The sequence below is a fragment of the Pteronotus mesoamericanus genome, unplaced genomic scaffold (genome assembly GCF_021234165.1).
Source record: "Pteronotus mesoamericanus isolate MK-2021 breed Mesoamerican mustached bat unplaced genomic scaffold, CSHL_Meso_final contig_25, whole genome shotgun sequence".
Classification (NCBI taxonomy): domain Eukaryota; kingdom Metazoa; phylum Chordata; class Mammalia; order Chiroptera; family Mormoopidae; genus Pteronotus; species Pteronotus mesoamericanus.
Window position 1 is genome coordinate 16,592,852 of NW_026555105.1, and position 142,900 is coordinate 16,735,751.

Sequence of the window (142,900 nt, forward strand, 5' to 3'; positions counted from 1 at the left end):
TCTGTTCGCAGGCCGGCACTCAGCCTATTGAGCCCCACCAGCCAGGGCGGATTCTAGTTCTTTAGTCACTGTGTTCAGTCACCATAATTTACTAGCCCCTTCTCCATGCTAAGTAAGCTCTGCTAGGTGCCATGTGACCTTGAGTAATCGTTCTGGGCCCTAGTAAAAGGATACCATGCCCTACAAGGTGCGACTGCTGGAGGTAGGAGTCCAGACGGATGCAGCACTCAACGCCCCTCCCTCCGGACACTTGTGATTTAAGGTTCTCCCAGGAGAACTACAGTGAACACGCACCACCCGTCGCTCCCGGATCAGCCGCCATCTTGGTAGTTCCCGAGGTCGGCAAGAGCAACACGCCCGCGCGGCCCCGGCATCCTCAGCGCGCCTGCGCGGCCGCAGAGCCTCCCCCTCCCCTCTCCTCGCCGCTGTAGCCGCCGCCGCCGCCGCTGCACTGACGGCGGTACCCCCGCGCCTCAGGTGAGTGAACGCCTCCGCCCGGCCCGGTGGGGACGCGGGCGCTGCTTGCGGGGCCGTTGCTCCCCTTGCTTTCCCCTGCCCCGCCCCGTCCCCGCTGCGCGATGGAGCCCCGGGCTCTCGCTGCCATCCTCAGGACCCCCCGGCGCCCTCCGCTCTCCCTGCTCGGCGGTCGCAGTCCGCCCGGCCTCCCTCGGCCGCTCCCACAGCCCGGGCTGCGGTGCCCCGCGGGTATGCCCCCGACGACAGCGTGCAGGCGGCAGGGGCTGAGCCTCGCTGCGCCCACACTCTCAGTCGCAGGGACCCCCCGCCCTCCCCCGGCCTCAGGCACGATCCCCTTTCTCGCTCCTGTTCGGCCGGCGGCGGGGCTCGGTGGGACTCGGTGGGCCTCGGTGAGGGGCACCCATCTGTTCGCCCGCCCGCCGCAGAGCCTGGGAGGCTTGGAAGCTGGGCGGCGAACTCTGGCGCAGCCCCACGACGACCCTGCGAGGGAGGTGCTTCCTCACCCCTCAGGACAGATGAGGAAACTGAGGCAGGCAGCGGTGAAGTGTCTGCCCAAGGTCACGCGGCTGACAGAGGCATGGGCTGGCTCTTGCCCTCAGTGTCTTGGGCCACAGCGGTTGGAATTTGGAATCTTGAACCTTTAAAAAAAATTTGAAATACACTTATCTCTGGATGTGCTTTTTCAGCGTCATAAAAGGCTGCAGAAACAGTATTTTCTTGTTGAAGTACAGTTGCGGTGTTGCTGTAATAATAATAGTGTTATTAATAAGGAGCTAATGGTCACCCGCTGCTGGCTGTGCGCCTGGGATCTTGCTGGACATTGGGTCGAGATTGTCTCACTGAAGAACCTCGGCGTTTCCAATCCAGCGTGCCCGCCCTGCCTTTGCACGCACCTTTTTCCTGCAGAGTTGGCCTCCCTGTCACAGGGAGACGCGGAGCCTTCTAGCTCGGGAGGCGGGGACGCTCCCCCGGCGGCTCCCTGGCAGAACTGGGGTAAGCCTGGCGTGCCTGCGTCCAGCTTTTCCCCCAGCCTGGCCCCCGGAGGATATAATTAGCCTTTTCTGGCTGCCTGGAGATGGAGAGCAGGACGGGGCTGTGTGGAGGTGACAGAGCAAATTTGGCGAGCACTCACCTCATTCTGGGGCTTTCTGGCTCTGTGTTTACATTGAGCTTGAACATCTCAGAATTTAAAATAAAGTCAAAAGAGAAAGAGTGTTGACAAAGTGGTGCTGAATGTAAGAAGCCAGCATGATTTAAAGTCCCAAAGGAACAGCTGTAAAAGCATGTGAATGTTTCCTCCCCAAAATAACTAGCTCACACTTTTTTCTCTTCCTTAGCAAATCCTTTTTAAACACTTCAAAGCTGCATTAGCTCACCACCATCTCTGTGACGTCTTCCTTGCTTGACTTTTCCAATTAGAATTACACACACGTGTGCATACACACACACAAACACAGTAGGCCTATTAGCCCCATGAGATCAAGGGCCATCTTTGCAGCCCAAAGTACTTTAGCTCACAGTAGGTCTTTGGTAAAGACTCAGTGAATTTCCACTACTCCTTTTCATTACTCAAAGAGTGATTTTGTTGTTGTTGTTGCTTTTCTGTATTTTACACTTGCCCTTCAGTTTCTTTTTGCTGTCCCTTCCTTTATTTTTTCCAGTTTTAGTGAGAAATAATTGACATACATCACCATATATATTTAAGGCATACAGCATGATGGCTTAACGTATATTGTGAAATGATTACCACAGTAGATTCAACTAACATTCATCTTCTCATACATATGATTAAAAGAATGAAGAAAAGAATAAAGGGAAAAAATATTTTTTTCCTTGTGATTTCCCTCCTTTTAGATACACCACTCATAAAGGTCTCTAGTCCACCCTGTTGTTTCTGAAAATTGCAGATAAGAGTCCTGCATCAACAAGCCTGTTTATCCCAGACACTGGATTTGGTTTAAGTGTAGAGAGCAGTTTTGATGTGCACGTTACAGGAAGGTAGCCTGAGGCTTGTGGTCTTTTAGTCTATCCCTAAATGCATGCTAGATTTCATTTTTATATTGTTTGCCTTTTGTGGTTGACTGACCTGTTGCTACCAAAGTAGTCACAATTTTTGCCATAAATCATTTCATAGTATTTATAAAAATAAATATTCAGAAGGGCCCTTTGGGAAGCAGCATATCCGTACATAGGTTCTCTACATAAATGAGGCTTTTTAGTGAGTTCTTCCAAATAATTTTCTGCAAATATATTGAGCTGTTATGTGGAAGACATAGTGCTGGAAATGGTGAAATAGTCACCATTTAATAAAACGTAGTTTCTGTTGAGAGAGCTTACTAGCTAACTGGGAAACACCATATCTAACTAATAACTCAAGTCAGGTCTAAAAATTGTCATAATAGCTTCATGCACCAAAAGCAGTGCTAAGGTGTGAACTTGTCCAAGGTCAGACCTGGAACAACAACTTGAAAACTAGATTTTTATCCTTTATCCATGAAAGGTTTACCAGTATTTTAGTGAATTCATCCTTAAAGACGTTAATCAGCAACTCTATCAAAATTCTATTTGTGTGCTTAGAACAGGATTGAGGAAGACATAACTAAAATATGATTCATGTTTTTAAGGAAATATAATAGGTGTATCAAGGACTTTCAGGTCCAAAGATTGATAGCATTTTGGGTTTACTGCAGAACTGGTGTCAAGTCATTATATCTTGAAAGACTTTTTTAGTAGTAAAAACTATTCTCTGACATTGAAGACTGTGGACATAATTATTAAATCCTATGGTGGAGAGACTGGGTATGGCATAGGAGTTGGGAGAGGTGCAAGAGGGATGAGTTGTGCTAGTGAAAACACTTGGGGGAGGAGTTGGGACTTTCTAGGCTTTGATGGATTGGTAGGATCAGAATTAATCAAAAGGACAAGGAAAGCATTTTGAAGTAGGGTGGCAAAACTAACACAAGATAACAATGCTTGATGTGCTTAAGGGACAGTTAAAAAACTGGCTTGACCAGGGTGACTTCACCTGGATGAAAGCAGTGGTTCTCAGCCTTTAGTGCACTTCAGATCACCTGGAGAGTTTATTAAAACCCAGAAGTCTGATTCAGTCAGTATGTTTGGAGTGGGGCCCGAGTTTGTATTTTCAACAAGTTCCCTGATGATGCTGATGCTTTTAATCCAGGGACACCACTTTGAGAATCACTAGATTAGAGAGTTGAGAAGCTAGTGTCAGAAACCACTAAAGAACTTTTCTTGCCCTGGCTGGGTTGAGTGCCAGCCTGCAAAACAAAAGGTTGCTGGTTCTATTCCCGGTCAGGGCGCATGCCTGGGTTGCGGGCCAGGTCCCTGGTAGCGGGTGTGTGAGAGGCAACCATACATTGGTGTTTCTCTCCCTCTCTTTCTTCCTCCCTTCCCCTCTCTCTCAAGGTGAATAAGTAAAAAAATCTTAAAAAAACTTTTTCCCAAAAAGTGTGGGTATGTGTGCATGTTAAATATCATCAAGGAGAGTTCTGGAAATAATACATTTTAAACTGTAGTAATAGTCACTTTATGGAAGTGGGATTTAGGTGGTTGGAGAATTCACTTTTTACCTATACCTTTCTATATTTTTGCATTGTGCACCTATTGCTTTTATATTTTAAAAAAAGGAAAGCGAGCCCTGGCTGGTGTGGCTCAGTGGATTGAGTGATGGCCCGTGAACGAAAGGGTCGCTGGTGCAATTCCCAGTCAGGGCACATGCCTGGGTTGCCGGCCATGTCCCCAGTGGGGGGTGCACGAGAGGCAACCACACATTGATGTTTCTCTCCCTCCCTTCCCCTGTCTCTAAAAATAAATAAAATCTTTAAAAGAAAAAAATGAGTCATTTTTGAAGATATATACTGTACTAAAATATTTATGGATTAAAAAAGAGCCTGCTAAACTGATCTAATGTCACACAACAAACATTTTTAGAGTGTCTGCTGTGTGCCAGATGCTGCTAGGATCTGGAAATACAAAGCCTTTGCTAAAGCTCGCAGTCTGGTGACCGAGGTGGGCTGATAACAGCTCTGCTGAGTATCATTTGAACTTCATAAGAGCAAGGATGAAGGTCTAGCTTTGCTTGTGGCAGATAATAGGCGCTTGGTAAATGATAAATGATTGAGTAAATCCAGACAAGAAGTGAGGATAGTTGGAAAGAAAAGGGCAAATGGGAGATTTTGGAGGAAAAGTTGACAAATCTGAATAGGCATGCTGAAAGCAAGGGATGTGTCAAGGACTTTTAGATCCAAAGATTGATAGCACTTTGGGTTTACTGCAAACTGGGTGTCAAATTCTGAAGGGCATTTTTATTCTTTTATTTATTTATTTATTTTTAAGGAAAACAACTGATGTTTCTGCTGAGGCCCTGAGATACTACACAGATTTTGTTTGTTTATTATTTTTAGAGAGAAGAGGAGGGAGGGAGAAAGTGAGAGAAACATTGGGGTACATCGATCATTTACCACTCACATGCCTCCAACTTGGGGATCTGGCCTGCAACCCAGGCATGTGCCTTTACTGGGAATCAGACTTTCAGTTCACTGGCCAGCACTGTCTACTGAGCCACACAAGCGAGGGCTGAAAGGCCCTTTTACACCCTCCCGACCCCACCCCTTTTCTTAAGAGACTGCTTGGAAATGGCAAAGAAAAACTAAACCTAGATTGAGTATGAGTATTTGCCAAATTTCAGGGCTTTCTTTGGTAAATGAAAGTTTTTCTCTTTAATCACAGTGTTAATTCTGTTGTGTTTATACTATTTACCTATAATCTGGCCATAAAATGTTTATTATGTGAAATTAATTGAGATACTTGGAAGATGTTTTAAATACCATACAAAAATGGGTTGTGTTATGTCTTTTGGTCTTACCTCTTCAGTGGGGGGAATGGTACCGTCCACTCAGAATTCTGTCATGTTTCTCACAATGCAGTGCCTGACAGTTTGGAGTGTTATCAGTCCTAAATACATATCCATTGTTGATGGCTGAATGGGGTGTACCCTAGAGGAAATATGGCTTTGTTGCATTCTGAGTTGAATTTTATGTACTATTTACATTATCAAGCAGGCTATGCTTTTAAACTTGGTTGCTAGTAAGGAATATGAAGTAGGCATTCTTCCCAGCTCTTTGTGTGGAGGTGCTCTGTTTTATCTTCCCCAGAGATTTAATATAGGAAAATTAATTTCTCAAGTGGCTTACCCCAGGCTTTGGCTCTATCATTAGACTGTAATCACTTTACCCCCTAAAAATACCCATAGTCTACAGTTTGGGGTTTTCAGTTGATCGGGTAAAATTTTCTCCTATAGTCACTCTTCACACTTGATTTTATTACTTATTAAGATTTTTCTGTTATAAGTTTTTCAGTATTTTTTTTTTAAGATAATGCGATTTCAGGTTTGAAGGCAACAGCTATTATTTTGGGGGAACTGGGAGAATGATGGCCTAAAAACTCATAAACATAATAAAGCAGGGTAAGGAAAATTGTATGTAGCTCATAAAAACAGTATGAAATTGCTTCCCATTTCTACTGATAACCTAAGATTAGCAGTCATGTCAGCTTTTCCCTTAATTGGTAATTGTCATATCATAGTTTCCCCATAAATACGGTTTGCTTTCAAAACAGACACGGTTGTTTATTTTAAATAGCAGTTTTAATCCTTAGAATGCTTCTACATTTTTAAGTCTGAACTTTCAACTTAGAGTAAAAGGGGAATACTTTCTAAAATTGTGACATTTGAGCTCTAACCCTGTGTTATGTGAAGCCATAATACTTGGCAGAGGGAGAAGAGAGGAATCAGACTACTGTCTCACTCTCCTTACAGTTGAGAAAGCTCTGGGGACAGGACCCCTTCTGCCATTCTTCAATTTTTGAAGATGTCCCATCTTTTAAACCTTTGTGTTGAAAGATGGATTTAACCAGGGCTTTTACCAAAACGTGGCTTTGGATGACTAGGCAGTCCACAGGGTTGCTTTTCGACTACCTCCAGAGAGGTGTGGTTCCCTCCTATTAATTAAAGTAATAATGCTAATACTTAATAATACCCAGTTGTGTATTAATAATGCTTAAACTTTATATGGTGCTCTTCAGTTTAAAAATTCTTTGCTCAATAAGATCCTGGTCAACTCCCGTAGCCAAACCTGAGAAAAAGAAGAAGAATTAATGATCAGTTGGCATCAAGTGGGAAAAGTTGTTTATGGAAGGCTGCCAAGCTGTAGATGGAGGCTGCTCAGGTTCAAATCCTTACTCAGTCACCCACTAGCTGGGTGACCTTTGGCATATTACAAAACCTCTCCAAGTGTCAGTTTTTTCATCTATAAAATAGGGAGGATTATAGCACCCTATTTTACAAGTGTGTTGGAAAATAAAATGAAATAATGAGTGGACAAAGTGCTTATTATGGTATTTGGCATATAATAACTGCTCAATAAATTAGGCTAGAATGAGTATTAAAAGCACTGCATCTTAGGATTCTGGTGTTTTTTTTTTTTAACTCTGCTCAGGCTGAGTTAAAGGACAGATTGTTTTTGGGGATTCTGCCTTATAGCTGACGGGAACCCAGTGCCCACCCCAAGAGCACATACCAGGGTCTTACCAGCAGTCCTGGTGCCCTGAGCTGTCCTTCAAGAGAGGAAGACAGAAGGAGATGCTTCTGCTTCTAGAGTTCCTTTAGTGTGATCCCCATGTTAGAGCTTCAGCTGGTTGATGGGTGTCTGGGGTTAATAAGAAGGCCCCTGGATCGGCATTGTTTTGTTTTAGTGGTTCTTTGCACCAGTACCCTGTGATGAATAGAATGAATGCTGGGGTGGGCGCCAGGGGAGCAAAAGCAGGTTTATATTTGTGAGTATGTGAAACAGTCTATTCTTGTATTACTAATTATTGTATGATTTTCCATACAAACATCTGTAAACCTACTTTTGCCCCACCCTGTAGGACAGACTCAGATTTCCAGCTTGACAGTCTTCACAAACCTATTTACCACCTGTTGCGAGAATCAAGGAAGGACACAATAGAAAGGTGGGCCTGTTGCAAAGGGTGCTGCCCCTTTTCAGAAAAACAGGTCTGTGGGCCAGAGGCATGTTTCCGGTTAAAATGAGGGTCTGTGATCACGCTTTAGCGCTTACCTTTGATCACTTTTCCTCCCACCTTTGCCTATGCGATAGAATCTCTGAGAGTATTTCTCCTGGTGAAGAGGAACCCAGACTTCCCTTTGTGTGGAATACAAAAGCTCAGTGAAGTTGTATTTTAAAAAGTCATTGTCTCTTTCACAGGAGCTGGGTGGTTTGGCTTGTTTATTGTGCTTCCTGGAAAGTCTCCTGAGGCCCTTTCCTTTCCTAAGGGCCCCCAGGAGGCAGCAATGAAACCAACATCCATTACCCCAGATGCTTGTGGGATTGCTTAAGTCAGTAGTGTCTCGATTAAATTAATTCAGGCTTTAACCCTGGAAAAACTTGAGGGCCAACTCATCCGAAAATTGTGCTTCTTATAGACTGAAGTATGGAAATTAGCCCAGTACTCTGTGAGATCTTTCAGAGCCTGGGATAGGAGTCCAGATGCCCATCCCAGCCCCTCACCTAACTGGCTCTGTGAAATTAGGCAAATTACTTAAATTTCTAGGCCTCTATTCTAACATCTGAGGATGAGGGCATGATTGTGGACCAGCAATTTTCAACTGCCAACACAATAGCCATCTGGTGTAAATTAATGAAAATTATACCTTTTTTTTGGTCAGATCAGCAAAATACATATTTTTGGGGGTGCTGCAGAATTTTAGTAATTAGTTTATGTGTACCATGAGATGAAAAGGTTAAAATTGCCGTGGTAGACTAGTGGTTCTCAGTCCTTAGCTACATTCTAATAGTCATCTGTGGAGTTTTAAAAACTATCAGGGCCCTACCCGAGGCTGATAAGATTGGATTTTTAGGATTGGAGGCTGGGTATTGCTATTCTTCAAAGCTCCCAAGTCTTTCTAATGTGTAGCTAGAAACTGTCAGATGAAATGACCATGTTTTAAACAATTGTGTCATTCTGCTCAGGAACCCTCAGTGGTTGTCCATACATAAAGTCCCATTTATGTCCTCTGCGTTTTGACCAGCCTTGTCTTCTTTCCCAGCTACGTTGTTCTTTTTGGTGTCTCCTGGATTTATGTTGTGCATTTCTTTCTTTCCAGCTCCTGACATCCTTACCTGGAATGTCCTCTCTTTCCTTACAGCTATCCAAAATGTATCCATTCAAGACCCATCGTTCTTACCTCCTTTGGGAAACTCCTGACCATTCCCATCCTTATTTATTTCTCCCATTGGTTATTTCTGCACTGGTTCTAAGCTCTGACTAAATGTAGTGAACAGTAGATGCAGTATAAGACGTGATACTCAAGCATCATTCTGACCTTTTGGGAGGTGTAGGACACATGACAGTGCCACTGGTTTGACTTACATACTATCAAACATCTGTGTGATACCTTTTATTGATGCCTCTCTCATTATGTGTGTTTATCTTGTAAATATTAGCTAATGGATAGCTCTCTCTGACCTGACTTCAGTGGGCATTTTTAGCCTTATCTCCTATTTCCAACAGGAACCTTCTGCTCTTGCCAAACTGGACCATTTTCCAACAGACTTATGCTTTTTCCTATCCCTGTGTTTAAGTTATCCTCCATTTCTGGAATTTCTTCTTAGTCTTCTGTTATCCTCACCTACAGGAATTTTATCTATTCTCCAAGATTTAGTTCAAATATTACCTCTTCCATGAATCTTACTCTCTGTACCTACAACTCTATTAACTGACTTTTGCCCTAAACCTCCATAATCCTTAGAGCAGTAGTTATCAACTAGGGGTAGTTTTGCCTCTCCCAACACCCCTCCCCCCAGTAGGACATTTGGCAATATCTGGAGACAGATTTGGTTATCACAAGTGTTGGAGGAGGATGCTACTGTCGTTTATGGGTAGAGGCCAGGGATGTTCCTAAACATTCTCTACACGGGACAGTCCCCCCACAACAAAAATACCTGGCCCAAAATGTCAGTGATGCCAAACTTGAAAAACTGCCTTAGAGTTGGTCAAATTCATAGGCTCGTGTCTGTACTGCTTTGAATTGTAGTGGTTTGTTTATAGACTTAATCTCCTCTACTCAGTTAAATTAATGGGTGAAGGCAAACTCCAGTCCTAAATCTTGGCATTCTTGTTACTAACTTCATATTAGGGTTTAATCCTCAAGCCTGTGGCCTGATCCTAACCACTCTGTAATTTAGGACCAGAGATAGAGTGTGGTGTGGGTACAGTAAGGCAATCTGCTGAATTTCACTCCTTTTTACCCCCAAGCCTTTAATCTGTGATAACCTGGGAGACAGTGTGTTGCAGGGCATAGAGTGAGCATTGGGGTCAGGAGAAAATTGGGTTTCAGTTCCAGCTGTCGCATTTATTAGTTGTATTGTTTTGGTTACTCCATTTCACCTCTTTAAGCTTCAGTTTCCTTATCTCTATAATAGATGCCAGTGCCTCAGTGTTTCGCCTCACAAGAACGTAGTGATCATCAGTAAGATATAAAGATGCTTTGTGAATTGTAAAGCGCTATAGTATTGCTTATTCAACCAGCAGCTTATAGGTGAAAAATAGAGGATATGCGTCAGTTTGCTGTAGGAGCACCACTGTCTGCCTTCTCAGTTGGTCCCGTGGCCACTTTCTGCAGCTTTTCAGCCATAACTGTTTCAGCACCAGCTCCAGCTAGCCCCGTCCAGCTCATTCTCCTCAGTATGCCTTCTTTGTTTGCTGTCTCCATTCTGTTTTGGTTGTCTGTCTGCAGTCTTGCCAAAACCAAAAGTAATTGGCTTTGCCTCTAGAATACAAACTATGGCCTGGCATCAGTATATCCTGGCAAAGCTTGATGAAGGCCACACAAATTACCTTGGTCATGGGGGAAGGCTACAAAACAAGACAGCATGTAGTTTAGAAAGCCAATAGTATATACAGCCCCTTACTGTTTTTTTAAGTAACAAAGCAGTGTTTTTAAGCACTGGAAATCTCACTGAGCTTTCTCTGACTAAATGGTCAAAGCACAGATTGAGATAAAAGCCTGAGACCCTCATGTCTGTGGGGTCAGGCCGAGTGTACCCCGCTGATTCGCTGAGTGACCTTCAGCTAGTATTTCAACCTAATCAGGTTGATAACTGAGTGACATTTTATGATTGTAGTAAGAATCAAATGAAGTGGGGGATAGGGGAACTATTCCCCTAGGAGGGAATGTAAAATCTAAAACTGCATTTGCAGGGAGCTTCTGGGTCACAGAATGTCAGCCCTGTCAGAGCCAAAAAGGTCATCTTGCCCAACCTCTTCCCTTGACAAATGGGGAAAGTGAGGTCTAGAAAGAGAAAATGCTTGGCCCAGTGCCACTTAGCTAGGTAGGTGCCCACATCTAGAGTCTGCATCTGATGTGCTTTAGGGCTCTTTCCATGACTGGAAGAATCTGGGCATCCATTTTTTCTGAGTGAACAAAGGTTGCACTCAAACATCGTTGGACTGTATTTAAACTGCGTTCCTCAGAGCCCTAGCTAGCTGTCTCACCACCACTTAAGCTAGCAGCGCCCCTACACTTTTTCTGTTCTCTATTTCAGAGTTTTGGTGCAAAAACTAAATCAGTTGTCTTGATGATCTTTAAAGTTCCTCTCGCGTGCTGACTGAGTATCAAAGAACACTAGTGCCTCTCCTGGCCATCCTAGGAACATTTCTGCTTACATTTAAATTCAGAAATGTCAATTTCTTTATTTCTGCAAGGTCATAGTCATGGGCTTTTTTTTTTTCCCCCTGCTTTTTTGCACAGAGAACTGAACCTCATTTTTCCTAGATTTTAATACTGTTGACTTTCATGGTCAAAAATAATGGCCCTTTCCTAGTCCTCCTCCTACTCCTTTCCTCTTCAGTATTTGACAGTTATCTCCCCATTCCTGTAAATTTCTCTCATCCCTTGACTTCTTTGACTTTGTAGTTCTGTATTACCTCTTGCATCTCTAGAGTATTTTTTTTTTCTCTGTTTCTTACTGATTCTGCTTTCTTTTCCATCACTGAGTTGTCTTTCAGAAGAGCCCGAGATTCCCAGCTCCTTCATGTCTCTGGCTTGGTGAATGCTGTGAGGGAGGAAAAATAATTCTACCCTTAGCTGGACTACTAATCACATTGACACAAAACAGATTAGAAGGAGAAAACAAAGTTCAATAAAATATATACCTCCTGTATACATGGGAGGGACCCAGGAAAACTGAGTAATTCTCCAAAATGTCGAAGCCTTCACCTTAAATACTACCTTCAGCTAAAGACCAAAGAAGGTGTTGGGGATGGACAATCAGCTCTGGGAAGTTACCAGGCAAAGCACAATAATCAAGAATTATTGATTGGTTCCCTTGAGCTCAAAATAATCAAGAATAAGATTGTTATAGAGATTTAAGTCCATGTCTTCTCTATTGATAGTGAATGCAGGCCTGGTATAGTGAGGGAAACACACATACAGATGGAGATTTCCCTTACAAATGTAAATATCCTTTTACAATGTCCTACTTGGTATTCAGAGTTTTTCCCTTGTCTGTTGTTTCTTAAAATTAATCAGCCTGAAATAATATCCCAAAGATTTTGGTGTGGCAAACTCTGCTCCCCTTTAGCACGTACAGATTTTCCTCACTAAATCTCACTCTGCTGTGCACTGGTCTCCTGGATGTCCAGTTTTTAGCTGCGACTCAAAATTGATTTTTTTTCCACCACTTTCTGTTACTGCTTTTTAGTTCCCCCATTTCTGTTCATTGCACCATCATTCTTTTTTATCCCTGTAACTAGAAGCAGTGGGGGAGGAAGAAAGTTTCCTTTACCCTCAAGGTTCTTTCAGCTGACCTAATAATAAATAAATATGAAATAGATTAACATGAGAAAATAACCAAATGTAATTACATACATATGTATGGAAAGAAACCCTACATACCTGAGAGAGTCAGAGATAGAAAGGGAAATTTAGATATAAGACATTCTGAGCCAGGAATGAAGTAAAGCCTTTGGGACTTCAAAAAATATTCAGTAATTCCAGAGAGAGCACATGTTCAGCAATTATTAGTTTGTCCTACCATATAGGTAGGTAAAAAGTCATTTCTGCTGATAATTCTTCATGTGGGCAAGGCCCCTAAATCCTTCTAGCTAGTGGAGGGTGGGGAGCTGGACAGGAGTTTCATTTGAGCCTGCAGGGTCTTGGTTCCCTTGAGCTCAAAATAATCTGCATACCTCTTAATGCACGTCTTGGGGTTCCTTATTCTGAACCCCTACAAAACCTTGACAAAATCTGACTTCTCTGACTTTATGCTATTTTTACCAATTTTATACCTCAAATCGCCCATCTTCATATCTATGATTCCAATAACATCAGGGCCTTGTCACTTTTCAGCTAGTTTTCTGCCCTAAACTACTAAACTCCTCCTTTCTCCAGTATTCCCCTTTTAGTTACTCTGGCCTGTTGAATCTTTTTGAAATACCATCTCATATATTTTTTAGAGGAAGGCAGGATAAAATTAGATTAATAGTGACTTTCTCTGCCCCATCCTCCTCATCTCTATTAGGGATTATGCTAATAATCAAGCCTTTCCATTCTTTATCTCTTCAGATGATGAGGTCACCTATTGAACAGTTATCACTCAAAACTGATTGTGTCTAAGATCCTGAACCAAGATACCCAGGTCTGTTTGAGTCTCACTGTTATAACAACAAGCAAGAAATAGCCCTTGTTCCTGAAACTGGTTACCAAGTAATAGCTGGAATTTTGTTTCTCTTTTCCCCACCCATGTTCTCTTGGTCTGGAGCTTAACTACCAAAACATTGAGATTTCTTGTCCTGATGTGATGACTCAAACCTTCATTCTAAGGCATCTAAGTCACTGGTGGTATGGGACTGCTCTGGGCTTCTCTTACTTTGACTTCAAGGAAGTGCCCTGTGGATAGAGAGGGACAGAAGAAACTTGCCCAGGGTTCTATAGCCAGTAGATGGAGCCTGGTGTTCGTATTATGGTATAGTGGGAAAAGCAAAGGCTTTTAAGTCCTTGCCCTATTACTTAGATGTGGGATATTGGAAAAGTCATTTAACTTCTCTCTAAGCCTAAGTTTCTCATCTTTAAGAAATGAAGATATCTACCTGAGACGACTGTTATGAATATTAAACATAAGGTGCTTAGGTTATAATTCCTGGCACAATGTAGAATTTATACTTTACCCTTTTCCTTTCTAGCCATTTGGTACCAGGCGTATTTCCTCAGTTTGAGGAAGACTAGTTTATACTTTTCAGTCCTTCCTCTACCTCGTAAAGCTGGGAAAGAGTGTAAACATTTTGTTATTTACTGTAGTTTATAAATCCCTACCAGCTTTTAAAAAATATTAATAGCCCTTAGTACCAGGGTGAATCTGGCAGCCATATCATTTGTGCAGATGAGGGAACTGCAGGCCTCAGATCTCCAGGAGGAAGCCGATCTGTGTAGCTGGGAGATCTAGAGATGGAATTTTCCACCATGTGGTCTTAGTTTTCTTATAGATGTTATAAAACTGTTCATTGGCAAATGCTCAGGACAATGAGAACTAAGCAAAAATTGCGTCTCCAGAAGAACACATTAGGTCCCCTATAATGTAGAAGGTGAACATCTATTGTCTTGTTGCCAACTCCTAAGTCACACTGTAGCAGCGTCCTCTCCTGCCGTTGAGTCTGCACTGGACCCATCTGATAGGGAGAGCCTTCTCATTTAATTTGAGTCTTTATTTAAGTGTTTGTCTTGGCACAAACATCACATTTTTTTCATTTTTAAAAGATGCATGGGAACACTTCGTGAATGCCAGTCACTTTGGACCTGAGGGAAGCTCGGGCTTTCCTTTGTCCCTGAGGCTCTTGGACGGGCTCTTTGTGGAGTCATATTGAGTAATCAACATCTTGAAGTACCCTGCTTTCAAGTGAGTGAGTTAGAGTAGGGAATAAAGCAGGTGTGTTGGAAAAAGTTTTAGGAAATCACCATTTTACATAAGAAAAAAGAACAAATGGAAATAGACTAAAATGTCATCAATAATCGTCTTTATATGGAAGGGTTAAGTAAAATACCTTTTAATTATCCTGTGGTTTCCACATTTTCTAAAGTGAGCACATACAGTATTGCTTTTATAATAGGAAAAAGGACTTAAAATTGCCATTCTAAATTACTGATAAATAGTGAATTACAAATGAAAAGCTGCCACAGTTTATAATGTGATATAATACACAACACGCCAGTTAGGTCAATATTTTTAGAGTTAACTGGATTGAAACACATCTGTAAAATAGAGAATTGTGAATGGTGACTGAAATTTGTAATAAAAGATTCAAGCCACCTCATTTATTTTTGAAATATAAGTGTTAAAAAATAAAATAAAATTCCACCTCTGGGCATTCAGTAGTTTAATCAAGTTTATAGGGTGCCTGGGATCTGAGAAAAGAACTGTATTCTCTAGGGAAGTTTAATTATCACCAGGCTTGGGCTCTCTTAGTGTCACAAATGTTTGGGATGCTTATGGTTGGGAAGTGAGGTCTGTAGTTTGAGGAGAGCTCCCGATTGGCATCCTCTGGTTCCTTCAAAGGAATGATAAAAGCCACCAGTCTTGCCCACACTCAGTGGAGGTAGAGGGTTATACAAGGATGTGAATACCAGGAGGCAGAGATCATAGAGGCCACTCTGATTCTGTCTCCCATAACTATCTAATTTCCTGTGTCTTCAGCACCCTGAGCAGTGCATGACATACTAACTTCTAATATTTGAATGAATAGATATAATGGGGCTATGTATTTCCAACTTGGAGTTTAAGACTTTTTCTTCACTTCCTTCTCTTCTGTTTCAGAGTTACTGATTTATTTTTGAGAATCCTCTACTTTCATCTGTCCTCATGGATGAACTTCAGGATGTTCAACTCACAGAGATCAAACCACTTCTGAATGATAAGGTAAAGACTACTCTATTTTCACTAAAATCTAGAGATTGCTCTTCTCACCGAAATGTCTTTTTTTCCTGTGATTATTCATTTCTATATTATCTAAATGGTAACTAACCCAAAACACATTTAGCTTGACTTTCTGTGGAGGGAATACTTTTTTTAAAATTGATTTTAAAGAGAGAAACATCTATTTGTTGTTGCACTTATTTATGCATTCATTGGTTGCTCCTTGTGTGTGTCCTGACCAGGGATTGAACTCACAACCTTGGCATATTATGACAGCGCTCTAACCAACTGAGTTACCTAGCCAGGGCTAGAGGGAATACTTTTAAAAATATATTCTTTAGCCATCTTTTTGATGCCTTTCCTCTTTTTTCTTTCTTCCTACTTTGCTTTTACGGGCCAAATTCAGTCAAGGTACCCTTGAGATTTTCTTGTTTTACAAGTAGAGATAGTAAGGGAAAAACCAATAGGCAAAGTTAAGGAGAAATTATGAGAATGGGGTTTAACTTAGAATCCAAGTGTCTTGAGTTTCAGTTTCTCTAAGGAAGACTTAACTAACATGCATGGCTGGTAAGGTACATAGGCTACAACACTCTCCCTGAAGTTTGTCAAGTGAGCAGTGCGACCCTTCTGTCAATGTTGAGGTTTTCGTCAGGGATGCCTGGATAGGTAATGTACCTCATTTTTATGCTAGTGTTAGAGAACTGCACAAAGTAAAGAGTGGTGCAATACAAGTTACCAAAAAGCTGAGAAAGGCTTTTCCTCTCTGCGGTCCCTCTCTATTCAGTAAATGTGCCTGAAATTCCTTCTTTCCAATCTTCTTCTTTTGGTGTATTGTCATTGTTCCCTATTAAAATATTCTCGTAGCTTGGTGTGAATGACTACATGGTATTCTTTCCTGAGGGAAGTATTACTGGAGAGTGAAGGTGAAGTGGGTGAGGTGGGGATAAGGGGTACACCAAAAGGTGCTGTTGCTTTTTACCTTTGTTGCCCAAAGGAAGGTCCTTCACCTACAACTTCTGCGGCTGTTGACTTGCTGTGTCATTCATTCATTTGCTCTTGAATCCTGTCAGCCTCATGGTCTTCCCTGTGATGTCATCTCTCCATCCCCACTCTCACTCCTTTCTTTATCTTTTCACCAGATTTCTTGCTCTTTCCCTTGGCAAGCTGCACACTTTGTATATCTCCCTTTGGCTTATTTTGCAGCTTCCTGCTCATGTTTTTAAAAAACTCTCCTTTAAGTAGTGTCTTTTGGTATCTGTGAAGGGCTGTCCCAAAAATCATGTGCCACAAAGAAGAGGAAGGAAATAAAATTTGCTTCCGTAGAGCTTACGTATAGCCACAGCAGTGAATAGTTATAAGGCAGGTAGGAGTAGGCAGTTTAGCTACAGGGGGGTAGTAACCTATCCTAAATCTGGCTGATCACCAGAATCAGCTGGGGAATTGTTTAAAAATACAGATTCCTGGGTCCCACCTACACCAACTAAATTGGAATCGGAGAGGAGGAGATCAGGGGACACACACACATACCCTTCTGCTATCAGCGGTCCTCAGCTTTGGCTGCTTGTTGGAATTATTTGGGGAGATTTAAAAAATACCAATGCCTAGGTCCTACTTCCAGAGATTCTGATTGTATTGTTCTAGGATGTAGTTGAGCTTCTTTTTTAAAAACTCCCATAATTGAGAACCATGCCTAAAGTGATTGTGATTAGCCAATGTTGGAAAACCATGATCTGATGGGTCTCAAATGTTTGAGGACTGAGACACAAATAAGAGGAGGACCCTCTTCTGACCCTGAAAGTCCACAGGATGCCTGAAGGGGCACCTACACGAAAGAGTTGCAGAAGTTAATTGACTGGATAACTCACTGAGAAAGCATATGGAAAAGGAAAAATTCAGTGCATGTGACCATAGAAAAGCACTGAGTTAATTTCTAGATCCTTCTCTCTTGAGGCCACCTGGATGCCCAAGGGACAGAATTGTGCCCCGCTCCCCCCAAATTCCTATGTTGAGCCCCCCATGTGGCTTTATTGAAGGTAGGGCCTTTAAGGAGGTAATTAAGGTTACATGAGGTCATAAGAGTTATAGCCCTAATCCAATAGGATTGGTGGCCCTTTAAGAAGAGGGGAGAGAGGGAGACAGCTGCCATGTGAGGACCCAGCAAGATGGTGGCCATTGGCAAGCCAGGAAGAGAGCTCTCTCCAGAAACTAAACCTGCCGGAATCTTGATCTTAATTTACAGCCTTTAAAACTGTGAGAAGATACTGTATTTTGCCAGGTATAATATGCTCCTGTATATGATGCGGACCTACGTTTTTGGCCCAAATTTTCAGGAAAAGACTTTTTCATTTTAATTTTTTAATTCATTTATTTATTTGTGTTTAGAAACAAACCGATTATCATATTCCAGGGTATTATTTTGCATACAGATATTGTTACTGCTTTTTAGAGTTACACTTTTAACACATACACATAAATATAAGAATTTAAAGCATTTATAAGATACGGAATTAGTACTACCCATGTATAATGAGCACCCTTAGTTTTCCCTCAAAAATTTGGGCAAAAAAGTGTGTATTATACATGGCAAAATACAGTACATTTCTATTGTTTCAGTCACTCAGGCAGCCCAAGCAGCCTAAGATATCAAGTAATTAATGCCTCACTTCCTAACATCTGTTAGCTCCTCTTGGATATGCCTGTGCTGTTCCTGCCCACTTCCCACGCTCCCTTTCTCTCCCTGAGAAGTACTCCTATCCAATCACCATGCATGAGAGCCCCTCTGCTTCAGCGAAGCTTTATAGAAATAGATTGGCAAGAGGCCCACTTCGGGTCGTGGCATTCCCAAAGAATTTCACTATTAGTCCCTCCTGCCTCAAAGTATGAATGCTTCTGTCTTTGCCCAGCAGGTAGGCACTTTTGCATACATTGTAAAAGGTATAACGAAGACAGTGCCTTTCATCCAATGTTTCATTTGATCCTGCCAATAGCTTGGTGATGTAGGACACACAGATCAATTTATTCCCATATTGCTGGTGAGGAAACTAAGGCTAAGAGAGGTGAAGTAGCTTACTCAGATTGAGTACCTAAGAATGCCTGCTGTAGAGTCTTGCCACTATTAATATTTTGGGCTAATTATTTACTGTGGGAGACTGTTCTGTGCACTGTAGGGTGTTTAGCATTATCCTTGGCCTCAACCCACTGGATGTCAGTAGCACCTCCCCAGCTGGGACGGTCAGAAATGTCTCAAGCATTGCCAAATGCCTCCTGAGGGGCAAGGTTCTCCCCAGTTGAGAACCACTGCTATTAGGGGAGAAGCCTTCAGGCTTGAATAGGAGTGGATAGAAGTCTTGAGGTTTTTTTATTTTGGGGGAGCTTTTTTGACCTATCCTGCTATTATTCATTAAGTCCTTTTTTTTTTTTATGTGCCAGGTGCTTTACTTACCTTCTCTCTTTCAATCGTTAGGGCATCCCTTTGAAGCAGATAGCATTATACCTCACTTAGTAGATGAAAATCTGACTGAAAGACTTGCTTTCCCAGTCAGTAAGTGGCATAGCCAGGATTAAAACTTATGTCTTTCCTACCCCAAAACCTGAGGGCTTTCCACTGTGTTTACTCTATAGATATGTAGCCATCATCCCTGTCACTTGCCCTGCCTCTTTAAGGAGAAGCCTAAAGGTGTGTATTATTTCATTTCATCTTTCTCTCCATTTTCCTCATAGATAATACTCTTAGCCAAATACATCACTATACCCTTCCAGGCTTCAGGGAGCCAACGGAAGCCTAGACCCAATCTAGTATGGAGAAATTTGTCCTGAGATGACTATAAGGAAGCATTCTCAAAATATCTTTAAGCGAAGCTTATGTTAACTTTTTCTCTTGTCATTTATTGGTACTTTTCCCATTTAATTTTAGTACATCTGTGATTTTATTTGTGGCTCAGAATTGTGAAGAAGTGGATAATTTTATCGTTTTTGTTTTAAGCTCCACCGATGAAAAGAAGCACCCACTAGCACTTATCTTTGTTTTGGGGGACAGAACTTGCCTGGGTATATGAAATGACTTTTTAAAATATAGCATTTAACCATTTTCACAGTATTATTTTAATCTCTTAACCTCTTGTGAAATAAGTAGTTGACGGTATTTTTAGCTCCATTTTACAGATCTAATGTTAGTGTCTAGTAAGGTGGTGAAACTAGGACTAGATCCAACATCTGCTGACGTCGACTTGGATTGGGGCATTAGAACTCTTCCTACCATCTGCTCCCTTGTGTAGCTGGTAGTTCCCACCTTCTCACCCAAAATATCTTATAACAAGCAGAAGAGCTGACTGGTTTGTGCTTCTTTTTTCTGCCCTCCTGTCTACCTACTGTTTGTTCTGATACTACTGAGTCTGGTGAAAGCCAAAGACCAGGCTTGAGAAAATGAGTGGGAGGCCGTAATTGGCCTCTGCAGAATTGAGAAAATATCAAGAAGGGGAATAAATATTTAGTAGGGAGAATAGAAGCAAATTATTTACTTTGTTTTGGTTGTTAAAATAGGAAATGAGGTAGACCCTATTACAGTTTGTTTTTCTTTTCTACTTGTGACTAGAAATGCAGGGAAAGGAGGGTAGGAGGGAGAACCTAGGGATGAGTTTTTAATAACCTTCTGATAGCAGAGACAGGCAAAGGGTTAGTACCAAGTTTTCTTCAAAAAAAATTTTAAAAACATCTATTGACATTTTCATTAAAGAGTTATTTATGGAGTACCACATCTGTGCACTAGAGGTATGGGTGTCCCTTAATGTGCAAACTAGGAGATGATTGTCACATAAGTTGTCAGAAATTCCCTACGTGGGACTGGAGCAGGAAGTCAGTTGCTAAGCAAGTAATGATGCCACTGTGACAGACAGTTCTCCACCTGCCACAGTGGTGGCAGGAGTTGGTGGGAAGAGCCCACGCCCTAGCCACAACTTAGCAGGGTACCTACAAAGCTTTTATTGCAAGAGGTCAGTGACACATAATGTTAGCCTGATAGCCTGTTAGGGTAGAGGTTATTTTAGAAATTGTACATTTTTGCCCTGGCTGATGTGGCTCAGTGGATTGAGTGCCGGCCTGCAAGCTAAAAGGTTGCAGATTTTGATTCCCAGTCAGGGCACATACTTGGGTTGTGGGCCACGTCCCCAGTTGGGGGCATGTGAGAGGCAACTGTATCTCTCACACCTCCATGTTTCTCTCCTTCTCTTCCCCCCTTTCCCTCTCTCTAAAAATAAATAAGTCTTTCAGAAATTATACTTTTTCATCGGCCTGCAGATAATTGTCAAAGTATCTGACCTCTTCATAAGTTTCTTTATGAATTTTCAGTTTCTCAATAAGTATTTTTTGAAGTATTTTAGTAATGCAGATAATTAAACATACGTACACAAACACCCATACAAATATACACATATATATAGAACTTTTGTTTTTGCCTCTGGATTATTAGCTTGAACAGATTTCTGTTTAAAAATAGTTTACTGATGATTGTAAAACATTGATTTATTAATTTATGTTAAGTGATTATAATACTCTATTACTAAAGAAAAATAGTGTTTTCTAGGCTCATCTTATTCTTCTGCTTGTATAGTTCCTCGTCTTTCCACTTTCTGTTGGTAAAGATTATTGTCTTTCTTTAAAATAGAAATGCCATATTTTATCCTCTAACAGTTTTTTAAAAATCAGCTTGTTCACTAAGTGCTAGGAGTGGGAATGTAGTGGTGAATCAGACACAGCCCTGCCCCCACTTAAAGTTCATAGAACATTTATTTACCCAATAGATTAACCCCAAATCTCTTCCTCTGGGTAGTTAGTTCCATGGTCTTATATATTTTGTCTTCCTTTCCATTATATCTGTTGTCTTCTGTCTTGTGAAACTGTATATGCCTCTTGACTAGGTCTCATGCTGAGAAGCCACACTTTTCTTCTCCCTAGCAATTACTTGTTTTTTTAAACTTTTCTTCCCCTTCCCCCTTTTATTTTCATACTCTTTTCATTCATTGACCTATTCTTAGTTGCATTTTGCTTTTCTCCAGGCTTATATTTGAAAGATTACTTGCTTTTAATTTACCTTCAGGAGCTGCTTCATTTACCTTCTGTACTTGGCATGACGCTCCACCAGGAAATATTCCTTTTAGCTGGCTTCGATTTTGACTGCAACTTTCAGTAATAATTTATCTTTTTCTTTGACCTAACCTTTTTTATTTTGCCTGTCCCCCAATTATTCTATTATTTAAAATTTTTTCTTGACTACTTAAGTCTGCTTAGTGCAAGAATCTCTCTGAACATGGAATTAATGGTTATCTTCAAAACGGACAGAAAGGAGAAAAACACACAGAACTTGAAACTTCCAAATGTTTTTTTAGAGTAGCATAGTGTACCTCAAATATGAAAGACACTTAAGTTCCCATGGAAGGGCCCCAAGGAAGTCTTTCTCCTTCCAGAGTGCACCCAATGAGTAGTATTAAATTTTTAATAAGTTCAAAAAGTATGACTTCAGGTGACCACAGATCAAGTGGGACCCAGCTAATGACCTCCATTCCAAAACTCTGGGTACTAAATACTGTCAAACAAACCTACTCATATCCTTTCTCCAGGATGATCATTCATGAAGCCTGAAGCCATTCTTCAAGAGGTTCTGGCATCAATTTCGGGGCAGAGGGCGGGGAAAGCCAAGAAAACAAGTGTTAGTCTCCCTTCAGTATTGGTACCTTTTCCTCTGGGCTTGTAGCTGTGTTCATTGGATAGAGAACACATAGTTGTTTTTTGCTGGGTATTCAACAAAGAAAAGCTCATTTTGGTTTCCCGCAAGAATCATCTCTCTGTGCTTTTGGCACTTCCCTTTGTGTTCATCTCAGAGGCTTTAGGGCTTCACAGAATGCTTCATGATGTGATCACATGATTGTGAGGAAGGGGAATTCATGCTGACAATGACAGCTGCTTCCCAAATAGCTCATCAGAATTTGTGTCTCTGTTTTCCATGACCAAGATTTTAGTTCAGACTAGTGTGATTTTCTCTAATCTTTCTAAATGATCTCTGAAGGAACATGTGGGAACCCTGTAAAATCAAAAGTCTAATAAGGTCTCTCTCTCCTTTTTTTTTTTTTTTTTTAAATCCTCACCCGAGGATGTGTTTATTGATTTTAGAGAGAGAAACATTGATGTGAGAGAGAAACATCAATTGGTTGCCTCCCATATGCATCTCAACCAAGGATTGAACCCACAACCTAGGTATGCACCCTGACGGGGGACTGAACCTGCAACCTTTTGGTGTATGGGACTATGAGACAACATCCCAACCAATTGAGTCACTCAGCTAGGGCCCCACTATGGTCTGTTTGACATCATTATAAGTTATTTTCCAAAAAAATTAAGTTAATCTTTAAATCTTACAAAATGCTAAGTTACAAATATATTTTTGTACCATGCAAAATCCTCTTTTTCCAGTTTTCTAATTACAAAACAGGAAGTGCATTCTCATTGTAGAAAAGTATAAAGAAATTATAGTCATCTATAATCTCTCTATTAGAAATAAATGCTTTTGTTAAAAGCTTCAGCATTTTTCTTCTAGTCTTTTAGTACATATTGTAATGTAGTTGTGGTAAAACTATAGAGCGTTTTGTATCTTTTATTTTCATTTAATGACTATATCATATCTTAAATTGGAATACAAAAGAGTTTTTGATTATTGTTTTTGATGTAAAGTCTTAACAAGTCTTTCAACATTTAATTCTTTTTATATTGGCTTATTTGTTTTATATATATCAAACACCTGATTTATACCAGGCTCTGTGCTTTATTTGGGGGAAGGTGCAAGTGAAATCAGGAACCAGGGACTCACCGTCTAGTTATTCATATCCTACTCACCATATACCCTCATCTCTGAGAGGGCTAAACACCTATCCCAATACACCAAGGCTAAGAGTTCGCTCTCCAGTTACACATGCAAGAAACAACCAATAAAACCTAAATAAGTAGAACAACAAATAGATCTCTGTCCCTAACCTTCCTCTCTCTCTTTAAAAATCAATAAATAAAAAATTTAAAAAAGAAAAAGAAAAACAGTGATTTCTCTGCAGGAGTTTTCAGGCAATTACAGGCCTAGTGGGAGCCACAGAACACTAGTCCTTTTTTACCGATGGCTGCATTCCTTGGAAGTGTGCTACACAGTCCCATCTACGTGGTATCTTTGTTGTCTTTCCATGCTCTGACTGCATCAGACTTTATTTTGTGAGCTTGGTTTCATGCCAGGAATAACACTTCAAAATAGCTGTCTCTGCCACTCTTGACTGTCCCATTGTCATCAGCAGTCTCTCTATGATTGGCGATCTATTGTGATTTTACTGCCACCTTTAGAGAAATAAGGTCTGCTCATCCATAACCTTATTCCTTCAAAAACTTTCTGTCTGTAGATCAGTGCTGTCCAGTGGAAGTCTTTGCAATAATGGAAGTTTATCTGCCCTGCCCAATAATACAGTCACTGCTAGCCATGTGTGTATGCTGAGCACTTGAAATGTGGCTAATGTGACTGAGGAACTGAATTTAACTTTTTAATTTTAATTTCTGCATCTGACTAATGACTATTATATTGGATAGTGCCACTGTAGACCATCCCAGCTGGTCTACTAACTCTCCTCTCATGTGGAAGACAGTTTATTTCTTCGGGCGTTTTTATACCATGTGTCTATTTTGTCCTGCCAGCAGTGTAGGTAGTGGGATACAGAACTCTTTCTAAGAGGATCTTCTCAAAGGTGGATAGGACTACTTAGTTTCTTTGTGATCAGATATCTAAGTCTCTGGAGGGGCAGTGTTTGGGAAAGGTGCATGTTACTAGCTCTGTACCTTCTGGAAACCATCGTAAGCAGAAGAGGTATTTTATGATGACATAGTTTCTAAATAAAGAGAGGTTTTTTTTCAGGGGAGGGGCTTTATGAAAAATCAAATCAGAAGGTTTTTTTCCCTCCTGAACACAATACTCATTACCCTTTTCATACTCTTATACCATAGTGTTTCACTCTGACATCTTGTCTCTGAGTCATTCCCGTTAATTTTTTTTTTTTATTAAACATTCTTATGATACAATCTCTTTTTAGAAACGTGGCGAATTCTCCTTGGGTCTTTTGACTATGTTCTACTTTTTAAGTGATTCAGTGAAGTATCCTTTTTCCTATCAGCAGTTTTATGGGATGCAAAAGATAGGCCAGTATATTAGGAACGCTGTTTTGGTTTTTCTCTTTCCTCCTCCTGTGACACTGCCTTTCTTCCTTGTTAAATTTTAAGTCTTCCATTTCCAATCCATCTATATCTTTGTTTTCTTTTAATCCCTTCTTTAATTCCTGGTTCTGGACACTCTGGCTCCTGCCCTCCCTTGCTCCTTTTAGAGTTGGTCTCTCCCACTTCTCTCTCCCAGGTACTTTGTGGGTTGTAAGTTTGCTGTCAGACTCTGATCCATGTCTTACCCTCTTCCTACAAGTTGTCACTACTCTCCTTAGACAGGGAGGCAAGAAGTGACAAGCTTTACTGGGAAAGCAGACTGCTTTCCTTTATCTTCATAGAAAGCCTAACAAAGTGTAACCTGACCTCTAAAAACTCACCTTTTACTAACATGTGCTAGTAAACGCTGCCTCTGAAGCCCCTTAGTGAGAAGAGCCATTTTAGTTTTAGGGCAGCCAAGAGGCTGCACATGCACTGCTTTCACTGTGAATTGAATTTGCTGCACATATGGGGAAGGCACATGGGGAAACTGACTGTGTTTTCTGCCTTCTCTTGACAGAATGGTACACGAAACTTCCAGGACTTTGACTGTCAGGTAAGTACTGTACAAGCACCAGGGAGGGCTATGTACGGTTCTCTGCAGTGCTCCTCTCCCCGGGCTAGTGGTCTTGGAGAGGTGGATCTCTCTTCACAGCAGGCACTGCTCCTTCATGTTCTTTTGGTTACTGAATCAAATTTTTAAAAACAATTGGCTATTATATTCAAAAGTTGTCTGCCAGGCACCTGTTTTACGGTTGTGGGTTAGTGGGTTGAGCTGTCTCTTTGTGATTAAGATCTCTTTTCCTCAAATGATATTGGAAACCCCAGTCACAGGTGTCAAATGGAGGGTTGTCACCTCACTGCAGAGAAGGTGGGAGAGGGGCAGTTTGCAGGAGAGACAATAACAAAATCTTCCCCCCAAAAAGACAAGTATTAATACAACATGCAGATTTCTCTTGGTCTTATGTTTAAAATACAAAATTCAATGTGACTTATTAGTATTTTCTTAAATGATACTCTTCTCTTTCTAATCTGCTTCTTTTTGCCTGCGGCTCCGTTGCCAATTTAAAAAATAAATAAAATGACCCACTAACTTTTCATCTATCTACGTTATTGACTGACCCTGAAAGAGATGGGAGGAAGGAATGAGTACATAGAAATGGGAACTTTACAAGCTCCTGAAGCTCGACTCTGCTATTTTTTGGGATGATGTCAGAGTAGTAACTGGCAGAAGCAGCTTGAAGTAGACTCACAGATTACTAGGTAGGAAAGGAAGACTTTGGGAAACCAACTTCCTTCTTTCAAGATTCCACAGGCAAACCCGTATACCCACAGGCAAACAGTTATTTTCAGATATGCATTTTATATTAACTGTAATGGAATATACAGCATTGGCATCAAAAGGAACTAATATTTATATCATCGGCAAAACAGTTATATCATAATTTATTGGGTAACTATTATAGATACTAAATACATGTCACCTCTGGTCCATAGAACATTATCACAAGGTGGTTTTTATTATCCTGTTTTACAGATGAGGTAATTGAGAATGAGTTTTCCTAACTTCACATTGGGCGAAGTTGGGGTTGAAAAACCCCAGTCTTCTTGGATCCATTGCCTGTTCTTTCCCACGTGGAAATGTCTAAAGCTGAGATGTTGTATGGGGTTGAATTGTACTTAAAGATGAGATTCCTTGGCAGGACCGATGAGACTCATTTAATAAGGGTCAGACTCACAGTGTTATTACAGATTTTGGAATCCCAGTGCCAAACACCCCTTGGTGTGACTATTTTGTACTTTATATATACAACACAATCACCTCAGTACTGGTAGGGGGTCATTTGCTATATTCCTTCACTCAAAATCAAGAAGTCATATTATTTTTTGATAAATAGTGGCAGTCAAGTTTGGGTTTAGTTCTGTTTCATTTGACCTAACTTCAGTTACGGTTTGGATCCTAGGTTGAACCAGTCGAACTTGATTGCTGTTAATATTTAATATAGTTTACCTAGAAGGAGATAATTTGAGAGAGGGTGACAGTAAAATTCAAGGTGAAGAATTCCAGAAATAATATTTGTATACTCCCACCAAAACAGGTGGAAGAATTTAGTTTTACTGATTGAGCACTCCCTGCCCACAAGAGAAAATTAGAGTTTAAAAAATCACAAGCTCATTGCAAAATAGATAAGAAAATACCAAAAAGCAAATAAATAAAAGTCACTTATTTTTTCCACTGGTGTTAATATTTTCATATATAGCCTTTAAGATTTTTTCATGCATAAATATACTTCGATATAAGTGAAATTGAGTTTTAGAAATATAATTATGAATCACTTTTTAATATTAAGGCTTAAAAACTACTTGGGCAAAAATCTTGATATTTTGGGTGCAACTTTAGTAACATGTTCTGGCCTCATGCAATATAACTTAGTTCATTCCTGATACAAATAGAATGATGGCAAGTATGTGTCACTGGTTTTGAATATACTGCTTATTTGTGCTTTAAGAAGAAAAAAACCATACACTCTTCTTTTCCCTCCTTCTAGCACTCATGAATGCTCTTCTACCACCATTCTCATCTGTCTCTCTGCTAAAGGCTTATGTGATGTTCTGGAGACTGGTGGCAGCTGAATCAGGAGTCTAGCTGCAGGCGAATTGAAGGCCTAGGAGTTAGGAACTGTGATGTGAGAAGTCTAGAGTTGCCCAACCTGCCTGAAGCCTTCTCAGAAACCATTAGGCATTCTTAGGAGACAAGCTGAACAAGTCTAAAACCGGCATTGTCCCCAAATGAAAAGGCATTCGTCCTTGACATTGGTGTTGTTCATTAGCATAACTGGGCTTCCTTCTGATCTGTTTTGCCTCAGAAAAATCTTACAGGAATCTTTGATGATATCCCAGGAACTTATTTTGGCATTATCAGTTAAGCTCACAACTTCAATCTGAACTGTCTTTTTCCCTCGCTGTTTTCCTTACTAATCAACTACATGGGGATTTTTGTTTTGTTTTGTTTTTCAATAATTGAATATGTAATTAGAAGTATACTGTTTCTCTTGGTTCTTTGATTATACCAAGTGATTTCATTGCTATATAGCTCCTCTGAGGCAAACAGCAGTAATATTTGGGTATAAGAGTAATGAAGGAAGGGGTGATTAGAGATGACATGCTTAGAATTGATGAAAAAGGAGAAATGAGCCTATTGCTAGTTGAAAAAATGAATCAGCATGCTTTTTGTCCATTTATGTACTTCAATGCTACTTAATTGTCTTCTTGTGAGACTGTTTAAAAGCTTGAAGTTAGAGCTGAGACAGATACGATAGCTACTCTGTCTATGATATAATACTTTTTTAAAAAATAACACTTGTGTATAATCAGAAACAAATTTAGAAAACTCAAAGAAGTATAATAAAGATTACTTAGAGATAACTGCATCTATTATATTTCTTTCCAGTTTTTTAAACTTTATTTTTACTGTCGACACTATTACAGATGTTCCTGTTTTCCCCACTTTGGCCCACCTCCACCCAGCCCCTGCTGTCTTTCCAGTTCTTACTTTTCTATTCTGGTTATCAAAAGAGTGCATGCTCATAGTCGAATATTTGGAAAGCACAGAGAATTAGAATTATAAAGTGTAGCTGGAGAAAAACTCATAATTCTACAACCCAGGGGCAACCATGTTAATATGTTTAGTGTTAACATATGCGTATGTATATGTGTGTAATATTTATTAAAATATTTTTAAAATTTGTTTGGTGGGTCACACTGGATATACAATTTTGTATCCCCTTTTCTGACAATAATAGAACACAGTCTCATTTCCATGTCATTTTAAAACTCATAAAAATTTCTACCTGTTATTTCATCATACGGTTATACCATGACTTATTTCATTATTTTTGGAAATTACATTGCTTCTATGTTCAATTCACCGAACATTTTTGTGCATAAATTTTATCCACACTTTGTGTTATTTCCTTAGATTAATTCTTGAAATGAGTGTAGTTAAGATCTTGGCAAATCTTGTCAAATTGCCTTCCACTTCTACCAGAGGGGTACTCAATAAATGTTAATGGAGAGTGAAAAGCTGTCTACCAGAATATATCATTCTCATAGAAGAGGCTGATAATGTAGTGAACCCACAGGAATGGAGTTCTTGCTCCTAGGATAATCCAGGCATGGCCAAGGTTGAGTAAGTTTATGCTGGCTGTTTAAATGCAGCAGCTCTTTAGAGAACTATCTGTAGAACCCTCTAAAAAACGAATCGTTTTTTAGTACCATAATTTAAATGTACATATGTGACCAGCCTCTTCTAAAGGGGCTGAAACAGCTTTATCACTCTTCCTAGTTATGTGGTGAATGGGCATCGTTACAGAGACAAGAATTAAGTGAAATAAATATCCTGATATAAAAGAGGTATTTGGAGAGAGTTGGGATTCAGCCGCCTGCTGCAGTCTGTTGAAGATCTCGATCAGTTCCATGCTCCTCCCCTGGCCTTGAAGGATGAGAGTGTGGCCCAAGTCCACGTTTTGGCCACTATTTCCCTTGGTATATCCCACCCACCAAGGAAAACTTGGTGGGAAAACTTGGTAGGAAAACTGGAATTATTGCTGATCTACCCCTACTTCTGCTTTGTGGTATTCCTTTCTTGATGGCCTTTGTTCATAGTTCCTCCGCTTGAGATACCCTCTCCCCCCGCCCCTCCACCATTTGTTGGTTTTTGGGGGAGTAAGGTTGATCATTAAGTTCTAAGGGTTATCAGAAAGGGGCTGGCCAGTATTGTGTGGGTTCTTGACTTCGTGCAGAAAACGTTTTACAACACAAGTACAGGTGATTTTTGAAAGTAAATTTATTAAAGCTGGGGACAGCGAAACAAGAAAGGGCTTATAGGGTATTGGAAGCAACAGGAGAGCCTAAATGAGGCCACCTTGGTTCTCTGGAAATGTTACAGGAAAGAAATGAGCCTTGGCGGGACTGCTTATAGCTCACTAGGAAGTCAGAGGAAAGGGGCCCTTGGGGACAGGGTCAGGGGGTTAGCCCCGGAAGAGCTGCTGCTCCCCAATGCTCCCTCATTGCAAACCTCATGGGGTCCCTTAGAGTTTAGGAGATGCATGCCTGTAAGGGAAATAAAAGGGAAAGGGAACTGTGCGGTTGTGCTTCTGGGAGGAAGAAGGAGTGCTGGGGACTTCATTTTGAGGGGTTTTAAAGGATGGGGATTTAGGGGAGGATCTCAGTAGTATATTCATCAACTTTATGTTGATGTATCAAAATGAGATTTATTTCCTTAACTTCATCTGTCCTTGGGTATGGTAGGCAAATGGCACTATTTGGATTTCTGCTATCTGTCTCTTTGAATAGGGTGATCTAAGCCATTTACCCTCTGGTTGGGGAGAAGTGCAGACCATTTACTCTTAACTCTCCTTGGTTTAGGGAAGGTGGGATTTAATAGATGGCTGCAAACCGCTTGTTTAATTATCTGTGTCTCAGTTTCCCTATTCCACTTGTCTTGTGTCACTAAGAATATAGATGACTTTATTCTCATTTGTGGGGAAAGAAGAATCTTGTAGAAAAAGCTAGGTGGTTGTTTTTTTAATCATCACCCCCCAGTCTCAGTTCCCTTTTCTTCTGTCACTAGAGGGTTTATTTCTCTGACAAACTCTGGCCCATCATGGATGGATGGCTGCCAGCTGCCCCAAACTCACATTCTTCCAACTTAGTAACCTCACTGAGAAAAGAAGATCTTTACCTATAATCCTAGGGAAAAGGCCAGGTAAGGAGTCCTGGCTTAGCATGGGTTAGGTCATTTATGTGTGGGTCACATGCACATACCTGGACCCCTTCCTACCTGGACTCTCCTAGAGAGTCCATGTTCCGATGGTGGTCTGGGCTGTTGTATGTAGGTTAAATAGTCATTCACTTTCTTCTTCTCATCATTATCTAAGGCTGTATGAAAGAGATCCTGGAGTTGGCTTTGAAGGAAAACATAGATTTTATGTTGACATATTGCAAAAGAAGCTTTTGGATGAAGGCATGATTCATGAGAAGGTTGAGAGTTGTGGGTAGCTGAAAAGTAAAATTAGATGTTTGAAAGACTGTTGATTGAACTAGGCTGAAAGATGTAAGAGGTAAGATGAGAGAGAGAATTTAGGACAGAGTCAGAGAAAATGTCATACAGAATTTTAAAAAAAGGAAAATGTATTCTAATAAGTAGAGGGCTGGCTGAGTAATTGTGGAGGTCAATTCTTTCACTTGGGGATTAAATGATGTTATGCAAAAATTCTTATAGAATAATAAAAACTATACCTAAGGTTCATACAGTAGCCTGCTTACTAGAAACAGAATAAAATTTCATACTAATAAAAATGTTGACATTTCCAAGAGTATGTTGTCATACAAGTTTACCCAAACTCTTTCAGGCTGGCCAGAGAGAGGAAAAGTACTAATAGGCATGAAGTGATTAAAATTTAACTATGTTCAGAGAGATTATAACAAGTCAGATTATGTATTTCTGGTGACAGCACATTTAGTTTAAGGAAGAGGATTCAGAAAAAAAGGTGAAAGTTGATGATCAAATAATGGCAATATCCAAACCCTTAAATTCTTTAAAGAAGACTCTTAAACTACATCTTTTATTTGTTTTTTAAGATCTTATTTATTTTTAAAGAGGAAGAAAGGGAGGGAAAAAGAGGGAGAGAAACATCAATTTGTAAGAGAAACATCAGTTGGTTGCCTCACACATGCCCCCAGCCAGAGACCTGGCCCGCAACCCAGGCATGTGCCCTGACCAGGAATCAAACTGGCGACCTTTCGGTTTGCAGGATGATACTCAACCCACTGAGCCACACCAGCCAGGACTAAGCTATATCTTTTATTATTGAGAGACAGGCAGTCCAGGAGGGAGAAGTATGTCCAGAACCAATATGATTTCAGGTTGTTTTATAAGCTTGGAGAATAGAGAGATCATGTTCATGTATATAACCTTGGCAATAATAAATAATCAGCGAGTACTGGAAAACATCTATGACCAGAGCCTAGAAGACACTACCTTGGGCTGTGCCCTTTGGTCACAGACTGTCATTGTGTAGTCACACCCTGTAGAATGCTAGGGTATAGAGGAAGGTAACTGGAGAAACAGCGTGTGAAACAGATGATGTTTGAAGCAGAAAGGTTACAGCAGCTTCACCCCTGCAGTGGCCTGACCATTGAATGAACTCTGTAGCCAGGGTCTCTCTGTACTCATCTCTAGATGGAAACTTATTCAAGCTCTTCATAAACATAGGATCACAAAGGATGTATTTAGAAGTCCATATAGAGGTGACTGTCTCCTTTCTTTTTATATTCTTTATTCTGTTAATAACATTTACATTCACAAACTTTGATACGAAAAGAAGCTCTAAGAGATAGTAACAACTGTGGGTTGCTTGGGAACTCTTGACTGATACTTTGGTCATTACACAATTTGAAGGTATATTATGGGAGGTAGGAGCTGAGATCTCCCTAAAAAGTTGAAATTTTGTAACCCAATTTTAACTCTGAATTTCCTCTAGATTATAAAATGATAAAGTAGTTACTTTGCCCTATTTCCTCACATACTTTTAACGTTCTCTTTTACTCCATTTGTTATATCTCCATTTTCATCACCTTCCTGAACTAACCTTATGGTAGAAGGAAGTGGTAGAAGGAAGTCTGCAGCAACTAGATTGTCATTATGACAAATTGTTGCACATTTTCGTCAATTTGGGTTCTCCTCTAGTGTCACCCATCTGGCAGGGGCTGGCTTTGAAACCAGAAAAATCAGTGTTTGTGCTGCCTCTCATTACCAGAACCAATAAATAGAGACAAGGAGTGAATCTTTATGGGTGCTTTATTTAGATGCCGGTGACCTGAGAGGATGGCAGGTTATGTACCCTCAGAAACCATCTTAATATCTCATCTCAAGGCATCCTTTTTATTGAATAAGAAGAAAGGGTAGGAAAGGGGTTTAGGGAAAAGGTTCATTAGATGAGAGTTGCAATCTAGAGACAATTTTCCTAGTACTTCTTTATCTGTTGATCAATTCTTTATCTGTATCACAGCGTTCCCTCCCTCAACACAGTGGCTGGGATACCATCTTCATCTGCTTGCTGACCCGCTGGGGCAGAAGGTTGAATTGATTGTGGACCTCCTTGTGTCGTGCATTCCAGTTCCTGGAATAACAGCTTTCCACATGCATTAATCACTTAAGCCTATCAACTATGACGGAAAGCTAACATCTTTGAGTTCCCCTGTCAGCTTTTCTCTCTCTCTTTATTCTCATTCTTTCTGTCAAGAAATAAAACATGAGAGATAGCAAAGCTTCCTTGAGTTGACTTTTTTAATCTTATCACCTCCCAGGAGGAAACAAGCGCTACTATTAGTGTCATTCCTTCTCCAAGTTTTTACACTTTTTTTAAAAAGATTTATTTGTTTATTTTTTAAAGGGAGAGGAAGGGAAGGAGACAGAGAGGGAGAGAAACATCAGTGTGTGGTTGCCTCTTGCGCGCACTCCCCACCAGGGACGTGGTCTGCAACCCAGGCATGTGCCCTGACTGGGAATTGAACCGGTGACCCTTTGGTTCTCAGGGGGCACTCCATCCACTGAGCCACATCAGCCAGGGCTACACTTTAAATATGTGTATGTGGACATACACAATTTATAGAGCGTTGCTTTTAAAAAATCTGCATAAGTGGTATATTATATACATATACTATTGTATTTCTATTCAGCATTGTATTTTCAAGATTCTTCTCTTAATATTTATACCTCTAGTTCATTAATGTTTATCTGGATATTATTATATGGATATGTCATAATTCATTTAGCAATTTCTCTACTGATGAAAGTTTAAGCTATTATCAGTTTTTTTGACATTATAAATAAAGCTTCAGGGTATATTTTTTTGCACATATGACTGTGATTGAGAATTGCTTTTGATTATACCTAAAAGTAAAACTGCTATAGGGTAGACACCTCTAAACTTTACTATAAATTACCAAATTGTTTGCTAGAGTAGTTGTTTTCAGTTTACATGCCCACCAACAATATATGAGACCTGTAAGTTCCCTGCATCTTGGCCAGCACTTGGCATTATCTGACTTTAAATTTTTGCCATTCTGGTATGTCTGAAGTCACATTTCAGTGATTTAATTTACACACTGTCCTGACTGCTAATAGTTAATGTCTGTCTTCTCAATTTTCTATCACAATATTCTATTTATTTCTTTCATAGCACTTATCACAGCTATTATGGATTGTGTGTTGATTTGTGTGTTTATTGTCTGCGTCTCTGTTAAAACATACTCTCTGCGAGAGCAGGGATCATATCTCTCTTATTCATTGTTTTATCCCTAGAGCTCAGTCCAGGTTCTGGTAGTAGGGATTCAATAAATAGTTATTTAATGGATGAGCCTGATGGTGGCAAAGGGGGTTCCTCAATAAATCTGATATTACTACAAGAGAAATGCTTATATAGTAACAGGAATTTGTCTTTCTATTCCTTCCATCCATACCTATACTTTGTTCTATAGCCAGTTCATAGTACCTGATTCTCTCTTTCATTTCTTCCCCCTTTGAAGACTTTAGATAGAGGTAAAAGTAATAGAGAATAGCAGAAATACTGAGTAAAGCCTAGGACCTCTGATCTGAGATACACTGATGGTCAGTTAGCCTAAGATTGTTTTGTGTCCCACATCAGAAAATAAACCAAAGCTCTGATAAGGTTCATTATTAGATAGGAAATTAAGTTGGAAGCCCTTTGCCTTTGTTGGGATTTTTATAGAGGAATAAATCTTGTCTTATCCACTGTTAAGACTTTCTAAGATAGGTGTGGGTGACTTTGTCAGCACAAATTCACTAGGCTAGATATGATAATTTTTTATTTTTGAGAAATATAGACTTTGAAGAAGACTGGAATAAATCTGTTAACTTGTCTACAGTCTCTACACTCCAACATTCTTAGCACTGGTCTTAGCAGCTATGATTGCATTTTGTTCCAGCTTTGTTCAGTTCCTGAGCTCTGCTTTGACTACATCTTAAACTTTACTCATTGCTTTCATTAGGATTCTTGGAAGTAAGGGGATAAGCCACCCAAGCTAGCTTAAACCAGAGGCCATCCAGAGATATCTGGAAATTAAGCTAGAACCAGGAATTAGAGCAGGGAAAATGTGTAATATATATTCCCAAGTTTACACCTCTGTTCTAGGGAAGAACCAAGCTAGTTGGACTCTCTTAGTGCCAACTACAAATCCTCAGGGAAGGAAGCTGAGCCAACATGGACCAGATACCCACCTGACTCCATCCGGTTAGCTGTGGCCATGAGGTTGCAGTCTATAATCACAGCAGCTGAGAGCCACTTCTGTAATGCATGCGTGACATTGAATGGCAGCTCCTAGAACAGGGAGAAATTTAGTCATACACACCTATAGGTGCTTATGGAACATACATTTAGAGAGGCTCTAAAGCCTCTGGCGCCCCTGGCTTTTTACCCAGCAACTTTCTATCTTCTGCTTCCTTCACTTTTCTTTCCCCAGGTCTTACTTGATTCTTGCTCAACTTGTTGATCTCCTTTCCATAGCCAGTTGCAAATATATTCTCAGCAGATCCCTGATTTCCCCCACTTAGGAAAGTGAGTTTTGTGGATAAAAAGATACATTTTTCCTCATTTATTTGTTGGTTTATCTGAAAGAAATTAGAAAGTAGGAATCTTCTGTGTAATATAACATCTCTCTTGTATGCTTATAGTTCAGTGATGTGTCCTGCCGCAGCTAGTGGGAAATAGCTGTGAATCACATATTGTGAAACTTCAGCAACCTGGGAAGTCCATTCTGCCTTTGTGAGACCTTACATTCTCTTCTTCCAGGAACATGACATAGAAACAGCTCATGGCATGGTCCACGTCACTGTGAGAGGCCTACCCAGGGGAAACAGACCAGTTATTCTGACATATCATGACATTGGCCTCAATCGTATGTATTTGATTTTATATGTTCCCTTTTTATTATACTTAATCTACATATATTTTAAAAACACACACATAATAGATCCTAGTACTCTAATAGAACATAGGTTTTCTTCTCTCTGCCCTAACCTTCCCTCTTCATGTTAATGACAGGATTCAAGTTCTCCAGAAATGTGCAGGAGAATGCATTTGGGGGATACTGGAATTATATCTCAGCTGTGTCGTATCTGCTAAAGAACTGAAGGTTATGTGATAAATTGGCTAAGAAAGTAGAACTGAAATCAGTGTCTTTTTAAGTCTGTACTTCTTTGATTTTTTTCATATTTCAAGGTAGCAGATCCAGGTTTTGAACTTAACTTTGTGGTGAACTCTTTAATGAATTGCTACAGCCTGTCATCAGTGACTTTAAGTGGACTTTTCTAGATGGTAGTATAAGATGCTGGCCCTAGCCACAGGCGCACGCAGTCTATATACATACATTTTTTTCATATTTCTCTGGCTTTCAAAGATGTAGCCTCTGCATTGAGGCTACAGTTTGGTGCTAGAGCTTTTATAGAGAAGTGATTTAAGCAGTTATAAAAACAGGTTGGCAGTTGAAGCAGCATCTTCTCCCAGAACTCCAGCCCTTTTTCCAAAAGACAGGCTTCCACATGATGAATGTGAGCATCCCAAGGTACTCACGCTAGCCAGGTTCTTGGGATATAATCAGTGTCTCTATGTCAGATTGAAGAATAAGATACATGAAAAATGACAGCATTATGGGTATAAGGTTATCTTACGCAACACCAGAATTGGTTTCTACTTTGTAGACATTGTGTAGAATTGAGAATTAGTTATTTTCAAGTCATTGAGATGTCTGGTATTAGCCTTTAGGGCAGCTTGAATCAGACAAATTGTTCAGACACCTCACATTAGTGGGACAGTGATTAAAAGGGAATGGAAGAGGATGATAATATAGAATTGATCAGTAGAGGAAAATTGGAGAGAAATGGAAGGCCTGTGATTTATGGTTATTTTTACTCTTGTAGATAAATCCTGTTTCAATGCGTTCTTTAACTTTGAGGATATGCAAGAGATCACTCAGCACTTCGCTGTCTGTCATGTGGATGCCCCAGGCCAACAGGAAGGAGCACCCCCTTTCCCAACAGGGTAAGGCTGCAAACAAGATCTTCTGGAAGCCAGGCACTCACAAGAGCAAATGCCTGAATTTTAGTGGGAGAAGTAGTGTTTGTGTTTCCTTTCCCAGCTAATTTTAGCACAGCCTACAGGTTATATATCAACCAGCCATCCTTTTTATTTCCTCTCCTTGCTCTGAGAGGACTGTTGTGTGCAGTCTGTTAAGGAAAAATGGCATGTTTTCCCATATCCAGAAACAGCTCTCTATAAATGGGTACCTGTATCATCCCTATAATTGCTAGGCAGAAGTGTCTGGAACACCCCTTCTCACTGTCTTTATCTGTTTCTGTCCTCATCCATTTTAAATCTCTCATTTTGTGTTACCTAGGCCTAAACTCAGATCCCTCTGAGCTTATTAGGAATATCTCCCCACCTTTACCTCTCTGTCTCATGACAGGAATTCACATATCTGTGAAACTGTTTATCGGAGAATCTGCCCTCTCAGGCAGAGGTGCATTTTTTACTGGACTTGGAGCTCTCAGCCTCATCCTAAATCTGCTTCGTGTGGCAGAGCAGAGTCTCCCAGGTTCTTCCCTGCACAATATGATTATTGAGAAGACCTTGGGAGGAGGCGTGAAAGCACAAGCTGTGGAACACTTGATTCTTCTCTGCCTTTACTCACCTCCAGAGCTGCCTTTGCCAATGACTGCTGTGAAATGGGCTGTTGCAGACAAATAATTGCTAACACTTAAACAATATTCCTGACATGGCTTTAAATATTTTACATTTATTAAGTCATTTAACTCTCAACAACCCTATGGGATCAGTTTATTATCACTCCCATTTTACAAGTAAAAAAACTGAGACCCAGAGATAATAAATACTTGGCCAAGGTTATATAACAAATAAGCAGCAGAATGGCTCCAGAATCCATGTTACTGACCAGGTCATGTTCAAACTATTCTGTCTCTCAAACACAAATTAGCTAGTGACCAGTTTATTATATCCAGTATATTTTGGATCCCATTCCTTTTTTTTTTTTTTTTTTTTAATTTTTACGTATTGATTTTAGAGGGAGAGAGAGAAGGGGGGGAGGAGAGAAAAATATTGATTTGTTGTTTCACTTATTTATGCATTCATTGGTTGATTCTTATACACACCCTGACTGGCGATCATACCCACAACCTTGGCATATTGGAACAACATTCTAACCAACCAAGCTACCCAGCCAGGGCCTGTTCCTTTTTTCTGTTTTGTGCACAAATGGCTAAAAAGTGCTCCATTGCTTTAAGTGTTTCAAGCAGAGGATCTCTGAGTCTGTAATCTCTAGGTACTCCCTACTTTTCTTGGATGCCTAGTCTGAATCCATTCCTGGGTGTACTTGACCATTTTAGAATCCAGTGGTTCATATCCTGAATCAAATTCAAAGGCAATAAAGTAATCATGTTGTCTTATGCCTAGGTAAAACAAGTAACTCATAATAAGCCTAGGATTTGTAATTATGCTTAGGCCTCATAAAACTTTGTTTACTTTTACTTGTAGCTGCCTTGATATAAGCAGCATACCAAGAGCTACTTCCTGAGTTGATTCTTACTGTCGGAAGTTTACTGATCCTGAACGTCAGTTGAAGTGATTATTAGGGATTTGGAAATACTCTGAGAAAGAGCCGTATTACCTATCCTTTTCAAATGGCTTCCTCTGGTCTGGGATTATGTTCAGAGGGAGTGGAAAGAAGGGAGAAGGAGAGGGAGAGGAACATCAATCGGTTGCCTCTTGCAGGCCCTCAACTGGGGACCTGGCCCACAACTCAGGCATGTGCCCTGACTGGAAATTGAACCGGCCAAGCTAGCGCTCAGTCCACTGAGCCACACCAGCCAGGGCCAAGAGACTGCTCTTAAGGATACGGAAACATGTAGGTTCTTTTACCTTCTATTTAGCACAGCAGTTATAGAAAGTTTCACAAAGTGCCACAGTCAATTCCAGATTCCACATCACCTCCTTTGATAAAGGGAATACTTTTATCTAAGAACCTTGTACTTTTCTAGCTGTTCTTGTAATTGTAAAATATGGTTGCATCCTAATTCAGGAGGTATCCTTCTGGATTTCAGGTACCAGTACCCCACAATGGATGAGCTAGCTGAAATGCTGCCTGCTGTTCTTACCCACTTAAGGTAAGTTCCTTATTCAGTTCTCTCAGTTTTTATGGACTGTCTACTATGTGTCTGACACAATAGGCGCTACCACCCTCCTGGAGCTTACATCTTAGTAGGGGAAATAATTAACAAATAAGCAAACAAATAATCACAACTAAAATGCTATAGAAGTGCTGAAAAAATAAAGGCAAGATCTACATAGATAAGGCTGTTACTGAACAGGAAGTGGAGTCCTGCTGCCTGCCACCACCCTCTGGGCAAAATTCCAGAGGCAAAGGTTTGGTGATAAAGGAAAGGAGTCTTTATTCAAAAGCTACGCAATTTTGGAATAACAGCTTTCCACATACATTAGTCACAGCTTTAATCCTTAACTCTTTGTCAGTTACAGCTAAACTCTTTAACACCTGAGTCCTCCCAGCATTCCTCCTGTTTTTAGTTATTTTATTTCTATGGGTTAGTTTACAAACTGAAACAACATAAGATACAAAAGCTACACAGTTTTGGAAAAATGGCAGGCTTCTGCCTCAGAGGTTGTCCCCTCTAGAACACTGAAAGAGTAACCCTGCCACCCTCTGCCAGGCAGTCCCGATCCTAGGCTGTGCCCAGAGTTCCACAGAGTTCCTTCCTATCCAAAATACCCTCCTTTGGAAAATGCAGTCAGGTGCAGCATCCTCAAGGAAGAAGAGAGGCAGATAGCCCTTTTGTTTTTTTAAAGATTTTATTTATTTTTAGAGCGAGGAGAGGGAGAAAAGCATCAACTGGTTAGCTCTTGGACATTCTCAGCTGCAGCCCTAGCTTGTGCCCTGTCTGGGAATTGAACCAGCAACCTTTGGGTTCACAGGCTGACACTCAACCCACTGAGCCACACTAGCCAGGGTAGAGAGCCCTTCTTTCATTTTAAACCTCCTGGTCCATGATCCCTGCATTCTGGAGGCATTCAGCTTCTCAGCCAATCCCAGACTGTTTACCATTGCCTCGGGCAACCTCCTCCTCCTCCTCCCCAGTGATCTGATCAGATCTGTCTGTATCAAAGCTAGTTGGAGCAATGCCTCTCTTAAAAAGATATTATCTAGGCTGAGACTTAAAGAATAAAAAGGAGCTACGAACACAGAGCCAGGGCAAGAGGAGTCCAGACAGAAGAATTAGTATGTCCAAAAGTCCTAGACCAAATGAGCAAGTAGGAGAAACGTGGTAAAATTCAAGAACTAGACAAGGACCAAATTACATAGGTCTCACAGATCAGGTAAAAATTGGGATTTTATTCAAAAGAAAAAAATACTGAAGGCTTTTAAGCAGGAGAGTGATAATCCAGTTTGGTCTTTTTAAATGGCCACTCTAGATATGTGAATTGAGTATCAGTAAAGCTGTTTATGTTTTTTTAAAGAGGATCACTCTAGCTGTGGAGAAAATGAGTTGGAGAGGAATGAAAGAAAAAGCAGGGAGACCAGTCAGCCAAGCCGTAAGGGTAATGATAGCTTAATACTGGATGGTGGGGGCGGGGAGTGAAGTTGATGAAGACAGATGGAAATATTTTGAAGGTAGACTCTATAGGACTTGATGGGTTAGACATGGAGACAATAGGAGAGTGAGCTGTCAAGGATGACACACAGGTTTCAGTCATTTCGTGTAACTTTTAAACACAACTTAGAAGTAGGTGATCATATCTTTGTTTTAGAGATAGGGAATTGAGGCTCAGAAAGTTAAAGAAATTTGACCAAATTCTATATTTGATAAGCATCACAGCCAGATTTTGAACTCAGTTGTGTTCTTTCCATTTTTGCCATGCTACCTCCAAGTGAGTTAACCCTATTTTTGTGTGTTTCATTCACAGTGTGAAAAGCATCATTGGGATTGGAGTTGGAGCTGGAGCTTACATCCTCAGCAAATTTGCAGTAAGTACAGGGAGGGTGTGTCTCAGTACCCTTGAGATACTGCCTAGATCACAGCTTTTAACTGCTATGTTAGGTGACCAGGTACTCTTGTGGGTCTTGTGTCAGTTTTTTAACAAATTCTGTCAGCTCCAGATAAAGGTTGTAAAAAGCCTTGTTTTATAGTTCTAGCGCCTGAAAAATCACAAATGAGGACAATACATAATCAATAACATAATTCCTAGAGAATACTTTTGATGGAATTTTGTACAGCCATTAAAATTTTGCAAGAGGAGCTTGTAATGATGTGATTCACATATAATAAAACATTAACAAAGTTAGAATACACATTCACATAAAGTTTGGCATAGGAAAAGACTAAAAATATACCAAAATATTTATAGGGATTGATGTTGTATGGTAAAATAATAGGAAATTTTATTTCCTGCTCTTTCTAATTTCTCTGTTTATCAAATTGTCTATAGTGTGCATAATCAGTGTAATCAGAAGGGGGGAAGTAAGCTAGAGAGTTTTCAGTTCATATAGAAATATTCCTGTTGATTTTTATTTAAGAAACTTTTTTCAAATGACTCCCGGGTCATTTGAAAAGGAGTCTTTCTGGGGGCGGTACCTCCCAGGGGGCGGAACACATCTGTTCATGTGATTACAAAAAAACAACAACAAAACTTAAGAAGTCCGTATTGAGTGTGAAATAGCCAGTTTAAGCCTCAGCAGACCCTTATGCCAACTAGTTCAAGGCACTTGCCCTTGGCATAAGGGCATAAGGAAAGGCCCACCATGAGCTAATCAACTGCAGACATACCAGGTATCTTCATTTGCTGTAGAAATCTATGTCTCCCCCATAGATTTGACAGCAATTGAAGAAACTGGGTTTCCAGGTGCTAAGTCAGATTTAAAGAGCTGTTTTTCTGAGCAACCTCCCTAGCATCTCTCTGAGGACTTACTTTCAAATCTGAGGCATTAAGATATAGTAACAATTCATTTATTGTGCTCTAGTATTTTTAGAAGAATGCTGAGAGTAGAACTTTGATGCTTATTGTTTTTGTCTTCTATTTCAGCTCAATCATCCAGAGTTTGTGGAAGGCCTTGTCCTCATTAACGTTGACCCTTGTGCTAAAGGCTGGATTGACTGGGCAGCTTCCAAAGTAAGCACCAAGTGGTGTCTCTTGGCTCATCTCTTGGTCCCTTCTCACAGTGGCTTACCTGTTTATTTTTTCCTGAGGGCTATACAATTGAAAGCAAGAAGTTGTTAGTATACAGCTTGATGAATGTTTACATTTGTAATCACACCCAATCAATCTACAGAATATTTCCAACTCTGTTTTTTTTTTTTTTTTTTTAAGATTTATTTGTTTTTTTAGAGAAAGGGGAAGGGACAGAGAAAGAGAAACATCGATGTGTGAGGGCAACATCGATCGTTTGCGTCTTGTATGCCCCCAACTAGGGACCTGGCCCGCAACCCAGGCTTGTGCCCTAAATGGGAATTGAACTGGCGACCCTTCAACTTGCAGGATGAACACTCAACCCACTGAGCCACACCAGTCAGGCTCCAGCTCTACTCTCAATTAATGTTTCCTCTTCTTTCTCCTAAAAATAACCATCACTCTGACTTCAGTCACCATAGATGATTTTATCAATTATATGCTCACGTAATTGGAATAATAGAATATATATTCTTTTGTATATAGCTTTTTAAATTAATTATTGTTTGTATCATTTTCATTGCATGTAGCAAGTCTTTTTAAGTGTTGTTTAGAAGTCTGTTCTTTGAATTCACAAAATGAATTGTTATGTGGTTACTATGAATAAAGCTCCTGTGCACATTCTTTTACCTGTCTTTCATAGACATACACATTCAATTTATTTGGATTTATACCTACGAGTGGAATTGCTGGTCATGGGGCAGTTGTCTGTTTAACTTTAGTAGAAAATTGTGAAGATGTTTGACCAATTTACACATCAGTGATGCATGAAAGTTCCAGTTATTCCATATTTGATAGTCCTTTTAATTTTTATAAAAGATGAGCAATTTTATTTGTAATATTAATTTGTTTTTATATGATATCCATCACCAAAATAGCTTTCATTATTAAAGAAACAATTTTTATTTTTAACATCTTTTTTATTTTAAGCTATGCTTATGGGTAAATAAAGCTGGGTTTTAGTTTGTATTTCCCTAGGGGCCCATGATGTCAAGCGCCTTTTCTAAAACTTGTTGGCCATTTGCTCTGACAAGTGTGGCTTAGTTGATGGGCGTCATCCTACAAAGCCAAAAGTCCCCTGTTCAATTCCCAGTCAGAGGACATGCCTGTGTTTTGGTTTTGGTCCCCAGTCGTGGTGTGGAAAAAGAAGGAGTTTACCTCAAGAAAGAAGGGGTATACCTCAGGAAACTTCTGAGAAGGTGCCTTATCCTCATTTACATTGAATTCATCTGTGCCCAAAAAAAAGAAAGAAAACAAAATTCACTGTTTTTAGGTTGGAAAGGAAAGCAGTTTTAAAACAAAGTTTTAAATACAAATACAAATCATTTGTTTTACAAGTACAAATTTGTAAAATAACAAATGTTAATTGTATGTTATTTTGATCTAAAATTACAGGGTTTAGATTAAGTCAGCGATGTTATAAGGTTTCTCGGAGAAAAATAACCTAAGCTTTCCTTGCTTCCTAAAAGATACCCAATGTAATAGTCTCGTTTTTAAACCAATGTCTACCTCTAAGTGCTTTTAAATTGCCGTATTTATTTTAATACCAAAGCAGGCTTAAAGGGGAATCAACATAATTTGAGTTGGAAATTTTTCTGAAAATAGACTACCAGTCTGCAGATTTATACAGATTGCTGTTTATTAGACTATGGTAAGTATTGTTTTGAAATGGGAAAAATTAGGAGAAAAATGTTCAAAATGCAAAAACATTCAGTAAACACACCAATTTCCTCCCACTCCCTGAAACAAAAATAGCAAACACCGGAAGGAAGAAAGAAAGAAATTTGTTTCTGTCTCTTGTATGGCTTGAGGGTAGTTATACGTTGATTCTTATTATCCACAGATCCAGTGTAAATACAGAAATACAGGCAGGAATGAAGTAACTAATAGCTGTGACTTCTTGGTTTGAAGTTTTCAAAGAAGTTATGACCCCATTTCTTCTAGCAGCTAACTTCAAATCAGGCTGTATTATTACCCTGGAAGAGAGACTGTTCATTTTCTCCTGACTTTTGTCATATTTTCATGTATCTTGAAACCACTGACTCATGAAAATATGTGACACTGAGTTGTGTTTTTATTTGTTAAAAGATAATATATATACATTAATGGGCACTGATCTTAAGTGGACAGCTTGATAAATTTGTACATATACTTACTTACTCCCTTGACACAAAATTTTTCTTTTTAGATCTCAGGCCTGACAACCAATGTTGTGGACATTATTTTGGCTCATCACTTTGGGCAGGTAAGTGCCTATTCCAGGCTGGAGAGCTGTGTTTATTGGCTTTCATGCAAAGAAAGGGTTTGCCTCAAGAAAGAAGTGGTGCCTTAGAATTTACCTGATCCTAGTGGGTAACACTCTAATGCAGTGGAGAAAAGGTAACTTAATGCCACATGGCTCTTGGCAGTTGGAGAGAGATGAGAGAAGGCAGCCACTCCACCCCCCGCCACTCAACCCCCTCCCCCCCACACACACACCCCCTACCTGTTTCCTGTAAGCAGCCTGCCATCTGTTAATGTTTGACAACATCACATGCCTCACCAAACATCTTTAGGGCCATAATGAGATCTGGGAAAGGCTTCACAGAAATAGAAATTTCAGAGAAAAAAGAAACCAAGAAATGTTAATGCTAAAAGAACCTTAGAGGTTGTCTCCTTCAATCTCCATGTTTTACTGGTGAGGAAATGGAAGTCTCCAGGGGACGAAACAGCTATATGGATAACTGCTGAGCAAGAAAGGGGATCCCAGTTTGTTTGGATTTTTTTTTTCCATAGATAGAAGTGAATTGAATAATACAGTTCTGACAGCAATTATAGTGTGTGCGTTTTTTCCACACCACCAAGCAATTCTCAGATACCAGCTGAGTTTCATACATCTCAACTCAATTATGACACCTGGAGATACCATCAGACCCTGCAGGTTAAGGGTCAGCCCTACAATACTGCACCACTGACCCCCTCACCCTTACCTCAGACACCAGTCGCAAGTCCACATTGTCACCCATGCCTCTGACTCACCAGCTATAGATCATAGGTTCCAACAACCCCCTCCTTGGTTTAGCTAGAGCCACTCGCAGAACTCAGAGAAATATTTTCTAGATTACTGGTTTATTTTTAAAGGATATAACTCAGGAATAATGAGATGGAAGAAGTGCATAGGGCATGGTATGTGGAAGGGGGGCGTGGAGCTTCCATGCTTCTTTGGGGCGCACCACTCTCTCAGAACCTCCACATATTCACAGACCTGAAGCTCTTTGAACTTTGTCCTTTGGGTTTTTATGAAGGCTTCATTGCAGTTGTGATTGATCAAATCATTGGCCAATGGCGATGGAACTCAGTCTTCAGCCCCCTCTTTCTCTCCCCAGAGGTCAGGGGTGAGACTGAAAGATCTGACTCTAATCACTTGATTGGTTTCCCTGGCAATCAGCCCCCATCTAGAAGTTACTTAGAGGCTTTCCAAAAGTCACCTCATTGATACATTTATTGCTCTTTTTACATAAAAAGTTCTTAGGGTTTCAGGAGCTCTGTGCCAGAAACAGGATATAGACCAAATATATGTTTCTTACTACAAATCCTATGACCTATGAAGGAGTGAGGGAATAAATGAGCAGTGAGGCTGGAGAGCTGTGATGTATCTGCTGTGGAGAGATGAGGAAAAAATAAGTAGTAGTAATGCATGCTCAACTGTAGTCTCTGTCAGAAGGAAAATGGTAGCAGGGAGAAAACCAGCATTTACTGAGTACTCATTATGTATAAAGCCCTTCGACAACTACTTTAAGGCACAGACTCAGTTATTTTTCTCATGGTTCAGTTAGACTTATTTTAAGATGGAGAAACTGAGGGCCAGAGAGGCAACATAACTTGCCACTTTTATCCAGATAGCAAGTTGTTTGAGTCCAAGTCAGATTACCTCTAAAGTTCATAGCCTTTTTTTTTTTTTTAAAGATATTATTTATTTATTTTTAGAGAGAAGGGAAGGGAGAAAGAGAGGGAAAGAAACATCGATGTGCAAGAAAACAGTGAAGCCCGCCAGGGATTTAGCCCGCAACCCAGGCATGTGCCTTGACCAAGAATCAAATTGGCGACCTTTCAGTTTGCAGGACAACACTCAATCCACTGAGCCACACCAGTCAGGGCCATAGTCTTGTCTTTTATTTAGATTATATTTTATCAAAGTAATAAATTCATATCTTTTAGAGAAGTTCTACAGGTCTTATTACAAAGAATCTGCCACCCACTGTATTTCCAGCTTCTTTTTAGCTGTTTTGGGCTTTGCCTCCATATTGCGTTCTCTTTAATTGAGATATAATTTACAGAAAGGGCAAAAATCATAAGTACATCTGAGTGACCTTTTATGTACATATACTCTCATGTAACTACCACCAAATCAAGATAACAGAATATTTTCATCACCTCAAAAAGGTTCCCTGTTGCCTTTTCCTAATCACTAATACCCTTCCCTAAACAAGGTATTCATTATTCTATTAACTCCAGTGGTTAGTTTGCCTGTTCTTGAACTTCATATGAATGGAATCACATAGGATCACACTCTTTTGGACCTACTTCTTTTTCAATATATTGTCTTTGAGATTCATCCATGGCATTCTATGTATTATTAGTTGATTCTTTTTATTACTGTGTAGCAGTCCTACAAACATTTGGGTTATGTCTGGTTTTGGTTTTGGGGGGTGTTGTTTGTTTTACTATTATGAATAAAGCTGCTATGAACATTCTCATACGTGTCTTTTTGAATATATGCACTCAGTTCCTTTTGTCAATCTCTAAATATTCATATACTTCCACTTGTTGAGTTTTTAGCTGTAGGTATTACCTATTGGCATTCCATTATGGAAGATGACTTTTCCATCGCTCCATCCTCCCAATGTAGCATAACTGGATTAGATCAATTTCCAGCATTTACACTGTCTTGCTATGTAAGTGTTATTCAGAGCTGAGCCATGACTGCTTTCTTTTCTTTCCAGCATTTCTCCTTTGCCAGCTGACAGTGTTAGAAATTATAAAGAAAGAACATGGGAGAGACAGTGCAAGGTGGCCATGGGAAGAAGGCACTTCCTTTCCAGGGTTGGGCCTTTTTTATTAATTTAGCACAGGAATCAGGGTTTGGCATACAGAAGGCCTGGTGACACGCAGCAGTCTTCAGGTCACACTTTCCATCCTATGGGCTATGAAAGGGCTATGAAAGTACACACTTGAGAAAATGTAAAATAAACTTGTTAATTGGTAGATTATTTATTTTTCTCTCAAAGGGGTAAAGGAGGACTCCAAAGGGTCTAAAAGTATCTGCTGCCTCTAGGCTGAGGGAATGTGGACACTGACGGATCTGACTTAGCTGAGCCTTTCCCACCAAGCTGGAAAGTCACGCTTCTTTGAACAGCCAGCCACTAGTGAAGAAATTTGCACAATCGAGGGCAGTAACGGGCCATTAGAGCCACTTACCAGATGGGGGGAGACATGGAGACATTTGTCTAAAATAAGATCTGAGCTGCTACAGAAGCCGCGGTTGGATGGAGAGGGGATAGGCTGAGGGTATAACTGCAACTCGTCTTGTGTGGATTCCTAACACCTTGAGCTACTGGCTCTGTGCTTGATTTTTAAGAAGGATTGGCAGAGGGAAACTGTTTAGATTGTCTGACTTGTGCATTACAAAGAACAGGAGATCTGAGGCTGAAAAACCAGAAATTGATAACTGGGACAAGTGCTTTTCCTGAACAGCTACTGATCCCTGGCGCTGACTGTCCATATTTTGTAAGGGTAGATCACTGAAACACCTGTGTGCCCAGGTGAGGCTTATCACTGTGAGTGATCAGACTGGGCTGTTTCCTTCAGGAAGCCCTGATGTGGACACCTTTAGATCTTTTCTCTAGGATTAGTCAGATTCCCCAGATAAGCTTTGAGATTACACACCAGACACTTACATTGGTATTTTTGGATCCAGATGCAGAAAAAGACTGAGGGCCCAACATTCGGGCTTTAAAATTTCATTAAACCCTCCTGTTTTCAGTACAGTCTTTCTGAGCCTGTAGTCTCCCTTTTATCATTTCCAGTGAATAAACCTAAATACAATGAATTTTTGCATATTTTATATCCTTCAACCTTGCTGAATTTGTATTAATATTAATTGTTTTTGTTGTTTCCTTAGGATTTTTCTATGTACAGGGGCATATTATCTGCACATAGACATAGATTTACTTCTTCCTTTCCAGTCTAGATATCTTTTATTTCTTTTTTAAATAGAACTTTCTAGGCCCTGACTAGAACCTCTCGTACAGTGTTGAGTAGAAGTAATGAGAGTAGACATTCCTGTCTTGATTCTGATCTTAGATGCAAGCATTCAGTCTTTTATTAAGTATGATGTTAGCTGTGTATTTTTCATAAATGTCCTTTGTCAGGTAGAAGTTCCCTTCTGTTCCTGGTTTGTTGAGTCCTTTTATTATGAAAGTGTGTTGGGTTGTCTACTTTTTTTGTATCTATTAAGATGTATGTGTGACTTTTGTCCTTTATTCTTTTAATATGGTGTATTACATTTATTGTTTGTTTTTTTATGTTGAACTAACCTTGCCTTCTTGGGATAAATTCTACTTGCTCATGGTGTATAATATAATCCTTTTTATGTTATTATATTTGGTGTGCTAGTATTTTGTTAAGGATTTCTGTGACTATATTCAAAAGGAATATTGGTCTGTAGATTTCTTATGATGTCTTTGCCTGCTTTTGGTATTAAGGTAGTATTTGGCCACATAGAATAAGTTGAGAAGTATTCTCTTATTTTTTGTAAGAATTTGGGAAGGATTACTGTTGATTCTTCTTGTAATGTTTGGTAGAATTCACCAGTTGAAGCCATCTGGGCCAAAGCTTTTCTTTATGGAAAGTTTTTATGTTACTAGTTTTTGGGGGTTTTTTTTAAGATACTTATTTTCAGAAGGAGGGGAAGGGAGGGAGAAGGAGAGGGAGAGAAACATCAACGTGAGAGAAAAACATCGATTGGTTGGTTGGTTGGTTGTCTCTCATATGCACCCTGGCTGGGGACCAAACTCACAACCCAGGCATGTGTCCTGACTGGGAATTGAACCAGAGAGCTTTTGCTTTGTAAGACAACACCCAACCAACTGAGCCACACCAATCAGGGCTATGTTAGTAATTTAATCTCTTGTTATAGATCTAATCAGATTTTTACATTTTTTTCTTGAAATGCTTTAAATGGTTTGTGTCTTTCTAGGAATTTGTTCAACTAGGTTACCTAATTTGTTGACATGTAATTATTCATAATATTTCCTTAATAATTAATTCTGTGTACTAGCTCTTTTGAGGAGTATGTCCCTCAATATAGCTTAGGGAGTAACTTCTCTCTTTTTGTCCCAAATAAAGCAAAGTAACACATGTCAAAATAGATTTCAGGGAGGGAAATAAAAAGATTAAATACCCCCTCTCTCTGCTGAAAGTTTAACAAATGGCCCATAATCAAGCGTAGCTGTAGGATTTCGGTTGCTTTTCTTCATCCACCACTTCTCTTGCTTCAGCTGGCATGTAAGCAACCCACCACACTTGGAGTCTGAGGACCATGGAAGCCTCTGAAGTTTCAAAACTTCAGGCTGAGGGCTGAAAATTTTATTTTAGCATTTTATCTGATTTGGATTAAAAAGCATATGACTCAGTATGACTGGTCTCGTTCTTTAGTATTCCTGAATTTTTCATCTAATTTCTATAAAAATAGAGCATGATACAGTCCAGAGAGATGGATATTTCCAAATTTGGTGGAACATATTAACCTGTTAAATTTAAAAATGTGTTTATATACATATAAATTTGGTGAAAGTTAACATTAACTGTTTATGCAGTTTATATAAAGTTTGCACATTTTTCATCTAATTTTCATAACAACCACGTGAGATAGTCATTTTCTTATTTTAAGGATGAAAAAACATACTCAGTGGTTATATGAATTTCTCATTGTCAAACAGTAGTAAAATAAAAATTTTAGATTTTGGTTCCAGTTAAAATAATAATTTCTTTTTAATTTTTATTTATTTTTCTGTGAAGCTGATAGTAACATCTCTTTTATTCCTGTTTTTAGTAACTTCAGTCTTGTCTCTGTTTTTCTCCATCAGTCTAACTGACCAACTTTTGGTTTCACTTACCTTTCTCCGTTCTTTTTCCATTATTTGTTTTATTTATTTCCATTCTAATCTCTTATTATTTTCTTTCTTTTGCTTGCTTTAAGTTTGCCTTTCTTTTTCCAGTTTCTTAAGGTAGAAGGCCCAGTTATGGATTTAAGATCTTTCTTTTTTTTTTTAATATGTTATTTACAGCTGTAAATTTCCCCCTGTACACTACTTTAGTGCATCCAATGAGTTTTGGTATTTTTATTTGTCTCAAAGTATTTTTTAATTTCCTTGTGATTTCTTCTTTGATCCATTAGTTATTTAGGAATATGTTGCCTTCTGTTACTAATTTCATTCTGTTGTGATCAGAGGATATTCTTAGTATTTTATTGCTTTTCAAATTTATTGAGGCTTATTTTATGTCCTAACATACGGTCTGTCCTAAAGAATGTTGCATGTACACATGAAAAAAATATATATTTATTCTGCTGTTAAGTGGAGTGTCCTATAGATGTCTGTTAGGTCTGATGGCTTATAGTGTTGTTGAATCCTTCTTTTTCCTTGTGATCTTTTGCCTTATATTCTATTCATAATTGAAAGTGGAATGTTAAAGTTGCCAACTATTACTGTTGAGCTCTTCTTTAATTCTATTTGGCTTTTACTCATGTATTTTCATTGTTGTATCTTTCTGATGTTGTCTCTAGTCAACTAATCTTCCCTTGTTAGCCCCATCTTTACCCTCTGTTTTCAGAGACAGCTGGTGCCAACAGTCGAACTTTTCAGGCTTCTGAGTACCTGTCCACTGGCTTCTTTCACTCTCGCCGCTGCCAGCCTCACAGCCTTAATCAAGTCTGCTAAATCCATGATTACAGTCTTCCTTCTACTTTCCCACTTTCAAAATATTATTGCCGTTTTCACTTTTCCTATTGTCTTTTTCCTTATGAGCTTATGATTTTTAAAATTTTTATTGATTTTAGAGAGAGGGAGGGAGAGAAAGAGAGGAATACCGATTTGTTGTTCCACTTTTTTATGCATTCATTGGTTGCTTCTTGTATGTGCCCTGACTGGAGATCAAACCTGCAACCTTGTAGTATCTGGACAACATTCTAACCAATTGAGCTACCTAGGCAGGGCCAATTATTTTTCCTGAAGGAGTAAAGCTGTGTTTTAATCCAACACCTTTAACTGGAATTCTCAAAGACCATGACCTTCCCCCTCCGTAATGCAGGGTAGTATAGGTACTTTCCTGAAGACATGGCACTGTTTGGTTTTGACTGTAGATCTTAAAAACCAGTTCGCAAAATTTATAAAATTCTATTCTCAGTGCTCCAGGATAGACAAAGGTACATAAGATATGACTCTTGTTCTCCAGGAGCTCACCATGTGGGAAGAAAAGATATTTTGCCATGTATAATGCATACTTTTTTGCCCAAATTTTTAAGGGAAGAATAAGGATGTACATTATACATGGGTAGTACCTGAAATATCTTGTATCTGTTCTTGTGTTTTGTAATTATTTGTTACATAAAATTTTCTGTACTATAATATTTTCAAAAATAAATGCTAAAGTTCCTTTATAATACAAAAAACAAGTATCTAAATATAAATAAATAATTGGGTTAAATTGAAAGTTTTTTTTTTAGTAATTAAAACAGTAATTCTAACACTTTGTGTTTTTTTTTAAAGGTGGATGGGTAGAGGGCAATTTATACATAACAGCTTTGCCTAAGAAGTTCTATTAGCACATAAACCACTTTGGTTCCTTTTATACCAATATCGTTTCTTCCCTTTTTTTAAATCTCAAACTTTGCTGCTCAAGTTCCTCTCCAGACCTTTAAGAGAGAGCTGGCTAGATAATTTCATCTCTAATTACTATGTGCTTCATTTGTTTAGTTTTCTTACTATAACCCTTTAGCATTTACCACATTTCCTTGGAGTGATTACAGTGCCCTTTACAACTTCAGGTAGACTCTGATCTATTTGGTCAGTTTCTAACTGTATTCTTGGCTCACTTCACCCATATGGTAGTAAGAATGCAAACATATGTTCTCCTTATCACTATTTCTCTACAAGGATTGTTGGTGACCTTTACCCACTGCCCTGGATTAACTGACTCTTGCTACCCCTGACATTTTTTTACTCCAATGAATACATTTCCCCTCTACTTACAACTACTTTTGGGGGTGGGGGGTGTACATATATGCTTAGGTATGCAAGAACCTGACAGCTGGTTCTGGCAGCCTCCAAGAAGGCCATCAAGAACAATGGGTGCTAGGGAGGCTCGCTTTTTATTGTATATACCATTTTGTTCCTCTTGAATTTTATACTTCAATAGTATTGGTAATAAGATTAAATGATAAGTTGAATTAGTAACATCAAATGGAATGTAATATATAATTACATAATGTATATTATTGAATAATAGTATATAAATAGGTAATACACTTAGTTAAAATATATGTACATAAGTTTATTATACAGATTTATGGCTTTATTTTACCTTTTTTACACTTTACAGTTCATGTAACTTTCCATATTTAATCTTTAAAACAGCCCTTTAGTTGGTTATTATCTTTGTTTTATAGATACTGTCTCTGTTTTTATGAAGAATGTCAGAACATGAAAAAAAAAACACACAGATATGGAAACTGGGGCTCTAATTGGTTAGGTGACCTGAGTTCCACAGGTAGTACTTGAATCCAGAAGCTAGTACAGTTTTTCCACTGTGCTGCAAGTAGATTATTCAGTGTATTTCCAAGTTTTTGCACTTGACCTAGAGTTGACTACCAGCCTTTCCCATCATAGACCCTTTGGTGTTCTCATCCAACACAGAATGAGGCACTGAACCAGTCTGACACAAATAAAAAAGATTTTAGCCAGCCTCATCATGGGCAGGGAGCTTTGATTTTGGACATTAAGAATGCAAACCAAATACAGTAGGCTTATAATGTAGCTCAGAAGCTTACCTGTGTCTTGTTTCAATTGTTCTAGGAAGAGTTGCAGGCCAACCTGGACCTGATTCAGACCTACAGGCTGCATATTGCCCAAGATATCAACCAAGAAAACCTACAGCTCTTCCTGGGTTCTTATAATGGGTATCGTTGTTTCCTATTCACTTAAATGAACACCAAGTCTAAAAATATAATGGACATTTAAGGGAGAAGGGAGGGGGAAATAAACTACTTCTAATGTTGTGTGATAGGATTGCTTTCATGCTGTTTTACCACAGTAGAAGAGGAGGGGCTTTCAGACAGATGGGAAAACCCCCTTCATGAAGAATGTGTGAACTGAAGGCCATTTTGGGCAAATTCTATTAGCAGCTATAGTTTTTAGGTCTTCAGAAAATGAAAAAGTACCTAAACTTAAATGCACACATAAAAACACCCAGTTTGAGGTGGCACAGAAAAGTGTGTGTGTAGGGGAGGCAAATGATAGAAATCTTGGGTCTTGATTCAGTTTCTCTTTGCTGACATCCTGTCATCAGGCAGAAGTTAACACATGAACAGAACCTCAGTATTTTTAATTGAAATCAGAAAGATTTAGTAATAACTATGTTAAATACAAAGAAAATGTCATTCTCCCAAAATTTCCCTTCTCCTAAGGAATTTATTCCTGTAAACTAGTTGGGAAATTGAATACCTAGGACTTGAGGATTTCAATAGCGTACTGTTGAGTTTTAAAAGTTGTCTCCTTTGTATGGAGGAACATGGAGAATATTATGCTAAGTGAAACAAGCCAGTCAGAGAAAGACAAATACCATATAATTTCACTCCTATGTGGAATCTAATTAATAAACTGAACTAACAAGCAAGATAGAGACAGACTCATAGACTGAGAGCAGGATGACAGCTAAGGATGGAGGGATGGCAGGGAGTAGAGAGAGTAAGCAAAAATGAAAAAGGACTCATGGACGTGGACAACAGTGTGGTGATTGTTGGGGGTAAGGGCCTGTAAGGGGACTAAATGATAATGGAAAAAATACAGTAAGAAATAAATAAGAATTGGGAAAAAATAGAGTTGCCTCCTTTTATATCCCACAGAGTCCCTCTGGGTTGAGCTAGGAGCATTGTTCCTGCTCTGTACATGGTGGCTACTTGTGAACAAAGCACACAAGGGCCCTTTCCCTCATCAGGTGTGAAGGAAAGATAGTTTTTACATTCTCTAAAACATTTTGGTATGCATGAACAGGAAATAGCCTGAGTTGTCATGATTTTACCTGAAAAGGGCATTGCTTCCTATGTTTCTCTAGACGCAGAGACCTGGAGATTGAAAGACCCATGCTGGGCCAAAATGATAACAAATCAAAGACCTTAAAGTAAGTCCCTCAGTTTCTCCTCTAAAGTTGCTGGATATCTTTGCCTTTCATAGACAAATTCAGGGTTCAGTGAAACTTATGTTCTGTTTGCTGAATGTCTTCTCTTATTTTGGCTTTCCACAGGTGTTCTACTTTATTGGTAGTAGGGGATAATTCACCCGCAGTTGAGGCTGTGGTAAGTATGTCCTGATGTTGTGAAGGTGAATGTGATTAAAATGCAATAAAATATATATAGCATACTGCTGATGCACAAGAAATCGTTTGTAAGTAATAATTTTTATTATTTTTTAAAATGTTTTATTTATTTTTAGAGAGGGGAAGGTGGGGAGAAAGAAAGGGAGAGAAACATTAATGTGTGGTTGCCTCTTGTGTGCCCCCTGCTGGGACCTGGCCGCAACTCAGGCATGTGCCCTGACTGGGAATCAAACTGGCGACCCTTTCATTCGCAGGCTGGCACTCAATCCACTGAGCCACACCAACCAGGGCTAATTTTAATTATTTCTGATTACGTATCAGGGCTTGCTCTTTGTTATCCAGTTTAGGAAATAATTCCTCATTAATCAGTAGGTTTCATCGGAAGGGATCAGGTCATGTTGTGGCAAGTAGTGCAAGTATTGTAGTAAAACTAAACAGTTTTCACTTATTGTCAGATTGCCAGAAGTCTACTGGAGCCTGTATGCTTTTCTCTACCTCCTTCTCAAGCACGTAGCACATGGGTAAATAATATATGCTAATTGTAGAAAATATGAAAAAAAGAAAAGAAAATAGAAGAACTTGAGGAAAAATCATAGTCCAGCTACCTAAAGACAAACTTCCTATTTTTAAAGTGTATTTTCTTGATTATCCTGTTACAGTTGTCCCAAATTTTTTTCCCTTTGTCCCCCTCCTCCTGGTACCCCCTTTCCCTCCAGCAGTCCATCCCCCTCTAAGCCCATGTCCACGAGCCATGCATGTAAGTTCTTTGGCTTCTCCCTTTCCCATACTATTCTTAACATCCTTCTTTCTATTTTGTTCCTACCAATTATGCTTCTTGATCCCTACACCATTTCTCCCTTTTTCCCCCATCCCCCTCCCAGCTGATAATCCTCCAAATGATCCACATACCTATGATTCTATTCCTGTTCTGGTAGTGTAGTCTGTTTTTCTTTTTGTTTTCATTTTTTAGATTCAGTTGTTGGTAGTTGTGAGTTTGTTGTCATTTTAATGTTCATAGTTTTGATCTTCTTGTTTTCTTAAGTAAGTCCCTTTAACATTTCATGAAATAATAGCTTGGTGATGATGAATCCCTTTAGCTTTACCTTGTCTGGGAAGGTCTTTATCTGCCCTTCCATTCTAAATGGTAGCTTTGCTGGATAGAGTAATCTTGGTTGTAGGTCCTTGCTTTTCATCACTTTGAATAATACTCCTTGCCAGTCCCTTCTTGCCTGCAAAGTTTCTTTTGAGAAATCAGCTCACAATCTCATGGGAACTCCTTTGTAGGTAAATCTCTGCTATTCTCTTGCTGCTTGTAAGATTCTTTACCTTTAACCTTTGGCATTTTAATTATGATGTGTTTTAGCGTGGTTGTCTTTGGGTCCAACTTGATTGGGAGTCTCTGCGTCCTGGACTTGTAAGTCTGTCTCCTTCACCAAATTAGGGAAGTTTTACTTCATTATTTTTTCAAATAGATTTCCAATTTCTTGCTGTTTCTCTTCTCCTTCTGGCACCCCTACATTGCCAATATTGAACCTCTTGAAGCTGTGCCAGAGGTGGCTTATACTCCTCTGATTTTTTTAGATTCTTTTTTCTTCTTGATGTTCTGATTGGCTGTTTTTTGCTTCCGTAATGTTCCAAATAATTGATTTGATTCTCGGCTTCATCCACTCTGCTGTTATTTCCCTGTAAATTGTTCTTTATTTCAATTAGTGTATCCTTCGTTTCTGATTGGATCTTTTTTATGCTGATGAGGTCCTAAGTTCCTTGAGCATCCTTTTAACAGTGTTTTGAACTCTGCATCTAATAGATTGCTTAACTCCATTTCATTTAGCTCTTTTTCTGGAGGTTTGATCTGTCCTTTCATTTGGGCCATGTTTCTTTGTCTCCTCATTTTGGCAGCATCCCTGTGTTTGTTTCTGTGTACTATTAGGTAGACCTGCTTTGACTCTGTGTCTTATACTGTGCCCTAATGTAGTAGGTGTCCTATAGGGTCCAGTGGCACAACCTTCCCTATCACCCAAGCTGGGTACTCGAGGTGCGCCCTTCTTGTAGACTGAGTACACCCTCCTCTTGTAGTTGAGGTTTAGTTGCTGTTGGCAAATGAATGGGAGGGATTTACCCAGGCCAGCCAGCTGCAAGGACTGGCTGTGATTACTTACCACCAGCCTCCCCGCTCCATGGAGGATCAGCTGTGCAGGGGCAGGGTGGCAGTGCTCTGAAGTCTGTGGCTGTCCACTGGGTGTGCTGGCCCTGGGGTTTCCTGGGTGGTACAGGCCAAGCTCAGCCCCCAACTGTGTTGTGCCAAGGGCCACCCTGCCTGAGCTGTAAAGCAGTCTAAGAAGGCTGCTGCTTGTGCTGGGCTTGTAGATTCCCAGGCAAAGCCAAGCTGTAACACTAAACTGGCTGCTGCTAGTGCCAGCCTGGGGTTCACTGAGGCCAGCTGTTGCTTGTTTGGTAGGATTTAGGAAGTTGTGGAATATAAGCCAAGATCAGCCATTCATATGGAAAAGCAGCTTAGGTGAGCCTGTAAGTTGGATGGGGCAGAGTCTCTGGGGACCTCCAGGGCTGGTCAAACAGTGTTAGCTGGGTTGGTGGGGTCTCAGATACAGCACCAGCTGACCAGCTCCATGGCTTTGCAAGTGGAGGGTTTAGAACAGGGACAGTTGCCTCTACTCTCCCCAGTGCCAGACACCTCAGCCTCTCCCAGTAAGCCACTGGTGCCCTTACAGCTGTTACCCCAGCCCTAGAGCTCAGAGGGAGTGAGTCTGAGTAGGTGAGTCTGTGTGTGGGCTGTTTAAGGGGAACTACTTGGGTGCCCCAGAAGTTTCTTCCTATTCAATCCCCACTGATTTTTACAGCCAGAAGTTGTGGGGACTTATCTTCTTGGCACTGGAACCCTAGGCTTGGGGGCCTGATGTGAGTCTGGGACTCCTCCTAACCCTCCTGAATTTTTATCCACCACATGTGGGTGAGAGACCAACCTGTTCTGTGCCTGGGCCCCTCCTACACTTGGGATGGGTGTGGTTTCTTTAATTCCGAAGTTGTCAGACTTCCATTCAACTCAATTTCTGATGGTTCTGAGTGATGGTTGTTCTATACTTTAGCTGTAATTTTGATGTTTGTGTGAAGAGGTGAGCCATGTCTGCTTATGCCACCATCTTGACCAGAGGCATCCCCCGCTTTTTTTAATAGATTGAATTATATTAGATACACAAGGTGTTGGGACTTGATTACTTAACACTGTTGATAGCATTGTGCCATATTATAAAGTCAATTTATCTGTATAATATTCAGTCTTGTAAGTATACCTTTATTTATTTAACTTCATTCTTCTGTTGATTATATCTGATTTTGCCCCAGTAATAATGTCACTATTGAACATCCTTATAAAATCTTTGCCTGAATCTTTGGTCATTTTCCTGGGATGGATATCCAGAAGTGGAATTAATGTTTCAAAAATCATAAACCCCCTGGCCGGTGCAGCTCAGTTAATTGGAGCATCATCCCGTACACCAAAAGGTCACTGGTTCAGTTCCCATTCAGGGCACATGCCTGAGTTGCAGGTTCAGTCCTCAGTGAGGGCGAGTACAGAAGTCAGCTGATTGATGTTTCTCTCACACATCGATGTTTCTCTCCCTCTCTCCCTCCCTTCCCCTCTCTGTAAAATAAAAAATAGAAAATAATTTTTTGAAAAAATCATAAAGCTTTGTAAGGTTCTTAATACATTTTGCCAGCTTCCTCTTCAGAAAGGATTTATCAGTGTGTTGCCACCAGCAGTATATGAGAATGCTTGCTTCATAGCACCCTGTCCAGCCCTGGATTTTTATTCTATTTTTATTTGTTTATTCAGCACTGGATTCTGTTAGTGGTTAATTTATTAATAGGTTAAAAATGGTGTCCCACTGTTTTAATTTGCACTTCTTTAATTATAAATGAAGTTGACAGTTTTTCATGTTTCTTAGCATTTGCTTGTGTTTCCCATAGCATATATAACTTAAAAGTCCCTGTGTGAAGTTACCTGGTTTTCTTTGGCAGCCTTCACTTCCACCATTTTTAGAGCAAAATGTTAGGGAGTAAAGCTTTTTGGAAAGGGAGTCTAATAACTAATCAGAGGTGTCACCACAAGGAGAAGGTGGGGCTGGGGGAGTGTTTGTAGGGTAAGGTAGAGGTGGCGATAGAATATATTCACACTTCCCTGAAGAAAAAAAAATTTTTTCTCCAAATATAATAAAGTTACAGTGATAATCACAGTTCACCAAAAAGGAGTTTCGTGAAGGTCAGTCTTTTCTAGCTGAAAAGGTGGAGATAGGTGCTATGAAAATACCGAACAAAAAATGTTTTATACCTAAAACAGGAACATAGCATTGTTTTTAGAAAACACCCCTAATTAGGATTCCCTAATAGGTGAGTTGTTTTTTTTTTTTTTCAATTGCATGGACTTTAAGCAACATTTCCAATTATTTTTCAAGACTTTTAAGGTTGGCCCGTACAGATAATATCTCTTTTTCTCATTTCCACACCTCTGATGTTTATAGAGAAGAATGTCAATAGCCCTCTCTGTTCCACAAAATAGATGCTCTTCTAGACAGATTCAGGCCTAGCTCCTGGTCAGAACATTTTAACCCCACAAGTTGGTAGGGAGTAGAGGCCTGTCCATACTTGGAAGGGCAAGAAGAAATTCCACAAATGGTGGTCACTGGTGCTAGCTATTCGTGCTCACATTCATTCAGCATAATTTTTTGCCTGATGCTATGGAGAATACAAAAACGAATAAGGTGGAGTCTCTACATTTGGAGAGCTGGGGAGGGAGCAGATATGTCAAAAAGCAACCATTGTGCTTAGCCTACCACATTTGGAGACTTCTTACAAAGTTACAGAAATTACAAAGTGATGAACCAAGGAAAGAGTGATTTATTACATTAAATCCAGACTTGGGAGTTTATTCTTTCAGAAAATATTTATTGTGTATCTGCTGTGTTCTAAGCACTGTGCTTGGCAATTTGTAAATTCTACCCTTTAGGGTTAATGTATGTTCTTTAGTAAACTGGTATGTTTGTTTATCACTGTCTCCACTATTCTTTGTATAGAACAAAAACTTTGATTTGGTGATCCTGGCTTTTAGGTCATCCCCTGATTCTACAACAGTTTTGTATACCTGTCCATAAACAATCCCCAGAGCAAAAGCTCAGCTGGATTACTGGTTCTTCCCTTGGTAATTTCAACAACTCCCTAACTGTCTCATTGCCTCTGCAGTCTCTCATACAGGCCAGTGCTGGTTACTCTCTAAAACAGCTCAAACTCTGTCACCTCAGAAACCTTCTGTGGCTTCTTTCTTTCCATGGTCAGCTTCGGTCTGCCTCCCCAGCCTCACCCCGCTTGCATCTTCATACCACACTTGCCTCTGTAACCCACGTGTGCTCTGCACATTCGCTTCACCACATTCCTCGGGTCTTTCTTTATGCTTTCCCCCAGACTCTGGAAGCTTCAAACTCCCACCTCATCTTAACTGTACTTCTAGAAAGTCTACTTATCCTTCTATACTTACTCAGCTCAGTTGTGAAATTTTGAAGTGATGTCATTCTGCCTTGTAATATATTTCTACCCCATTAGATTCCAGACACTTAGTGTACAGTGTTTTGTATATGTGAGCTTGGCAAATGTGTAGAAGGAGAGAGATAACAGTTGATCAAATTGGCTGGAAAACATTGCTGAACTAGAGGTTATCTCCCCAAAACATTTATTTGAGGCCTCTGCCTTTGTGGACATGACAATTCAAGAATACCAAATATGTAAATACACAAGGTTATAATTCTTCATTATGATGACTGTTGTGAGAGAAAAACATAGATAGTTCAACTTTAGTTGGGATAGCCAAAAAGACTTGAGGCAGAAAAGAGTCAGGTTGTAAGGAATGGCAGATCCACCACCTCCAGGGCATAGGAAGAGGGTAAGAAATGGGCAAGGCCCTAGCTGGTGTGGCCCAGTGGAATGAGCACCAGCCTGCAAACCAAAGGGTTGCCAGTTCGAGTCCCAGTTAGGGCTCAAACTGGGAAAATAAATAAATAAATAAAATCTTTTTTACAAAAAGAAGAAATGGGCAAGGCTGGTGCACAGGGCTCAATCAAGGCCACTTGTTCTGGGAAGCCATCAAGACCCAGTGGGTGACCACACCACAGGTCCAGGTCACTTTTTAAAAAATCTTTATTGTATTTTTTTCCCCATTACCATTTAGTCAGTTCACTTTTTAAAGAAATAAGTACCTTGCCTCCACGTTATGTAAGGCAGTAAGAAAAATTAGATTCAACATGTAGTTCTTTAAAGATGCTACTTGTAACTGATTCAGAAAATGAAATTAGCTACATTTCTTTTTTAAAGATTTTATTTATTTTTTTAGAGAGGGGAAGGGAGAAAGAAAAACATCAGTGTGTGATTGCTTCTCGTGTGCGCCCCTTACTGGAGACCTGGCCTGCAACCCAGGCATGCTCCCTGACTAGGAACCGAACTAGTGACCCTTTGGTTCGCAGGCGGGCACTCAGTCCACTTAGCCACACCAGCTGGGGCAAATTAGCCACATTTTCAGATCTACTCAGAAATACCAGATATAAAGTGCATCATATAAATATTATCTCCCGTTTTGCATTTTGGCAATTTTCTTAGCTGATTCAGCCACCTCCATACGAAACTGTTGATCCTGGAAGATCATTCTCATGCCAAACTCTTCCTCATATTTCTAGCAGATTGTATGTAAAATTGTCTCTCTCTCTCTGTCTCTCTCTCTTTTTTTTTTTTTTAGGTTGAATGCAATTCTCGACTGAATCCTATAAATACAACTTTGCTAAAGGTAATGTGTTTCTCTTTCCTTATTGCCAGCCATTTGCAAGTAAATTATACATCGTTCAAATTACTCTATTCCTGGAATAATTGCCCAGAAATAAGGAAAGCTATTCTTTCTCTTTCTCTCTCTCTCTCTCTCTCTTTCTCATTCTCTCATCTCTTTTTTAAATTTTCCTGAATGCATTCTCATTGCAGAAAATTTGAAAATACAGAAAAGTAGGAAGAATAAAATAAATAAAACTTACCCATAGTCCTACACCCAAAGGTAATCTCTGGTAAAAATATTGATGTCTTTTTCCTATGCATTTTTAGATCATTAGATTGTATGATATTTATAGCCCTGTATCTGTTTTCCTCAACTTTTTGACAAGAGCATCTTCCCATGCCATTTTAAACTTCATAAGCATTATTTAATTTTGTGAGACTTAAAATAATGGATAGAAATTCTTTGCATGCTAAATCCTATTGTATTAGTAAGGAAGCTTCCAATACCCTTCCAATGATGAGAGTGGATGCATTTTCCTTCTCTTAGAGCAAATAGAGAACAACTCTTGTACTAAATTTTTAGGGTTAGTATCAAGTTTCTCCCCCTTTGTATTGTACTCCACACAAGAGCATCAACCTTGCTTTTTCTAGAACCACTAGTAAAATGTTTAGGGACCTGACCTTCTGGTTTGAATTTGGATTACTATAGATTTAAGTGGTGATGTTCTGTGGCTTACTGCGGCTTTCTCAACCTGAAACACTTCTGCTTCCTTCCCTTTGACATTGAAGTATGCTTGAAAGGGAAGTGCTATCACCAGAAGCAGCCTGTAGTTCCTGGAAATGTAGCATGAAGTTAATACTCTGAGGTGAGAGTATTCTGTGGTCCAGGTGATTGATGAACTAGTGTAAATGATGAACTTTTTTAAAGTATGTGGTTTCAAATTAGTTTTTCACTGCAGGTTTGAATCCATTTTCCAGAAACAGAAAAGTGACCTTGACAGTAGCCATAGACATGGTTATTTCTGGACAAAAATGCCCATCTGCAACAGCATGAGTGAACTGACTCTCCAACTATTTGATAGATGATGTCAAGTTTGGAAATAGTCTGTCCCAAAATTCTCTCTCTGCATATGGTGACTGATTTGTGGTTCTAATCAAATTTTTACTCTTAAGCATCATGAAAATATAACCTGTGCCAGTTTGGTCTGTTTTATACTTAAATCATGGTAAATGTTTGTTCCTGCCCTTATGCTTAGAATTTTCAGGGGATTGTTTCTTGTTAACCTCAGATTTCTTTGCGTTCTGTAGTATCCCATCTGCTAAATAATAGTCTTTTCCTCAAGGAAAGTTTTTGTACTAGTGAACGGAAACCATGGGTTTCACGTCTCTTTCTTAAAATACCAGTCAGCCTGAATAGGATACTGTCTGAGAACTGAACACATAGCAGCTAGAAGGAAGAGGGTGAGTTTGTGGTTGGCCATCAAGATACCAAATATGTAAATACACAAGGTTGTAATTCTTCATTATGATGACCGTTGTGAAAGAAAAACATAGAGGGTTCAACTTTAGTTGGGATAGCCAAAAAGACTTGAGGCAGAAAAGAGTCAGGTTGTAAGGAATGGCAGATCCACCACCTCCAGGGCATAGGAAGAGGGTAAGAAATGGGCAAGGCCTGAGCTGGTGTGGCCCAGTGGAATGAGCACCAGCCTGACAGAGAAACAGTTCTCTGTAGACTGACAGTATCTGCATTATCTGGGAGTTTGTTGGAAATGCAAGTTCTTGGGCCCCACCCCAGAATCTCTAGGGCAGGAATTCAAGAATCTGAGTTTTTAATAAGTCCTCCCAGTCATTTTGATGCATGCTAATGGAGTGCTACTCTAAAAAATCCTTACACAGGTGAGAGTAGCCAGCTGTAAAGATTAATGAAGTGAGAGACAGCCTCACCAGATCCAGCTACAACAGGAAGTTTGACTAACCAAGCTGGCGAGCCGAATTTCACATGAGCACCTGATTTGAGAAATCCCTGTAGTTGTGTAATAAAGATAATGAAGAGTTGAGAGGGAACTTAAAATGCATGGAACCCTGAGAAGTTAAGGTCACACTGAGGACTCTGAAAGTAACATTCTTCAGGTGGAAGCAGAACTATGGTTGATGGTTGTGGTTAACTTCACTACCACCCCTCACAGAAAATTCCCGCCATGGGCCTAAAAGCCAGGCTCTGCATCTGATTAAGTATTAATAAGTAATAATATTCAGGTTTATATCCAAGATTATTTGTATAAGAGTGCGTTGAGGATATGTATACTTAGATGCAGTTAAACATTACATTAAGGAACCTAAAATTCAATCCTCTCCTGTTGGAAAGGACTTGTGTATATTCAGAACATTTCCTTTAAGTGTAAGTTTACAGCTGACTTACATATCTTTCCTCTTTTAGATGGCAGACTGTGGTGGACTGCCCCAGGTAGTTCAGGTAAGATTTTTTTTTTTTAAGTACTTAATTTGACTCTATACCTCATTGCCTGTACAGAGATTAATGCCTTCTTATTTTGTCCCCCTAGCCTGGGAAGCTCACCGAGGCCTTCAAGTACTTTTTGCAGGGAATGGGCTACAGTGAGTAGTATACAACTTTTTGTCTAGCCAACGTTTACTGATGATAGCATCATTTTGACATCTTACGGGAACCCATAATTCTCAGGGCATAACCTCTGTCCTACCAGCCTGAAGTCAAGTAGAAACCAAAACATTTCTGCAGCACTCATCTGTGTGAACAGATTTCTAGGTTGGGTAGGTCACTACATTCTCTTTTGGTTCCAAATTGGTCAAAAAGATTTGCAAAGTGACTTCTGAAGAACAGCTCTGAGGAATGTGGAAGAGCATAGTTACTGTTTTGAGTGTGTGTGTTTGATGAGCTAACACACTTACGAAGCACTTAGCAGTTCTATGCCAGGCACTCTGTGTTCATAATCTTAAGAGTTAAGTTCTATCGTTAGTCCTATTTTATAGAAGAAGAAAGTAAGGCTCAAAAAGGCTAAGCACATTTCCCAGGGTAACAATTCAGCTGCAGAGCCGTGATCCAAACCCTGGTAGCCTGATTCTAGAGCCCCTTTTTTCAATCAGTGAAGCTTAGACTGGCCTAGCTGTGAATCTGAATTATGATTTGTGTTGAACTCAGCTGCTTAATGACTCCTGGCCTAAAGAAACAAAATGGTGACTGGAAAGGAAAGAGTAGTGTCCTCAGCTAAACCTCCTCCACCACAGAGATGAACTTATATTTTTAGAGTGAGTCCAAGGATATGTTCATATCACATGCCATTGTCCTGGTCCCTTGTATCGTGAGAACCCTGGGCTTTCTTACTGTCACAGAATACCCACACTTGCTCCCTTCTCAGAGTTTTAAGAAGAAAAACTCTTCCACCCAGGTACAGAGCTCATTACCCTTTCAGGTGGTTTTCTCCTATCTTTGGTATTTGTGGATAATGGCCATTGGGCAGCAGCTGGGCCTCTGGATCCAGCGCTGCACTGACAGGCAGACCGCATATATGTTGTCTAGAGTAGCTGTGTGATCCCCACCGTGATCCACTACCAGCTAAGCCCACACCACATCCCTCCGGGTCACTGGGAGGAACAGAAGCCCGTTCCCTAGCTGGTTCTCTCATCCCTGTCCTAGGAAACAGCTATCTTCCAACCCATTTCTAATCCAAAGCAACAGGAAGGTGGCTGTTTATAGTGGAGGGGAAAATTATTACTTTTGAGTACTTGAGAGAAGTAACATTTGAAATGCAATTGAAGCATCAGTCAGCCTCACCTTCTTTCTGGGACTCCAAAATAAAACTTCATCCCTGGCTTAGAGTATTCTGTCAGTGTCTGCTAGGCAGCTAAGGTTGACACTTGGCACTCTCGGGTCACTAACCTGCCTTTTCTGTGTGTCCACCTGCTTCCAGTCCCGTATGTGCAGCTCAGTCACCTGAGCACCGAGTCAGGTACCTTCCTCTGTGCTGGCCCTGCCCCTGCCTCCCAGCCACGCTCTTCTGGCTGCATTGGCCGCCTGCAGCATGTCCGCAGTTTTTCTGTGCAGTGAGAGCCCGATAGAACGTGGCTCATTGCGCTCCAAGAGGACTAGCCTGCAGGTCCAGCCCTGAGCCCCCAGGAAGGAAGAATGGAGCGGGTTACAATAGCCAGGCTTCCTCTCTCTCATCACAGGAGCACTAAAACTTTATAGGCAGGACCCCTCTCCCACCATTACCTGCTATTCCTTGCAGTAGCTGCCAGACACAGGCCGCTAATCCAAGGGCCACCTTAGTCCTAAATAGGATTGTCAGAGCCTGTGCCCAGAAAATCCTGCAGGTGAAGGCATCTTTTGACCCCAGCATTAAAATAACAGCTGGAAATGGCTGGTGCTTCAGAAAAATCTGTAGGGATGTTATTTCCAGGTAAGTCCCTGTTCTGGCCAAGTTGGAGGACCTTAGGATCGAAGCAGTGGCAGAACAGGAGTCTGAGTTAAACACCCAGAGCCCTTCCCTCTCAAGCAGCCTGTACTTCACAGCCTGCATAGAGGCCAGCTCCAGGCCTGCCAACCCTTTCTACATCCACACCTTCCTACCTGTCTCCTCCCCAGGAAGCAAGAGTAGCCTGTGGACACACATGGTAGTCTTGTTGTATCGGGCTTGCACTGTGTTTGTGAAACACCTTCATACTTGTGTGATTTGTCTTATTTTGGTTTAATCTTGCATGCACTGTAGGTTTTGGCTACCTGTGTGGGTTCCCAAAGCCTCCTTCCTAATTATTCATTATGAATGCCGTGGGCATAGCTAAGAGGCTATCCTCTGGACTAAGGTTTCCCCTTGTTCTGCTGTGGACTAGCTGAGATTCCAACCAGATCTGGAGGTTTAAAGCAGTCTTACAGATAGCTACTCATGTAAAAGCTAGTAATGCAAAATGAAGATTGGCTGTATCTTGTCCTGGGCGTTACCTTAAATGGATTGGGAAAACTAAATATAACACCTTTGATAAAACTTCTGGATTGACTTGAGTTTAACCAGGGCTCCATCTTCTAGTCCTCTTGGTTCTTTCTTACAGTACCATCTGCCAGCATGACCCGACTCGCCCGATCACGAACCCACTCAACCTCGAGTAGTATCTGCTCTGGAGAAAGTGCCTTTAGTCGATCTGTCACCAGCAATCAGTCAGATGGAACTCAAGAATCCTCTGAGTCCCCTGATGTTCTGGACAGACACCAGACGATGGAGGTGTCCTGCTAAGCAGATGCTCCTCCCCTGGACCATGCAAGTCCATCCTCCTTCAAACGACCACTCCATAATATAACATTTCATTCAGCAAACTGGCATCTGTCTTTAACTCCTGCATGACCACTGACTCTTTCTGGTATCCTGGATTTATCATTCCCTGCCTGCCCGCCCCTCTTTTTGTATGTACCAGGAACCACTTCATGCCATTATTGTAACATTCCAACATCTCTAGCTGATCAGATCCTTATCTTCTCTTGCCAGCTTTTCCCCATGCTTTCCCAACTACATAGCTGATAAGATTTCTTTGATCCTGATGTATGTATGTGAGCACGCGTGTCTGTTCGTATGTGCATATTTCTGTGATTTTAGACATGCTTTCTTGTAGAGCTTCTGCAAAAAAACAAAAAAGGGACTTCTTTTTTGCTTTTTTTTTTTTTTTTTTTTTTTTTGCATTTTCAATAGTGTTTTTAGGGGAAATATGCAGATTTCTAGGTTGGGTAGGTCACTGCATTCTCTTTTGGTTCCAAATTGGCTGATGTGATTTACAAAGTGACTTCTGGAGAGAGCAGCTCTGAGGAATGTAGAAGATCATAATTACTGTTTGGACTGTTAATTCATTATGACAAACAGAAGGGAGCCTGTTACATAGAGAAGCAGGCAGGGTGGCCAGCTGCCTCCTCCGTCCAAATGAATTCACATACACTGTTCTATAAATAAAAGGGAGGGATATATACTGTTGGAAGCCCATGAATGATGAGGTTCTTATGCAACATGGAATTGTTCCCAAGGAATGGACATGGCTTAATTATTGGACTCTCTTGGCACAGGAAGGTGGAAAACAAATTACCAGGCATTCGACTGCTGGAACAGAACTGTCTGATACCACTACTAGACATCCACAAGAAATGTCTTCCAGCTCTGTGTTGGAGAGTGTTTCTCTATCTCCAATCCTTAGTAAAAGGAGAGGTACGGCCTGGAAATTATGTAGGAAATGGCATTGAGGAGAGAAACAGACATTAACAGAATATCTTATTTAATAGTTATAGCCTTGATTTCAGCAGACTTAAGAGGAAGCTAAGTGAAATTGAGATAGAACTCATTTTTCAGAAAGATTCTTAATCCTATGAACTCTCTTTTGTAGGAGGGAAGGGGTCAATCCCTGTAAGGGCAGCCTGTGCAGGTAAAACTGTGTTTAGCCTACTACTGCTATCGCTGGGCGGAGGGTGAAACCAACTGCCACACAGCCAGGGCCCAGCTCTTAAGGTCATCAAGATGTAAGCACAGGGTGACACAGCTCCAGATCTTAGGAAGGGGCTTTTCAGTCATAGTATTTGCTTTCTGCCAAGATAGGGAATATGTCACTCTGCCAGAGTATGACTTTTTACAGATTATTAAATAAAGCTGTATATGTCTCATTGTTACCTGATTGCTGGTCTTATTTCTCTCAAGCCACTCACTGGGGCTCAGGGAAGGACTGAATTACTGTATATGGGCTCCATGCTGGGCATTTTCACATACTTGATCATTATCCCACCCAGTGAAGAAATGAAGTCTCAGAATAAATAATTTGCCCAAGGTCATACCAGAAGCCCAACTGGGATTGAATGAACCCCAAGTCCATCTCACACATCCTCTATTCCTCTCAACCCAAAAATCGTGAGAAGTTTGGCCATGCGGTTTGTGGCGAAAGAGAAGAAGCTGAGGTCTTGGAAAGGCATTCTGTATCGCAGCTCTGCCACCTGTGTGGGGTTGTTGAGGCCCACCCCTCCTCAGTAATTATCTGCAACCACTTGTCAGTTCTTCTTAGAGACCAGGCTGTATTTCTCCAGAAATGGCTGTCTTTATACTCACCGAGAATAATTTCAGGAGCTCGCCATCTCAGGTTTTAAACGACTCAGGAGCTGCTACTGCCAAAATACATCAAGGTTGCTGTGTCTGTGGGAGAAACCTGTAAAACGACACAGACCCTGCTCATACTGACAGAGGAGATGAAAGAAGTGGACGTGGACAGATACAGGTCAACAAGCTGAATTCCTGACATTGCAGGTCAACACAGGCTTCTGGAGCTAGAGGTGGTCCTATGGTGACAGTTCCTGTTAAGAGCCATACTGCTGCATGGGAGTTGCTTTCCTACCTTAGCCTTGTGCCTGGAATCATGCCCCAACTGACTGCACCTGACTGACCCTTAGCTGCACTCATTCCTCCTCTTGTTTTTGTTCCCTTTCTTTCTATTCAATTCAAAAAAAAAATCTTGGGTGTCTGTTTTGTGAGAGGTAGAGAAAGTGGCCGGGTATACAACATAATTGTATAAAGCTCTTACCATATAAATCATCTTTCCCAGTTCTCAAGGTGACTCTGCAAAATGCACCGTGTTTTACAGACAGAACAGCTGAGGGGAATTAAGTAATTTGACCAAGGTCACCTAGCTAGAAAAGGTTCCTAGTTCTTCCAAAATCAATACATTTTCATACTTTAGTCAGCCTTTTATTGAGCACCTATTACAGGCTGGACCCTTAGTGCCTTCCTACATGTTTTCTTCTGTTGACCCAGTGAGGTACACACTAGTTCCCTTTTATGCATGAGAAATGGTCACAAATAAGCAGCAGATCTAGGCTTCAAACTCATTCTTAGGTGCCTCCCTGAATGGAAAGGGAGAGTGGGATATTTTGAGCCCAGAGACTCCATACTTCCTACTTCATTCATAGACCTCACCTTGAGGGTGGTCTGAAAAATTTGTCAGATACGAAGATGAACATTAGAGAGAGATGCAGGCAGGAGCAGGGGGGTGGGCCTGAGCTCAGTTCCTTCCCTGCCACAGGCCACATGTTGAGCGGCCATCACTCTTGCACACGTTCGGGTTAGAATTTTCTTAAAGAGGCTGTACCTCCACTCTGGCTCCTTCAGCTCTCCATGCCATGTGCCCTCCGAGTTAATCTCTTAACAACTTCCCCTGCAGAAAGGGAGACCCTGAGCTGGAATGCGCCCCAGGTGGCCATAACCCCCAAAAGCTGCACAGTGGAAACTGGAGTCTGCCATTTCAGTGCAGTGGGTCATTTTATGCTTAAAAAAGTCTCCAGGAACCAATCCCCCCTAATGAAAAGGCAGCAAGAGAGTGGTTATTTAGATTTTAACAAAAGCAGGATTTTAAGTTTCAGTCACTGAAGGTAACACCAATCAAAGACGATTATATCAAAGATTCTTTATCCTGGCCAAGGGGTTCCCAAGCTAGGGTGTGCATCAGAGTCACCTGGAGGGATTGTGAAAGACTGTTGGCCCCCGTCCACAGAGTTTCTGATTCAGCAGATCTGAGATGGGGCCCGAGAATTTGCATGTCTAACAACGTCCTGCATGATGCTGAGGCTGCTGGTCTGGGGGCCACACTCTGAAAACTGCTGCCCAAAGGTCTTGCTACTCAAAGTGTCCCCAGACCAGCAACATGGGTATCACCTGGGAGTACTTAACAATAAAGCATATTGAACCCCACCCCAGACCGTCTGAACCGAAATCTGCTGTCTGACAAGATCCCTGGTGATTCCTATACACATTAAAGGTTGGGACACATAACTCCAAGGCAGTGCTTTCCAGACTTGCCAGTCAAAGGAATCTCTTAATGTGTTTAAAAGTCAAATTCCTATGCTGCTCCTCTGGTGACTAGGATTCAGGTGTGGGAGCATCTGGATTCTGAGACTAACAAGCCCCTCAGGTGGTGGTTATGATCAAGTAAGCATAGGAAACTTGCTTATTTACCTCAGTTCTGTGTTCCTTGAGCAAGACCAAGCTGCTAAGCCAGGAAAAACCCCCTCTGTCCAGGATCATGACAAGGCAGCCGCTTCTCCCCCAGAAAACAGGAACTTGGGGAAGGTGGCTCCTTGATGGTCTGTGATGCCGTCAGAGGAAATGGGTGGTTGTGAGAACCACAGAGTCTGCAGCTATGAGCTGGGAGCTCAGAGAGCGCTGAGCCTTCTTCCCTGGTCCACCTGTGGTTGGGAGGTTCACCCAGTCAGGGCTCCAGCCCCATTCCAGGTGTACAAACTGCTGACCACAGGCAGCTACGGAGCTACCCAAAGTGATACCAAGAGCCTCTCCTTGAAGATTCTCCTAGGCCAAGAGGGCCCTGGATGTCCTAGGACTAAGGATGTTGGCAGACTTCCAGAAGGGCCCCCCAAGGCCCTAACCTCTCCAGCCAAGGCGAATGTATTAGCTGACCCCCCACTCCAAGCCTCTAATGACAGGAAACAAGTAAGTATGCTTGTTTTTGTTTTCTGATGGCCTTGGGAAAGGATGGTCCCTTCAGAGACTGGGAGTGGGCTTTACAGTTGGGGAAAGAAGCTCAGGGAGGAGTGTTTCCGCCGAGGCTGTCAGAGGGGTGATTTCTAAGGGTCCCTGAAGAAACCAAGAGTTCCCTCATCCATCTGTGTCCTCCTGAGAATTACACTGTTCCCTCTGGCTTGTCCGTCCACATGCCCAGTCTAGTCCCATCTCAGTTACAAGCTTGCTGTGTGACTTTGTAGCCCACTCAGCCCCAGCCTCCCAGCTTCAGTGTATGAGAGGAGTCTGGATCATAATCTCTGAAGCAACTCCAGAGTTGTCAGCTCCTCTCAAAATGGTGATATTTTTCAATCGAAAGGCAGGTGCTCAATCCAAATTCATCACTCTTACTCCACCACTGAGAAATTATCCTCTGAACCACAGAAACACAAAGGTGGACTGAAAACTCTGCTCTGACCGGATGAGCTGTGTGACTGAGCTCGGCGCTGGGGCCGCACCCTCGGGGCCCTGGATCTTGCGTCTGAATGGGGTTCAAATGCCACTCTCTAGATGAGATGGTCAAAAAACAATTGTGGGCATTGTGCTGATCTCAGCTGCTTTTTACTAACTCCTTCTAACCACTGGCTCAGGTCCCCTAGAAAGTGCCTAATGCATAGTAAGTTGGCCAAATTCTTATATAATTAATAATTCTTTCTCTTCAAAGTGTTGGCCAACAGCTTCTCCTCCTAGGCCTGCCCACCACGTGGTCTTCGTTTTGCCCGCGCTAGGCTTGCTGACCCCAGCAGGTGAAGGGAGGTAGCAGAGGGTACTGGGGGCTCCCAGCCTGAGTGCATTTCTGCCTCCAGGCCCATCCCCCAGCTCCACCTGCAGCGGGAAGTTTCTGGGTTCAGCGCAGTTGGTAATTGTGGTGACTTTATCTTGCTGAAGGTGGGGAAAGGAAACCTTTACTGAGCACCCCTTCTGTACCAGGCTCCTCGACTTCTCCCCTTAGCCCTGTGGACTCAGTGTTCTCTCTAATTCACAGATGAGACTCGGGAAAGTTACATGCTTTTTCTGAGGTCACATGGCTTCAGCCTTGTCGGCCTAAATTAATCACTTGTGCTGCCCAGGAAAGATCTCCCGTGTGAGTCTGGATCCATGTCGGAACAGTTAAACTTAGAACCTGTACCTCATACTCAAAGGGCAAGGCTGGGGAGCAGCAGGAAGGTTGAAATTCTGACCTCCTGAGAGGGTGCTTTAGTAGGCGGGGAGGGAGCAGCAGACCTGAGGAGACAGCAGCACCACCTCAGGCTGCCAGGGCTTCAGGATCCCAAAGTCAGCAGGAGGTGGCTGCCCGGAGCCATTTCCTAATTGGGCCCGACCTCCAGTCCCACCAATCCTGAGTTCCCTGTGAGCAGCAGCAGAAGCAGGTACTGTTATCCCCATGTCAATGACACGAGACTGCAGAACCGAAGGGAGATCCCTTGCACAGGTCATTGTTCCCTCCTCTAAGGCAGGATCTTTACTCCCGACAGGACTGGACTGTGAGGCCATGGAGGTCGGTCAGTGCTAGCGACAGACAGCTCACCCAGACATGGCGTCAGCCTTCAAAGGCAAGGAGGAACCTGCCGCATCACCAAACTAGTGTAATTGCGCCTGTCTCCACTCAAAAGAATGAAACTACCTCCCCGAAACACTTTAAAATAGTGTTCGGAAAAATCAGCATGACCCTGGAAAACAGGAATTTAAATTATTTTAAGGATAAGACACCTGTTCAAAGAGCTAATAATTATTTTTGTCCATTTAGTTAATGTGTTTTGAGGGCCTTCTATGGGCCCCAGCCCTCACAAAATGTTGAGAAGACAGGCAAAGAGAGATCCTGTCTTCATTGAGCTATGAAGTAATGGCATATTAAACAAGTAAAATCTTTAATAAATGAATAATTAAAATGGGAATGAATACAAGACGGAGCCAAGAAAGAAAAGAGAAGGCTCCCAGGAGCAGCCTCTGGCGGAGTAGCACCCAAGCCGTGGCCAGGCTTTCACACATGGTGTTATCTCTAAGACCCGTATGTTAAGTATTGTTATCCCCATTTTTCAGATGAGGAAATGGAGGCAAAGAGAGAGGAAGTGGCTTGACAGTCAATCTTCCAAAGCCTTGCAAGTCATCACTGTGTCATACAGGCCCCCCCACCCCCTGTCATCCTGCTTTGCCCTGTGACACCAATAAGCTTTCTCAGGTCACCTTAGCTTGTGATGCCAGATCCTCCTTGCCCGCTTCTAACCCGAGCCATGGGTGCTGGACTACCTGGAGTGAACTCTCTCCTGTCATTGTCCCTTGTCACACAGTAGCAGAATGTGGTTGTGAGTAGGCCATGGAATGACCAGTGAGGGCTGTGGGATTCAGGGAAAGCTTCCTGGGATAGGGTGGGATCAAGATAGCCCTGAAGGGGAAGAAAGGGTGCTCCAGCCAATGGCAGGGTACGCCACACACAAACAGGCCGAGAAACAGGGCGGAGCATAGCTGCAGCATGGTAAAGATGAGAGAAAATGGGGTCCAGCTTGCAGAGAGCCTTCAGAGTCAGGAAAGGGGCTGGAAACTGGTCCCGACAGGAGGGAGATTATTTGCATGCATCCGCAAGGAGGTCAGCAGGGCAGAGCCGGGGAGAGAGGATGTCTGGGGACTGAGTAGGCCTGGAGCCACAGCTCTGTCCCCATCACAGCATCTCTTTCAGATTTCTCGACAATGTGCTTCTGAGAATTCTGCTAGGAAACGATGGGAAGTCAACCCAGCAGGGGGAAAACCCTGCCAAGCCCAAGCACAAGCCCCTCTGTCCAAGACCAGGGCCCTCTACCCATGCAACCAGGTAAGCTACAGGGCCCAGGACAGCCCCCATCTTTCCCAGGCACCATGAGGCTGCACAGCCTTCCTGACCAGCCACTCCACATAGCTTCAAGTGTCAGTGAGTGCCTGCTGTATACAGGCCCTCCCTGGTGAGCCAAACAGGCAGGGCCTTGCTCTGGTAGAGCTTACATTTTAGCAGTCAGCATTAAACAACCTGGTAAAGTGGAAAATCTGAGAATGACAGGTGCTAAAGAAGAGGGTATGATAGTCCCCCAGACGTCTTCCAAGGCTTCCTTCCTCCACAGCCAATTCATCGGGAAACTAAGACCGATCCCACTTCTGTAGCTCTTCATACCTGCACTGTTCGTTACAATAATGGGTACTCATATGCAGCTATTTAAATTTAAGTTAAAAATAATTTAAATGAAATAAAATTAATTATTCAGCCCCTCAGCCACACTAGCTGCATTTCCAGCGCACAAAGTCATATGTAGCTGGTGGCTACCTTAATTGGGCAGAAAATTATAGAACATTTCCATCATCACAGGAAGTTCTACCAGAAAGTGATGCTCCAAAGTCTCTTCTCTTACCATGAGAGGTACTGTTAAATACTTGAAGCAAAATTAGAGCTATGACAATTGGAAAAAAATAGCTCATACAATGCATGTGCTGAACCTATAGTTGTTATTTTCTAAGGTAGTCCTGACTAAAATGCTAATTTTAAGGAAAATTAGACAAAATAAATTCTAATATTTTGATGTCAAAGCTACAGCCCCCAGTTTGTTTCTTGTTCCCCAAAATAGCTCACAAATCCTTTCTTAAATCACCCCGATTTGGGGTTTTGATAATGTATTCATCTGAGCTCTGAACCACAGAACCAATGGCGTGTGTGTGTGTGTGTGTGTGTGTGTGTGTGTGTGTGTGTACCCAAAGGATTTATTTTAAGAAACTGGCTCAGGCAGCAGTGGAGGCTGGCCAGTCTCAGATCTGCAGGGCAGTCGGGCAGGCGGGCAGCCTGGAGACCAGGGAAGAGCTAGTGCTACAGAATCCCAGAATTATGTCTGGAGGCAGAATTCCCTCTTCCTCAAAGGACCTCAGTCTATCTCTCACAGAGCCCTGACTGACTGGAAGAGGCCCACCCGCACTGTGGAGGGTAATCTGTTTTATTCCAAGTCTACTGATTTAAATGTTAATCTTATCTAAAAGAATACCTTCACAGCAGCATCTAGACTGTGTTTGACCAAGTATCTGGGGACTGTGGGCTAGCCACATTGAGCCATAAAATGAACCATCACAGATAACAAGAGTACTCTAAACCGAACAGCAGCGCTTGGAGGAGGAAGGACGGGGACACACACCTGAACAGAACTAGGAGACTGCAGAGCCAAGTGTCCGCGCGAGTGTTTGGGCAGGAGCTGTCTGAGTTGGAAAACTCCCCTACAATGTCTGGGGCTTCCTTGGCTTTCTGCAGCCCCTGCCCCTATATCATCTCCCTAATACCAGCCCTCCCAGGCCCTACAGGCATCAAACCCCAAAGCCCTAGGTCCTGTAGCCACTCCGTGTGCACAGAGAGCCTGGGGCCCAGCAGGCTAAGCAGGAAGAGACCTGGAAACCACATAGACCTTCACCCCATTTCCTCTGAATCTAGCCACAGGCAGCGGCCCCAAGGCTGCTCTGAGTCATGCCCAGGCTGCTGAGGCAGGGTGACCCCCGCCCTTCCCCGCCACCCTTGCCCCCCAGCCCCCCGCCCCCTACTCCCCGCCATGCAGGTGTCCTGCCTTCAGAACCTGAGATGAACTGTGTTACCCCCTCTGCCAGGGTCTCGGGAAAGGACGGGCCTCTCTCGGTGGGTTTATCTCTGGTCCCAGCAGAAGCATGGATTTTGGGCAACCCTTCAATGAGTCATCTGTTTGTCCATCAACTTTTCATCCATCCAAAATCTAAGGCTTTTGAGCCAGACCTTGTGCACACACAACCACGGTTCACAGCAGTGGGCAAGACAGGCACAGTCCCTGCCTTCAGGGACACTCCAGTCCCAGAGACAGGTGCTTAACCAATAATCAGCTACATTGGGTTAGATTTTGGCACCAATGTGTATGAAGGGATTCTGACCAAGAGTGTCTTCCCGGGGGGGGGGGGGGGGGGGGGGGTTTGTCAGGTAAGGCTTCCCAAAGAAAGGGACATTTTACCTGGAGAGTGAAGGAGGAAGTTGAGGCAGCCGGGGGGAGGGGCAATTGAGAGGACAGCCCACCCGGCTCAGTGGTCCCAGAAGGGGAAGGGGCCCTTCCTGGCTGCCTGGTTCCACCTTCATTGTAGGGTGCCCTCCACAACACTTAGTGGCTTTATTTATTCAGGCACCAGGCATTCCTTGCACCATGGGATGGCCAGGCCCTGTGTCACAGATAGTTCAGAGAGGGGCCCCCAGACTCTGAAGAGATCCTGTCTGGGGTCACCACAGGGATCTCCATGGGTGTCTGAGAGGACATGTGGGAACCAGCCCAGGGTGCCTGTGGGGGGGTTGATGGTGGGATCCCAGATTGTGCCCGACCTCATGTGTGGAGCCAGGGCTGGCCAAGAAGGTGACCATCTCTGTCCCTCCATCCAGAGAGGAAAAGGGCCACAGCCGTGGCCTTGGGCAGTTTCCCAGTAGGCGAGCAGGCGGAGCTGTCACTGAGACTGGGGGAGCCACTAACCATCATCTCTGAGTAAGTCATTCCAAGGGCACCATGGGGATGCTCTGCTCTCTCCCCCGATACCTGAAGACGGACTGATGGGAGAGAGGGCCAGTCTCCGGGAGAAAGCAACATTGCCTTGGGTGCCAAGCTCCCATGTGGCCTTGATGGTGGGATCTCAGGCAGCGTGACACTGCCCAGCTCTCTGTAGGGAGAAGCAGTGGGTGGGCCGACCATACAGGGGCCCTGAATCATACCATCTACTGCCCAGGCGGTACCTGGACGGGTTGGTGCAAGAAAACCTGGGAAATTTGGGTGGGACCCAGCCTGGTGGTCCCTCAGGAGCAGTTCCTGGGGCCTTGGCCCTTCTGAGAGGGGTATCCCTCCTCTCCCTCTGCAGGAACGGAGACTGGTGGACGGTGGTGTCGGAGGCCTCAGGCAGAGAGTACAGTGTCCCAAGTGTCCACGTGGCCAAAATCTCCCATGGGTGAGTCCTCACTCCAGGCCCTGCCTTAGGGGACCTTCCTGCTTTCTCTTGCCACAAGTGTAGTCTTTTATGCCTAGTCCTGGGCTGAGCAAAGCTGGGGATGGGAGAATCAGGCCCAGGCCCTGCCCTCAAGTGGAGCGGAAAGCTCACTCTCCCAGGCTGGTGTGCAAGGCTTGGGAGCCAGAGGAGGAGGCTGGGTGAACACTGAAAGGGATTTGCAGGAAGAGGAGCAGCCTGAATAAATGTGCTGAGGCAAGAAAACAAGGGGCAGTGCCTCTTGTCAGGGCCTGCCCTTCTGCGAGGTGCCTCTGAGGGAGGGCCAGACACAGGACACAGGGCCTCCTACAGAGCAGGAGCCATCTGTCACCAAAAGTGAGTGACAGAAGGAATCGGCTCCAGAGCAAATTCTATGCCGGGAGAGAGACAGGAAGTAAACTGCTTTCAGCGGGATCTGAGTAACACAGGATCAGGAAGATGTTCCTGTACAGAGGCACTGCTGTGACAGCAGCCCTTCAGTTCTGAGACAAAGTATGGCTCCAGCCCTGGAAGGCCTCCCTGTTCGGCGGCTCTGATGAGGTTATTAACCCAGGGATCCTGCAGTGTACGGACGACCTCACGCAGAGGTGGTCTGCAAGCTGGGCGGAGCCCTCCTTGCCAAGCGTGTCCTGGGATGGCCTGGCAGGAGGTTTCACGCCCACAGCGTGGCACTGAGTTTAAGTCAAGGAACACTGGCTACCTGCAGGAGTCCCCTTCCCTTGCTACTCCTTCACGGACATCCTCAGTGTCCATAAGACATGACAGTTTTCCTAAGTCAACAAGAATGACTTGTTTTATTTACTATAAAGAGACTAAGTTTGCTGCTGCCACCAAGTGAGGCACAGCTTCTCTAATTTATTTACATGGAATCAACTCAACCCTGACTCTGGCTTTGACTGTGGAATTTCACAACATGACACAGAGGCCGCCATTTCCATTGAATTGGCTTCTGTAGGCCTTCCTTGGGATCACAGGGTGTGTGAACTGGGGCCTTAGGAGGCTGATGGACTAGGAAAACAAAAAATTCCTGCAAAACTACCCTGGATTTCCCATTACAGTTAAGTTATGTAGACAGATGAAGGGTTAAGTGAAAAGAGGAAGGAAAACATGGGATCAGAGTAATCAAAATCCCAGCATGGGAAGGCACTGAGGAGCAGGGCTGTAGAAGGGCTGTGTTTTGGAAGGCACACATAGTGATCAATGAGCTGCATGATATTTTCCAAAATTTTAGATGTCTGGCCGTTGCTGAGTAGCTCAGTTGGTTAGAGCGTCATCCTGACATGCTAAGGTTGCAGGTTTGATCCCTGGCCAGGGCACATACAAGAAGCAACCAATGAATGCATAAATAGGTAGAACAACAAATCAATGTTTCTCTCTCTCACTCTCTTTCTCTTTCTCTCTCTAAAAATAAATTTAAGAAGAGTTTTAGATGTTTTGAATATTCAAGTTTCAGCCTTTCTGTCCACAAATCAGCTTCAATGCGAGTTATGTTTCAGTAACAGTGAATAAAGTTTCGCCCGCATACCTTTGGCTACAAAGTTAAACTTTTAAGCGTCCAAGTAAAATATTTGCTAAAATTAAAAATACACACACACCCAGGCAATTCTTGGAAAGGCGAAGGCTTGGGAAGGTGAGTAGCAGAGCAGTGGTAGGAGACTTGGCAGTGGTAACAAAAAGGCCAGGATCTGCCACCTTGCCCCCAGCTCCCTGGACCCTTGGGAATGAGATCTCCAGGCAGAAAAGGCTGGAGCTGACCCCATGAGGTTGTCCTCTGAGGCCCCTGGAAGCAGGACCAGGAAGACAAAGCTGAGGAGCCCTCAGAGACTCTGAGGCCAGTTCTTCATGGTCCAGGAGGAACTCTGGGGCCCGGGGAGGGAGGAGGGGTTGTGTTCGCATCTTGGCCCACTCACCCTGAGCCTGAGCCTTTCTCTGCTTCCTCTCCAGGTGGCTATATGAGGGCCTGAGCCGGGAGAAAGCTGAGGAACTGCTGTTGCTGCCTGGAAACCCTGGGGGGGCCTTCCTCATTCGGGAGAGCCAGACTAGGAGAGGTAGGTAGCTCAGCGCCAACCTGGGCTTCTCTCTCGAATGCCAAGGGCCCAGTGTGATGTGACTGGGGGAAGAGGTTGGGGGCCAAGTGCGAAGGGATGGAGTCAGGCAGTCCAGCTGCTGCTGTTGCTGCTATGAGAGCCCATGAGCCGCTGAGCAATAACCCGCATTTCTGATGGGGTGCGAGTGGCCCATAGTAGGGAATCCAGGCTCAGCAACACGTGGCAACTCGCATAATAGAGTATGATCACAGGATTCCCTTCCCTGACCAACAATGATTTCTCCCTCCATTAGAGACAGCACAATCCTGACCTCTTGGCAGAAAGGTGACAAACTGATAATGTCTTTTTACTTTGGAGCACCAGCCAGTCACAGTCAGAAACCCCACAAGAAGTCATCTTGTGATCTTGCCCTCTCAACTTTTTCATGGAGAAAGAGGCCTAGAGAGTCATAGGGACATGTCACATTGCATATTCATATGGGACGTCTCCCACCTCAGGTGCAGGGCCTTTGCAAACGAAACGCAAAGCTGAGGAGCCTATCTCTGATGCCCTTGGCTCCTTCTGAGCTGCTGCCCTCAGGCCCTTACAACAGAGGCAGAGAGAGCAGTTGAAGGAGTGGCAGCGTCCACATCCCTGTTAGGCCCTTTCAGTGCCTTCAAACAACACTGTGGGGGTTGTTTTTCCATTGTCTCCATTTTACAGGTGAGGAAACTGAGGCTTAGAAAAGAGAAACGATTTGCAGGTGGAGACACAGCTAAGAAGGGCAGAGCTGGATGGGATTCAAACCTGGCCGGGGTTCATCTCGCTTTAGACATCCAAGAAAGGCCCACATGTGACAATAATGGTGGAACTGCAAGCACAGTAGTGGGCTGGAGAGGTGGTATTCAGAAGTGAGGACCAGCCTCCTGTCCTCGTTCTAATTTGAACCAGATGTGATAGGCTGTTGGGGTCCTTTGCTCGCTCCTCAGTTTCCCTCCTGGGGCTCCTCCAGCGCGTCCTTGCCTGGCCTCTCCTCCCCTTCCTTGGGGAGCACCCTGGGTTGACCCTCCCTCAGCCCCTCCTGCTATTTTGCAGGCAGCATGAGCATCCCACCCTCACACATACGCATAGGCTTTCTGGGGTGGGGGCTGGGTCCGAGTGCTGCAGCTGCAAACAGGAAACCACAGTGGTGGTGCTGACTTGGGTCAGGAGAATGTAGACAGGTGTGCCCAGTGAGCACTGAAAGCCACAGGAAGTGTTTCAAGCTCAACTCCGTCCCCCTTCTCTGGCCTGGTTCAACCCCAAGAACATACTGACCAGCCCTATCGCCTCTCTGCCGCTTTCCTAAGAAGGCACATACAGGTGAGAAAGGAGAAAGCAGTTGAGGATCCACATTGTTACCGGGATTGTTAGATTTGACTCTGAGCTCCCCCATAGTCAACACCATGGGGATAAACCAGAATGCAGCTCTCACTATCAGAAAAGGAGAGGTTTACCAATACTGGAGGAAAGGCAAAAATTTCCCTGGTACTAACCTCTCACCTCTCATCTGGCTTCCTTTGGGACAGTTTGTCAGGCTGGAAGCCATTACTCATTTGTGGACCAAGAAATCAGTTTAGTTCAGTTGATAGTGACCAGTAGGTCTCAAACCTGGGCAAGCAGCAGAATCATCTGGAAGGCTTGATAGAATAAAGAACTGGCCTCACCCCCAGCAGTTCTGGTAGTTCAGAGGAGAGCCCTGAGAACTTGCCTGTCCAACAAGTTCACAGGTGCTGCTGCTGCTGCGTTTACTGCTGCTGGTCTGGGGACCACACTTTAAGGATCTCTGATCCAAACCTTGGCTGCATGTTGGAATCATCTGGGGGAGCTTTATAAACTACTGATGCCATCACCCACCCCCAGAACTTCTGACTTAATTGTTCAAGGGTTTAGCCTGGGTCCTGGAATCTATAAAAGCCACCCAGGTGATTCTTTGTTTTGCCTTTCTGGTCTGCATGTTCATCCGTTTGTTTTAGATTCCAGATATAAATGAAATCCTATAGCACTTGTCTTTCTCTGACTTATTCACTCAGCACAATACCCTCTTGGTCCACCCATGTTGTTGCAGACGGCAAGATGTCATTCTTTTTCTTTTTTATGACTGAGTCATATTCCACTGTATATCTGCACCGCTTCTTCTTCATCCATTCATCTATTGATGGACACATAGGTTGCTTCCATAGCTTGGCTGTTGTAAATAATGCTGCAATGGACTTTTTGATTTAGCTGATTCTGAGGTGCAGCCAGGGTTGAATCCCAGAACCCTGTAATCCACTGATTTAGTGGCTCTGGACCAGAGAGTGAAATGAAATACAGCAGAAAACATTAGAGGGCATCACTGACGTTGGGGGAAATATTGCTTTCATCAAACTTTTGTTTTTGTCCTGGGTCATAGCATAAAATTTCATACTGTGGTTTGTGGTCAAAAAGTTCAACACCACAGCTCTTGGGGCCCTAGTGACATCCTGGAACAGTGCTTCTCAGACTTGAGTGTACAGGAATCGTCAGGGAGACTTGACAGTGCAGGCTCTTTTTTAAGTTATGCTGTCATAGATTTTATTTATTTTTACGGAGACTGGAAGGGAGGGAGAAAGGGAGAGAAACATCCAATGTGTGAGAGAAACCTCAGTTGGTTGCCTCTCGCATGCCCCCAACTAGGGAGCTGGCCTGCAGCCCAGGCATGTGCCCTGACCAGGAATCAAACCAGCGACCTTTCAGTTTGCGGGATGATGCCCAAGCCACCAAGCTACACCAGTCAGGGCAGTGCAGACTCTTGAGCCTCACCTCAGACCTACTGAATCAGTCTGTTAGACACAGAGGTCAGAAATCTGCTTCCTTCACAACACCCCTGGCCCCCAATTGTTCTTAAATTCTTTTAAGTTTGAAATCACACTTCCATCCAGGGAAGCCAGAATTAAGTTACAAGAGACCATGTGTTTTATGTTACAGTGCATCTTGTCTTATGTAACGGTAGTTAACTATGACTGAATGAATGATATTATGACCAGCTTTTTTTTGGCCCAGCGTCCAGGTGGACCACGGGGAAGGGATTTCTGCAGGGGCTTTGAGCCTGTGTGCGGACCAAGGAGGAAGGCCTGGGGCCTGTGAGCTCCCAGGAGCCCTACTCAGAGGCTGGAATGGGGAGGCTAAAGCCTTCCCACCCCATTTCCCCAGGGCCTTTCTGGCATACCTGATTGTGTTTTAGGCTCCCTCCAGCCTAAAGTCAGGCCAAAAGCTTGATCTGTGAAGGGGCACTGAAGACTGTGGAGGTCACAGGACTGCTCCAGATGTCAGCACCAGGGCCAGGCCCCAGTACCACCACCTCCCTGCTTTCCTGCTGCTCTACTATGTCTGTTCTGTGTTGGATACTGTGAAGGTGACTGATGAGCAAGACATGCTTCCTGCCACTGAGGGGCTCACCTCTGTCTATCCTGTCAGTTAGCAAACACTTATGCCCTCCTGGGAGCCAGGTCTGCTAACTCATGGTTCCTGCCCTCAGGCAGCAGACAGTGGAAGGTCCAAGGTTCAGCATCCTTGGGGCTATCAGCTCCTCAGATACCTCAACAGAGGAAGTTCAGGAGGATCCCGCTAAGTCCACTTCCCACACACATCTCCTAATCTGATCCCACTGTGGACCCACCATTCCTCCTGACATTGTCATCAGAACACCTGGGTCTCTGCAGGCCAGGATGTGACATTGCTAGGCCTTCTGTCGGGGTTGGAGGTGAGGTCTGGGAGAAAGGCAGTATTCAAGGATGACTCTAGGGTTAGGAACTTAGTAATAGATGAACAGTGTTGCCGTTTTCTGAGATGGGAGGATAAATCAGAACTGTCCCCTGGAAGGCTCATGGTTGGGTTGGTGGGGGGCGGGGGGGCCAGGAGGGTGAGGGATAGGGTTAAGGGACAGATGATGGCAGAGCAGGACCCTTGGTGCCACAAAGCACTTGTGCCTGGGCAAGCCTAGATCTGGGGCTTTGCCTAGGCAGGGAAGGTGTTCTGGAGAAGGAGTTGTTTGAGCAGAACTGAGTTGTAAAGGGAAGGATGGGAGTTATTCAGGTAGAAGAGTGTTACACATAAAAGGGACAGTGCAAACAAAGGACCAGGGGTCTGATAAGGGTTATTGGGTGCTTGCTACATGCCAGACACTGCCAAATGTTTTACCTACTTTACCACCTGAATCCTCATGGTGATCTGGTCAGACTGGGACAAGTTATTTTCACTCTTTACAGATGAAGAAACACATCTGAGAGGTCAAATAATGTGCCTTAAAGACATAGCTAGTGAGCATGGAACATCAGGGGTGTTATAGATGTGGGTCTGTGTGTGATCTGAACCCTGGGAATCGGAGTTAAAAAGGAGATGTCCTGGAACTGGGAGAGAGCAGTAGGTATGCAGGACTGGCTGTAACATGCAGTGAGAAGGTAGGATACCAGGCACATAGGCTAGTCACAGATAGCCTTGGTAGGTGACCTGTCCCCACAGTGGGGTTGACAGCCCTGTATGGGTTTGACAGAACTTGCTTATCATACCCTTCCTGGTTCTAGTAACTGTGGTGACAGTGGCCAGAGTGGGGTGGCTGAAGAAACATGCAGAGGATGTAAGGGCTTGGTCATCTAGTTTAGTTTGGTTGATTGTCTTCGAGGGCCTATTTTCAGATATTTAGCCCTTTCCAAATACAGGTTTCTTCAAAGTGACAGCACTGTTCCATAAAGGACTCTTCTTAAAATACAGAGGTCAAGGAGCTTCTAGAATCAGGTAGAGAACAAGGAAAAGGAAGCAAGGACCCTACTTCATACTTCTCTTTGTATCCTGTAGCCTTGCAAAATTCACTTATTAGTTCTAGTAGCTTTTTTCTTTTTTGTAGATTCCTTAGGATTTTCTACATATATGATCACATTGTCTGTAAATACAGTTTATTTCCTAATCCATGTATCTTTCATTTTTTTCTTGCTTTATTGCACTGGCTAGGACCTCTAGTACAAATGAAGTGCTGAAAACATTTTTGTTGTTCCCAGTATCAACAAAAATATTGAGAAAAGTGCCGAAAAGGAGAGACTCTATTCAGGTGAAGCAGTTTGCAAACCAGAGAAATGCAGGCTGTAGTGGAAACTGAAAGGGGAATCCATTGAGACAAAAGGGAGTCAGACTTTTATAGAGAAACTTCCCAATTGGTCCAATTTTATGCAAATGATGTTTCCAAATTCATACAGTTCTAACTGGTCATTATAGGACATTTCTGATTGTTTGGTATAGATGCAAATGAGGATACAATTGTGCAGTTCTGATTGGACAGGGCAGGTTTCAGTCCATTGGTTGAAAGACAATACCAGGGCCCTGGCTGATGTGGCTCTGTTCATTGGAACATTGTCCCCTAAACCAAAATGTTGTGAGTTTGATTCCCAGTCAGGGCATATACCCAGGTTCCCAGTCAGGGTGTGTACGAGAAGGCCACCAACTGTTTCTCTCTCCCCGTTCCTTTCTATGAAAGCAATGAAAACATGTCCTCAAGTGAAGGAAGGAAGGAAGGAAAGAAGGCGAGGGAGGGAGGATGGATACCAGGGCTTCCCTGCAGTGATTGACTCAGCATAAACAAGCAGGGCATAGTATGGGAAGCTGAGAGTTCAGCCTGAGGTTCTTTCCACTACACAGAGTAAGTGAGGAGTACTTGTCAAGCAGATGGCCACTAGGCTCTTATTCATATAATTTGGGCAGTTGCTTGACCATGGGGAATCCATCTTGGCAGATAAATTCCTTCTTGGGGTTCACATCAAATAAATCTTCCTTCTCAGGATCCACACCAGTTTTAGAAGGAAAAATTCCGGTCTTCCCCTTAACTATGATGTTACATATAGATTTTTCAGAAACTCTATGTCAGGTTGAGAAGGCATACCTTTCTGCGGTGGGCAGAACAGCCCCCCAAAGATGTTCAGGTTTCAAACCCTGGAACCTGTGTATATGTTACCTTACACTGCAAAAGGAAGTCTGTATATGTCATTAAGTTAAGGATTTTGGGATGGCAAGATTATCATGGATTATCCAGATAAACCAAGTGAAAGCACAAGGGTCTTTATAAGACACAGGCAGGAAGGTCCGAATTTGAGAGAGATTGGCAGATGCTGTGTGGCTGGCTTTGAAGATGGAGAAAAGATCTGAGGAATGCAGGTGGCTTCTAGAAACTGAAAGGCAAAGAAATCGATCCTCCTCTAGAGGCTATTGAAGAAACACAGGCCTGCTGACATTGATTTTAGTTCAGCAATTTAGTGGCTTAAAGCAACACAAATTTATTAGTTTACAGTTAGGGAGGTCATAAATCTGAAATTGGTTTCATAGAACTAGCAATAATAAACTGTATACTTTTGTTTTAAAGATTTGCTTATTTATTTTTAGAGAGAGGGGAAGGAAGGGAGAAAGAGAGGGAGGGAAACATTGATGTATGAGATACATCAATCGGTTACCTCTCACACATCCCCAACTGGGGACCTGGCCCAAAACACAGGCATGTGCCCTGACAAGGAATCGAACCAGTGACCTTTTGGCTTGCAGGCCGGTGCTCCACCTACTGAGCCACACCAGCCAGGGCTACACTTTCTATTAATAGTTTTGTGTGTGTGTGTGGGGGGGGGTAGGGGATGGGTATTGAATCTTGTCAAATGATTTTTCTACATTTCTCCAGGTGATCATGTTTTTCTCCTTTATTCTATTAATACAGTGATTTACACTCATGCTCAGTTTTTAGGTCAACCTGTATTCCTGGGATAAAGCCAATTTCACCATAATGTATATTATTTTATGAAAATATTTTATTTATTCACTTTTAGAAAGAGGGGAAAGAAGGGAGAGAAACATCAATGTGTGAGAGACATATTGATCAATTGGCTCTTGCACGCCTCCAACTGGGGACCTGGCCCACAACCCAGGCATGTGCCCTGACCGGGAATTGATGCAGGCCAGCACTCAATCCACTGAACCACACCAGCCAGGGTGCTGTAATGTTTTTTATATACTGCTGGATTCAATTTGCTAACAGTTTGTTAAGGATTTTTTTGTGTCTACATATATGAGGGATACTGTTTTAGAGTTTTCTTGTAATGTTTAGTTTTTATATCAGGGTAATGCTGGCCTCATCAAATGGGTGGGGCAGTGTTCTTCCCTTCATTTTCTTAAAGAGCTTGTGTAAAATTGGCATTATTCTTTAAATGTTTGACAGAACTCACTAGTGAAGCTATCTGGATCTAGTCTTCTTTCTGGGAAGTTTGAAAATTACAAATTCAATTTCTGTAACAGATATGGGGCTATTCAGAATTTCTATTTCTTGTGTCAGTTTTGGTAATTTGTGCCTCTTAAGGAATTCTTAATTTCATCAAAGTTGTGGAATTTACTGCCATACAGTGGTGCATATTATGCCCTTATTATCTTTCTAATGTGAGTAGGATCTATGGTGATGTGCCCTCTTCATTCCTGATATTGGTAATCTGTGTGTTCTTTTTTTTTTTTTCTTTGATCGGTCTAGTTTGAGATTTATCAATCTGCATTAGGTTTGATTTTTTTCTACTGTTTTCCATTTTATTTTTGCTTTATCTTTCCTTCCTTCCATATAAATTTCTTATTTTTGTAGCTTCTTAAGGTGGAAGCTTATTTTATACCGTTTTTTCCTTCAGATGTAAATATCTAAAGCTAGAAATGCACCCTTAAGTACTGACTTAGCTGAGCTCACAAATTTTTTTTATTCTGTTGTGATCAGCAAACATACCTTTAATGATTCAATCTTTTAATATTTGTTTTTATAGCCCAGTCTAAAGCCTATCTCAGATATTCCATATGCACTTGAAAGAAAATGTGCCTTGTTAAGTGCAGTGTTCTATGTTAAGTCAGTCAAATTGGTTGACTGTATTGTTCAAGTCTTCTATATCCCTATTGATCCTGTCCTATCAAGTTCTGAGAGAGGAATGTTGACATCTCCAATTATAATTACAGATGTCTATTTTTTCTGTTCATTCTATCAGTTTTGCTTCATATATTTTGAATCTCCCTAATTGGGCACCTACAAATTCAGGACTTTTATGTCTTCTTGATATGTCCCTCATATCTCTGGTAATACTGTTGGTCTTGAATTCTACTTTGTCTGATATTAATATGAGCACTCTAGCTTTTCTGTGATTAATGTTTACACAATATTTTTTTACTTTTAGCCTGAGTTTTAATATGCAAAGTATATTTATGATGTAGTTGGGTTTTCCTTTTTAAAAATGCAGTTTGAAAACCTCTGCCTTTTAATTGGAGTGTTTAGATCACTTCCTCAAAAAAACGCTTCCTAAAACTGATCAGTGCCTGTGGGTTGGGATTCGTTTCTGCCTCTGGTTAGCATTCTACGGAGGAAGATTAAGTGACAAGTTCACTGCCTCTTCCAGGCTGTCTGAGACAGTTTTCTCATTTGTAAGGAGGGAATAACTGTACCTACCTCATAGGGTGGTTATAAGAATTAGATGAGATAATCAATATAAGGCACATAATTATACACTCAATAAATGAAAGCTTCAGATAGCTTCAGATCATTAGATGATAGTAATAACAGAGTATTACTATTTCACTAAGCATGGTCTTCCTTTTTTTTTTTAATTTTCTTTTTTTTAAGCACCATCTTCCTATTTGGCTTTGATGAAGTGTTGACTTAAGAAATGAATCACACTTTACTTACCAAGTGCTTTCATATGCACCCTTCTCTCCTGAAAACTACTGGAGATTTGTATACTATGATTTTAGTCTTTTTTCTGTATTTATTTTCCGACCATGTGCTTTCTTTGTTCAGCCAGTTTTTTTAATGAAAATTTTTGTTGAAACCCATCAAACTGTGCACTTTAAACATGTGCATTTTATTATAGGTAAAGTATACCTCAGTAAAGGTGAAATTAGACTAAAAAAAGCAAAACTAGAAAAATTCTGCCACATACATGTATATAATATACATATATAGGTTAAAGACCAATAAGATAATCAACATCCAGGTGCCCAATTACCAGCTTAATCGTACAGTTCCTTTGAAGCCCCTTGCATATAAGTAGATTTATGATGAATGTATGCTTCTGTGACTTGCTGCTTCTGCTCATTATTTTTAAGGGTTACCTGTGCTTATATGTAAATTCGGTTTTATGTGTAGTTGTTATTTATTTACTGCTGTATAGTCTTACATTGTATAATCCACTGTTCTACTGAGTGTGTGTGGGCTGTTTGCAGTTTTGGGCTTTTCCAAACAATGCTGCTATATTGTTCATGCATTTATAAGGTAACATGCTGGGATGGAACTGCTGGATTGTGAGGACTAGTTAATACCAGCTGCTTCCAAAATCGCTTGTATTAATTCATCTTTTCACCAGCAGGGTAAGAGAGTTCCTCTTTCTCCATGTCCTTGCCAACATTTACTGACATATTTTCACATTCTAATTCTTTTGTCCACCTTGGGCTTTTATAATAGCCGACGCTTAATGTTCATTTAAACTGTGCCAGGCTCTGTGCCCACAGCCTCATTTCACCTTCACAGGAGCCCTATCTATTAAATACGTACTGTCATTTATGACCAAGAGAGCAAGGCTTTGTCCTTCCCTGCGCACTCCTCTTCTGTGTGGGCCCACGGCTGTGCTCTGTGGCCACCTCATCTCTTCTTCCTCCCAGCCTGGGCAGGGCTGGGTCCCGACAGGGCCTCAGTCCCACCTTGGACCCTTTCCTCCTCAGGCTGTTACTCCCTGTCAGTCCGCCTCAGCCGCCCTGCGTCGTGGGACCGGATCAGACACTACAGGATCCAGCGCCTTGACAACGGCTGGCTGTACATCTCACCACGCCTCACCTTCCCTTCACTCCAGGCCCTGGTAGACCATTACTCTGGTAAGGCCTTTCCCTGCCTCCACGAGCGTAGACTAGGATGCTGGTTTTGGGGATCAATGTGTCCTCAGACACTTTACCTAAAAAGAATATCCGGACAGATGGAAGGGCCTCCCATATCTTCACGTCAGTCCCTGTACCAAGAAACACAGGCTGGCAGCCCTTTTATCTCACGCCCTGGCAGAGCCAGAGACCTCCCATGTTAAGTGCAGGCCTGTAACTCACCCACCACTGTGTTCTGAGTCCAAGATTTCTCTCCCCAAGAACTAGGCCCAGATCTGTTGCTGTTGTGGAATTCAGCCGATTCTTAGCATTTTCTGATGCCTCTGCAGTAACAGGTACTGGAGGATGCAGAGGGCAGAGAGGAAGGCTGCTCAGGGGTTTGCTGGAGGGCTGTTCAGGCAATAGATACTAATAGTACAAGTAGAGACAGAGCATTCCTTAGCTTGCTTCTTCCCAAAGCACTTTCCTAGCCAGAAACTGGGCTCAAAGAGGCCTGTCAGTTTACCCAAAATCACAGTAAATTTAGTCTCCCCAGACCTAGTCCAGAATGACTTTTAATCCCATCTCAGCTTCTAGCAGACCAATAGCTTGGGGCTTATGCCCTGTGACTTTTTAGACCATGCCGCCATCTGCCAAATACATACTGCTGTCCGGGTGAGGGTGGGGCCATCGGGGAGGAAGGCAGCAGGGTTGGAGTCAACCATGTCATGAGTCAAGGTCTCTTCCTCAGAGCTGGCGGATGACATCTGCTGCCTCCTCAAGGAGCCCTGCACCCTGTGGAGAACTGCCCCAGTCCCTGGCAAGCACATACCACTACCTGTGACTGTGCAGACGGAGCCCCTCAACTGGAAAGAGTTGGACAGGTGAGGGGACCCCTGGAACATGAAAGCAGAATAAAGGAGTTAGAATTCACCTCTAGGAACCCACAACCCAGAATGAGCCTGTCACCTGCAGGGATGACGGGGGCCAGTGAGCACTGAGCTCGTAGAGGCCAGCCCAGGCTCAGCAGGGAAGCAGGAGGGACTGGCAGGTCTGACAAATGGGGTAGAACAAAGATCACCATTCCTATGTGAAGTTAAGCTGGGGTTTGATCTGGTAGGGAATGGGGAGCCACTCTGAATTTTTCAGCAGGAGTGACTTAAAAACAGTGAACTGTGTGGCAAGTTCAGGGAAGACAGTGCCACTTAAACCAGATTTTCCACTCTCTGTAGCTCCGTCCTGTTCTCTGAAGCACCTGCCACAGGGGAGGCGTCGCTCCTCAGCGAGGGGCTGCGGGAGGCCCTCAGCTCCTACATCAGCCTGACCGATGACATCTCCTTGGACGATGTCAAAGCCCAGAGCAGAGACCGAAGGGGGAACCAACGCTATAGCACCTAGAACCCCAGTTCAGTTCAGCTGACGGAGCAGCGCAGAGGAAGGCTGCACACTGAGGGGAAGGGGAGGGACACAGAGGCACATTCAGGGTCCCACCTCTGTCCTCTGTTCCTTCCTCTCAGCTGTAAGAAGTCACAAACCTCCTCCCAGTGCCATGATCTTGCCTGCAACCTCTAGTTCAAGTGCAGACCAATTGAGGGCAGAGCCAGGCCTCCAAAGAGACTAAACTTCCTCTGTGGTCTGATGCAGTCAGTGCCCAGGTTTATTCCAGCACATCTTCCTCCCCTGCCAATTGAGTGCCATTCAAACCCTTCTCCCTGCTAACCAGACCCACCCATAAAGTAGAAGAAAACCACTAACATCAAGAAGGAAAAACATTTTACAAGGGACAGGAAAGCAGAGATGGCTCACCACAGCAGCAGACCCTGGGCTGTCCAGTCTCCTCCTACCCCAAAGCACAACGAAGGACCCCTGATAGTACAGGTGCTCAAATGTCCTGATCGAGCCCCTTCTCTGAACAGCCGTAGCTCCCAGATCTCCATTTCATTTTGCAGCTTATCATTTGGACCTGGCCAAGCCTTAGCGGCGCTGCCATCTGGTGGCCCAATGCAAAGTGACACCTTCTGAGGTTAACACACTGTGATGAGGTCAGTTATACGTGGCCCTTGAGCTGGGCAGGAGCCCTAGGGCACCAGAAAGTGGTAAGCCCTGTCTCCAAAGCCAAGGACTCAGCCTAAACCCATAAAGGGAAGGGGGCCTGGATGAAGCTGCAAAGGGACCCGGGAAAGGATGAGGGACAGAGATGAGAGGGCACCGCCTCTAAGTGTTCTTACTAGGTTCTCAGGTTAGAGGTGGGGTTGGAAAGGCTTTACCAGGTATCATCAGCAGGTTGTCAATTAAAGATCTGATTTATTCAAGTGTCTGAAAACATTCTACAATGCAAACTGCTACTAGATGCTGTTTGTGCTGTGCTATGAACTTTGCACATACTGCCATAGTGTTTTCAGAAGACTTCAAATGCCACTGATAGTTTAAAAACTGTACACCTGATGGAGAATTGAGGAAGACAATTTAATGTTTCATCCGGATCCAGATTTGCATCAAATTAAATGACAGCTCCAATTGGCAAATAGGTGTTTCATGATGGTATCCGAGAAGAGATGGTTGGTGATGAACAATTCAGAAATGCTTCCCCAAAAGGTGGATGGTTCTTTAAAAAGTTTCAGGTTACAACCCTCGCAGAAAACACTGACGCCCACCACACTGATTCTTGGTCCAGGAAACATGGGTCTTCCAGGTTCCACATAGCTGGGGTGCCCCCTACAATCATGTTTCTGTGCTTTAACTAATAGGGTCCTTTGGACCAAACAGGACGCAGGTGGGGACTGTACACCATCAGTCATAGTGGATGGCCGTGTAAAAGATGATCCAGATGACCTAGAGAGGAGAAAAGGAATGTTCATAGGTCACCTGTTCAATGTAGGTTCCTATTCCACAAAATGTCAGATAAGAATGTGTGTACAGTGGGCTTCCCAGGGGCTATCCACTGCGTTTGGGAACCTAAATAATTTCACTGTAATCAAGCTGTCTCTAACAAAGCCCAGGGCCATCCACCTGTGTTCCCAAAGGGACCCCCCCGCCCCGCCCAAGATAAGCGTCTCACCCTGCCAAACAGCAAACCAAGTGCCAGGGAGTGGGGTTATAGATGTGGAAACAATACAGGTAAGCAGACTTCTGCTAGTAGGTGTCAGGGTTAGCATTAGACGGTGGTTAGGAAAGCAAAACCACCATCGTACCGTGTCAGCGCCGTATCAAATACAGCACAGATTCTCCTAACTGGCTGTCCACTGAATCTCCTAGGATCTATAAAACTATACAAGGTACATATTCCTGGGGTAGATGCCCAGGTGCCACCTCCTGGAGGTTTTTATTTTATTGGTTTGGGCTAAGGCCTATCGATCTTAAAAAAGCAAACTTTGAGATATAATTTATATCCCATAAAGTATAAAATTCAGAGGAGGGTTTTCTGGTATTTTATTTTGTTACTGAGACCATTTAAAAATACAGAATTCAGAGGTTTTTAGTATATTCACAGGTGTAAACATCACTAACTGATTCTGGAACATTTCTATCCTCAGAAGAAAATATGTTCCCATTATCAGTTATTTCCCCTCCCCATAGCTACTGGCAACCACTAATCTAACTTTTTGTCTGTATGAATCTCACATAAATGGAATCATGTAACATGTGATCTTTTGTCTACAGTCTTTCACTTGGCACAATGTTTTCAAAGTTCATACATGTTATAGCATGTATCAGTACACACCATTGTTTTGTATGGCCAAACAATACCCTGTATGAATGTGCATTTTATTTATCCATTCACCAGGTGATGACTTTGCACCTTTTGGCTCTTATAAACAATGCCAGGGATGTATTTTAAATCGTTTCCCAGCCACTTCTAACATACAGCTGGAGTTGAGAATCCGATGTGAAAGCTGATGATGGGCCCCGGGTCAGCACACCACAGGGGGATGATGCACTGTATCACGCATGTTTTAGGGCAACATGACGAGTGTGGGCATGCCCTCCAGCCTCAGGAGCTTTTTGAAAAAATGGTACCCCCATCACACAGTGTCACTCAATCATTAGGTTTCCCTCAGGTAACTCGAGAAATGACAATACTTGCTGTAAAACTATCAGCTACACATACCATGAATAAAGCAAAAGACGTCATAAACCCTTCTTTCGTGAGCTCCCATGTGCCACCATATTCCTCCTCATCTATCTGTAGGTAGTTGCTGAAGTAGAGGTACAGGACTCCTGCATTGATCAGGCAAAACCTGGAGGGAAGGAGGACAAGCACCAAGAATAAACTGTAAGCTCAGAAGACTCAGAGCTCCCACCACCACAGTCCAGCTCCATCAAGGTATTCGCTATTGCCCAGTTAACTATTTCAATTACGAGGGAATGTGAAATAATGCATAAAAACACCTAGGACCTCAATGAAGCTACCCATCTGGCTGAGCTAGAGATTTAAAGGAACAATTCTTTTTAGTTGCCCAGCCAAAGCATAAAATAAATTAAAAAGCAGATTTAAGTTCTCCAAGCCCCCTTGAAGTAAGACAGGCTGGTCCCAAGGAGGACCAGTAGCTGACTGCAGGTAGCTCCCGCTGGGCTGAGGGGACGCCACGGGACACACACACGTTAAGCTGCTGCTTCGTGGACTCGTTGAGCAAGCAAGGGCTTATACAAAGCAGCCCACGCGTAATTCCCACACAATTTCTGGATGTCCATTGTCTGTCTGCTACTGCACTTGATGCAGAGTTCCTGCCCTCAGTTCAGCATCTACTAGGGAGCTAAAAACAGCAGTGACAGTGGAGTTGAAACCAGAAGTTTGCCAGCACCTCTAGGAAGGTCTTTGAGCCCCATCATGTGTTATTTAACTGATGGAACAATTAGAATGCAGTAATATGTGGCCCTGCCCCACTAATCTCTTGGTACCATTCCCGTCTAAAACTAACTTTTATAGGGTAAGGAAGAGCTCATGCCAGTTACAATGTCTAACCTAATGGGGGGCTGTATGTCTTAAGACATATCCCTCCTGAAGACTAAGGTGGAAAATGCAAAGAGAACTGGTTCTTCCTGATGGGTGATGTGGGGGCTGGTATAGGGCAAGGCAGTTGGATGCTGCTGAGCAATGTCGATCAGTATGCAAGGGTGAGGGGCAGACCCTGAGCAAGGTGGGGGGTTGGGCAGGTGTGCGTACTTCAGGAAGTCTAGTGTGGAAGTGGTTGAGAGCACAGGCTCTCTCCCAGGTGGAGGGAACCAGAGCTGCGAGATTGGCTTAGAGCAGTACCATGTTTCAGGACAAGAGCACAAATAAAGTTTGAGGACACGGACCAGGACAGTGGCTGAATGAGGAGGGAAGAGGCCCCAAAGGCTGGCGCCTAAGGGCCTGGAAGTACAATTCTTTCAGTAACAGAAGCAGGAAGTCAGGCAGAAGGAAAGTTGTTCTTGGATTTCACCTGAAATAAGACTCCTTGGTTTGGCTATGTTGTGGCCACATCCTTTCCTTATGCTAGATATCTTGGGACTAGGCCAATCTGGCCACTTCCCTCTAACAAGAGTTTCATTTTGGGCAGGCCAAGTTAGTGGCTCTAGAAGATTACTAACAGGACACAGAAATGCCACTCTGGGACCCAGCTAATGGGCTGGTGCTGGAGAATGACTGGAGGCTCACCGAGTGTGCGCTGTGCTGTGCGGGTGCCTGCCTGGTGAGGCGGGGGGATCCGAGGGAAAGGCGCATGCGCAGCGGCGGGGAGAAAGGCCCGGCGGGCGCAAACCCTGCCTCCTAGGGCTACACACTTAGTAGAAAGTAAAGTCATGGAAACAAAGGTATTTAAATGTCTAGTGGTCGAGAGAGGGGTCTTGGAAAGGACTGGAAAGGCTCAAACTGAGCTTTAAAGATGAGCATAATTTCTACACCGTGAACGAGGGCAAGAACTACACAGCAAATGTGTAAAGAACATGCTGGATTGAGGGTTAGAGAAGAACATTAAAAAGACTGACTCTCAAATGGGTTTTTAAAAATCCTATCCTAAACACTTCTGCCAGAATTCAACAAAATAATGAATCGAACAAATACAACGACTTCAGGGCTGGAAGGCAACGTGACAACAATAACGTGTGGCCCTGCTTTCAAGGGAATTCATTTCAGTTATTAAAAAAAACTTAACAGCATTCACTGAGCACCTATTAATCATGTGCCAAGCGCTACAAAAGACACAGGCAGGAAGGGATGGACAGGGTCCCTCCCTGGTAACACAAACCCTCAGCAGACAGAGCAGAGCCATCACTCCGTTCTCAGGCACAGTATCACTGAGATCCGAGGGAATGGTTTTACCTTAATGGGCCCTAACTGGTAGCCACACCAGAAATGAGAAGCCAAGCTGGGGTCAAAACAGAGGGCAGCTAAGGCAGGGAGCAGGGAGGCCACAGGCACCAGAACTGAGCACCAGAGCAGCTCTGCTCTTCGGTCCAGGCAGCTGGGTCTGACAGACGGAGAAAAAAAAATCAATGTCCTTGGGCCCTTTCCAAGAGCAGGGGAAAAGGTACCAACCAAAGGAGGGAAGGGATTCTAGTTCTGGCTCTAGCAGGACAATGTGGGACTGAACCCCACAAAGCAGTCCAGAGAAACCAGTGTTGTGCTCTATGGGTGAGCCATGAATTCACTCCCAAAGACACTTCCTATCCTCTCAATAGCCGTATTTGACCACTCTTTGTAAAGTGTTAACTTTATAATAACTGCATATAATAATTGCAGTGAACCATTTATGGAGTGTCTATGACTTATTAAGCACTACATTTAGCAATTTACTTGTGTTATTTCATTTAACTCACACATCAATCTTACAAGGCAGGCATTTTTATTCTCCCCATTTTAGTGATGAGGAAATGGAGTCTCAGAAAGGTGAGCACAAAATTATGTAGCCTGAAAGTGGGAGAGCTGGAAACTTGAACCCAGAGCTTTCTATAAAGAAAGAAAAGAAAAACAAAGAAAAGAGAAAGGAAAGAAAGGTCTTTTTGGCAAGCTTAACTCTTCTGCCACAGAGCAAGTTAGACTAGCCTTGCTCTATTATTCCACATTGGTGACTTCACAGAAATCCCTTAGGAACCAAGACATGATAGGCTCAGGGGGCTCTGAAGCTCTCCTAGACAAAGTGACCTTGGGCAGATGAGAAACTCCCTCTTGCCCTTAGACTGCCTTCCCCCTTCTCTGGCTTTTCCCCCTTATCGGCATTTTCTCTCACAGAAAGCTCAAATGGGGTGACCAACATTCTAAAAACACTACTTGTACACTAGTCCAACCTGGGAAGACCTCCATGAGCACCAGCTGCTGTGTCTCATCATCAGCAATCGGCAGCCCTCAGCAAGTGTCCACTCCATCAAAGCCAGGCAGAGAATAAACTCTTACTGATTTCTCTGTACCGATGCTTTGCTCAGCATCATAAATCAAAAACCTTCTTAGTTAAGGAAGAAACATTCCTTTTGGGTTATCCTCTGAGAAAAGAGGCAACTCAAATGAGTTGGATATTTCTTTCACCCTTTCCACCCTAGAGTTATTGAATAATAAGAGATGTGATCACCCCTAAAAATATATATATATTATATATATATATATCTCTATATCTCTATATCTATATATCTCAATGTGACTTTTCCATATTGACCGTTTGTACTCCCTGCATGACAAGAGGAAAGGTCACAGCCCTGCCTGTCCATTTCCGCCAGAGCTTGCCCTATCTGAGGTTCCTATCTGAAGACACTCCCACACATCCTTTTGATCCAATCAGCTGGACAGTGAACACGTGGACTCACTTTCAGCGGCCTGTTAAGCAGAGCCATGACCAGGGGGTGGTGTCAACTGTTTAAAGGAGCATAGTAACAGTGGAGGGCCAAACCTTTGACCTTTTCACTGCCTCTAAAATGTAGGGACCTGAAACAACTTCTGAAAATGCCCAGATTCAGTATATCTAGTGTAGTGCCAGGCATGACAGAATGGTCAAGTTCAGAAGTTCTTTCACTTTCCCAGCTTCCTTACAAACAAAGGTCACGCCACAGCTAGATGATGCCTGCCACCAACAGGCGTGTGGTAGCCTCTTGCATGAGATCAGTTTGGACCCATGAATGAATGGACTGGCCCAGCCTTCAGGAAAGTAACATACCTGACCTAATATGCCCCTGGGCTTGATGAACTGAGGAGCGCTGCACTAGACCCAGGAGTTGGCACTCCTGGGGACACCTTTTGCTTCAGTCATTACACACACATACACTTTTTTAAAAAAAAATCTTCCAATGTAACAATGACCTTATTCGGAAAAGAAAAATATAATCTGTATTAGAAAAAAACATGATATCATGAAAATGCAAGATACCCACGACTTACCCTGCTATTCCCAAGAAACCTCGTAACGGTAACACTCCCCAAATGACACCTAGGACCACAGCGATGATCTGTCGGAACCAGTAGATCACATCTAAAAATTCATCCTATAGAAAAAAAGAGACTGCGTGCATTATCTGGAGCAGGTGCCACAGGAGAACCTCTTGCAACAGGTGGGGAACAGAAAAGTCTCCTGCTAAACACATCTTCCATTTTTGAGGAATTTATCCCCAAAAGCAATAGTATGGGGCTCTCCACCTCTTATACTAAAAAAGATGGTGAACAAAACAATATTTATCTTGAGTGATGACTTCTAGGGACTGTGCTCTAAATAAAAACTTTAGAAATGAGATATCCCTCCCGGGAGCACGCCGACAGCTTTCTTCCCTCTCAGGCAGGCATCTTCTGTACACTGAGGGTCTCCCAAGACTTGCAACCGGGGAAGTAATGGGCAGCAGGTAGCTCCTCTCAGGCAAACCCCTCAACCTGTTTCCAAGACCCCCTTTTCCATGACTTTCCATTGAGCCAAAGCAGCTTTGCCTGGGATCATTTTTTTCCTATAACTTTTTTTTTTTTAAGGTTTTTATTTTTTCTTAGGAAGGGAGAGAGACATTGAACAGTTGCCTCTCTCATGCCCCAACTGGGGACTGGGCCACAACCCAGGCATGTGCCCTGACCAGGAATCGAACTGGTGACCTTTTGGTTTGCAGTATGATGACCAACCAATTGAGCTACACCAGTCAGGGGACCTACGACATTTCTAAACACTCAAAGCGGCCCCACCTAGGCTCTCTCCTGTTGCTTCTTCTATCCTAAGCCCTTCCTTCTTTTACTGTTCCCAACTTTAATAAATGTACTCTTTAAAAAATTTTTTTTAGAAAAGTCATTTATCTTTTTTGAGAGGCTGCAAAAATGATTTGGCATGTGGTAAAATGACTGTGATAGTAACTGTGCTATTGGCCACTGATAAACTCTTATCTCACCTGGGGAGACCTAGATACATCAACCCCGGGCAGAAGGGCTGACAGTCAATCTACTCAGCACCACTTCCCTGCATGCTAGATTTCGAGTAAGTCACAAAGGAGAGAAAGGATTAGAAACAAAAGTGCTGGAGGCAGGTGCCAGCCTATCTAGTCTACGTACAAGGGCATGGAAGACTCAGGTTTCTGACCTGCCCTAGATTGCAGAAACCAGTCCTTAGAAGGAAGAAATGACACAGCAGATCAGAAAGGTTTTTACAAGAGCTGGGTATGGCTGGGGCAATTTCAGGAAGTGCCTCCCATCCCCCCTTACTGGAACTCCAGGTAGGAAAACCTACTCCACCAGTGTCCTGTCCCCTCCACCCCACCCCCCAAAAAAGGCTGCAAATATAGCATTCTTTTCAGGCCAGGTGGAATCCGGTTGTTCGTGATGGTCCCTTCCAGATCATGGAGCAGAGGTGGGGCGTGCCCAAACTCAGATCTGAATGTATGTGACCGGTAAGGAAATCTTGAAGCCCCAACCATTCCTCACATGTTTCTTCTTTCTCTCCCTCGCTCACTCTCCCCCTCCCCCCGACTCTCTCTCTCTCTCTCTCCCCCCCCCCCCATGCAAGGTGGTCCCAGTCTCCCCGCTCACACCTAAGGTATTCGGTTTTTCTCATTCAACAATAAAGCACTGGCAGCTCTTCTTCAGTTAGCCTCATTATGTGCTGCTGCTTCTTTAATGCACCACAGTACCCCAGTTCAGAGTTATTCTGAAAATTAAGTAAGACAATGCTGGAAGAACACCTGACAGAGAATGTACCCAGTAGATGCTAACGACTGTGTTAAGCACTTAATTCGGAGAAGATAAGTCACTTATTCAAGATCCTACTAAGAGGAAAAGGCGGAGGTCATTTCAAATTCGGCTCAATTCCACCATACAGACACACGCCCTGCCCGGGAGTGACACCTCCTCTGCTCCCTCCACGCTGCTTCCCGCGCAAGTGACACAGGCGGCTCGGCCATTAGGTCACTGCTCGTTGAGCCCCGAGTTCGGCTCTCAGGCCCGGACCCGCGGAGTTCGCCCTGACACCCCAACATTCGGCCGCACCCGGGCAGGCTCGGGCCTGCCCTTACGTCCTCAAGTGCCAGACGGCTCCTCGAACCTGTGCCCTCGCCAGATCCCCCACCGTACCTTATCCTCCCAGGCCGCGTCGCTCCGCAGCACCTTGCTCCAGACAGACACTTTGAGGGCCCCGTTGGCCAGCTGCGGCTGAGACGGCTCCTCCTTTCGCCGCCCGCCGCTCATCCTCCCGTCGCGCCGCCCGGGCAGGGCCTGGGGCGCGCGGGCCAAGCCAAAAGGAGTCGAGGGTCTGGGGTCGCGAGTCACGGCGCGCGGGGCGGCAGTGACAATCTACACTCTGGTTCCGCTGCGCGCTGCAGTTGATCGCACTTAATCAAGGGGTCCAGCTCAGCTCGCCCGGCCGAGACCAGGTGCCGCGAGGGGAGGAGCAACGCAGAATTGTGCGTCCTCCCGCCAACGTGCTCACGCAGCCAATCGGCAACCGTGCAGCCTTCCGAGTGCTATAGTAGCTGTCGTCTCAGCCCAAGCGCTATACGCTTGACGGAAATGACGGTAAGCTTCCGCCCAGCGCGCGGTAAGGTGAGAGGGAAGGGACAATTTTGGTGGGGAGAGCGACACGAGCGGGAGGAGGCGCTGTGCAGAGTGAAGAACGGCGTCTAAAGCGAAAGCGGAGGTTAGATTTGAGTGTCGCCCGGATTGCCGCAGCTTGTATCCTCGGGCAGCAGGGCAGAGCGCGATCCTGCCCTTCCCGAGGCGACCTTTTTAGCCTAAACCTTGCTCCCCAGGAGCTCCAAGCTGCCTCTTAGGATTTAGCTCCTGCTCGTGTTCTCCCCTAACTCTTCGAGTTCGCTAGGACTTCGTTCAGGATGTTAACTCTTTTCTGTACGAACTTAGTGTTTAAAGTGAGCCCTGAGACCCCCAAAAAGGAGAAATGATTTTCTAAGGCTATAGAGCAAGTTGGGACCAGCTGAGAACTCTGAACAGGGTTCAAGTGGAGAGAGTGCTTTATTAGGTATCAGGATATCTTCGTAATCATTGTTGTGTCCTCAATATGTGCTAGGTCAGTAGTTCACAAAGCGTGTTTCTAACCAGCAGCTGCATCACGCGGGAACTTGGTTAGAAAAGTAACTTCTCGGACTTCCTCAGAAATTCAGGGGGCGGGGCCTATAATCAGCTTTTTAGTAAGACCTCCAGATGGTGCCATGCACACTGTGCTATGTAGTAAGTTGCGACCGAGACACAGCAATTCTGTGCGGTGGTTTTATAGAGACATAGTAACCTTCCCAGAATCACTCAACTCAACTGGGTTTGTCTGATTCCAAAATCTGCTTTTAACCTTAAGCTTTAAGTCTTGAAAGAATAACGGTAAGGTCAGAACAGTCTCTGCATACCTGCCAACATTCACCTATAGTTCTCCACCTTAGGTAAACAAACGAATCTCCTGCAGAGCTTTTTCAGAATTCCATAGCTGGTATTTTCCACCACAATCTAACTCCAAGACCCTGTTTAAGTAGGTTGAGTGGGGCTGTTCCCCAAAGGTGATAACGCACTGCAATAGACACTGTGTAAGGGCCTGATGGGAGGGCCATATTAAGTCACATGGGTGTCACCTTTAGTTCTTACTTTCCTTTGGATTTTGTTCTTTTTAGCCCTGCCTCTTGTGAACATGTTTCCCTCCCAGATGCTAATTGGTGACGCCTAACCAGCTCTCTCCAGCTTGGAAGTGGGCCATCAGTATAAACCCTCTTTTACAGGCTCCCTGGTGGCATGCAGCACTGGCGAGAAACTGATCACTCTGTCAGAGAATGTTGGAGGACATAGTCGAGGACATAGTCAAAGACAGCAAAGGTACGGTTTCAGCCTACTGGGTCCGACGGTAAAGGTTAGTACTGGGGAGTGAGGGAAGACAGCTCTGAAGGAAGAGTAGGAAGTAAAGGGAGGACAAGGGGGAAGGTGAAAGAGCATTTCAGGAGAGAAAACCATGTGGGCTAGTTAATGGTAAGGAATAAAGCCACAAACGGGGAAGAAGAGGGAGGGTCGTGTTGAGGAATTTGTTTTTATCCCAAGGGTGGAGGAGGAAGCCACAGAAAGGATTTGAGCAGGACACTTTACTTTTGAGGTTTGCATCTTAGGCAAGATCATTCTAGCTCCTATTTGGAGGACTGAATCAGAGTGGGAGACTAAAGGCTATAAAAGTTATTCAAATGAGTGTCAACAATAAAAAAATAGTAATTAAAAAATAAAAGATATTCAGGTGAGATTTAGTGGGGCACTGAAGATGGAGAAAATTGGAAGAAAATTGAGTTAATTCTTTTTTAGAACTTAAAATTCACCTTGCCGTAAAATGCATCTGATGCACCACGTTCAAGCATGCAGTTCAGTGGCGCAGTGAAGCACGCTCATTTTGTTCCGCAGCCGCCCCCACCACCCTTTTTCAGAATCTTCATCTTGCAAAACTGAAACTTTTACCCAGTAACTCCCCACTCGCTCTATCCCCAACCCCTGACAATGACCGTTCTTCTCTGTCTCTGAATAGGACTAAATACCTCGCAAGAGTGGAATCACACAGTGTTTGTCCGTTTCTGATTGATTGATTTTCTTAGCATAACTTATTTAATGTTCATCCATGTTGTAGCATTGTGTCGGAATTTTCTTCCTTTTTAAAACTGAATAGCAACTGTTAAGTGTTTGTTAAATGCCTATTGTATGTATATACTACATTTTGCTTACCTGTTCATTTATTGAGGGACATTTGGGCCGCTTCCATCTTTTTGCTGTCGTGAATAATGTGTCCATGTACATTAGTACAAAAATATCCATTCATGTCCCTGCTTTCAGTGCTTTTGGTGTATACCCAGATTTGAATTGCCAGGCTGTATGATAATTCTATTTTTAATTTTTTGAGGAATCTCCATAATGTTTTCTATTGCAGCTACACCATTTAAATTCCCACCAACAGCGCACAAGGGTTCCAATTTCTCCACATCCTTGACAACGTTTATATTCTGTTTCTCTGATAGCAAGTGCTATGAAGTGGTATCACATTGTGGTTTTGATTTTTATTTCCGTGATGATTAAAGATGTTGAGCATCTTTTCATGTGCTTATTGTCCATTTGTATATCTTTGGACAAATATCTGTTCCAGACTTTTGCCCACTATTGAGTCTGGCCATTTTTCTTGTTGTTGAGTTTTAGGAGTTCTGTATGTACCCTGGGTATTAATCCTGATCATATATGTGATTTGAAAATATTTTCTCCTGTGGGCTGATAGTGTCTTTTTACTCTGTGGATAGTCTTTTTATACACCAAAACTTTCATTTTTTTTAAGTTAAATTTAATTTTATTTGTTTTTCTTACCCTTACCTGAGGATATTTTTTTTCATTGCTTTTAGAGAGAGAGGAAGGGAGAGAGAAACATCGATGTAAGGGAAAAACATCAGTTGGTTGCCTCCTGTACACAATCAGACTAGGTTAACTGGGGATCGAACCTGCAACCTAGGTATGTGCCCCAACTGGGAATCAAACCCGCAATCTTTCAGTTACCGGACAACACTCCAACCAACTGAGCCACATGAGCCAGGGCCAAAACTTTTAATTTCAATGAAGTCCAATTTGTGTAATTTGTTATTGCCTGTGCCTTTGGTGTCATATACAAGAAATCATTGCCATAGCCAATGTCATCAAGCTTTTCCTGTTTTCTTCTCAGAGCTTTATAGTGTTAGCTCTTATGTTTAGGTCTTTGATCCATTTTGAGTTAATATTTTAAGATTTATTTTTCAGCTCTGGCTGGTGTGGCTCAGCGGACTGAGTGCCAGACTGTGAACTGGAAGGTCGCTGGTTCAGTTCCCAGTTGGGGCACATGCCTGGGTTGGTCCCTAGTTGCGGGTGTGTGAGAGACGACTGACTGATGTATCTCTTGCACATTGATGTTCCTCTCCCTCTCTTTCTTTTTCCCTGTCCCTCTCTCTAAAAGTAAATAAAAAAAATCTTTTATAAAAAATTTTATTTTTCAGTTATAGTTGACATACAGTATTACATTTGTTTTAAGTGTACCACCTAATGATTAAGCTTTTATACACTTTACAAAGTGATCGCCCCGGTGAGGCTAGTCCCCATCTGGCATCACACATAGTTATTACAATATTATTGGCTATATTCCCTATGTTGTACTTTACGTTCCTTGTTTATTTTTATAGCTGGCAATTTGTACTTTTTAACCCCTTTCAGAATTAATTTTTTAATATGGTGTTAGGTAAGGGTCCAACTTCATTCTTGTATATGTGCATATCCAGTTTTCCTACCACCATTTGTTAAAAAGACTTTCCTTTCCCCATTGAATGACCTTGACCTTCTTGTTGAAAATCACTTTATTACTGAACAAAATCAGAGGGTTCTTTACCTGTGGCACCAGAAAAGCCACTGTCTGAGGCAACAAGGTTTTTTGCAGAGAGAAGGGTTTGTCAGGAAGCCAGACAAGGAAACTGGAGACAAGGTTCAGGACAAGTTTTTAAGGTGTTAAAGGCCAGTTTTAATTAGAGGACCTTGGATCTTGGCCACTTAAGGTAAGGGTTCCAGTATTCAAGTTCTTGTCATGTCCCAATCCTTTGGTTCTGGGTGCACCTGGAGGACGGGGTGGCACCTGCACTGTGCTCTCTCTGTAAAATAACTCAAGGATTGTGTTAATCAGAGACCTGCTTTAAGGGAGGAGAATGGCTTTTAAGTTGGTCAGGTGATTTGTGTGCTGTTTTAATTATTTGACCGTATACGTGAGGGTTCCTTTCAGGGCTGTCTGTTCTATTTCATTGGTATATTTGTCTGTCTTTATGCCAGTACCACATGACTTTGATTACCATAGGTTTGTAGTATGTTTTGAAATCAAGAAGTGAGTCCTATAACTGTTCTTTTTCAAATTATTTTGGCCATTGAAGGTTCCTTAAGATTCCATATGAATTTTAGGATGAATTTTTCTATTTCTGCAAGAAAAAGCCATTGGGATTTTGATAAGAGATTGCAATGAACCAACAGATGTCTTTGGGTAATATTGAAATCTTAACAATAGCAAATCTTCCAATCCATGAACATAAAATGTTTTCCCATTTATTTCCATCTTCTTCAATTTGTTCAGGGATGTTTTATAGTTTTTAATATATATGATTTTCACTTCCTTGGTTAATTCTTAAGTATATTTTCTTTTTGATGCTATTTTAAGTAAATTTTCTTAATTTTGTTTTGGGCTGTTCATTGTTATTGTATAAAAACAACTGATTTGGGGGCACTGATGTATCCCACAACTTTGCTGATTCCATTTATTAGTTTAACCGTGATTTTTATGTGTGTGTTCTTTAGGGTTTTCTACACCTATGATCACATCATCTGCAGAGATGATTTTATTCTCCTCTCCCAAAAGAATTTTTTATATGTCATGTTGTATTATATTGTGAAGCTCTGACCTTTAATTCTGAGATTCATTAAATTTGTGTTCACATGAGTGTCACAGAAACTCAACAGGCACCCGAAACCTGAGCTATGTTCCCCTCTCAGCTTTCCAGGAGCAGAGAAAGCCAAGCGGGGGAGCGGTGGTGGAGAGCCCTCGCCCAGAAGGCATCTAAGGGACTGAGTCTTGTTCCCTTTTTTCGTTCACCCAAGGTTTTCCTTATTTTAGGAAGCAGGGAATCTGGCTGAATCCTGGTTAAACATCCTGGGTAGTCTAGTATGGAAAAGAACTTGATGAAGTCAGATTTGGAAGTGAGACAGATTTGGAATTAGAATAAATTTGTCTTTGCCAGGTTGGGACTTTTTAGCACCACTTAAACACATACTACTCTCAGCCTTGGGGGCGAGTGCAGACACACTCCTGAGATCCTGTAGGTGCAGTCCCAGACCACCACAATAACGTGATTGATAATCTTTTTGCTGGTGGAGATTCTTGCCTTCAATTTGTAAAAAAAAATGCAGCATCTTTGAAGCTCAGTAAAACAAAGCACAGTAAAACGAGGTATATCTGTATGTCTCCCTGCAGCGGAATGCTTCTATACTGCTGCCAGCTGCTTGTGCAGTAGGGTTTGGAGAGGAAGGTGTGCTCTGAGGGAAAAGATAATGGCCCCAGACAGACGTAGATGGAATCACAGAAATCAGTTCTGGAGGGAAAACCGTGAGCCACAAAAGAGCACCTGTTGTAGAGGTCTGAGTTTGTATCCTGGTTCTCTTCTTTTTGTGTACAATAAATGTTTTACCATCACTTAAGTGTCCTTAGTAGGTGTCAATTTTGCTAAATATTTTACACATTATACATTTGTTTTCCTCCCAGAGCTGGGAACTGGCCAAACTCTGAACCGCTACGTTAATCTCCTCTTCTTTGATTTTTATTTTAATTATTTCTATAGTGAATGTAGATTGCTTATGTAATTAAAATGATAATCCCAGCCCTGACCCGTGTGGCTCAGTTGGTTGGGCATTGTACTAGAGTGAGGGGTAGCTGGTTCAGTTCCTGGTCAGGACACATGCCTACGGTTGTGGGTTCAGACCATGGTCTAGGCGCCTATGAGAGGCAACCAATTGTTTTGCTCTCACATTGATATTTCTCTCCCTCCCTTCTCTCTCTAAAAATAAGTAAATAAGTAAAATGATGGTCTCAAGAAGACTATGCTTGACCTTAAGGCCACCACAGACTCCTTGGGGGCCAAGGCGAAGTCAGATGGTTTGGGGAGACCACTTCGTGGTACCCTCTTTCTCTCACCTCCTTTGAAAGACGAGGTGCTGTCTCCCCAACTCAGCAGTTTCCTGGGGATAAATTAGTGTCCTGATTTTAAGCGATCGGGTCTCCTGTGGCATCAGAGAATAGCGTTAATTGCTGGACTCTCTGGGGTTGAGGTCCGGGAATTTGCATTTTTATAAGCTCTTCTGATGATATTGACAGATAGTAAGGCTGGAGAAGTACTTCTCTGGGTAATGAGTGCCAGTACTGTTGCTTAAAAGCTGTGTGGTATGCAAGTTATTTTAATTCTTGTTTTACTGTCAGCCCTGTGCTGAGGGGCCAGATAACACATAACGACAGTGAAATGGATTATCCTGTTTTATCCTCTTAGGACATGAATATTCCCATTGTATTGATGAAGATACTGAAGTTTGGGGCGGTAAACTGACTTACCTATGGTCCCAACTAATGAAGTGACAGAGCCATTTGCCATTTGTACGCAGGCTTAGGTCATAGCGGAGTGCCCTGGAAACCAGTCACGCTGAGAGCAGTGATTATTTCCACACCCCCGAGGTCCAGACTTTTCTGTCGCTCCTGTGGCTAACATAGTGAGGTTACAGCCTTACTGCTGCAGACCTGCGCTCTGCCTCATGGGAGCTGTCACATTGTCAGCTTCCAAACTGGAGTGTACCTTTTAAATCCAGAATCCTGATTCCCACCCTAGAGATTCCTATTCAGGGGTCTGAGATGAGTAAGTTTCTTATTGAACCACTTTGAAAAATAGTAAAGGGAAGAGGCCTTTCTTGACCACCAATCTCAAGGAACGCCGCTGCCCCCGCCCCCGCCCCCACCTTTTTTTTTTTTAAACTATTGAACACGGTCTATGTTTACATTGATACCCAAGGACTGGAAGCAGCATCCCGGCCCCTTTGTTAAGAGTAGAGGCATAATGAGGTCTGACAATATACCACAGGCACTCAAGATTAGGGAACAGAAATACATTTGAAAGCTATTTCTGCAATGAGTTACAGGAAGGGTAGATGTTCTTAGATAACACTCCTACCTTCATTGGAGAGGGGCCCTAGCCACATAACCCCTATAACCCCTGTCAGCTTTCATTATAGAAGTGTTTGCTTGCCCAGAGCTCATCAGTTTGAATCTCAACGTGGGAGACTCTTGGTTTCAGTTCTTTGAACAGGATATGTAAGAAGCCACCTCTCCTGAGGCAATCAAACCACTCAAATCACTTCTTTTTTGGGGAATAGTTTCTTAGATGTAAAATGAGAATTTAACTTATTTTGAAGAGCCCTTCCAGCGTGTTTCTATTATGCCAAGCCCCAAGGCCAAGTGTCCAGTTTGAGGGTTTCTGACAAGAAAGTGGGAAAACCAGAACACTGGGTGAATGAAGGGCTCGGGTAGGTCTCTTTATTCTGGAGAACTTGGGCAGGGAAGCTGTCTCCAAATCCTAAAGGAGCATGACCTGTGGGACATTTGATATCCTTATTTGGTTCTGTAAAAGAAAGTTCTAGTGCTTAGCCCAAACCATGTTAGATATCCGGACGCCCATAGGTTGTGAACTGCCCACCACCAGTTCCAGTGAAGTCTGCGTAGACCTCAGGGTAACCCTCAGGTGAGACAGACTTGAATTCATACCCTTGCTCCACTTAGAATCAGGCAAACAACGAAATCCTGTTTCTTTACCTATGAGAAGGGCATCTCACTTCTTAAGAGTGTACAAAAATTAAGATGTAATTAACAGTGCAGACCCAGGCACACAGCAAGACTGCACCACTACTGCAGACTTTGTACTGTTTGGCCTGCAATTACAACATCTAGTTATCACTATGACAAATGCAACCCACAGCTAACTTAAAAAGGGGAATTTACTAGCTTACATAATTGGGAAGTCCAGGGGTGGTACTGATTTCAGATATGACTAGAGCATCCACCTCATCTCTGCTTTTGCGCTGGCTTCATACTCACAGCAGTGCTCTCCGGAGGAGAGGGAAACAGTTCCAACTCCCCCAGTCCCCTCACCACTTAGCAATCGCAGGGAACACTGGTCCAGGGCTGGCCCCTTGCACTCTGTGACGAATGGGATATGGAACCAGGCTAAGAACCAGGAAATAAGGGTGCGGAGTGTCCTCTCAACATGTGGCTACTAGGAGGAGGGTAAAAGAGGTAACACAGGTAAGAAACTCAGCCAGTGCCCCATCTCCAGGCAGGGCCGAGGGTCACCGTCGGTCAATCTGTTTGGTTGGAAAACAAAAATAAAACAAAACCCAAAACAACTTTATTTGACAAAAGACAAAAACAAAACTTATTTACAGTAGTTTTCTGCTCAAATTATTCAATGGGATAACTGTGCTAAATCTCCTCCCAGTTTACCTCAAGACCAAACCAAGCAGAGGCTGCCCGGCCCCAGCCTCCCTATCTTGCGCAAGAGGGGGAAGGCCAACCAGAATCCAGCAGCATGGCTCCCGCACCCCTCACCTTCACTGCTCAGTGCACTGTGGGAAGGAAAAGTCCCAGTCCAGCCCAATATACTTTCATTCTCCTGCTACAAGCATTTTGCAACAGTCACACCAGTCCTGGGCTCACAGGCATGGGTAGGGTGGAAGAGGCTGGGCAAACAGCAGCGTCAACTAATCTTGAAGCTGCCATGTTTATCCTTCCCCAGCTGGGCCCTGGGAGGGTGAGGATTCTTTATCCCCTTCCCACCCACCCCCGGGCACACAAGGAGAGGGCACAGGAGTTGGGGGAGAGACAAGACAGAGAGCCTAGGTAACTTGCCCACTCAGAGCAAAGCTACCTCTCCTTAAATACTAATCTTCACTCCCAAAGTAAGGGGTGGGCCCGAGCCACTCAGAAGTGAGGGCGCCTCCCTTGGGATCGAACACCTGTTTCTGCCTTTTCTCCTGGCCAGGCCTAACCAAGGCAGCGAACAATCCAGTAACTCTTCCCCTTGGGCCTGGACCTGGCAACCTAAGGAAACTACAGGCTGGGGCTCCTGACCTGTCTTTTGGCCCAGGGACAATGTCAATTTGAACAAAAATATTTTGGCTAATAATCTAGGATTAGTGTTTCTTAGGATATACAAAGATGGGGTATATTCCTGTCAAACGCAGTCGGCAATGAAACGGAGGGAAAAAAACAACGGGGAGGGAGGAGATAAGACATACTGTGATCTGTTTCACTGTGAAGGTCAGGGCAGGGGCCTCTGACACTCCACTGTGAAGAAAGGTGCAACACCAAGACACTCCCGGGGCAGGCCTCACACCTTCCAGCCCCAGCCTCCTCTGAAGGCAGTTCCGCAGGCAGCCAGGGGCGCTCTTCCCTGCTTCCTCCAGGAATTCTTTCCTGCCACCATTGGGGGAAAACCTGCCAGTAGATGGAGCTTTTGACATTCTGGCCCCACTAATCCAAGTTCCTAAAGGAATCCAAAACTCAGACCACAGGGCAAAGCTTTCAAGAATAAAGGGGAAAATATTAAAGAGGAAAAAGAAACCCACAAGAAAACAAATCCTACTGCCTCAGTCTAGCTTATTTCTCCCACCCCCTAAAAGTACAGTAAAAACAAAAATAGAAAAAAAACACCTCTCTGGTTTTTATCCTCCTTCTCTGCTCTACGCCTAGAAGGTTTGGTCAGATTCTCTGTTGGCCCTTCTCTGGCTCTGGCTTTATTCCCCTCTGCACCTGATACAGAAAAGCCAAAGCCTGTATACACTTTTTCCTCCTTTTCTTAGTAAACCAAACCAACAATAAAACAGCCATTTGGAATTTTGCAGAGATGTAGCTGGTCCCCAAAATAAAAATACTTGTAAAACAATCACCTGTTGCAATGGTGGATCATTCCCAGTTCATCTGACTCCATCACACAACACACTCTTCTTCCCCATTAACGCAAACCACAGCAAAAAGGGAAAAATGAACACAAAGTTTAGCAAAAACCTAAACATTCAACTGGAGTCGGTTCTGTGACATCTGCTGGGTTCCTCTTTTCTTTTGTTCACACTTATAAACTTGGAATATCCACAATTGGCTTAACAGAGAGGCCGGCTCAGGAGCAACTTGGACCCAGCACAGGCCTGAACTTGGCAGGTTTTCTGTGCCCAGCCCAGGGAAGCAGGCTGGAACAAAGGTGTCCTGCAGATTCTCTGGAGAAGTAGCAGCAGCACCATGCCCGTCTCCACGCTCTTGGACTCCTCACCTGAGGAGGCCTGGAGAAATGGCAGAGTCAGAAGAGGAGAGCTCTCCGTCACAGTGCAGTGACACCAGCTGGTGTCTTCCTGCTGAAGACCTCTGGACAGAGGAGATGATCCTGATGTTTGGCAGTGATCCAAAGAAAACCCTCTGCATGAAAGGGAACCAAAACAGAAACCCAGGACAGCTGGCTTGAGCCTTGAACACCCCTGTTGGCAGATGCCTACTTGGGGTTTTCAGAGACTAGGGGGATGGGAGTGTGCAGTAATGGGGGCGACGGGTCCTGCTGCTTCTGAAGCTCCATCTCAGCAGCCCTCTGTAGTGCCACCTCCACCAGCAGCTGGAAGCTGCTGAAGTCCTCCTTGTCCTGCTCCGGGGGTGTGGGTGGTGGTGTGTTGAAGAGTCCACCTGTGGGGCTTCCGGCTTCGGCCCTGGTCAGCAGGGTGAGGGTGTTACCAGGGGTCACCAGGGATTTGGTGGGCTCCAGCTCCCCTTGTGGGAAGGGGGCTGCTGGTTTTTCCCCCTGGCCCGAGTGGAGCGGCACAGAGCACACAGACAAGGAGAGCACATTGGTGGGGGCCGGTACAGACACAGCCAGCACCGAGGGGCTGCTGCCACGGGGGAGGGCCACATCTGAGGCCTTGCCTCCACGGCGGGAAATGGTGTACTGGTTGGGGTCTTGGCCGTCCTTCCGAAGCATGTCAGGGAGAAGTCGCCGCCGAGCGTTGATGAACCAGTTACATATCTGGAATGAGTGTTAAGAGGCTGTGATCAGTTCACTCAAAATCTCCTATGAAGCACCTATGTCAGGCCCCAGAATATAGCGGCAAACAACACACACACACAATTGAATATATAAATTGCAACTCTGATTCAGCCAATGAAGGAAGTGCTGCTGGAGATAATAGTGGGAAGACCCAATCTAGTCTTTGTGGGATCAGGGTGGTATTCTCTGAGGAGATGGCTCCTAAATTGAGATCTGAAGGATGAGTAGTAGTTTAGGTGAGAGGCAGGAAGGGAGAGGAACATTCAGTTGAGGAAAATGAACCTCTCAAAAGACCCTGTACCAGGTGGAAGCAGAGTGCCTACAAGGAACTCACAGAAGGCAGGCCTGTATGGCTGGAGCTCAGAGTGGTAACTATAGGTTACCTCTATGGTGGGGATTTGGTTCTTTATTCTAAGGGTATTAAACAAAGGAGCAACTTGCTATGTGGAGAACAGAGTGGAAGCAGAGAAGAAGTAGTTCAAGTTATACTAAGGGAGGTGATGAGATGACAAATGTTTGATCTATTTGGGAAACTGAAAATGAGAGGACCTGCTGCCCAGTGGATATGGTGGTATGAAAGAGGAGAGGGGACAGTGCAGAGGATGATTCACTCCTGAATTTCTAGAGCAGAGTCTTGGTACAGGCCACAGAAATACCACGGGATTGTCAGGTAGAGAAAATTGATGTTTCCAAGGATCACTGGCTCCAGCTGAATGTGCATTCAACCAGCATCCTTAAGTTGTTTTTCCTACATGCTGTTAAGAAAGCTGCCATTTAATCTTGACCCCCATTCCCATTTAATTTCACTGTTTAGATCAATCTTTTTGAACTCTGCATCAGGCATGAAATTTCTCACTCTTAAATGTTATTCTGCAAAGCCAAGACACCTAGCACCCTGACCCACATCTGTCTGGATTCTTTTCTGAGAGATTTTACTTAGGTATTTTTAGAGTGTGTGGAAGGGAGGGAGAAAGAGGGAAACATTGATGTGTGAGAGATACATCAGGGTTGCCTCTCACATGCCCCCAACTAGGGTCGTGGCCTGCAATCCAGGCTTGTGCCCTGACTGGGAATTGAACCGGTGACCTTTTGGTTTGCAAGCCAGCGCTCAATCCACTGAGCCACCCACACCAGCCAGGGCTGTGTGGATTCTTTTTAATAGCTTCAGAACTCTCCAACCCAGCCTTCTTCACTGGTTGTCACTTCTTCTAAAATGCAATGCTGTTATTCCTGTTCTAAAAAACTGCCATGTCTCTTACTGCCTACAAATTCAAGTCTAGACACCCAAGCCTGGGTGTTAAACCCTCCTCTTAAACCGCCCTTGCATTCTTTGGCATGTGAAATTGCTCACCAGCCCTTCATAAGGCTCTGTGCTTCCCCCCGCCCCCCTTTTTTTTAGTAGCTCCATGCCTTTTTGCACATCAGATTTCTTCTTTCTGAAATGCCATCTTTTCCACCTGAGAATGGCTACTCCTCTAAGTCTTGGTTGATCTAAGATATCAGTGATAAGGCCTGAGCGGAGGAAATGGATTCAAAACATCGCTCTCTTCGCCTATGGCTGGTACAGGGCCTGGCAGTGTCTTTTCATACATGAATGAATGACACCATGAGGGGAGAGAGCTACTCAGGAAAAGTGTGAATAGTTTCTGCATACCCAAGAGCAGCAGGCCCTCATCGTGGCATCCTTCTCGACCATCTAAAAGATCAACCACTCATACCCTCTTTTCTCATTTACTCCTAATGGCCTGGAGATACAGCGAGAAAGATCCTGCAATAGCTCACCTGAGCATTATATTAAAAGTTATGTATTAGACTAGGAAACTTTCTTAGCTGCATGGCTGGTTTAAGGTCATAAAAACAAACCCGTTTTATAGCACTAACCCTGCCCTGGCTGGTGTGACTCAGTGGATTGATGGAGTGCCCCCCTGAAAACCAAAGGGTCACTTGTTCAATTCGCAGTCAGGGCACATGCCTGGGTTGCAGGCCAGGTCCCCAGTTGTGGGTGCATGGGAGGCAACCACACACTGATGTTTCCTTCCCTTTCTCGCCTTTCTCTAAAAATAAATAAAATCTCTTAAAACAAAGAAACATTAACCCTTTCCTTAAACAGGCAAATACAACCTCCTACCATTTTTTCCAGTCACTGTCCCTCTTGGCTGCTACTGGAGGGGCCACCAAAGGAGAAAAACTGCTTAATAACTTTCTCACCATTGCAAAAATAGCACAAGAGAAGAAACATTAGAAACTGGGCATGGGGCATGATGGGTGTAGCCTAGTAGGTGTCCGCCCATCTGGGCATCTTTCTGGGAGCTTTCACTGAGAAGTTTACCAATAACTGCCATTTACTGAGCACTGAACATCTACGCAATTCTCTTTTCATAGTTACATCAGCTCTGAGTTCGATCAATTTCCATTTACTTGTGAACATACTTCCAGCTCAGCCTGGAAAAGTCAGGCAGGATGCCGCCTCCAGCCAGGGACCCCCCCCCCCAAAAGCCTGGGCCATTGGATCTGGAGGAGCAGGAGCCCCTCCTCTGAGTCTCTCTCAAGCTGTCACAGGGCCTCAGAACCCAGCTTATTTTGTTCATCAAAACAGGTTAGAACTTCTAACTTTCCTGTTGCTCTCCCTTGCAAGGTTTTGTGCTCTAATACTGCTGAGCACAGAATATTTACTATGAGCCAGGCTCAGTTCTTGGTGCAGGTGATCCCTTTGTGAATTAGACAGACATGCACTCTACCCTGTGGCGTTTACAGCCATCTAGTTGTGGAGACTGGCAATGAATAAACACGGTAAATAGTTGCCAATAAGTGCCAGAAAGGAAACAGACAGGAATAAAAGGGTAGCATATAAAGAGCCACTTCTGTAGACAAGCGGTCTCAGAAGGCCGAGACCTAAAGAATAAGAAAGCCAACCATATAGAAAGCTGAGAGAAGAATGTTTTAGAGGGAAATGTCAAGGTCCTGAGGCAGGAAAGGGCTTGGTTTGAGGATCTGGCAAAAGCAGGCAGGGCTGCTACCACCAGGCCAGAACACCATGGTAAAAGACTCAAGGGCCCAACCAGGGTGTCCAGCCTGCAGCCCACAGGCCTCATGAAGCTCATCAGGATGGCTATGAACGTGGCCCAACATAAAAACGTAAATTTATTTAAAAACATTATGAGGTTTTATTGTGATTACATGTCACAATATATTTAATGTGTGGCCCAAGACAACTGTTCTTTTTCCAGTGTGGTCCAGAGACACCAAAAGGTTGGACACCCCTGGAAACAGTGGCTTGGCCTAAATTCCACTCCAGGTCTTGCTCCTAGTCCCGTCTTTCCTCTCCTCTCAGCTTATTAACAGGTACTTACAGAGCACGTAACAGCTACTGTAGGAGGAAGAAAAGACAGGAACCCCCTGTCCCTCACCTCCTGTGTGCTGAGATGCTGGCAAGTTTGGGCTGCCACAATGCGCTGTGTTACTCAAAACACTCCTCTAATATTTGCTGAATGGATCAAAGCCCAGCTCTCCTCAGGGCTCTTGAATCAGTTCTACCCCTGCCTGTCACCCTTCTTGGCCCATATCCAGGCAAGCCCTGGAAAGATGGAAAGGATACCATCTTTCTATGTCTGCCTCTATATCCAGCTGAACGGCTAGCCACCTATGAAAGGAACTGGTACCTGGAGTTGGCACGGGTCTTTGCCCAGCGGGCCATAGCTGCATCCATTCCCCCCAAGTGATCCAAGGATAGCACTAGGCCCCTGGCCCTGCAGGGATGGAAAAGCTCCTGGGTAGGGTAGAGCCAGAGCCTTCCTGTGGGCCGCCCTTCTCTTCCTCCTCTGGTCTGCCTGGAAAGATCCTGCCCCTGGGGTTCTCAACTCATCCCTTTTAATCTTTATTGTCCAACCAGTACTACTGAGCACACACACAACTGCAGGCATCAGCAGACACTGGGCGAGCTGAATCCTGGCTAGGGTTGCAAGGATCTCCAAGGATAAAGCTGAACAGCTGGGCTCAGTGAAGGAAGGGAACTAAGTACCCTGGATACCAGGTTATCACGTCAGCCATCTCACTTACATTTTGTTTAATCTGCATATATGCCTGTAAGGGTAGTGAACAGTGACCCCAAAGTACCAAAAGGAGAACTGGAACTCAAAAAATGAAAGAATTTGCTAAAGTCATACAGCCTGAGTACAAAGCTAGGATTCAAACCCAGGTCTCCTGGCTTTAGGGCCTCTGCTGCTATTCTTTTTTTTTTTTTTTTTTTTAAGATTTTATTTATTTTTGGAGAGAGGAGGACAGGGGGGGAAAAGGGAGAAACATTGATCTGAGAGAGAAACATGGATCAGTTGCCTCTTGTACATGCCTGACCAGGGACGGAACTTGCAATCCGGGCATGCCCAGACCAGTATCAACCAGGACCGTTTGCCTTCTGGATGTCTCCCAACCAACTGAGCCACACTGGTCAAGGCCCCACGGCGATTCTTACTCTGCTTTGCTGTGTCTTACCACACAAAGGAATAACCATTATCATAATCCTAAAAGCAAACACTTGTAGAAACAAAACATATCAGGTGTTGTTCTGAACATTTCCCATTTAATTACTCATTTAATCTTCAACAGCTAATGAGACAGGTTCTGTGATGATCTCCATTTTATTTGAACTCTTGAAAAAACAGAGGCCCTGATCAAAGAGATTCAGTAACTTACTCAAGGTCACAAGTGCAAATGGATCTGGTCCAAACCGCCTGCTTCCAGGCAGGTGAAAAGGACTCAAGAGAGTCAACCAAAGCCTTTCCTCCTTGTTCAGTTACTTCCATCCCTCAGTCCGCAGCTGCCTCCTCAGTTACCTGTGCTACCGAAGAGCGCTGCACCTCTCCACCTCACCGGCCACGCCCGGGTGCAGGGGAAACAGATGAGGGACCTGGATCAAGCCAGGTAGGGATGGGTGTTTTTGTCAAGAAAGCAGCGTTGGGGAGGGGAGCCTGGGCGTGTCCTAGCAGCTGTGTGGGCATCTAGCCCCTAGCTACAGCTCCCATTTTGGCTTAAAATCCTGAGAACAGCAGAAACACCCCACCACCAACATATTCTCCCACACACTCACCCTGGTCTGCAGAAAACTTGGCAGAATACTGTCTGTTTTGTCTTCTCATCCAACAGAAATGCACAGCTGAGGGGGGCTGGGGAAGGGCAGAGGGCCTGTGTACGTCCCCAGTACCAGCTGTGATAACAGGCTATCAGGATTTTCTGTAGCCCCTTCCAGCTGCACGACCCATGCCTAAGTCAGGAAAGGGGCACGTGGCCCGCCCCCACTCTAGGTCCTTGGGGAGGTGGTGGGAGAATGCCAAGGTGAATTCTGTGACTGATGTGGCAAAACACAGCCTGGGTGCCTGCCTGAAAGCCTGTCTCTAGCATAAAGGAAGGCTCTGTCTGAAAGGCTGTTGCCCTGTCCATTTTTTTTTTCCTTTTTTTTTAATCACAGAATGAGATGAAGGACGCGGGAGGAATCACTGTGGCAAATGGGAGTGGGAGGGACACCAAGAAGCTGTGAAGGCCATGAGGATCAGAGCAGGGCATCTGACACAAGTGCTTTCATTTCAGTGTCTTTTCAGCTGTGAACGGTAGACTCTAAAGAGCAGAGGGGAGTGAAGGTATGGAGGGACCTTTCCCGAACTTCATAGTACCTCCATGTGTTGTAACCAGCTGCATCCGAGCACGCTGGCTGTATTACAATCACCTGGAGGGGGATTTTAAGAGACAGCTATTTCTCATTTGTTTAATATGTTTGGTGGGGGTAGGAGCGAGTCAGGAATGTGTTAAGTTCCCCAGAGTTCTGCTACCCAAGCTTATGAACCCATGGTTTAATCCACCAGTTTAACCTGGCCTTGTGGGCAAACCCCTTTATTTAAGCAAAAAAAGCTTACAGAGAAGATCAAAAAATATACAAAGAGATGAGAAAGTAAGGAGACAGCCCTGGTTGGTGTGGCTTAGTGGATTGAGCACCGGCCTGTTAACCAAAAGGTCACTGGTTCGATTCTAGCCAGGTCACATGCCTGGGTTTTGGGCTGGGTCCCCACTTAGGGGCAAGCAAGAGGCAACTAATTGATGTTTCTCTCACACATAGATGATTCTCTCCCCTTCTCTTTCCTCTCTCTCTGAAGAAAACATGGGGAGACAGAGGTTACCAGCAGGAAAAACGGGGAGGCAGCTAGCTTTGGTGCAGAGGAAGGAGATCAGCCTTGCCCAGAGCACACCTTGCCACAGAGCAGGCCACCACAGCCTCTACAGCAGGCTCCCTTCCTGCCCAACTCCCCAATACCAGAGGGACTGCTGCCCCTACTTCCCCATTCCTTCAAGTCCCCCTTCAAATGCTGCTCCCCGAGAGAAGCCTTTCCTCCAGACACATATTGGTCTTTTAAATGATGTCTTCCGTCCTCTCCCCGATAGCCCAGGGCAGGGCAAGTTCCTGTTCTACCGCTGTGTTTCCAGCACAGAGCACTGGGCCTGGTGCAGAGAACAGCCCTAGTCAGTATCACAGAGTGAAGGGATGGGGCCTGACCCTCCCTGCCACGCTTCCCTCCCCTTCCCCACCCCACTGGAAACCGCGGCTCAGACACCCCAGCAATAAAGTGGGCTTCGAGGGGGTCACAGGAACCTGTGAAAATCCTTCACAAATGACTTTTTTGTTGTTGGTCTCACCCTCCCAACTGCCTAGCCCTGGGCAAGTACCAGCAAACCAGTTAGTTAAATGACTCATTGACTTGCTAATGAGATCGCTCATGGGCAGTTAAAAGAGACAATCAAAAGCAATGTCCCCAAGGAGAGGAAAACAGGCCTTGGCAAAATGCTGATACTTGCTGAAGCCAGGTGATTGGTACCAGGGGTGCATTAGATTAAAATATTCTCTTTTGAGGGTATCTGCAAATGTTTTTAATAAACAATGAAATTTTAAAAGTACAGGCAAAACAGATGCACCCAGGGACTTAAGCCCACTTTTCCGTATTGATGCGCCATATTTCCTTCCTTCTGAGGTCCTGCCTATTGGCATTCCCAACACTGTATCTTCATTTTCTGTCACTTCAACTGTTATTTACAAAGCACCTACCACATACAAGGCACTGAGCTAAACACGTGGGATATAGTGATAAATGAGACCACTCAAGGGTCCAAATGTTGACCCAGTCCCAGTGGTGTGGGAAGGCACAGATGCTCCAAGGGGTGGGAGTCAAGTGGTTTGCGGTATTGATCAGTGAGGCCAGAATGTGGAGGGGAGGTGCCACGGATGAAGCCTGTGCTACGCAGATGGGGCAGGTGATGCTGTCATCATTAAGTTGGCAGGAGCACTGAAGAGTTGGACCAGGATAGAAAACAAGCCATATTCCAGAAATATTTAATGGGTCTGTTTAGGAATTGGTGACTGATCGATCACAGAAGCTTGAGAAAGAGCTATCCAGGAGCACTCTCAGGAAGGGAAGGAACCAGCTTGGAGATGTTATCAGTCACCCATCAGGGAACGTGAGGCTTGTGGAGGTGAGACCTCCAAGCAGAGGTGTATGTATGCTGAAGATTCACAGCAGTTTCCACCTAAGACTGCCAGGTGGTCCCCACAGCTTTTTATCTGTCAGCATGACTCTAGGGCAGGGTGGCCACAGAATGCCTCCCATCAGAGGATGCCGGGATCCAGCCTGGCCTTGTCAGAAGTCTCCAGCTGATGCCTGCCCCAGACATACAATCCTCGAACGTGGGGGTCTGGAGGTATGCTGTCCTAGGGAGCAGCTAGTTCTCCACAAAACCGCTGCGGCTTTGTGTTTCTGTTCGGATTATGATAGGAGTGCCATGGCGCCCTGGCAACCCAGACACGCTCTACTCCAGACTCAGTGCCTCTGCTCCTCCATACCACAGCCCTGTCAGCCAGACACTGCCCATTTTACAGTGATGCAGTTAGATGGAATCGTATTGGTTTTACATTAATTTACTTTGGAAGACTTTATTTTATAGTTGTGTATAAGAGCAAAAGCAAGACTTTACCCAGTTTTCAGTTTGTACATGCTTAAGTGATGTGGTAACAAAAGTATTTTCCTCTAAAAGGCGATGGCACATTACTCAGATTTGAGAAACAGTGTCTCTGACAAAAATCAATTTCAATACAGTGACAACTGCTTTGAGGGTACAGGTGTGAAGCACGGTGAGAATGTATAGCAGCGGCCTGAAACCTAGGCTGCAAGAGTCAGAATGGTTTCAAAAGAAAATGCCTAACAAATGGAGTGAGTCGAGTTCAGAAAAGTTAGAAAGAACCCAAGGGAGGAGGCCTGGAGGCCCAGGCGGCGCAAGGGCCCCGGGGACAGAAGAACTGAAAGCTGGGGTTGCTAAGTACCTTGGAGTTTGGACTATTTCCTGAGGTCAATAGGGTCTGTGCAGTGTGCGCAGCAACCAGATCTGCACTTTTGTGTTCAAGAGATTAGACTGAAGAAACAAGGCTGGAGGCAGGAAGACCACCAGAGGCTGTCTGGGTAACAATACTGGCTACCAGGGTCCAGACTTTGGCCTGTGAGTTCAAGTCTACCCTTCTAGGAGGCCTTTTAACGCTCCAGGGAGGCTCTTTGTTATCTTCTTTCTGTCCCAGCAGTGATCACTTTTTGCAAACATCAGTGGTCAAGTCTTTCCTGCTGTTCCATCCCAAACTACATATTCCTTGAGGCAGGAATTAGTCTCTTTTCTGTCTGGGATCCCAACTCTGCCCAGCACAGAGCCGGGCACAGCAGGGTGCTTGTTAGTACATTGTATCTTACAAGCACCCCACTGTGCCCACTACTGTATCTGACACCTGGGGTCAGTCCAAGACCTATGATCTAGGACAGATGAGAATGAAAAGGAGAGTAGAGGCACCCACTCAGAGCCCCACAGCTCATGGTGAGTCCTGGATGCTTCTCCATCCCGCCGCCTCCCTTTTTCAGAAGAGGAAACACGAGGCTCAGTGAGGAGGTAGTGACATGGCCAAGGTCCAGGCTTCCTCTTGGGGAGAAGATGGGCTCTGAGTCAGGATCTGTAACGCTAGAGCCTTCCTTGTAGACAGACTCCAATTAGCCACTGCCCAGAGGATGTAAGTCAGGTGACAGGCGTTCTGAGGACTGAATACTCACCATGAGACTTCGCGGAGTGGGGACAGGAGCTGGGAAGATCTGGGAGGTTTCAAGTGGGGTGAGAGAAGGAAGGAGAACCCATACTATGGATTGAAGTGATGGGCTGGGAAAGGACAGAGGTGGAAAGGGAGGCATAGGGTGGGCACTTGCTAGGCTGAGGCCCTGCTCTGTGTTTCATCCGCAGGTGAGAGACAAACCTGGGGCAGTCCAGGCTGTCCTGCCTCAGCGCCATGAAAACAGAACAAAACATCAGTATGTCAGCCATAGAGGCAATTCCTCTAGGCAAAGAGATAATACCTTGCACTTTGACAAAAGGCACATAACATAGTCTTTTGAATGTGCTCGAAGCACTTTCACATCCAGTTCTGAATCTGTCCCTCAGAACAGTTCAGTCAGGACTGTAACCCCCACTTTACAGATGGGGAAATCAAGATGTGGTCCACAGCTTCGATGTGGCAGAAATGGGTTTTGAACTCAGAATCTCTGACTTCTGCGCTTTCCTTGATGGTGGTTCCAACTCCATCTTAACCACAATACAGATCACCAGCTTTCTACCACAACCAAGTCACCATCCAAGCACCACTCTGGGGCGGGCTGGGGGCCAAATCCCAGACACAGTGCAATTTATTCTCACTTCCTACGGCCTCCAATGTTAGTGGTGACACCTAGACATTAATAACGACTCCTTCCTTCAGAACTCTCAAATATTTGAAATCTAGCTGCAGTGACCTCGTCACTGTCCTCCCTTAAGGCAGGGAGAGTGGGTGTCCTCATCTGACCAAAGAAGAAACTGAGGCTGAGAAGGAAATGACCAGCCTTAGGCCACACAGTGAGTCAGTGACAGGGTTGGGATAGGACCAGAACCCAGGCCTCCTGCTTCCCGCTCCCACCCCCCTTACCTGCAGCACAGATAGGTTGGTTTGCCCAGAAAGGCTCAGCTTCTCCTGCTCAGAGGGGTAGGCATTGTAACGGTGCAAGTACAGCCAGTCCCGGAGGATCTTCACTGACTCCTTGGGCAGATTCCCTCTGCGCTTCCTCTTGCCTGCCAGGGAGAGGAGGCCTTCATCCTCACCCAGATCACTGTCTGACATGGTGTCTAGGCGCTAAGCCTGGAACAAGTGACAAAGAGGATGGGACATTATTACCATGGACTGCCATTTATTCTCTTTCTAGTCTCCAGACACACCAGAACTATGACGAAACTGCAATTCATAGTCTCAGGCCATACCACAGCGTAGGTAGGCAAGCTAGTAGGGATGAGTCCAAAATGCCTCTACTTCAGTAGATGACTACTGAACAAAATGGCAGCTCATTTTTTTTTTTAATTAAAAAAGTTTCAATTACAGTTTACATTCAGTATTATTTTGTATTAGTTTCAGGTGTACAGCATAGTGGCCAGACAGTTATATACCTTATAAAGTGTTCCTGTAAATGGCAGCTCATTTGTAAGAAGTACCAGGCTAGAAATAATTACAGCTTCCATGGAGGTCTGTTTTCCATGCTTTGTACTGAGAACTTTCCATTTATCATCTCATTCAATCCTCATAAAGCCCTTGTAAGGGAGACACTACTATCATCATCATTTTATAGATGAGCAAAGCAAGGCCCAAAGAGATGAAGAAGGCCATTCATGATACTGTGCCTGTTAAACAGAGTTACCATGTGACGCAGTAATTTCACTGCTAGGTATCTACCCAAAAGAAATGAAAACCTATGTCCACATAAAAGCTTGTATACAAATGTTTATAGCAACATCATTCATGATAGCAAAAAGCATCTATCAACAGATGAATTAATAAATAAAATGAGGTCTAGCCATACAGTGGAATATTATGTGGCTATAAAAAGACTGAAGTCCTGCTCCATGCTACAATGTGGATGAATCTTGAAAATATTATACTAAGTGAAAAAAACACATGACAAAGAACACATATTATATAATTCTATTTTAATGAAACACCCAGAATGGGCTGGAAGTGGATAGAAGGGTGATACCTAAAAGGTATGGAGGTTTTTTTAGATGATAAAAATGTCCTGCCCTGACTGGTATGGCTCAGTGGATTGAGCACCAGCCTGCGAACCAAAGGGTAGCTGGTCTGATTCCCAATCTAGGGAGCCTGCCTGGCTTGCAGGCCAGGTGCCCCAGTTGGGAGCGCAAGATTAGCACCACACATTGATGTTTCTCTCCCTCTCTTTCTCCCTTCCCTCTCTAAAAATAAATAAAACCTTTAAAAAAAGTTCTAAAATTGACAGTGGTAACGGTTGCATAGTTGTGAATATACAGTTCATCCTTGAACAATGTGGGGGGTAGGGGTGCCAAGCCACAAACAGTTTAAAAACTGCCAAATAATTTTTGATCCCCTCAAGATTTGGTTGTCCATTGCTATTAACAGGGGATTGGTTCCAGGAACCCCTGGTGGATACCAAAACCGGTGAATGCTCAAGTCCTCTATATAAAATAAGTCAATGCATCCATGAACCTCAAACTACAAATGGGAAAACAGTACAGGTATTTATTTTTTTAAAAAAAATATGCATAAGCGAACCTACAGCCTAAACCCATGTTGTTTAAATTTCAACTGTACTAAAAACCACTGACTTGTTCACTTCAAATTGGTAAGTTCTATGGTATGTAAATTATATCTCAATAAAGCTGCTATAAAAAAAATCCCTCACATCCAGGATATAGCATACATAGCATAGTGGGTTTGAACCAAGGTAGTTAGCTCTCATAAGCCTACTCCATATCATCTTGCCTCCCAGGTCTCTCCAAGACCCAGCAAGGGTCAGGAAACTAGCAATCCACGTAACATTTACTGTGCACCTACTGTCTACCCTGCAGAGAGTGTCAGGCCATCCCTGCTAGTTGTCTCTCAGACATTCTCCTTTGTCATGTAGTTCCTAGCCTGGTGCCAGGATCAACTCTTTTAAGAAACCCCAATAAAGAGAATGGCAGGGTTCTGGTTCCTCTACTCCACCCTGGCTGTGTAACTTTGGCCAAATGTCATCCCCTCTCTGGGCTTGTGCCCCCTCTTCAAATGAACGATGTTTCCCTAGACAACTGAATTCAGTTGCTCAGCCCCCTGACAAACTTCTTGTTCACACATGCAAAAGAGATTTACATTTTAAAACCAAAAGTTCCAAGCCAAGCTGATGCTAGAATCTAAAGGCTCCTCCCTCCTCAGCCTTTAACAGCTCCCGAGCAGGCTGGGCCAACAGACTCTGGCATTTCCCAGGTTTTGTTTCCTAGACTTGGGCCAGAGCCCAGATAACTGGGCTGGCGAGGCCAGGCTTTCGAGGGAAGGGTCTACCCTCCCAGCCAGGCCACCTGGAGGTGAGACAGGCATTGATTAGAAGTGCCACAACTCAGAGCACCAACAGCCTGACTGCTTTCTGAGGTCAGGTGTCTGGAGTTTAGTTGGCCAGGGCAGTTGGGCTCTGGGCTCTGGGACGCATCCCTGGCAGGCTGTGAGTTTACTAAAGGTTATATGTACAAATTCCAACCTGGATGTCATCCAAGTTCCAGTCTGCAGGATTCCAGAGTGTCCTGCACCCAGCCCGCCTACAATCTGGTGAGATACCCCACAAATACACCGCACACTCATACCAGGCAACCACTCATAACTGACACCAACTCCTCGCTCAGCTCCTGGAACCCCCACGAATTTCACCGACAAATACAGCACACACAGAGTTTACAAATAAATCTTACTTCTAGCACCGATCAACTGGTACCCACAACCAGCCCAACTCCTGGATATAAGCCCACCCACGAACTCCAAACCGACCCGACCCGCCCACCCACGATCTCTCAGACGGGGAAAACTCCAGACGTCATCACACCAGCCATCAGTTCTTACCCTAACTGGCCTGAGGCAGCAAACTCTCGACACAACGCCCGGTGCACCCTACTACATACTCCACAACGCCGACCTGCAGCCACTCCCGCACGAACTTTCTGACAACTCTCCAGCCTGGCCGGACACTCCCCCGGGCCGCGCACTGGAGCTGCATTCCCAGCAGTTCACACAAAGCGCGCAACCTCCCCCGCGGCCCAGACCGAGGCAGAGCACATGGCTCCCGGGGCGGCAGGGAATCCGCCTGCGCTGGGGGCGCCTGCACCCCTCAGTCCCCAACCCCACATCAGACTCGGCGCTCCAGCTCACCCGCGGGCCCGCAATCTGGTGGGGCGAGGGGCTCTGGAAGAAAGAAAACTCACGTGTCTGTCCCGGGGCAGGAAAAAGTTTGGTTCCCACCCCCTTCCCCCGCAGCTCGGCGCTGGCTGACTCTTCGGGGCTCGGGGCTGGCCGAGCCTGCGCGCTCGGCTTTGTGCTCCGAATTCGGCCCGGAGGGGGAGGGGAGAGGAGGGGGCTGGGCTCCCACCTCCGCACCGCCCCCCCCCAGCCCTGCGCCCAGACTCCATGTTGGCCGCCCCCTACCCCGGAGACTGAGAGCTTCCCCCGTAGGGGGCTCGGCTCACGCTCCGCGTGCCCGAGGGTCCCCGCGCGCACAAACTTTCTTCGGGTCGCTGGCCCCCCGAGCCCCACTTCCTTGGCCCGCCTGGGAGTGACAGATGCCTCAGAGACAGACTTTCCTTTGTTTCAAAGGAAAGGGGAACTCGCGCGGGCTCCGGGCCCTCCCAGCTCCAGGCCCTTCCCGCTGCCCCCACCCGCAGCTGTCACTCTCAGTGGCCCCCACCCCCGCTCCGCCAGAGCGCGGCGGTGGGGGGGGGGGGCGACCGGCGGTTAGCAACGTGCACTTTTGAAACCAAACAAACCCGCCCCGCGCGCTCACCCCGGTCGGGGCAGGGGCGGCCCGTCTGCCGTGGTGGGGTCCTAAAGAGCTGGGTCCCCCCAAAAAGGTCCCCGAGCGAATTTTTCCCCTAGGGGGTGGGGCACCCACCGCCGGCCCCAGCCCGCACACTGCGGTCGGGACTCAAACACCAGAGCTCACACACCCACAATCGCACGCGCCAGGACGACGCCCCCTCCCCCGCCCGGCCAAAGAAAAAAACTTTCCAAGTTGTCCGCGCGCCCCCCGCCCCCATCTGCTCCGCTTCTACGGCCCGAACTAACTTTCCCGAGCGGCTTTTCCGTCCACGCGGCCTTGAGCTCGGTCCGGAGCGTCCTGGCAGGGGGCAGGGGGCGCTGGGGAAGCGCGCCGCGTACCTGCCGGGCCTGACACTCGGCCTGACAGCTCGCGGCTGGAAAGCACCTCGCGGCCTGACGTCAGATCCCCTCTCCTTCCCCCACCCCCCGCCCGCTCCTCGCCCTCCCCCACCCACCCTGAGGGAGAAAACAAACTTTGTGCGGAGCGCGTCGAGCTACGCCCACCCACTGCGGGGCGTGCCGGCGGCGGCGAAGGGCTTCGCCCCGCCCACCGCGCCCGGAGGGGGCGGGGCCGGGAGGGCACCTTCTTCCTGCGCCCACCCCCACCCTCAGGAATGCCACATGGCCTCCATGGAGGAGTGGTGGGAACCTTGACTAGAGATTGAGCCCTTAGGGGCAGGAAGGGGCCCATACCTCTTTTCGGAGAGCATTTCCGGAGCGCCTACTGTGTGCTTCACGCTGGGGGAGGGGGCCTCTGCTTGCAGGAGAAAATGCAAATTCCGACGTTTGTAAATTCGCTTCTCCACCAGGTTCTCCCACAGGCGGTGTGACTGTAAACCAGGGCTCTGAGAGGAAACTGAGGTCCACTTAGCCCAGGGATTTACCCCCAGCTAGTTAGGACCGGCTCTGGATGCGACTCAAGGGCCTTAGAGTCGGGTGGAAGGCTCCCTCGGACACCATCGCAAAGCCTGTAGCCCCAACGTCTAGCACACTAGTGGCGGCCTCAGGTAATATAACAGCTAACTCTGCGGGAGTGTTTGTAACACAAGAAGCTGAGCGAGACACTTGAGTTGTCTCTTCTCGTCTAATCCGGTTTATGGGGTTGGTGCTGTTATATATCAGCCCATGGTTTGCTTGTGAGTTTCAGAGACGTTCTTTTTGCCACACAGCCAACCAGTGTCATTCAGCCCAGGTGACTAGACAGCGGAGCCTAAGCCATGGCCTTGACGCCCTTGAGGGAGGTAGACCCCTGTCTAGGAGCTCCAGCACTCCTGGCTGGTTTCTTTTTCCTCTGACCCAACACCAGGACATTTCCGTGGGTCTTCCCCAAGCCTACCTGCTGACACTTTTCCCCTTCTCTTTGCTCACTCTACGTCCACTTACTATGAAATACCTGTTGACCAACCCTTCTAGAACCTTGGGGTAGAGGGAAGATCTTGTGTGCTACCCATCTCAGCCCTTGCCCCGCTCAACCCAGTCCTTGGCCCCGCCCAGCGCAGAGTCAGCCTAAATAAAATTGGGCAAGGCTCTTTGAGGGCCCCTGGTTCCTCTTCTGGACCCAGACATCTGAGACCCTTGAGCTTGGAAATAAGAAGCCTTGAAATGACTTTTGGTCTTAATAGCACTTTAACAATGGAGAACTCTGGGAACAAAAATTGAATTTTCTCCAAACAGGCCCTAAGCCAATACGAAATGCTGATTAAGTTACTGTTAAGCTGCACCTGGACTCCTCACTGAAGCCGAACTTCCCTGCAAACCCTTAAAACCTAGATGGCGCACTTACTCTCCTCACAGCAGCACCCAAAGTGTCAGTACCGTTACCCAGTGCTTTCCACTTTGCAGATAGGGAAGCCAAGGCCCAGGGTGGAGGTCCCAAACAATTTCTTTTTTTTTAATTGTTCCAATATTAAACAATTTCTTAGGGAAGGTGGTGTTTGGTCCACAGCTTTCTTAGAAAAACAAGAGCAAGGCTTGGGGAGTTTCAGATAAGAAGGACAAAACCCACTGAGTCCTGATCACTAGGATCACAGAGCATGTGTGGGATGGGGACCTTCGGAAGTGGGGCCTGGAAGTGAAAACAGGGGCGTGGCCAGGTGACCCTAGAGATGTGACTCTGTCCTTGGCACCTAGAACCAGGTATCATGCCCAAGAGCCAGACTGTCATTTTGGGGAAGCTGCTGGGGACATGGGCTTGAACCCAGAGACCTGCCCTACAAATTTGGCTACCAGGAGCCCCCTAGGCCAGTGCTTCCCCAGTCTCATGCTAGTTGAGGTGCCCTGGGACAATTGGAAGGAAGCGGCTCCTTTCTCTGCTTAGCCTGAAGCAGAGTTGCCTAGGAGCTGATAACCTAGGAGGAGCAGTTTCAGGAGTGCCTCCTCAGACTTCCTAGAGGGAGAGGAGCAAGGTTGTCAGGTAAACAAGACTGGTAGTGAGTCAGGATTTAGCATTTTAAAAAAGTGTTTTTCACCTTGGCTGGTGTGGCTCAGTAAATTGAGTGCTGGCCTGAGAACCACAAGGTTACTGGTTCAATCCCCGGTCAAGGCACATGCCTGGATTGCAGGCCAGGTCCCCTGTTGGGAGCATATGGGAGGCAACCAACTGTTCTATATATCTCCTTCCCTCTCTGTCTCTAAAAACAAATAATTAATTAATTATTATTATTTTTTAACAGTGGCTGGGTAGCTCAGTTGGTTAGAGCATCTTCCTGATATGCTGAGGTTGCAGGTGTGATCCCCCGTCAGGGCACATACAAGAATCAACCAATGGATGGATAAATAAGTAGAATGACAAACTGACGTTTCTTTTTTTCTCTCTCTAAAAATCAATCAATAAATTTTTTAAAAATAGGTGCTTTTTTAGGCCTGGCTGGTTTGGCTCAGTGGAATGAGCGCTGGCCTGCAGACCAAAATGTTGCTGGTTCGATTCCCAGTCATGCCTGGGTTGAGGGCCAGATCCCCCAATTGGGGACGAGAGGCAATCACACATTGATGTTTCTCTCCCTCTCTTTCTCCTTCCCTTTCTCTAAAAATAAATAAATATTTTTTTTAAATAGGTATTTTTACAGAACAGACTGATATCTGTCAAAGGGCAGGGGAGGTTCAGGGCTGGGTGAAAAAGGTGAAAGGATTAAGCAAAAAAAACCCCAAACTCATAGACACAGACAACAGTATGGTGATTACCATAGGGAAAGGGGAGTGGAGGGGAGGTAGAAGAAGGTGTTGCGGAAGATAAACAGTACAAGAAGGAGAAAAAGTTTTTTTATTCAATTAGTTGACATTCAATATTATATGAATTTCAGGTGTATAGCATAGTGGTCAGACATTTATGTAACTTAAGAAGTGATCTCATAAGTCTAGTACCAACCTGGCACCATACACAGTTACTACAATATCATTGACTATATTCCTTATGCTGTACTTTACATCCCCATGACTGTTTTGTAACTACCAATTTATACTTCTTAACCCCTTCACCTTTTCACCTAGCCCCTCTCCCATCTGGCAATCATTAGTTTATTTTCTGTATCTATGAGTCTGTTTCTGTTTGGTTTTTTAGATTCCACATATAAGTGACACGGTAAGATGTTAATTTTTATGGCCAAGTAATATTCCAATTATCTGTTGACGGGCTTCCGTAGGTTGCTTCCGTAGCTTGGCTATTGTAAACAATGCTTCATTGAACATACAGATGCATATATCTTTTCGAATTAGTATTTAGGATTTTTTCAGTTAAATGCCCAGAAGTGGTATTGCCAGGTCATGCATAGGTAGTTCTATTTTTATTTTATTTTATTTTTTAAAGTAGTTCTATTTTTACTTTTTTGAGGAACCTCCGTACTGTTTTCCATAATGGTTGCACCCAGCTGCATTCCCACCAAACAGTACAGGAGTGTTCCCTTTTCTCTACATCTTCTCCAGCACTTGATGTTTGTTAGGATTGTGCATTGTTAAACAAATTCCTCAGGTAAAGCCTAAATACATGGAGTTTGAGAATTACCATGTAATGTTTCTCAACCAGTAAGTGTCAGAATTTAAAATGTTTGCCTCCTCCATGAATGGGTGGAACAGCAAGTTGATGTTTGTCTCTCTCTTCCCCACTCTCTCTCTCTAAAATCAATATATTAAAAAAATAAATAAAATGTGTGTATCCTCTAAGCCGGTAAATCTACTTCTAGGAATCTGTCAAGAAAAATAATCTCAGACCAAAGATAAGTGCTTATGCAAGATTGTTCTTTGCAGTACTCTTCATTCTGGTGGAAAATTACAAACAATTTTTGCGTGCCCCTCCCTGGGAGGTGACTGCATACAGCAACTTGAGGCCCTCCGTACAGCGGGATGTTGCAATGGGGCAAGTCTGTGCACAAACCTGGGGGGATGGTCAAGGTATATTTATTAGGACAGTTGGCCTGCAGGGGTTCCTGTGGGTGCCCTGAGATGGTGCCTAACGAAAGGTTGGGGAGAATGGAGGGACAGTGATGAGGTGAAGCGGCTCTGGGTAATTAAGGCCAAACAGATGGAGACCTGTCACTGATGTGTAGATCTATGGCTTTCCGCTTGACAGCATCTTAAAAGCCTGTAGTATCTTGCTGGTCAACTGCAATTTGCTTGACTTGCTTCTAGTTGTTGGGTATCCACTTATTCAGCTAGTTTTTGAGTGCCTGTGCATGTCAGTCTGTGTATTTGGAGATGGAACACTCATCGCCTAGACCATCACGAAGGGCTTGGGCAAGGTGAAGGGATTAAGAAGTATAAATTGGCAGTTACAAAACAGTCACAGATATAACATTCACCTGAGAAAGGAAAGGGTTGGGCTTGTTAATCCTAAACGTCTCTTCTTTGACTTCCTACCATCTAAAGCTTACATATTTTGAAAGTAATACATATGTAAGAGTAAATGCCTGTTTACCCACAGTTTAGGCAACACCAGGATTTATATTTTATCTTTGCTGGTTTAAATAGTAAGGAGTATTACCTAGAAGTTGTGTATGTCTACATGGCTTTCTTAAACAGCCAGACTAGGCTGTGTTCTAGTTATGGTTAACTATCTGATTTTCTTCCTGTGCAAACAGTTCGCGTAACAAGGATATTTCAGATGGGCTTGAATTACAGCATATTAACTCAGGAGTGTGGGTGTGGCCGGGATGTGGAGGTGGCCTGCAGGTAGGGATGCGACAGTCTCTTTCCTTGATACCATCTGGCTTCTAGACACATTAAATAGGGTGTTGTGCTTTAAATTTGGGGATTAAAAAAAAATCCCTTTTGAGTTTCTGATCATCTGCTCTCCTACCTTTAAGCTTCTGGATACTGGCACTTCTGGTCACAGCTATAGAAATCAGCTGGCTATAGAAATCAGCCAGTCAGAGTTGGCTATTTTGGGCTGGGGAGACTTAGTGACTTAATTTTAAGTCATTGTTTTTATTACGGTCCAGGTGATAGATGGAGATCAAATTCCATTCGGCATGATTTCATTTTTTTTTTTTTCTATGTGGGAATTTTCTTAACCTCCTGGAGTATTTTTTTTTTTTGCGGGGGGGGGGGGGAGCATTTTTTAATTACAAAAGCAAATACACCATGTTAATTATGACAAGTGAAGCAATGCAGAAGTATATAAAGAAAAAGTAACCTTTCATTCATTTTCACCTTCCAGCATTAGCAGTGATAACGGGTATATGTCCTTCCTCACCTTTCTCCATGTTCATGTGAACACATGCAAATATACACACAGCCCTAGAGGTGTTTTCTCTCCTCCTGCTTATTTACATTTCTCCCCAATTTTCAACAGGGCTGCAATGAACATTTTCTACATAAATATCTTTGCAATTCTGAGACTCTCCTGAAATAGATTCTCTGAAGTGGAATTGCTGGGGCAAATAGCAAGAGTATTTTTAAGACACATTAGTGCAGTGCTCTCCAAGTCAGTGTTTGTAGTGTTCTAGTGCTTGTCTCACTCAGTCCTTGGCCACGTCAAGTGGTAGCATTTTTTAGTTAATCTTTGCTTATTTGGTGGCTGAAGAGTAGCCTTTGGTTCTTTTAATTTGCATTTTTTATTATTACTAAGATTGAATATCTTTTTTTCTTTAATCCTTACCCAAGGACGTGATTATTGTCTTTAGAGAGTGGGGAATGGCAGGAGAGAGGGAAAGAAGCATCAATGCAAGAAATAGCAAGTTGCTCCTTGTAGGCACCCCAACCTAGAACTGAACCTTCAACCTAGACATTGCCCTGAACAGGAATTGAACCCGTGACCTTTCAGTTTACTGGACTACACTCCAACCAACTGAGCCATACCAGCCAGGGTGAGATTGAATATCTTAACATTTCATGATTATTGAGCATTTGTCATCTGCGAATTAGCTCCACAGCTTTTGAGGTCTTCATAAGTTTGTTTTCTAATGTGCAGCCAGGGAAGCTTTCTCCTACCCCTTAAGTTCAGCTTCTTGCTGGTTGAATAATTCAAAGGACATACAGCAGAGTAACAGGAGGAAATCAAATTTTAATAAGTGCCAATGGGGAAACGCCAGAAGCAAGTCCAGAGGCAGTGAGCCCAAGTGAGGTATATGTGTCATCTTGGACCAAGGAGGGTGAGGCAGGCAATTCATAGGCAGATGAGAAAGAGTTAACACCAGGCATACAAATTCCTGCAGAGTCACCCAGAAACAATGACACAGAGGGGAATCTATGGTACAGATTTTTGCTTGGCTCCTCCCTGTCTGCCACACTTCTGTTCGTATGCGTACTTAGGTGAGTATGATAAGGTTCTCTTCCATCTGAATGTCTTTAGGCAGGAAAGGGGAATATACCAAACTCTGCCTTAGTTTGTTGGGGTTTAATTGTTTTCAGCTTGAAATAGTCTGAATGGCAGGATGGCAGAATCTGGGAAGATTTGCTCCCAACCATCAATCTTCCCCACCGATTTGCAAGCCCTTTTTAGTAGTAAGGCAGCTTCATCCTTGTTTGCCATTATTTGTTGCAGGTACGCTTTTTTCTCCCTGAGATTATTGTTTGCCTTACATTTTTCTAAGCTGTTATTTTTTTTAAAGATTTTGTTTATTTATTTTTAGAAAGAGGGAAAGGGAGGGGGAGAGAAAGGGAGAGAAACATCAATGTGTGGTTGCCTCTCATGCTCCCCCTATTGGGGACCTGGCCTGCAACCCAGGCACATGCCCTGGCTGGGAACCTAGCCGATGACCCTTTGGTTCTCAGGCCAGCACTCAGTCCACTGAGCCACACCAGCCAGGGCTCAAAGCTGTTTTTTTTTTAAATGAATATTTAAACTTTTCACTTGGTCAAATGTCAGTCTTTTGATGTCCATTGCTTTCAGGCCCAGAAAGAATACCAGTGATCAAAGACTATTCACTTACACGTTTTTTTCCCCCTACACTTTCTTTCTGACTTTTCTTTTTTTTGTTTGTTTGTTTCTAAGATTTTATTTATTTACTTTGAGAGAGAGGAAGGGAGGAAGAAAGAGAGGGAGAGAAACATGTGCTGAGAGAAATAGTGATCAGTTGCCTTTCACACACCCCCAACTGGGGACCTGGCCTGAAACCCAGGCTTGTGCCCTGACTGGGAATCGAACCTGTGACTTTCCAGGTCACTGGCTGGCACTCTCTCCACTGAGCCACACTAGCCAGGGCATGAATGGTATACCATTTCTTCTTTTTCCTGCCTTCATGGATGTGTGGTGCCATTTTCCAAGGTATTTTTCATGGTAGATTCCCAAGGAGGCAGTATCTTGAGACTCCTATTTTAGAGGATGAAAAGACAGATATGAGCCAGGAAAGGGAAGAGTTTGAATTTCAGCAGTGCCCCCCACCTCACCTTCATGCAGTCCCTCCACCTCACCTTCATGCCCCTTTCTAGTGGTACCACTAACTTCTGAGCCTTGTAAAGATTCTGTGGTATAAAACAGGTTAAATTTTCACCATTGAGGAGAATGACAGATTCTCCTCAATGAACCTAATGAGGTTTGTGTTTTAAGGACCCTTACTTGCCCTTGTCTCTTCTAGGCCCTGGGAGAGGTCATATATTTTTATAAAATATACAAAATTAAGGCATTTTCATTGTAAATCAGTTAAGACTACTGTCTTATCCCATTGTGACTTTCCTTCTCAGTGGCCTCCCTCTTGTTAAGTAGCATTGTGTTGGCCCTGGACATTTTTTTGGATCTGGTTAAAGGTTGAGTTTGAATACATTGAGTTCAGGTTTTCTGTTTATGTGGTTTGCTATTATGTGCTGCACGGATGTTCAGATATTGACAATTGTCCTGGTATAGGAAAGGCTGGCATGACACAAAGTTGCAGGAACCAAGGTAGTATCACCATGTGAAGGTGTCCTATAGCATCTGCCCCAGAAGAAAGATGAACAAGGTTTGAAACATTTGGAGTCAGAAGCTGGTCTGGCTTGCAATTCTTGTTATCATAAAGACTGTGAAAATAAAAGCAGAGGACTCAGTTGGTACCAGCAATTTTTTTAAAATTTATTTTTCAATTACAATTTGCATTCAACACAACTTTGTATTAGTTTCAGATGTATAGCAGTTATATATTTTACAAAGTGTTCCGACCGATATTTCCAGTACCATCTGACACCATACATAGTTATTATAGTATTATTGATTGTATTCTCTATGCTGTACTTTACATAATAGACTATTTTGTAACTACCTGGGACTATTTTGTAGCTACCAATTTGTGCTGCTTAATGCTTTAACCTTTTTTCACCCAAACACTCCATACCACCCATTTTTCAAAATGGAAGTTTTCTTCTGCCAAAAATGTACTTGATAACGCAGTGCATACAATTACAAATGTCAGAAAAAAGACTGAGCCATCTTTCTTTTCTCTTTATAAAATCATGTAACAAAACCATTGTCATATGAAGGACAATCAAAGAATATGCCCTCAATAGTAGTGAAAAAGACTTAGATGTTTCAGGCACTAAATAAAAATGCTGTGGGTTTGTTTGTTTTTTTTTTTAACATAAAATACATTTCAAGTCACCATTTAATACATTTGCTTTACATTACACTTTAAAATTGAAGTTACACTGGCTTAACAAGCATAAAAAAGCAAAACTTCTATCACTCAGCTAGAATTCTAGAATGTATGTCTTGTCTGGGATCTGGTGAATTGCACTGGCCAATTGCTCTGCTGATCTTTGCATTAATGCTAATAACTGCATTGCTGGGTGCAATTGGCTTTTTTTTTATTAAAATATTTTTTCAATTACAGTTGACATCCAATATTATATTAGTTTCAGGGGTACAACATAGTGATTACACATTTCTTTACTTTCCAAAGTGATCACCCTGATTAGTCTAGCATCCAAATGCTTGTTTCCCCCCACCTCTGGATTTTGTGATGTTTGTGTTATTTGTTCTCTTTTTAAAAATTGGTAGTTTGCTATAATTTTTTCCAATTTCCAATAAATATTCACATTTGTGCCAAATTTTGTATATTTAATTTTACATTCTTTTTCTTAATGAAATCCTCCCAAATTGTGCAAGTGTCAGGTTCCACAAAACCTGATCTGTCTTCAATCCTTAGGATGAATATCTCGGCAAAGATTAAGCCTCATCTGTTTAGAAGATCTGTTGTAACTTGTCCCCTCTGGCCTTTCAGACAACTAGTCGTCCTGCCCTTTACCCTGATTTTGACACTGAAATAAAACCTTTAAAGGGGTCACTAAGAAAATGATACTTTAGGTGCTGTTTTTCACCTTGCCTTTTTCACTTACCAATATCTCTTAACAACCTTTCTCCATACACGAAGAGCTGCCTCATTCTTTCAGCAATTACCTCATGTCTCCTTGTATCTTACTGCTGTCCCATGGAGGGTCATTTGGGTTGATTCCAGTTTTGCTATCACAAACACAGCTGAGGAACCTCAGACATAGATAATTTCACATGAGTACGATTATAGGATAAATTCTCTGTTACATTCTTGTGAGCGTATGAAAAAAATTAGGTCGGAAAAAATTTCGATTTTAAATTCTTTTATTGTGGAAAAATATACATAACAAATTTACCATTTTGACCATTTTTAGGTATACAGTTCAGTGGCGTTAAGTCCATTCGCACTGTTGTGCAACCATCACCACCACCCATCTCTAAAACTTTTCACCTTCTCAAACTGAAACTCTGTACCCATTAACTAGTAACTCCCCATTTCCTTCCTCTCTCCAGCCCCTGGAAACCAGCGTTTTACTTTTTGTACCTATAGACTATTGGAGGTACCTCATATAAGTGGAATCGTACTGTATTTGTCCTTTTGTGTCTGGCTTATTTCACTTCACATAATGTCTTTAGGGTTCATCCATCTTGTACCCTGTGTCAGAATGCCCTTTCTTTTTAAGGCGGAATAATATCCATTGTGTGTATATATCACATTTTAAAAATCTATTCATTCACTAATAGGGAGACACTGAGTTTCCACCTTTTGACTCCTGAATAATGCTGCTATTAACATGGGTGTTCTAATTCCCATTTTCAGGTCTTGCGGGCATATGCCCAAAAGTTTCATTAGATTTTGAAGGCATTGTTCTGTTGTCTCTCAGCATTCAGTATTGCATTTGGGAATCTCAACTCATTCTCAATACCGATCTTTGTGTATGACCTAGTTTTTCTTCTCTGGGTCTTTCTAGAATCTCCTCTTATCTTTAGTGAACTGGAATTTCTTGATAATATGCCCTGATAGTAGTCTGTTTTTCCCAAGTGCTGGGAGTTCTGGGAGTCCAGTGGAGGAAGAAAGCCTAGAGTGTGGGTGGGTCTCACCAGGTCCCACCCTTTAGTATCCTGAGCTCTGTGCCCCTCTGGCAATGTTCCCAGAACGGAGAGGAGGAAGAGGGCTGAGGGTCTGGATATCCTCAACAATCAGTACACGAACTTCACTAAAATCCCTCTGATGTATTCCTCTGTCTTCTGTGTCTAGTATCCACCTGACTAGGGACCTTCTTCTACACTCTTCTAAAGATAAATTTCTGATCTGCCAGGTTTGGGATTGCAGCCATGGGGGCCTTGGGGGGGTGGGGGAGCATGGGGGAGGGGGGAAGAGCTAGGATTCTACTGTTTCAATTTTGCTTCTTTTTAAATCCTCTTCTAATCTTTCTTCCTATAGAAGTCCCCCCACCTCACCTTCATGCCCCTTTCTAGTGGTACCACTAACTTCTGAGCCTTGTAAAGATTCTGTGGTATAAAACAGGTTAAATTTTCACCTTATTGCCTGCTTGGCTTTGCTGTGTGATAGCACTTGTCCATTTACTTTCTACCTCAAAAAAATTGTCATGATCCCTTCTCCCATTCTCTCTCTTGTGGGTTTATACATTTTGAAAGTGGGGTTTCAAGGTAGAGCCCAGTTTACATGCCTGTGATAAATCCACTGTTGTTTTTCCCCCACATGGCTTTCCCGTGGTCCCAACACTGCATGCTGACTTGTCTGCCTTTCTCCGTCTAGTTTCAGATGCAAGCTTTATCCTAGACCAAATACAAAGTTCTGTTTTTCTGTGGGTCCTGTTGCTGAGCCTTTGCTTCTGTTTCAACAGATATTTATTGAGCACATTCTGTGTGCCCGGCTCTGATCTGGGCACTGGGTAAAGCAAAGGCTTTGCCTCTGCGGACAGCACATTCCGAGCACATTCCAGCGAAAGGGGATAGGCAATGAACAGATAATGTCAGATGGTGATAAGTACTAGGAAGAAAAATAAAGCAGCATACCAGCCTAGAAGGTGAAAGTCCAAGCTGCTGTAAGTTGGTCAGAGGAGCGCTGTCTCTGGAGGTGACATTGAGTAGACACTCTAATGAATTGGAAACTCCAGCCATGTGTGGATCTTTAGAGGGCGGGGCTGCTTCAGGCAGAGGAAATACCGGGAGCTAAGACCCTGAGACAAAAACAAGTTGGGCGAGTTTGAGGAATAACAAGAATAGTGTGGTTGGATCCCTGCAGGCAAAAGCAAGAGTGGTACAGGGGGCCCGTTTGTTCAGGGCTGGTAGGCTAGGCAAAGAGCGTGTATTTTATCCCACACGCGGGAGAATGGAGACATAAGCATCATCCTTACGTTTTAGAAACATGCAGCGGTGGTTTTGTAGAGAACGACAATGGGAGAAGGGAGGCAGAGCCACACTTAGGAGGCTTCTCCCTAAAGCAGGGAGAGAGAATGGTGACTTGGACTAACTTGGGATGGGGAAGACACTGGGGTGGATGAGGTGTAGGAGCAATAGGTTATATTTTGAAGGTAGAGCCAACAAAACAGATGGGCTGAAGGAATGGATGGGGAGGGAGAGGAAAAGCACCTGGGGGAGTGGCAATAGTTAACTGAGCTTGACTAGGTACTTGACATAAATTCTTTCATTTATTCTTCATAACCACTTGAGAAAAATTATATTTTTTGAAGAGTGGATGCAATGGAGGCAAGTAACCTGCCTGTGATTATACATTGGTCATTGGAGGAGATAAGATTTTATCCCTGTAATGCCAATAATAATGTTCTCTCTTCCATTTCTTATTTTCTTTGTAAATTAAAACAAAAATTTATTATTTTTTAAATTTATTTATTTTTAGAGAGGGGAAGGGAGGGAGAACAAGAGGGAGAGAAACACCAATGTGTGGTTGCACTTTGTGCTCCCCCTGCTGGGGACCTGGCTTGAAACCCAGGCATGCGCCCTGCACTGGGAATCGAATCAGTGACCCCTTGGTTTGCAGACTGGCACTCAGTCCACTGAGCCACACTAGCTAGTGTTATTATGGCTTTTTTAAATTGTATTTTTTCCATTATTTATCCCCTTTATACCCTCTTCTACCTCTACCCATCTCCCACCCCTATTTTTTAGAAAGAGAAAGAAAAAGGGAGAAACATCGATTTGTTGTTCCACTTATTTATGCATTCATTGATTGATTTTTTTTTGTGCCCTGAACTGGGGAATCAAACCTGCAGCTATTGTATATCAGGATGATGTTCTAACTAGCTGAGCTACCTGGCCAGGGCCTCCCTCTTTCACTTCTGATTCTGGTAGCTTGAGTCTTCTCCCTTTTTGTCTTGGTCATTCTAGCCAAGGGCTTGTCAATTTCTTAAAAAGTCTTTTTAAGGAAACAACTTTTGGTTTTGTTAATTTTCTCTATTGTTTTTCTATTCTCTATTTCATTAATTTCTGCTCTGATCTTTATTATTTCTTTCTCCCTGCTTGGCTTAGGTTTAGTTTGCTCTGCTTCTTTTCCAGTGTCGTCAGGTGGAAGGTTCAGTTACTGATTTGATATCTTTAAAAAAAAAAAATAAGCATTTACAAGAGTAAAATTTAACAATTAGGTGTGGAAAACTTTTCTACATTTCAGGACAAAGGCAATGTCTCATCCAGTCAGGACTTTGCGGAGGCTGGTGCCCTTTATCTGTGATAAACTATTGGGATAGAACCAAGGTGGGAATTTGGCGATGGAGATAATGTTAGGCATGTCCTCACTGCACTCCAGAGGATGCAAACAAGGGACTGTGTGACTAAATCAACAGTGGAAGTGACATTAAAAACAATGCAACCCTGGCCAGTGTGGCTCACTTGGTTGGAGCATCTTCCCATAAACTGTAAGTTTGTAAGTTTGATTTTTGGTTAGAGCACATGCCTAAGTCACAGGTTAGATCCCCAGTCTGGGCACAAAGGGGAGGCAACCAATGGATGTTTCTCATCCTGTCCCTCCCTCCTTTCCCTTTTCTCTAAAATCATTGAGCATGTCCTCTGGTGAGCATTAAAAACAACAAAAATGCACCCACCCAACTGAAACAAATTTTTTTTTCAAACAGCATAAATTATAGAAGCCCTGTGATATTGGACAGAAATAGAAACAAAATTTTTTTTAAATATATATTTTATTGATTATGCTATTATAGTTATCCAGATATTTTCCCTTTCACCCCCCTCCTTCCAGCACCCCCCCCAACTCCTTCAGGCAATCCCCCCTCACTATTGTTCATGTCTGTGGGTCATGTGTATGTGATCCTATGCTGTACTTTACATTCCCCTGGCTATTCTGTAACTACCTATTTGTACTTCTTAATCCCCTCACCTCTTTACCCATTTCCCCATACTCCCCTCCCATTTGTTAACCATCAAAACCTTCTCTGTATCCATGATTCTGTCTGTTCTTCTTGTTTGCTTAGTTTGTCTTTTAGATTCAATTGTTTATAGATAATGTATTTTTTGCTATTATTATTCATAGTTTTGATCTTCTTTTTCTTAAATAAGTCCCTTTAATATTTCTTATAATAATGGTTTGGTGATGATGAACTCCTTTAGTTTTTTCTTGTCTGGGAAGCTCTTTATCTGCCCTTTGATTCTAAATGATAGCTTTACTGGGTAGAGCAATCTTGGCAGTAGGTCCCTGCTTTTCATGACTTTGAATATTTTTTTGCCAGTCCCTCCTAACCTGCAAAGTTTCTTTTGAGAAATCAGCTGACAGTTTTATGGAAACTCCCCTGTAGGTAACTAACTTATTTTCTCTTGCTGCTTTGAAGATTTTTTCTTTATCTTTAACCTTTGGCATTTTAATTATGATGTGTCTTGTCATGGGCTTCTTTGGGCTTATCTTGTTTGGTACCCTCTTTGCTTCCTGGACTTGAATGTCTATTTCCTTCACCAAATTAAGAAAGTTTTGTTTCACTATTTTTCAAATAGATTTCCAATTTCTTAACTCTTTCTCTTCTCCTTCTGGCACCCTTATAATACAAATGTGGTACCACTTGAAGTTGTCACAGAGGATGCTTATACTGATTCTCATTTTTTTAAATTATTTTTTCTTCTTTTTGTTCTGATTGATTGTTTTTTGCTTCCTTATGTTCCATATCATAGATTTGATTCTTGACTTCATCCACTGTATTGTTGTTTCCCTGTAAATTGTTGTTTATTTTAATTAGTGTACCTATGTTTCTGACTGGATCATTTTTATGCTGTTGAGGTCCTCACTAGGTTCCTTGAGCATCCTTTTAACAGTGTTTTGAACTCTGCATCTAATAGATTGCTTATCTCCATTTCATTTAGCTTTTTTTCTGGAGGTTTGATCTGTTCTTTCTTTTGGACCATATTTCTTTGTCTCCTCATTTTGGCAGCCTTCCTGTGTTTGTTTCCACATATTAGATAGAGTTGCTTTGACTCTGTGTCTTATACTGTGCCCTAATGTAGTAGGTGTCCTATATGGTCTAGTGGCACAGTCTCCCCTTTCACACAAGCTAGGTACTCGAAGTGCACCCTTTGTGTGGGCTGAGTGCACCTTCCTCTTGCAGTTGAGCCTTGATTGCTGTTGGCAAATCAAATGGGAGGGATATACCCAGGCCAGTCAGCTGCAAGGACTGGCTGTGACCATTTGCTACCAACCTCCGCCCTCCATGGAGGATCCGCTTTGCAGGGGCAGGGTGGTGGTGCTCCAGTGTGGTCTGTTGCTGTCCACTGGGTGCACTGGCCCTGGGGTTCCCTGGTTGGTGCAGGCCAAGGTCAGCCCCAAACTATGTTCTGCCCAGGGCCACCCTTCCAGAGCTATAAATTAATCTAAGATGTCTGCTACTTGTGCTGGGGTTAGAGATTCCCAAGTGAAGCTAAGCTGAGAATTTAGGCTGGCTGCTGCTACTTGGCAGGGGTGGGGTGTCCTTGGGGCTCACTGAGGCCAGTTGTTACTTCTTTGATAGAATTTAGGAAGCTGTGAAGCATGAGCCAAGACCAGCCATTCATATGGAAAAGCAGCTTGGGTGGGCCTGTAAGTTGGGTGGGGTGGAGTCTCTGGGGATATCTGAGGATCAGCCCTTCTGAGTCTCTTGATACATGTCTTGAGACCCTTGATAAATCACAGGGGAATTCCCGGTGGGCTTATCCTGGTGTACTCCACCTCTACAGATATGTTGGTTCAGGTCCTTGATCATTCCACACTGTCAGGCATGACAGGTAATTTCCTTCTTGAACCAGACTCTACTGCACATACTGGAAACATGGCTTCAGGTCCTGCTTTCCACATCCCTGCCCTCCCTGGAAAAGTTCCCACTATAATGGAAACACACACAAACAGAAAATAGTGTGTCACCAACAGGATGTGATAAAGGTGGTAGTGGGGTGATGTGGAGGGTACTGTCAGCAGGCACAGGACACTTAAGCCAGCCTAGAGGGTCCAGGAGGCCATCTGAGGGAATGGGGAGGCCTGCTGAATCTGGAAGGTTGAGTGGAGCTTGAAAAGCAGGAAGAGGAGGAGTAGGGGACTGAAGGTGGGGAGGTTCTTAGCCCTGAGTAGCTCTGGAAGCAGCAGAATTGCAAAAGGGCAGATTGAGCTGTTCATTTACAGGTCCTGCTATGTTGACGGAAGAGAACTGATTCTTCTTGCTGACATATGTAAAGAATTACATATCAGCAAATCGTCCTTCAGAAGAAAACAGAAGTCCAGAGATCGGCTAAGCAGGCATCTCACGGTTCCCAGCACCATCAGCTCTGTTGCCGCGATTTCCAGTTCTTAATTCAAACCCACGTGGCACCTTCTCATGGCCCACTAGCAAGAGTCCTTTCTCCCCTTTCCTTCCCGCGTGGTCTTTGCGTTGTTCCCCCTTGGCCTGGAGGAAACCATTTCTCAGCTGCCATGCACACATGCTGTAACCGGGGGAGCTGCCCGCATGGCTGCTACATTTGCTTTCCTGCTTCCCAAAACCTTGTGGTCAAAAGCCTCCAACATGGCTGCAGCACCTGGGTTCAAACCCCTGTGCAAATCCTGCCCTGCAACCCTATCTCTGACTCCGTCAGCGTTCTGGGTTAAATTTATGCAAAACTTCCTGGTGGGCCTTGTTGATATCCAAAATAACTGCCTATGCATACGAGGAATGAAGCTATACAGCTGTTATTGACATGCAAAGTAACTCTCAATGGCCCTGTTCCTTGTTGATAGGAAGCTGGCCTCTTATTGATATGCAAAGTAACTCAATGGCCCTGCTCCTTATCTCCTATCCCTCAGGGTGGCCAGCCTGGGGAGGGGTTGAGAATATCCTATATTTTTCTTGGACACCCTAATTTCTGGACCCCATTACAAATCCCCTTTGGGGGTGCCTAGCTGCACCCTGTTATACTAAGGAATTTTAGATTTATCTTGAGTTTAATAGGGTGACATCTAAAATTTCTGATTTAGAAAGGTTACTCTGGCTACACCTAGAGATGAGTTAGAGGAAGCAGAGGGAAAGAACACTGTTTCCCACTTGAGTCACTTCTGTGGCACAACTCTGATGATTTGCACCGTACCTATGAGCCACTTGTGCTATTATTCACTTAATATTTTTCTTAAAATAGATCATTTAAAAACATAACTTATTTAAACAAAAAACTCAGTGAATAAAGAGAAAAAACAGGCTCCATTCTCCAGTGTTGTACCCAATCTTAGGGACAGAAACTGAAAATCCAGGAAGGGACAGTGATAAGAGTCTGTGGTTGCTGATTTAGGTGCCAAGGGGCCTGGAGAACAGGGAGCAGGAAGCTGTCGGGGGTGGATGGGGGACAGCTGGAGCCAAATAAAGGCATCCGTAGCCTCCATGTTGCTAAATCCTCAGCTTACTTGACCTCTGGGCAGCATGTGACCTGCTAACCACACCTTCCTTCTGTCTCACTTCTCCCAACTTCCATTTTTCTCCTACATTGGAGATTCCCCCTTTCCATCTCCTCTGCTGCATTCTCTTCCAGCCTCTCTGTGTTGGAGGTATTAGTCCTGTTCTGTCTTCCCTCATTGTGGAGATTCATCCCATTTCTAGGCTTTCAATATGGTCTCTGTGCTGATGTCTCCCATTTATCCATTCAGCCCAGACGTCTCCCCTGGACTCCAGACTCATATTCAACTGCCTACGGATGTATCCACTTGGATCTCTAATAAAAAATCTTAACTTCTGTCCAAGCCCGAACTCCTGACCTCCCCTAGCCCTATGCCAGCCGTCTTCCCCATCTCAA

General features: G+C 43.4%; 4 protein-coding genes and 1 long non-coding RNA gene across 6 annotated transcripts; 3 read left to right on the forward strand and 2 right to left on the reverse strand.

Moving 5' to 3' along the window:
* Positions 1-382: 382 nt before the first annotated feature.
* On the forward strand, positions 383-68,180 carry NDRG3 (NDRG family member 3). 2 transcript variants are annotated; one of them, XM_054573789.1, is made up of 17 exons: positions 383-477; positions 15,363-15,464; positions 25,249-25,284; positions 35,603-35,708; positions 36,730-36,850; positions 38,926-38,988; positions 40,802-40,862; positions 41,918-42,004; positions 44,250-44,306; positions 53,173-53,276; positions 54,431-54,496; positions 54,620-54,671; positions 61,485-61,532; positions 63,948-63,983; positions 64,072-64,123; positions 65,455-65,493; positions 66,590-68,180. In XM_054573789.1, the coding sequence occupies exons 2-17, from the start codon at positions 15,408-15,410 to the stop codon at positions 66,769-66,771; spliced, it is 1,167 nt and encodes a 388-aa protein (XP_054429764.1). In that variant the 5' UTR covers positions 383-477; positions 15,363-15,407; the 3' UTR covers positions 66,772-68,180. The 2 variants fall into 2 exon arrangements, with proteins under 2 accessions (XP_054429764.1, XP_054429765.1); XM_054573790.1 differs by lacking the exon at positions 65,455-65,493.
* Positions 68,181-73,782: 5,602 nt separating this feature from the next.
* Positions 73,783-91,063, forward strand: SLA2 (Src like adaptor 2). Its single transcript, XM_054573792.1, has 7 exons — positions 73,783-73,873; positions 76,457-76,556; positions 76,924-77,010; positions 78,991-79,094; positions 88,839-88,988; positions 89,719-89,851; positions 90,200-91,063. The coding sequence occupies exons 1-7, from the start codon at positions 73,783-73,785 to the stop codon at positions 90,363-90,365; spliced, it is 831 nt and encodes a 276-aa protein (XP_054429767.1). The 3' UTR covers positions 90,366-91,063.
* Positions 91,064-91,091: 28 nt separating this feature from the next.
* RAB5IF (RAB5 interacting factor) lies at positions 91,092-99,803 on the reverse strand. The gene is made up of 4 exons (XM_054573794.1): positions 99,466-99,803; positions 97,312-97,415; positions 93,076-93,205; positions 91,092-91,799 (listed from the first exon to the last, which is right to left on the reverse strand). The coding sequence occupies exons 1-4, from the start codon at positions 99,577-99,579 to the stop codon at positions 91,758-91,760; spliced, it is 390 nt and encodes a 129-aa protein (XP_054429769.1). The 5' UTR covers positions 99,580-99,803; the 3' UTR covers positions 91,092-91,757.
* Positions 99,804-99,957: 154 nt separating this feature from the next.
* On the forward strand, positions 99,958-102,105 carry LOC129070729 (uncharacterized). Its single transcript, XR_008529149.1, has 3 exons — positions 99,958-100,027; positions 101,109-101,202; positions 101,674-102,105. It is a non-coding gene; the product is annotated as an uncharacterized LOC129070729 (long non-coding RNA).
* A 6,974-nt stretch (positions 102,106-109,079) lies between these two features.
* On the reverse strand, positions 109,080-125,307 carry TGIF2 (TGFB induced factor homeobox 2). The gene is made up of 3 exons (XM_054573793.1): positions 125,212-125,307; positions 121,036-121,245; positions 109,080-110,996 (listed from the first exon to the last, which is right to left on the reverse strand). The coding sequence occupies exons 2-3, from the start codon at positions 121,225-121,227 to the stop codon at positions 110,475-110,477; spliced, it is 714 nt and encodes a 237-aa protein (XP_054429768.1). The 5' UTR covers positions 121,228-121,245; positions 125,212-125,307; the 3' UTR covers positions 109,080-110,474.
* Positions 125,308-142,900: the final 17,593 nt, after the last annotated feature.

What these genes read in the sequence shown, in the direction of transcription:
- SLA2 (XM_054573792.1), top strand. Translation starts at nt 73,783, where the DNA reads ATGGGAAGTCAACCCAGCAGGGGGAAAACCCTGCCAAGCCCAAGCACA. An exon ending in CCACTAACCATCATCTCTGA is followed by an intron (nt 76,557 to 76,923) that starts GTAAGTCATTCC and finishes CTCCCTCTGCAG; the next exon opens with GAACGGAGACTGGTGGACGG. An exon ending in CCTGGTAGACCATTACTCTG is followed by an intron (nt 88,989 to 89,718) that starts GTAAGGCCTTTC and finishes TCTCTTCCTCAG; the next exon opens with AGCTGGCGGATGACATCTGC.
- RAB5IF (XM_054573794.1), bottom strand. Translation starts at nt 99,579, where the DNA reads ATGAGCGGCGGGCGGCGAAAGGAGGAGCCGTCTCAGCCGCAGCTGGCC. An exon ending in GGTTTCTTGGGAATAGCAGG is followed by an intron (nt 93,206 to 97,311) that starts GTAAGTCGTGGG and finishes CCTTCCCTCCAG; the next exon opens with GTTTTGCCTGATCAATGCAG. An exon ending in CGTCTTTTGCTTTATTCATG is followed by an intron (nt 91,800 to 93,075) that starts GTATGTGTAGCT and finishes TCTCCTCTCTAG; the next exon opens with GTCATCTGGATCATCTTTTA.
- NDRG3 (XM_054573789.1), top strand. Translation starts at nt 15,408, where the DNA reads ATGGATGAACTTCAGGATGTTCAACTCACAGAGATCAAACCACTTCTG. An exon ending in ACATCCTCAGCAAATTTGCA is followed by an intron (nt 40,863 to 41,917) that starts GTAAGTACAGGG and finishes CTTCTATTTCAG; the next exon opens with CTCAATCATCCAGAGTTTGT. An exon ending in TTCCTGGGTTCTTATAATGG is followed by an intron (nt 53,277 to 54,430) that starts GTATCGTTGTTT and finishes ATGTTTCTCTAG; the next exon opens with ACGCAGAGACCTGGAGATTG.
- TGIF2 (XM_054573793.1), bottom strand. Translation starts at nt 121,227, where the DNA reads ATGTCAGACAGTGATCTGGGTGAGGATGAAGGCCTCCTCTCCCTGGCA. An exon ending in CCAACCTATCTGTGCTGCAG is followed by an intron (nt 110,997 to 121,035) that starts GTAAGGGGGGTG and finishes CACTCATTCCAG; the next exon opens with ATATGTAACTGGTTCATCAA.